At 47.5% G+C, this 142,006-nt stretch overlaps 4 protein-coding genes and 1 pseudogene across 5 annotated transcripts; 2 read left to right on the forward strand and 3 right to left on the reverse strand.

Annotated features, from left to right (window-relative positions):
• Window positions 1-9,690: 9,690 nt before the first annotated feature.
• On the reverse strand, window positions 9,691-26,993 carry SNIP1 (Smad nuclear interacting protein 1). Its single transcript, XM_010352670.2, has 4 exons — window positions 26,661-26,993; window positions 25,309-25,411; window positions 13,005-13,603; window positions 9,691-11,170 (listed from the first exon to the last, which is right to left on the reverse strand). Exons 1-4 carry the CDS (start codon window positions 26,882-26,884, stop codon window positions 10,906-10,908), a joined length of 1,191 nt encoding a protein of 396 aa, XP_010350972.1. The 5' UTR covers window positions 26,885-26,993; the 3' UTR covers window positions 9,691-10,905.
• Window positions 26,994-29,208: 2,215 nt separating this feature from the next.
• LOC115892276 lies at window positions 29,209-29,456 on the forward strand (annotated as a pseudogene).
• A 417-nt stretch (window positions 29,457-29,873) lies between these two features.
• DNALI1 (dynein axonemal light intermediate chain 1) lies at window positions 29,874-40,656 on the forward strand. Its single transcript, XM_010352672.2, has 6 exons — window positions 29,874-30,028; window positions 30,562-30,707; window positions 32,791-32,960; window positions 35,035-35,213; window positions 35,561-35,725; window positions 38,832-40,656. The coding sequence occupies exons 1-6, from the start codon at window positions 29,948-29,950 to the stop codon at window positions 38,865-38,867; spliced, it is 777 nt and encodes a 258-aa protein (XP_010350974.2). The 5' UTR covers window positions 29,874-29,947; the 3' UTR covers window positions 38,868-40,656.
• Window positions 40,614-70,822, reverse strand: GNL2 (G protein nucleolar 2). Its single transcript, XM_010352671.2, has 16 exons — window positions 70,596-70,822; window positions 68,636-68,720; window positions 67,174-67,268; window positions 65,149-65,288; window positions 62,052-62,236; window positions 57,983-58,049; window positions 56,876-57,034; window positions 56,324-56,437; window positions 50,522-50,650; window positions 49,695-49,799; window positions 48,759-48,917; window positions 48,437-48,550; window positions 42,647-43,098; window positions 42,071-42,153; window positions 41,470-41,561; window positions 40,614-40,806 (listed from the first exon to the last, which is right to left on the reverse strand). Exons 1-16 carry the CDS (start codon window positions 70,657-70,659, stop codon window positions 40,654-40,656), a joined length of 2,196 nt encoding a protein of 731 aa, XP_010350973.2. The 5' UTR covers window positions 70,660-70,822; the 3' UTR covers window positions 40,614-40,653.
• Window positions 70,823-85,724: 14,902 nt separating this feature from the next.
• Window positions 85,725-109,216, reverse strand: RSPO1 (R-spondin 1). 2 transcript variants are annotated; one of them, XM_010352673.2, is made up of 7 exons: window positions 108,890-109,216; window positions 106,610-106,676; window positions 103,899-104,280; window positions 90,870-91,061; window positions 88,580-88,729; window positions 88,100-88,288; window positions 85,725-87,298 (listed from the first exon to the last, which is right to left on the reverse strand). In XM_010352673.2, exons 3-7 carry the CDS (start codon window positions 103,990-103,992, stop codon window positions 87,135-87,137), a joined length of 789 nt encoding a protein of 262 aa, XP_010350975.1. In that variant the 5' UTR covers window positions 103,993-104,280; window positions 106,610-106,676; window positions 108,890-109,216; the 3' UTR covers window positions 85,725-87,134. The 2 variants fall into 2 exon arrangements, with proteins under 2 accessions (XP_010350975.1, XP_030768725.1); XM_030912865.1 differs by lacking the exon at window positions 106,610-106,676 and having other exon boundaries at window positions 108,890-109,022.
• Window positions 109,217-142,006: the final 32,790 nt, after the last annotated feature.

The following is a 142,006-nucleotide window of genomic DNA, read 5'->3' on the forward strand; positions in this document are numbered from 1 at the left end:
CACCGCGCCCAGCCTTTGTTTTTGTTTTTGAGACGGACTTTCGCTCTTGTTTCCCAGGCTGGAGTGCAGTGGCATGATCTCAGCTCACTGCAACCTATACGTCCCATGTTCAAGCGATTCTCCTGCCTCAGCCTCCCAAGTAGCTGAAATTACAGGCACCCACCACCATAACCAGCTAATTTTTATATTTTTAGTAGAGACAGGGTTTCACTACGTTGGCCAGGTTGTTCTCAAACTCCTGACCTCAGGTTATCCGCTCACCTCGGCCTCCCAAAGTGCTGAGATTACAGGCCTGAGCCAAAGGAGCCATAGCACATGGCCTCTTTTTTTTTTCCTTTTGAGACAGGCTCTTGCTTTGTCACCCAGGCCGGAGTGCAGTGACATTATCATGACTCAATGCAGCCTTGACCTCCTGGGTTCAGGCAATCCTCCTGCTTCAGCCTCCCAAATAGTTGGGACCACAGACAAGGGCCACCATGCCCAGCTAATTTTTAAATTTTTTTGTAGAGATGGAGTCTCACTTTGTTGCTCAGGCTTGTTTTGAACTCCTGGCCTCAAGTGATCCTCTCACCTCAGCATCCCAAAGGTGAGATTACAGGCATGAGTCAATACATCCAGCCTACAAGTACTCTCGAACACAGAGTTCTGATAACTTTAAGATCAGTGAACTCGGCCGGGCACGGTGGCTCGCACCTGTAATCCCAGCACTTTGGGAGGCTGAGGTGAGCGAATCAAAAGGTCAGGAGTTCGAGACCAGCCTGACCAACATGGTAAAACTCCATCTCTACTAAAAATACAAAAAAATGAGCTGGGCGTGTTGGAGCACACCTGTAATCCCAGGAGGCTGAGGCGGGAGAATTGCTTGAACCCGGGAGGCGGAGGTTGCAGTAAGCTGAGATCACGTCATTGCACTCCAGCCTGAGCGACAGAGCAAGATTCCATCTAAAAAAAAAAAAAAAGAAAAACAAAAAACAAAAACGAAAACAAAAAAAAAATGGACTAAACACAAATTTCCAGAACACTAATAAAGAAATTGATGGGTTCATGAAATTGATTAACAAGATTCAAGCAAAACAAAAAATTAATTACAAGGCCGGGCGTGGTGGCTCACATCTGTAATCCTAGCATTTCGGGGGGCCAAGGTGGGCGAATCACGAGGTCAGGAGATCGAGATCATCCTGGCTAACATGGTGAAACCCCGTCTCTACTAAAAATACAAAAAATTAGCCGGGCGTGGTGGCGGGCGACTGTAGTTCCAGCTACTCTGGAGGCTGAGGCAGAAGAATGGCGTGAACCCGAGAGGCAGAGCTTGTAGTGAGCCAAGATCGCACCACTGCACTCCAGCCTGGGCCACAGAGTCAGACCCCATCTCAAAAAAAAAAAAAAAAAATTGCCAGGGATGGTAGTGTGCTTGTAGTCGCAGCTACACAGGAGGCTGAGGCAGGAGGACCACTTGAGCCCAGGAGTTTGAGGCTGCAGTGAACTATGATAGTGCCACTGTACTCTAGCATGGGCAACACAGTGAGACTCAATCTCTAAAACAAATTGTTTAAGGTTAGGCACAGTGGTTGATGCCTGTAATCCCAGCACTTTGGGAGACTGAGGCAGGAGGATCACTTGAGCTTAGAAGTTCAGAAGGCCAGCCTGGGCAACATAGTGAGACCTTGTCTCTACAGAAAAAAAAACAAAAAAACAAAAAAACAGGCTGACAGTTACAGCTGAGGTGGGAGGATTGTTTGAGCCCAACAGGTCAAGGCTGCAATGAGCCAAGATCGCAACACTGCACTCTAGCCTGGGTGACAAAGCAAGATCCTGTCTAAAAACCAAAAAAAGAGGAAAGGGGTGGTGGCCCACTTGTAATCCCAGCACTTTGGGAGGCTGAGGCAGGAGATCACTTGAGCCTAGGAGTTCGAGACCATCCCTGTCAGCACAGGGAGACCCCATCTCTACAAAAATTTAAAAACTTAGCCAGGCAAAGTGGTGTGTACCTGTAGTCCCAGCTACTTGGGAGGCCGAGGTGTACAGATGACGTGAGCTCAGGAGATCGAGGCTGCAGTGAGTGGTGTTGTGCCACTGCACTCCAGCCTGGGTGACAGAGAGAGATCCTGTCTCAAAAACATAATAAATCCGCTAGGTGTGGTTGGCTCACACTTGTAATCCCAGTACTTTGGGAGGCCAAGGTGGGCGGATCACGAGGTCAGGAGTTCAAGACCAGCCTAGCCAACATGGTGAAATCTCATCTCTACTAAAAATACAAAAATTTGCCAGGCATGGTGGCAGGCGCCTGTAATCCCAGCTACTCGGGAGGCTGAGGCAGGAGAATCACTTGAACCCGGGAGGCAGAGGTTGTGGAGAGCTGAGATCGCTCTGGGCAACAGAGCAAGACTCCATCTCAAAATAAATAAATAAATATAATAAATGAATTGGTTTTCTATAAGCTAGATTCATGGCTCAAAACCATTATGTAAACTGGAATTGTCATATTACTATTAATTTTACTATGTATTTTCCCTCTTAAACTTTGTATCTGTTGTTAAATTTTGCAGAAGTACAACTTCTAACAAAATAATCCTGGCCCAGCACTTTGAGATGATAAGACTACCAAACACAGAAAGTTCAACTTAATAATGGACTCCAGGTAGATTTATCCTGAGCACCACTCCCTTCAAATCCCCCTTGCTCAAATGTGGCTATAAGTATTCTGACCTGACTGACAGTCACTAATCACTCCTCTGAATGTGGGACGAGACCAGCGACCTGGACAGGTCCATTCTAGCATCGGGAGACATCAAATCCAACTACAGGATGACTGACAAGTGACGCTTTCAGAAAAAGATCTTGATCAAAAGGCGGAAATGTGAAAGATGTCAGAATCAAAATGGAGTTGCTAATGCGGTGGCTCACGCCTATAATCTCGGCACTTTGGGAGGCCAAGGCAGGTGGATCACCTGAGGTCAGGAGTTCAAGACCAGCCTGGTTAATGTGGTGAAACCCTATCTCTACTAAACATACAAAAAATTAGCCAGGTGTGGTGGCCTGCGACTGTAATCCCAGCTACTTGGAAGGCTGAGGCAGGAGAATCACTTGAACCTGGGAGGTGGAGGTTGCAGTGAGCCGAGATCATGCCATTGCACTCTAGCCTGGGCAACAAAAGCAAAACTCCATCTCAAAAAAAAAAAAAAGAAAAAAAAGAAAAAGAAAAACCACAGCCTTACACAAAGACCGTTACAACCTTACACAGAAAATACCTCTGCAAGGACATTTGCCTAGCAACTGCCTGTCCAACCTGGGACTAGCATCCCAGGATGGAATCAAGGATAATTCTTTTTTTTTTTTGAGACAAGAGTCTTGCTCTGTAGCCCAGGCTAGAGTGCAGTGGCATGATCTCGGCTCACTGCAGACTCCGCCTCCTGGATTCAAGCGATTCTCCTGCCTCAGCCTCCCAGGTAGCTGGGATTACAGGCGCCCACCACCGCGCCAGGCTAATTTTTTTGTTTTTGTTTTTGTTTTTTTTTTAGTAGAGACGGGGTTTCACCATCTTGGCCAGGCTGGTCTCGAACTCCTGACCTCATGATCCACCCGCCTCGGCCTCCCAAAGTGCTGGGATTACAGGCATGAGCCACCGCACCCAGCCAAGGATAATTATTTCAAAACAATTATGTAACCCTCCTCATTTTTTCCTTTAAACCCCAGTGTCTTCCTTTACCTCTCAGAATATCCACATAGTTTACTATGGCATGGTATTGTTTCATTGCTCTATTCTCAAATAAATTTCTTATAGAAAGTCTTTCTCAGCCGGGTGCAGTGGCTTACACCTGTAATCTTAGCACTTTGGGAGGTCGAGACAGGTGGATCACCTGAGGTCAGGAGTTCAAGACCAGCCAGGCCAACAGAGTGAAACCCTGTCTCTACTAAAAATACAAAAAATTAGCTGGACGTGGTGGCGGACACTTGTAACCCCAGCTACTTAGGAGGCCGAGGCAGGAGAATCACTTGAACAGGGGAGGCGGAGGTTGCAGTGAGCCGAAATCGTGCCATTGCACTCCAGCCTGAGCAACAAGATATAAGTTGACAATTTCTACCAGACAACCTGGGAGACACTAATAGTACAGGGTCAAGGCTTGTTTTTTCCTGAACTCCCAGGCTGCAAATCCCTGGGAAGACTGGGAAGATTCAATTTCTGAACCACTCTTTCAACTCTGCAAGGTGTAGTTCTTTGGCATGCCAGTTTATTATTTATTTATTTTTGTGGGAAAAATCTACCAAACTCCCCACTGTACCTGGGCTTTGGGTTTTGATTTCTGCCCCGTTCAACGTAGAATAAGGTCCGATTTGCTAGAATCAAATATGGCTTGCCTTTAGATCAAATGTGGTTTCCAGGAATTTATGCTCCATTTCTCTCTGAATTCTTGTTTACCTCACTTTTGACCTGATTACTTTTTACTAATTTTTCAACTTTTGGATGCTTGTAAGAAACTTTTTGTTTTGGCTGGGTGTAGTGACTCACCCCAGCACTTTGGGAGGCTGAGGCAGGCCAATCACCTGAGGTCAGGAGTTCAAGACCAGCCTGGCCAACATGGTGAAACCCCGCCTCTACTAAAAATACAAAAATTAGCTGGGCGTGGTAGCCAGTACCTGTAATTCTAGCTACTCAGGAGGCTGAGGCAGGAGAATCACTTAAGCCTGGAAGGCGGAGGCTGCAGTGAGGGAAGATCACGCCACTGCACTCCAGCCAGGCTAGGCGAAAAAAAAAAAAGAAGTTTTTTGTTTTTATTTTATCTCCAAGTTTTAGCTGTTTTGAGCAGGAAGGTTCATCAAACGTAATTCAGTCCATCATTATTAGAAACCTGAGGGGTATCATCATGTCACCCAGGCGGGTCACTCACTCCAACTCCTGTACTGAATTTCAAGTTCTTCCAAAGTCTAATTAGTTTACCACCTCAGGCATCTCTAAGTGTCTTCTCTCTGCCTAAAAACATACTTTTCTTTACTCATCCCAGCTGGCCTCTTCTGGCTAACTGCTCATTCTTCCCTGGTTCCCAAGGCTTTGCTAAACCCTACTTCTCTGTGCTTTCACAATCCCTGTGCATCTCCTATCTAGCACCGTGTCAGTGGCTGTTGCTGTTACTGCTGTGTGAGGGCCAGTCCTTAGACATCTCAAGACTATGAGAGCCAGCACATTACAGTGGTTAACAATGTGGCACCTGGACTGGACGCAGTGGCTCACGCCTGTAATCCCAGCACTTTGGGAGGCCGAGGCGGATGGATCACTTGAGGCCAGGAGTTTGAGACCAGCCTGGCCAACATGGTGAAACCCTGTCTCTACTAAAAACACAAAAATTAGCTGGGCGTGTTGGTGCATACCTGTAATCCCAGCCACTTGGGAGGCTGAGGCACGAGACTCACTTGAACCCGGGAGGCGGAGGTTGCAGCGAGTGGGGAGTGCACCACTGCACTCCAGCCTGGTTGTGACAGAGCGAAAAAAAAAAAAAAAAAAAAAAAAGAATGTGGCATCTGGAACCATAGTGACTGGGTCTAAATTCCAGTCATACCTACCACTGTGACCATAATGTTCCTGTGCCTCAGTTTTTCTCATCTGCAAAATGGAACAACAGTTGAAGTCTGCCTTGTTGGGTTGTGAGGATTCAATGAGTTCACGTATGAAGTAGGACACATGTAAAATGCCTAGGACTGCTGGGCGTGGTGGCTCATGCCTGTAATCCCAGCACTTTGGGAGGCTGAGGCGGGCAGATCATGAGGTCAGGAGATCGAGACCATCCTGGCTAACACAGTGAAACCCCATCTCTACTAAAAATACAAAAAACTAGCCAGGTGTGGTGGCGGGCACCTGTAGTCCCAGCTACTTGGGAAGCTGAGGCAGGAGAACAGCGTGAACCGAGGAGGCGGAGCTTGCAGTGAGCCGAGATCGCGCCACTGCACTCCAGCCTGGGCGACAGAGCGAGACTCTGTCTCAAAAAAAAAAAAAAAAAAAAATTGCTGAGGACTCTGCCTGGTACATAGAAAGTGCTCAATATTGGCCAATTTCATTATTGAAGTCTCAGTTTACATGTTCTTTGGCATCCAATTACTGAATATTTTTCCATTTTTATGGACCAAGATGATGATTTCCAAGTAGCTCTAGCTATGACTTGATGAGGTGAGGATTTGCCTAAGCTACTCTCTACTGCAGAAAGTCTCGCCTCCTGTGATTTTCTTGAACCCCCTAGTTATGAATTGGGCAGCCTAATTAATCAGTTGTCTTTTCCTTCCTTAAATCTCTCTGCTAAGCTCTGCTGGCAGGAACAGTCCAGCAGGAAGATCACTGAGCCAGGACTAAGGTGATTTCTCATCCCAGGTTTACCACTGACGTGCCATGGGCCTTGAGGTAAACAACTTAATTTGTAGGGTCTTATCCACAGTCCACTGCAGTCCTGCTAGTCCCTGGACTGCTCAGTCTGGCATGATGTCCTCCTTTACTACTGATTCCAAATCAACCTATTTTCTAAGGTATACCTCAACTGTCATCTCTTCCACAAGGTGCAGCCCATCTCCAAATTATTTCTCTGTTTTACTTGTTTTTTAAAGATGAGGTGTCACTATTATCACCCAGACTGGTCTCGAACTCCTGCGCTCAAGTGATCCTTCTGCCTCAGCCTCCCAAGTAGCTGGGACTACAGGCACATACCACCACACCCAGCTATTGCTCCCTTTCTAACTTAGCTGTAAACCAACTGCATAAACTTATGCAACTATTGCTGACTGGATTAATTCACTTTAGAGTAAATATGAACAAATCAACTGTTTTTAGAATTGTGTCCTATTTGATAAATACACTGGAAATTTTACCCAAGAGACCAAATGAAGCTTTACATTTCAAAACTTTAATGTCAATTAAGCAGTCTTTTCACTTGATATAAACTCACACACCCAGGAACACTGTGGGCTCAGAACATTATTTCACAAGCAGGTATTGCTGGCACGTTGTGTCACATTTAGATTCTGATTAACATTACATCATTTTGTTCCTCAGATCCACAACTTCCACAATGGGAAGGATGTTAAAAAAAAAAAAAAAAAAAATATATATATATATACAACCATCTATGCACTGTATCAAATGATAATCAACCTGACATACACAATAAAAGTATTTGAAAGTTACATCACCAGTTGCACTTAATGAGTCATCCTTTGTCAATGTTAGAATGAGGGAACCAAGATATGATTAGGAAGAGACTCACGGGGTAAAATCTGAAGATTCTGTCCCATACCTCTGAAGAACTGTGGACCCCCACAGAGGACATAGGGGAGGGGCTCAGAAGCAAAGGGCTGTTTTGAAAAGAGTTTGATTTTGACACAATGATTTGCAGACAAGCCCAGCCACTGTGAGGAAAAGATAGAGAATGAAGAAGTTCCAAATAGCTAAGATGAATGTGAACTTCTAAACAGAATGAATTTTAATTGAAGAAGAAAGCTTTAGGATTATATCCACTTTAAGAAGTGGTGCCGGGCGCGGTGGCTCAAGCCTGTAATCCCAGCACTTTGGGAGGCCGAGACGGGCGGATCACGAGGTCAGGAGATCGAGACCATCCTGGCTAACACTGTGAAACCCCGTCTCTACTAAAAAATACAAAAAACTAGCCGGGCGACGTGGCGGGCGCCTGTAGTCCCAGCTACTCGGGAGGCTGAGGCAGGAGAATGGCGTAAACCCGGGAGGCGGAGCTTGCAGTGAGCTGAGATCCGGCCACTGCACTCCAGCCCGGGCGACAGAGTGAGACTCCGTCTCAAAAAAAAAAAAAAAAAAAAAAAAAAAAAAAAAAAAAAAAAGAAGTGGTATCTGCTGGTATCTGGCTTTAGAGGCAGGTAATGTCTTTTGACACCCTTTCTTCAAAGAAAGGGGTAAGGACGAGACCAAAAAAAAAAAAAAAAAAAACACCTTCTCAGGCCAGGCCTGGTGGCTCACACCTGTAATTCCAGCACTTTGGAAGGCCGAGAAGAGCGGATCACAAGGTCAGGAGCTCGAGAGCAGCCTGGCCAACATGGTGAAACCCCATCTCTACTTAAAAAATAATAATAATAAAAATTATATATATATATATAAATTAGCCGGGCTTGGTGACAGGTGCCTATAGTCTCAGCTACTTGGGAGGCTGAGGCAGGAGAATCGTTTGAAACTGGGAGGTGGAGGTTGCAGTGAGCCGAGATCATGCCACTGCACTCCAGTCTGGGCGGCAGAGTGAGACGTCATCTGAACAAAACAAAACAAAACAAAACCAAAAAAACCCCTCCTCAGATATGTGGCATAAAGAATTTCTCAATCCAGGACGTCATTCCTCCACTAAGACAAAAACTGACTAAACAATTAAGACTTCTTAACTGAAAAAGGTAGGCAAAGTGGTCATCTATCACAGTGCCCACCACAGGATGAAGTTTATAGCAAAACTCAAGGCTACCACAAAGCAGTGCTACTGCAGCACAAACTGAACAAGGAGGCCCTACAGTAAGATACCAGATTAGTGCTTAAACCCTCAAGAGAAAATAGTCAGTCTGGATCAAGAGAAAAGTTCATCCAAACAAACCTACTTTTCAGATAAGCACATATATATGATCTATGGCATATACCAAAATGAAGAAAATAGCAGTTACAGTGGCCAATGTAGAACACATCCTTCAACTTACCTTTTTTTTTTTTTTTTTCCTGAGCCAGAGTCTGGTTGTCACCCAGGCTGGAGTGCAGTGGCATGATCTTAGCTCAATGCAACCTCCGCCTCCTGGGTTCAAGCGATTCTCCTGCCTCAGCCTCCTGAGTAGCTGGGATTACAGGCATGTGCCACCATGCCCAGCTAATTTATGTGTTTTTAGTAGAGATGGGGTTTCACCATGTTGGCCAGGCTGGTCTTGAACTCCGCCCACCTCAGCCTTCCAAAGTGTTGGGATTATAGGCATTAGCCACCGTGCTGTACCTGGCCCAACTTACATTTCATCTAATGACCTTATTAAGTGTTCACTTTCCTTTCTTTTTTTTTTTTTTGAGACTGAGTCTCACTCTGTCGCCCAGGCTGGAGTGCAGTGGACGGATCTCAGCTCACTGCAAGCTTCGCCTCCCAAGTTTACGCCATTCTCCTGCCTCAGCCTCCCGAGTAGCTGGGACTACAGGCGCCCGCCACCTCGCCCGGCTAGTTTTTTGTATTTTTTAGTAGAGACGGGGTTTCACTGTGTTAGCCAGGATGGTCTCGATCTCCTGACCTCGTGATCCGCCCGTCTCGGCCTCCCAAAGTGCTGGGATTACAGGCTTGAGCCACCGCGCCCGGCCAAGTGTTCACTTTTCAAAGGATCTTTTAACTTCTTCTGAATGAACATTAGTCAGCTGCCCCTCCCACTAGCCAACCTTTAGCCCTGAGCACACATGGGTATGAAAACAATCAAATTTATAGCATCCTAAGTCTCAACCCAAGATGAACAATTAGTAGTAACACTGATTGAGCTGCTTTACCACCTTTCCCCACAACCCACCTCCGTGTCACCGTCTGCTATTCTACTGACTTGGAGGCCAACAATATAACCTTCCCCACAACACTCTAAAACAGCTACCTGTTTTTATCTCAAAAGTACTGACAGAAGGCTCCATTAGCAGCAAACAGACCTATGAACACAAGGTCCTCTAAGCTAGGAAAGCATTACTCTTTGAAATGGGGCTATATTTACAAATTTTATTTTTTTATCCCAAAAATACATATAAATGAACACCTGCTCTACAAATGCAGGGAGGCCTTTGCCTAACATTGTCATATGAAAATCAGTATCAGCTCTTTAACACACAATTTACATATATACATACATAGACACTACATGTAAGCAGTGAATACTTCGCTACTTACACATATTCCTCTGGTGGAAAACTAGGAAACTGGGAAATTCCCCTGCTTTCCAACCTTGGGAAGGGAAATACAGCCTCTCTGAACAATTTTTAAAGGATGAAATGTGTAGAAATAATGTAAACAACACAACCTGCTTTAGACATATACACGTTATTAGAATAAAGTAAGAACCTGCCACATCAGTGACAGTTTATTTCTCAAAGAAAAAAAAAGGAGATAACATTTGAATAAAAATGCAAAACTGAAGTACAGTTAATATGATCAAAACTGTTTTGTACATGCTCCATGGAGAAATCAGGAATTATTTCAGAAAGAACAGATCCATGGCCAATTTCAGTCACTTGTGACGCTGAATCAGCACCCACGAGTAGCAACCAGGATCCTTCTGTACAGTCACGGGCTTGAGCAGGTGCCACAAAGCATCTGTTTAAATTAAACAGTCAATAACGTTTACTGACTGCAGTACATTCCCACCCCCAAAAGACTAAGTGCAAAATCAACTTCTAAGCTCAAGAGCTCAACCAGGTCAAAGCTTTGGTATATACTGGAGGTTGTTTTGGTGATACCCAAAGCCTAGTAAGATTCTCTGCTCAGGGGTTCGCCCCAAAAGAAAAACACCTGGTCTACAAAGCTTAATACCTATATAAATAAAGTTAACTGTACAAAGAGAACAAGCCATGATTTACCCTTAACCAAGGGTTTATAGTTTCCTAGGCAGCAGTTCTGAAAGCACCAACTAAAACCACAACGCTTCTACTAAAACACGGTGTGTTGTAATTGGTGAGACTGTTCTGAAAACAAACGCCTGCAGGCATGTGGCCAAGGTGCCACAGAAAAAGTTTAACAAACATTAGTCAGTGTATTCAAATGGTAACACAATCTGGTCAGCAACAGGGGAAAGACTTAAGGCAGTAAGAGGCATTACAGAGAGCATGATAGTGTCAGACCCACCACCATAGTGCTCTCTGAGTCAATCAAAGCCTTCCAACAAGGAAAACGTGTCTCAATAGTTTGGGTTCTTAGTTTGTTAGCTGTCAGACACTTCTTCCTCCTCCTCCTCATCCTCATCGTCTTTCCTGTCTATTTCCGAAGTGTCCGACGACTCATGGAGCAAGACATATTCTCTGCTACTGAATCCAAATTTGAGTACATCCTTTTCTTTTAGTTCATAGTATCTCTGTGGCTCAATACGTTTGTTGTTTAAGAAGGTTCCATTGCCTGAGCCAAGGTCAATGATGTAGGGCTTCACTCTTCGGCCAACCGTGCCATCAGCACGGGTATATTCCACAAGCCTAGCAGAGAAGAAAGAGAAACCTATGAGCAAATTTCTGCCTCAGATCATCCAGCCTCTCTAAAGCTCTTTGCTAAGACAGCCTAGATGATGTAAATAACCTGACTTGAGCACAGTTCAAGTTAAAATTCTAGGGAATCAAAGAAATCAAGGGGAAAGCATGGCCCTGGGAAGGGAAATTGGAAGTTTAAATATATTTAGTAGAAAAGTTGAGAATAGGTTGCTGGAGGGTGGGGAGAATCCATGGAAGATCAAAAGGTGGAAATGCAGAATCCAATGTCTCTTGCTGTGGTTAAGAAAATACATTTTTTTCTGTTGTTTATAATCAATGTTTCTTTAACCTGTATTTCAATATATTTCAGTTCCTGTCCAAATGGGAAAAAAGAGTGGACTTGGACTTCAGAGTCAAGGGAGCTATATTTGAGCCAGAGTTCTACCATGGCAGGAGTCCCCAGCTCCTGGACCACGGACTGGTACCAGTCCGTGGCCTGTTAGGAACCAGGCCGCACAGCAAGAGGTGAGCAGTGGGCAGACAGGCAAGCAAGCCTAACTTCATCTGTATTTTCAGCTGTTCCCCATCACTCGTATTATTATTGCCTGAGCTCTGCCTCCTGTCAGATCAGCGGTGCCATTAGTCTCATAGGAGCGTGAACCCTATTGTGAACTGTGCACAGGTGGGATCTAGGCTGCGTGCTCCTTAGGAGAATCTAATGCCTGATCTGTCACTGTCCCCCATCACCCCCAGATGAGACCATCGAGTTGCAGGAAAACAAGCTCAGGGCTTCCACTGATTCTAGATTATGGTGAGTTGTATAATTATTACATTATATATTACAATGAAATAATATTAGAAAATAAAGTGCACAATAAATGTAATGCACTTGAATCCTGAAACCATCCCCCTGGTTCCATGGAAAAACTGTCTTCCATGAAACCGGTCCTTGGTGCCAAAAAGGTTGGGGACCACTGTACTATAGTGACCATTTGTTAGGCAAGTCACTTGGTTTTGCTGGGCTTCAGTTTTCTCATCTGTCAAATGGGGATATAAATACTTGTCCATTCAAAGTCAGGAGACCATGTTAAAACAAAACAAAACAACAACAAAAAACAGGCCAGGCGCAGTGGCTCACACCTGTAATCTCAGCAATTTGGAAGGCCGAGGCGGGTAGATCACGAGGTCAGTAATTCAAGACCAGACTGACCAATACAATGAAACCCTGTCTCTACTAAAAATACAAAAATTCGCTAGGTGTGGCAGTGTGCGTCTGTATTCCCAGCTGTTCGGGAGGCTGAGGCAGGCGAATTGCTTGAACGCGGGAGGCAGAGGTTGCAGTGAGCTGAGATCACACCACTGCACTCCAGCCTGGGCACAGAAGGAGACTCCGTCTCACAAAAACAAAAAACCAAAAACCGGTCCTATCCTTCTCACAGGATTGTTGTCAGAATCATCACAGATGTCCCATGCAAGCTATCAAGAACCAATTTCAAAATTAGTTGAGCACAGAGGCACACGCCTGTGGTCCCAGTTACTCGGGAGGCCAAGGTGGGAGACAATCATTTGAGCCCAGGAGGTTGCTGGAGTGAGCTGTGTTTGCTCCACTGCACTCTAGACTGGGTGACAGAGTGAGACCTTGTCACAAAAAAATAAAAAATAGATTAAAAGTATAGTGTTCTTATAAATATGTAAGCAATTATTTAAAGGGAAGTTAGATTAACAATACTCTTTAGATATGAGGGGTTTGGGATTCTTCTGCATAAATATGAACAAAAATCTTAGTAATCCTAACTGAGCAATTGTTTCTGCTCACATTAGTTTCTTCCTCCATGTTACTTACCGATATTGAAAGACCGCATGCTGCTTTGAACAAGACGGGTGATCGATAGGAATGTCTGCAATGCGGCGGTGTCGACCCAGTAGATACGCACTCTGTCGATGTATGTACATGACTGGAAGCACCTCATCATTTTTAAATGGGTAGAGACGCCACCGTTTTTTCGGGATACGTGCTTCTGGGGGCTCGCTATATTTAATGACTACACCCCGGAAAGTGTTGGTGTCCTCAAGAAGTGCCCCAGAAAGTTCAAAGCTTGGTTTTTCTTTAGCAGGCACCTCTTTTTCTTTGTTGTTGCCACCAGGCCGAGGAACCAACTCCTGAGACTCGCTACCACCACCACCAATGTCATTCCTCTGGCGATGCTCCCGTCGCCTGGCATTATAAAACTCCCGCTCTTCTTCCTGAGCCTGCAGGTTCTGAGTGTCTCGATCCCGTCCCTGACCCTGCCCACTCCCAGGTCTCTCGTTAGATGTTCTCCTTTGGTGGGAATGGCCCCGGTGTCTGTTCCGGTCACTTTTCCTAGCTCTCCTGTGTTCCTGTTCTGATGGTTCCCTGTGCTGCCGATCCTCCCGTCCTCTCCGGGGATGATCCTCACGCTCCTGAAATTCAAACAGATTCTGTAATTTTAACACAGTGCACAATCTAAAGGCAGCCCAAATCTTGTTCTTTTTTAATGAGGTACATTCAAAAAGTCTTTTGTAATTTGGACTCTGGCATTTAGAACAACATTTCCCACAGAAATAAGATTACGTCTGGTGGTTATGTTCCCTTGCAAGGCCACAAAGATGGTATCCCATGCTGCTAATTCAACTATAGCCCTAATAGCACAAGCCCAGGTCCAGAGCCCTAAAAACAAGAGACTATTTAGTCTAGAAAGGAGAAAGAAAAATAATTCCCTCCTTTTCAGAACAAAAGTAACTATGGGCAAACTTACAGGGAAGAATATACAGAAAATAGAACTAAGAGTTAAGTAGTCAGGTACAAGATATGTAAAGAAAGAAACTAGCTTTCTCTCATGCCAAAAATGAAAATGTAACAGTTTTTAAATCCTACTTCCACAATTAAAAAAAAATTCAATACCTAGGAATGAACTTAAGAAACATGAAAGACATATGAGAAGAAATCTGTAAAAATTCATTAAAATAGAGGCTTTTTAAAGGTCTGAAGAAATGGAGGAACATACCACGATTTCTTGAAAAAGACAGCATTGAAAATCAGCCTAGGCCGGGCACGGTGGCTCATGCCTATAATCCCAGCACTTCGGGAGGCCGAGACGGGCGGATCACCTGAGGTCAGGAGTTCCAGACCAGCCTGACCAACATGGTGAAACTCCGTCTCTTCTAAAAATACAAAATTAGCCGGGTGTGGTGGCACATGCCTGTAATCCCAGCTACTCAGGAGGCTGAGGCAGGAGAATCGCTTGAACCTGGGAGGCAGAGGTTGCAGTAAGCCGAGATCGCGCCATTGCACTCCAGCCTGGGCAACAAGAGTGAAACTCCTTCTCAAATAAAAGAAAGAAAAGAAGAAAAAAAAAGAAAATCAGCCTGGTAGAAAATGTCTGCAACACAAACCATACAGTAGTCCTAGGGGGATACATTCTAAGTATGGTGGATGGCTGAAACCACCGATAGTACTGAACCTGACTGCCATCAAATGTAACACATTTCTGTTCACATCTTCCATCCATAAATTTAGTGCCTTTTCCATCTTAACTAAGCACTTATGAACTGTGGCTGTAACTTTTACAGTATGAGATACAACAGCAAAACTAGCATGAATTTCTTTTTCCTTCCCCACAATTTCACAATAGAAGATTCATTCTTACTATCGATCTTGGCAACTTCAATATAGGATTTGAAAAGTTTAAGTTGAGAACTTTCATCTTTTCGTTTAGGAAGCACTTTACAGCTTCTCTTTAGCGTTCCTAACTGCCAAAATCACTACTATTGCACTTTGGGGCCACTACTAAATAAAATAAAGGTTACTTGAATCCAAGCACTGCAAACTGCAACAGTTATCTGATACCCAGGATGACAACTAAGTGACGGACAGGCAGGTAGCGCATACAGCACAGATACACCAGACAAAGGAAGGATTCATGTTCCTGGTGGGACAGCACAAGTTTACACCAAATGACTCAGGATAGTGACCAATTTAAACTTTATGAGTTGTTTTTTTCTGGAGTTTTCCATTTAATATTTTCAGATGTAGAAAGTGAAACCACAGATAAGGGGAGACTACTGCATATTAATATATCAATAAGAAACAATTCAATAGAGAAACTGACAAATGGCCAGGTGCCAGTGGCTCACACTTGTAATCCCAGCACTTTGGGAGGCCAAGGCAATGGATCGCTTGAGCCCAGGTATTTGAGACCAGCCTGGGCAACATGGTGAAACCCCGTTTCTACTAAAAATACAAAAATCAGCTGGGCACAGTGGTGCATGCCTGTAGTTCCAGTTCCTCAGAAGGCTACGGTGGGAGGATTGCTTAAGCCTGGGAGGCAGAGGTTGCAGTGAGCTGAGATTCCACCACTGTACTCCAGCCTGGATGACAGAGCAAGACTCTGTCTCAAAAATAAAAAAGGAAAGAAAAATGAACAATTTTCAGAAAAAATAAATGTCCAAGGGCTGAGCACAGTGGGTGACGCCTATAATCCCAGCACTTTGGGAAGCCACGGCAGGAGAATTGCTTAAGCTCAGGAGTTTGAGACCAGCCTGGGCAACACGGCAAAACCCCATTTCTACAAAAAATACAAAAATTAGCCAGGCATGACAGCATGCACCTGTAATCTAAAATTACAGCTATTCTAGAATTTGAGGTGGGAGGATCACTTGAGCCCAGGAGGTCGAGGCTGAAGTGAGCTATGATCATAGCACTACAGTCCAGCCTGGGCTACAGAGACCCTGTCTCAAAAAAAAAAAAAAAAAGAAAAGAAAAGAAATACACGTCCAATAAATGCATGAAGATATGCTTAACCTAATAACCAAAGCATCAAATTCTAAAAGAAATATGAATTTTCTCTCCTTGAATTAGTAAAATTAAAAAGATCAATAATATCTAGAGTCAAAGAAGAAGGTACAAGAAAATGGGTATTTTCAGTCACTGCTGGTACAGGTATAAACTAGCATAGCCTATTTAGGTCAATTTGACAGTATTTAATCAAAATCTCATCAACCACTAATGTCACTTATAGAAATCAATCCTACAGAAATACTAGCAAAAACGTACAAACACATACATATGAATGTGTTTACTGTAATTTCATAATAAAAAAACTGGAAACAACTTAATGTCCTGCAATGGTAGAATGGTTAAATTATTATCTATTCATACAAAGGAATACTTCACAGCCATGAAAAAGAATGAGATAATGACATAGAAAGATATCTAATATATTGTTAAATGGAAGGGGAAAAAAGAGAAGGGGCAAGTTTCACAATAAGACCAGATATATATATAGACTTGGCAGATGAAACACTTGGAGAAATGTTCCCACTATAATTTAACTAGATACTTATTAAATTTTTAATGCATTGTTGGGCTGTCAATAAGCAAGGCAAAATCTCCAATGAGAAAAAAATCTCCAAAGTGGGGTAAGAAAAAAAAAAGATTTGAGTTCTAAGCATGGGCTCAAATACTAAAGAATACTAGACACACACAAGGAAATGGAAACAAGCCACTGAGAATGAGAGGCAGCAGAAACAAGTCTTATAGGGTGGGCATGGTGGCTCACGCCTGTAATCCCAGCACTTCGGGAGAGCAAGGGGGGCGGATCACTTGAGGTCGGTCAGTTCGAGACCAGCCTGGCCAACATTGTGAAACTCCATCTCTACTAAAAATGCAAAAATTAGCCAGGTGTGGTAGCGCATGCCTGTAATCCCAGCTACTTGGGAGGGTGAGGCAGGAGAATCGCTTGAACTCGGAGGGCAGAGGTTGCAGTGAGCCCAGACTGTGCCATGGACTCCAGCCTGGATGACAGAGTGAGACTCCATCTCAAAAAAAAAAAAGAAACAAGTCTTATAGATGTAGCTCCCCAAGGACTTCATTCATGTACAAAATTTTATTATTATTATTTTTTATTTTAGAAAGAAAAAATGAGACATTCTTTGCGGAGAGTCGCCGGGGTTTCCTCGTTCAACAGTGCTTGGACGGAACCGGGCTCTTGTCCCCCACCCCGGCTGGCCGCCCATAGCTAGCCCTCTGTCACCTCCTCACTGGGCCCTCTGACGGTCCCAAGGCCCCTGTCGCCAGTCTAGCGCCATGCAGTTACTGCCGCGCAGCCACTGCCACCACGACCGCATCCCCCTCACAGGTGAGCCAGAACTACCACCATCAACCGCCAGATCAACCTGGAGTTCTATGCCTCCTACATCTATCTGTCATGTCTTACTACTTTGACCACAATGATGTGGCTTTGAAGAATTTTGCCAAGTACTTTCTTCACCAGTCTCATGAGGAGACGGAACATGCCGAGAAATTGATGAAGCTGCAGAGCCAAAGAGATGGCCAAATCTTCCTTCGGGATATCAAGAAACCAGACCATGATGACTCGGAGAGTGGGCTGAATGCAATGGGGTGTGCATTACATTTGGAAAAACATGGGAATCAGTCACTACTGGAACTGTACAAACTGGCCACCAACAAAATGACCCCCATTTGTGTGACTTCACTGAGACACATTACCTGAATGAGCAGGTAAAATCCATCAAAGAATTGGGTGACCACGTGACCAACTTGCGCAAGATGGGGGCACCCAAATCTGGCTTGGCAGAATATCTCTTTGACAAGTACACCCCGGGAGACAGTGATAATGAAAGCTAAGCCTTAGGCTAATTTCCCCATAGCCATGGGGTGACTTCCTGGTCACCAAGGCAGTGCATGCATATTGGGGCCTCCTTTGCCTTTTCTATAAGTTGTACCAAAACACCCACTTAAGTTATTTGATTTGTACCATTCCTTCAAATAAAGAAATTTGGTATCTCCCACCAAAAAAATAAAAAAACTTCTTGCTATGGACTAGGTAACATACAAAAATGTTTGCAGATAATTAAGGTTAAAAATTTTAAAAGAGAGAGCAGTAAGAGACTTTCAAAATGATTAGGCAGAAAATGAGAATGATACAAAAATTAGCATGGCCCCTAATTAAAAAAATACATAATAATAATAAAAAGGATTAGGCAGGCAGGTCACAGTGCCTCACACCTATAATCCCAGCACTTTGGAAGGCCGAGGCGGGTGGATCACTTGAGTCCAGGAGTTCAAGACCAGCCTGGGCAACATAGTGAGACCCCCCACCCCCCGCCATCTCTAAAAATAATAATAAAAATAAAATTAAAAAGTAAAAATTTTTCTTGGTGACTTCACAACCATTAGGATGGCTACCATAAAAAAACTGAAAATAACAAGTATTGGCAAAGATGTGGAAAAACTGAAACCCTTGTACACTGCTGGTGGGAATGTAAAATGGTACAGTTAGTGTGGAAAACGGTACAGTGGTTCCACAAAAAATTAAAAAACAGAATTGCCATATGATCCAGCAATCCCACTTCTGTTTACATATCCCAAATGAAAGCAGGGTCTCAAATAGATACTTGAGCACCCATGTTCATTGCAGCATTATGCACAATACCCTAAAAGTGGAAGCACTGGGACTAAGACCTCCTCGCCTGCTCCCTGCCATACACAAGGCTCAAGTGAGGGCCTGCTTGCTCAGAGTGGGACTCAGTTTTTCTAGACTTCCTAGCCTAGCAAAGACATGCATCAAAAGAGAGCCTCAGACAACCACCCTTCCTACTCCAAAACATTTACAAGCTTGCCACCGCTATCTGCCTTGAGTTCACCAGGACTAATCTTATCATGTCCTTTATCCCTGATTAAGAGTCATTGTAAGAAGTCAAAAGGGCCGGGTGTGGTGGCTTATGTCTGTAATTCTAGCACTTTGGGAGGCTGAGGTGGGTGGATCGCTTGAGGTCAGGGGTTCAAGACCAGCTTGGCCAACATGGTGAAATCCCGTCTCTACTAAAAATACAAAAATGAGCTGGATGTGGTGGCACGTGCCTGTAGCCCCAGCTACTTGGGAGGCTGGAGCAGAAGAATCACTTGAACCCCAGAGGAGGGGAGGGGAGGGGAGGGGAGAGGGGAGAGGGGGAGGGGGAGGGGGAGGGGGAGGAAGGAGAAGAGAAGAGGTTGTTTTTAAAAATTCAGTTCCCAATTCCTCTCCTCTGTCTTCCCTTGAACCCCTCCAATCAGGTCTCACCCTTATTATTCCAGTAAAATGGCTGGTCAAGATCACCAATGACCTCCACGTTGCTAAATCCAGTGGCCAATTCTCAGTCTTCATTTCACTTAACTATCAGCAGCATCTAACAGAGTTAATCACTGTATCCTCAACACATTTCCTTCTAATGGCTTCAAGTTACCAGATTCTCTTGCTTCTCTTTCTTTCCAGTCTCCTTTGCTGATGTCACTGCAATTTCTTCACACTGGATCACCCCTGGATTCAGTCCTTTGTTGGTTGTTCTTCTATCTAGTCATTTCCTTATTAATTTCATCTAATCCTAATACTTTACATACATCTATATGCAGATGCCTCTCAAATGTTTATCTCCCCCCTCATTTAGAAAGAGGGTCACTGCAGATGTAATAAATTAAGGTCATACTGGAGTAATGTAGGTCATTAATCCCATGTGACTGGTGACCTTGGAAGAAAAGAGACAGAGAGATTCATGGGAAAAGGCCATGTGATAATGGATAGAGTCTATATCATAGTGATTACCTCTGGCCAGTGAGGTGGAGGTTTTTTGGTTGAGGAGGTGGTGCAATTTTGGGGATGAAAGAAGTAAACCATACTCTCATTTCAAATTTTACATACCTCTGTATTATTACAATAAGCATGTAATGAATACATTTGTTTCGAAAATGGTGATTCAGTTGGACACGGTGGTTCACATCTGTAATCCCAGCACTTTGGGAGGCCCAGGCGGGCGGATCACTTGAGGTCAGGAGCTTGAGACCAGCCTGACCAACATGGTGAAACCCCGTCTCTACTAAAAACACAAAAATTAGCCAGGCATGGTAGCACGTGCCTGTAATCCTAGCTACTGGGGAGGTTGAGGCACGAGAATCACTCAAACCCAGGAGGCAGAGGTTGCAGTGAGCCGAGAGCACACTACTGTACTCCAGCCTGGGCAACAGAGTGACACTTCACCAAAAAAAAAAAAAAAAAAAAACCAAACCAACCCACAAAAATGGTGGTTCAGAAGTCGAGAAAAGAATAATCATTCAGTATCCTCAGGAGATTGGTTCCAGGATCCCCAGTGGATAAAAAAGATATCAAAAAAACAAAACAAAACCGAAAAAGATATCTCAGGATGCTGAAGTTCCTTATATAAAAATCGGTGAATATCCTCCTGTGTGTGTGTATATATGTATTTTTTTTTCTGAGACGGAGTCTTGCTCCGTTGCCCAGGCTGGAGTGCAGTGGCGCCATCTTGGCTCACTGCAAGCTCCGCCTGCTGGGTTCATGCCATTATGCTGCCTCAGCCTTCTGAGTAGCTGGGACCACAAGCACCCGCCATCACACCCGGCTAATTTTTTGTATTTTCAGTAGAGATGGGGTTTCACCGTGTTAGCCAGGATGGTCTCGATCTCCTGACCTTGTGATCTGCCCGCCTCGGCCTCCCAAAGTGCTGGGATTACAGGCGTGAGCCACCGCGCCCGGCCATCCTCCTGTATGCTTTTAATCATTGCTAGGTTATTTATAATACCTAATACAATGTAAATGCTATATAAATAGTTGCTATACTGTTTTTTATTTGTCTTTCAAAATTTGTTTTTAAAACAGAGTCTTGCTCTGTCACCCAGGCTGGAGTGCAGTGGTGCAATCTTGGCTCATTGTCATCTCCGCCTCCCAGGTTCAAGCAATTCTCCTGCCTCAGCCTCCCAAGTAGCTGGGACTACAGGCGCCCACCACCACACCTGGCTAATTTTTGCATTTTTAGTAGAGATGAGGTTTCACCATGTTGGCCAGGCTGGTCTCCTGACCTCAGGTGATCCACCTGCCTCGGCCTCCCAAAGTGCTGGGATTACAGGCGTGAGCCACTGTGACTGGCCCAGACTCTAATCCCAGTTACTTGTGAGGCCGAGGCAGGTGAATCCTCGAACCCAGGAAGCAGACGCTGCAGTGAGCAGAGATTGCGCCACTCAAGCCTGGGCAACAGAACAAGACTCCATCTCAAAAAAAAAAAAAAAAAAAAGATGGCTGCATTATCATTCCTCAAAATTGAGAATAAGGCAAGAGTGTCTGCTCTCATTACTCTTTTATTTTATCTCTCTTTGCCTGCCCCCCTCCCTGTGTGATTTGCTCCTCCTTGCTTCCTGCCATGGTTGTGAGGCCTCACCAGCCATGTGGAACTCTAAGTCCATTAAACCTTTCTTTTGTAAATTGCCCAGTCTTGGGTATGTCTTTATCAACAGCATGAAAACGGACTAATGCAAACAACAAAAGGAAATAAAATGCATACAGATTGTAAAGGAAGAAATAAAACTGTCCCTATTTGTAGATATGATTGTTTATGTAGAAAATCCCAAGTAATCTAAAACAAAAAAAAAAACTAGAATAAATTAGTTCAGCAAGGATATAGGATTAAGATAAACACACAAAAATGAATTATATTTCTATATAGTAGCAATGAACATGTGGACACCCATTTAAAATACCCTTTATAATCATTCCACAAAGAAATATGTATAGGATTTATATGCTGAAAACTACGACTGATAAAAGATATCAAAGATGATCTATATAAAAGGGGAGACACACAATGTTCATGGATTAGAAGATTTAACATAGTAAAAAGTCAATGATTGCCCCCAAACACCAGTTTAACACAAATCCTATCAAAATTCTAGCAAGGTTTTTCTTTTGGATCTCACTCTGTCGCCCAGGCTGGAGTGCGGTGGTATGATCACTGTTCACTGCAGCCTCAACCTCCTAGGCTCAAGTAATCCTCCCACCTCAGCCTCCTGAGTAGCTGGGACTAGAGGCATGCCACCACACCCAGCTAATTTTTATATTTTTTGTAAAGATGGGTTTCACCATGTTGCCTAGGCTGGTCTGGAGCTCCTGAGCTCAAGTCATCTGCCCACCTCAGCCTCCCAAAGTATTGGGATTACAGGCATGAGCCACTGTGACCTGCCCAGACCTTTTTTTTTTTTTTTTTTTTTTGAGACTGAGTCTCACTCTGTCGCCCAGGCTGGAGTGCAGTGGCCGGATCTCAGCTCACTGCAAGCTCCGCCTCCCGGGTTTACGCCATTCTCCTGCCTCAGCCTCCCAAGTAGCTGGGATTACAGGCGCCCGCCACCTCGCCCGGCTAGTTTTTTGTATTTTTTAGTAGAGACGGGGTTTCACCATGTTAGCCAGGATAGTCTCGATCTCCTGACCTCGTGATCCGCCCGTCTCGGCCTCCCAAAGTGCTGGGATTACAGGCTTGAGCCACCGCGCCCGGCCAACCTGCCCAGACTTTTTAAAAATAGAGATAAGATTGTTCTAAAACTTTTATGGATAACAAAAGAAGTTGAATAGCTAAAGCAATTTTTACAAAGAAGAATAAAACGGGGGAAATCAGTCCATACAATTTCAAGACATTATATTTCAAGATTGTGTGGTATTGGAAGAATGACAGACACTGACAAATGGAAGAGAACAGACATCTCAGAAATAGACCTACACAAATATGCCCAACTGATTTTTGACAAAAGAGCAAAAGTAATTCAGTGGAGGAAAGATAGTCTTTTCAACAAATGGTGTTGATGTTTGTGGACATTCATAGGCAAAACAAAAACAAAAACAAAACCCTAAAAAGGAACTGAAAACAGATCGTGGACTTTTAAGAAAAAAAATTTAGAAGAAAATTTCGGAGATCTAGAGCTAGGCAAAAAGTTCTTAGCCATGACATCAAAAGCACAATCCATAAAAGGAAAAACACATAAGCTGGACTTCTTTGAAATTAAAAAAAACTTTTGTTCTAAGATAAACCCTGTTAAGAAAGTGAAGACAAGCTACAGACTGGGAAAAAAATACTTGTAAACCACATACCCCAAAAAGGACTAGTATCTACAATATAAAAAGAATTCTTAAAAACTAAACAGTAAAAAAGCAAATAATACTATTAGAAAACAGGCAAAAGACAGCTGGGCAGTGGCTTATACTGGGATTACAGCAAAGTGCTGTAATCCAGCACTTTGGGAGGCTGAGGTGAGTGGATTACCTGAGGTCAGGAGTTCAAGACCAGCCTGGTCAACATGACGAAACCACATCTCTACTAAAAATACAAAAATTAGCCAGGCATGGTGGCAGGAGCCTGTAATACCAGCTACCTGGGAGGCTGAGGCAGGAGAATCCCTTGAACCTGGGAGGCTGAGGCTGAAATGAGCTGAGATCACGCCACTGCACTCCAGCCTGGGCAGCAAGAGTGAAACTCCATCTCAAAAAAACAAAAAAAAAAAGAAAAAAAGGAAAACAGGCAAAAAACATGAGACATTGCACCTGAGAAGATACATACAGATGGCAAATAAGCACATGAAAAGACGTCCAAGGCCGGGTGTGGTGGCTCACACTTGTAATCCCAGCACTTCGGGAGGCTGAGGCGGGCAGATCACGAGGTTAGAAGTTTGAGACCAGCCTGGCCAACATAGTGAAACCCCATCTGTACTAAAAATACAAAAAATTAGCTGGATGTGGTGGTGGGTACCTGTAATCCCAGCTACTCGGGAGGCTGAGGCAGGAGAATCACTTGAACCCGGGAAGGGGAGATTTCAGTGAGCCAAGATCACGCCATTGTACTCCAGTCCAGGTCACACACACACACACACACACACACAAAGCCAGCCTTGGTGACAGAGTGAGACTCCGTCTCAAAAGAAAAAAAAAAAAAAAAGGAAAACGCAAATCAAAATCACAATGAAATACTACTACACACCTATCAGAATGGCTAAAATAAAGTGATAACTTGAAATGCTGATAAAGATACAGGGAAACTGGATCATTCATACATTGCTGGTGGGAATATAAAATGGTACAGCCACTGTTACGGACTAAACTGTACTCTCCAAAATCAGCATGTTAAAGTACCAAACCCAAGTACCTCAGAATGTATTAGTAACCGTTTTTGGAGATAAGGTCTTTAAAGAGCTGATTAAGTTAAAAAATGAGGGTAGGGCCCTAATCCAATATGGCTGAGAAAAGACACCAGGACAGAAAAAAGATTATTTAAGGGTACAGCAGAGAGGTAGCCATCTGCAAGCCAAGAAAAGAGGATTTTTTTCAGGAGAATCCAAACTTGCTAACACCCAAATTTTTGACTTTTAGCCCCAGAACTACAGGAAAATGAATTTCTGCTGTTTAAGCCACCTACTCTATGGTATTTCATTATGGTGGCCCTAGGAAACTAATATAGCCACTCTGGAAAACAGTCTGGCAATCTCTTAAAAGAATTAAACCTGCAACTACCGTACAATCCAGTAATTGCACTCCTGAGCATCTATCCCAGAGAAATGAACTCTTATGTTCACATAAAAACCTGTACACAAATGTGTATATAGCAGCTTTACGTGTAATAGCCAAAAAATGGAAACAACCCAGATGTTCTCTAATGAGTAAGTGGCTAAATCCATACCATATGGATACCACTCAGCAATGAAATGGAACTACTGAGAGATGCAACCTGAATAAATCTCCAAAAGATTCTGCTGAGTAAGAAAAGACAATCCTAAAGGTTACATACTGTATGATTCCATTTACACAACATTCTTGAAATGACAGAATTATAGAAACGAAGAACAGATTAGAAGTTGACAGAAGTTAAGGAAGGATAAAAGTGGGAAGTGGGAAATAAGTGTGTGTGGCTACAAAAGGACAACACGAGGTATTCCTTGTGGTGAAGGAAATGTTATCTTGACTATATCGATGTCAATATTCTGATGATGATATCGTACCACAGTTCTGTTATGAATAGATGCTACCACTGGGAGAAACCAGGAAGAGTATATCTCCCTGAATTATTTCTGACAACCGTATGTGAACCAATAATAATCTCAAAATAAAAAGTTTAATTTAAGCAAACAAGCAGAAAAAAGAAATACACCCAGTTTTCAGAAAAGCCCACTGGAGGTACAGGTAGAGATGTAGGCGAGTGTGCGTGCACACATGCGCACACACACAACACACACACAGCCCTCTTTAGCTGTGATAGGAAAAGGCTCTCAATTTGGACCCAACATCAAAACACCCCAATCCACTTACCTGCTTCACTTTGACTGTTGAGTAGTGAGGACTTCGGTTTCTCTTACTCCGAGGAGACTTGCTTCTTCTCCCTGAGGACTTGTTTTTCTTTTTGGGTGGGGACCTATACAGAGCATGGTACACAGGATTTTATTGCAATTTCCCTTCCCCCATAAAAATTAGCTTCCAGTATCAGGCTTACCTACTAACACAAACACTGCTTTTGTGAAGGTATCTGCCAGTCACATTAAAGGAGTCACGAGGTTCACTTTCCTAGCTGTAACATCTCCCTTGCATTCCATACTCACATAGACAACTGTCTACTGAACCTTCTCACTTAGGTAACAAAACTCTTAATTTCCAACCCTTCAAAAACCTTTCCTCTCCTACTCCTTGCCATCTTGCTAATTGGCATCACCATCCGGAAGTCACCCTTGATTCTTTATCCCTCACTACCAACACCCCTACCATCAGGAACAGTCCATCCTGTGGTTCTACTTCCTCCCTATGCCATCTCATTCCTACCACCCACCTTCTTGACCACTATACTCCACCGACACTGGCTTTTTCCCATTTCAATCATAATTCATTCTACTTCAAGTTCTTTGCAGATGTTGTTTCCTCTGCCTGGATCTTTAAGAGGTTGAATCATTCCTATCACTCAGGTCTGGGCTCAAATGACACCTCTTTAGAGAGGCCTCCTCCCTCTTCTCTCCAATCTCTCACTATCACATTACTGTTATAACCTATCAATAATACTTGTTATTGAAACTATTTTTTTTTTTTTTATCTGTCTCAGGGTTAGAGCACGGCCAATTTGGCACTGGTGAAGATCATCTAACTGAATCATCCTTGCAGCCCCAATACCTAGGGCAGTCTTTCACACTTAAAATAGGCACTCAGTAAAACTATGGTGAATGAATGCATAAATAAATGAGTCTAGCAAGAAGTAACTTTTTTTTTTTTCCCAGTTTCTGTTAGGTAGCTCGCCTAGACCTCGATGTGAAAATCTTTCTGGCAGGTAACTGGAAAGACAAGGCCCACACTCCATTTGTGGGCGGGATGGGGAAAACCTCATTCCAATTTAACAGATTATCAGTGCTATCTGTTGGGCTACACTCTTCGAAGTGCTGGGGACACAAGAATGAAGGAGTGGGATCCTGCCGGTTTGTCATTAGGCGTTGAACACCGAGCTATAAGGCAAGTGACAGAGCAAGCATAACACAAGCACGACTGGATCACTCTCAACAGTCCCTCAGGATTAAGTCCGGGCTGCTGCGCCCAGCATTCAAAACCTGTTTCGGATGCTAGCCCTGCCCGCCTTTCTGAATGAGCCCAACCCAGCGTCCATCCTGGGCTGCTGCCCCACTTACCGGCTAACTCCTCGGGCTCGGTTCCCGCGGTGGCCCGGGCGGCCCGGCTCGCTGGCCGGCGGAGACGGGCTACCGCCAGAGTGGTCTGGACGGCGGTGGGCGGGAGGTGCGACTTCTGGGCTGAGACGCTCCTGCTTCACCACCACCCCCGCCGGCAGCACCATGTTCCCGTCCCGGTGTCTTCGCCGGCTCCCTCGCTCCCGTTCGCTCTTCACCGCCTTCATTCTGTGATTTTGGCTGAGCGAAAGAAAACAGATCCGTTGGGTTCCTCTAGCTGAAGGAAATGACGAGTTTGACTCCTGGACTTCCGCTTCCGGGGTGCCCAACCTCCCAGAAATCCTTGCGGCAGAGAGTAAACACGTGACTACTCCCTAGTGGGCGTGGCCACAGCGACCGGCTTGGGTGGCGGGAGTTTCAAGTTTCAAAAACAAACTTCTGGCTGGGCGTGGTGACTCTCGCCTGTAGTCCCAGAACTTTGGGAGGCCGAGGCTGGCGGATCACCTGAGGTCAAGAGTTCGAGAACAGCCTGGCCAACATGGCAAAACCTCGTCTCTACTAAAAATACAAAAATTAGCCGAGTGTGGTGGCGCGCGCCTGTAATCCCAGCTACTCGGAAGAATGAGGCAAGATAATCGCTTGAACCCGGAAGGCGCAGGTTGCAGTGAGCGGGGATTGCACCACTGCACTCCAGCCTGGGCGACAGAGCGAGATGTCTCAAAAACAAATAAACAACAACAACAAAAAACTGGGAAAAAGCAAACCTCTCAAGACTGTTTGTTGCCACATTATTAGTAATTACAAAACGTGGAAACAATGTAAATACCCAGCAGTAGGGAAGTTAGCCAAATTAATGGGTGTTATGTGGCCATTAGTAAACCATTTACAAACTTTAAAAACCCTGACTTGTTAACGACAAAGCAGGATACAAAATTGTGCGCAAACTATAATTACATTTACATTTGGAAATAGAAGGAAGGAAGAAATGGAAATGCAATCAGAGATGATAACCCATGGGCAAATCATTAGCTTTTCCTCTTCTGTTTCCTGAACTTTCTGCAATGCTGTTGGGGCTCAGAAATCGAAACCCCAAAATATGGCGCACTGACATGCTGAACTGAAGAAGCCTCAATGTTCCTTCCCGGTGCCCACCGTCTCCCCCAAAGCGCAGGTCTTTATCTGCCTAAAATACAGACTACCAAAAGGAAAAATTGTTTCTTTCTTCTCCTCCCAAGAATGTAATCACACCTGACCCGAGACCCTTATACTGTCAAAAGTAGCTGTTTACAGCCGAGCACGGAGGCTGCAGCCTGTAATTACGGCGCTTTGGGAGGCCAAGGCAGGAAAATCGCTTGAAGCCAGGAGTTCCAGACCAACTTGCCCAACATAGCAAGACTCTGTCTCTACAAAAATTAAATTTGGCAGGGGATGGTGGCTCGTGCCTGTGGTCCCAGCAGAGACAGGAGGATCGCTTGAGCCCAGGAGTTGAAGGCTGCAGTGAGCCGTGATGGCACCACTGCACTCCAGCCAGGGCTACAGGTTTTTTGTCTTCAAAAAAACCAAACCAAAACAAAAAAACAACAAAAAACTATTTACAAATGTATCTCTGTTCCCTTATTAATTCATTCTGCCTAGTAATCCCTGAGCAGAATTCCTCCTTCTCCCACCCTCATAAGTCTGTTTTACCAGGAGGGTATATAAGCTTCTGAACTCTTTTTGGGGTGGATAATCACGCTGTGATTCTCCCCGTGTATACACTTTAAATACATTCGTATGCCTTTTCTCCAATTAATCTGCCTTTTGTGAATTGATTTTTGAGCGACTCTTCAGGGGGCAAAGGGGAAGTTTCCCATTGGCTCCTACATTCTCATTTCTCCTTTAATTAGAAAAATACTTCGGGCCAGGCGCGGTGGCTCACGCCTGTAATCCCAGCACTTTGGGAGACCGAGGCAGGCGGATCACAAGGTCAGGAGTTCGAGACCAGCCTGGCCAACGTGGTGAAACCCCATCTCTACTAAAAACACAAAAATTAGCCAGATGTGGTGGCAGGCACCTGTAATCCCAGCTACTCGGGAGGCTGAAGCAGAAGAATCGTTTTTTTGTTTTTTTTTTTTTTTTTTTTTTGAGGCAGAGTCTCGCTCTGTCGCCCAGGCTGGAGTGCAGTGGCCGGATCTCAGCTCACTGCAAGCTCCGCCTCCCGGGTTTACGCCATTCTCCCGCCTCAGCCTCCCAAGTAGCTGGGACTACAGACGCCCGCCACCTCACCCGGCTAGTTTTTTAATATTTTTTAGTAGAGACGGGGTTTCACCGTGTTTGCCAGGATGGTCTCGATCTCCTGACCTCGTGATCCGCCCGTCTCGGCCTCCCAAAGTGCTGGGATTACAGGCTTGAGCCACCGCACCCGGCCTTAGAAGAATCGTTTGAACCTGGGAGGTGGAGGTTGCAGTGAGCCAAGATCACTCCACTGCACTTCAGCCTGGGCAACAGAGCCAGACTCCGTCTCAATTTAAAAAACAAAACAAGCCCTTTCTGGCGGTAACGACCTACCCATGAGAACATGCCTCTTGCAAAGGATCTCCTTCATCCTTCCCCAGAAGAGAAGAGGAAACACAAAAAGAAACGCCTGGTGCGGAGCCCCAATTCCTACTTCATGGGTGTGAAATGCCCAGGATGCTATAAAATCACCAGTCTTTAGCCATGCACAAACGGCAGTTTTGTGTGTTGGCTGCTCCACTGTCCTCTGCCAGCCTACGAGAAAGGCATACAGAAGGATGTTCCTTCAGGAGGAAGCAGCACTAAAAGCACCCTGAATCAAGATGAGTGGGAAACAATCTCAATAAACACATTTTGGGAACAACAACAACAAAAAAACCCTTCAAAAAACCTAGGAACTCCAGATGACTTCCTTTGGGAATTGTCCCTTAATCCTTCTTGAGGAGTCAGGAGATGACTCCTGTTTTTCAGGTGACAAAATTGGGGCACGGCAAAGGTGATCTGCCCACTTCATTCAAATCGCGAGCTAGACGCAGCGCAGGGACTCGAACCAGCGTTTTCCTTGCTTCCAAGAGTACAGGGACGAACCGGTGAGCAGAAGGCCTAAGAAGCCAGGAACAAGAGGTTTCCGCCCAGGAGGCACAGAATGAAACTCGTCGGTTGTTGGCCCCGCCCCACTTCGAAGCTCCGCCCAGGCCAAGAAGCGCGGGGGCGGGAGTGAGGGGCGGTTTCCATGGTGACGGCAAACAAGGCCCACACTGGACACGGCAGCTGCTGGGCTGCTACTCGCCGCCGCCATGATTCCCCCCGCAGATTCTTTGCTCAAGTATGACACCCCTGTACTGGTGAGCCGGAACACGGAGAAACGGAGCCCCAAGGTGAGGACGGGGGCTCAGGGGACAAAGCCTCGAAACTCCAATGGGAAAAGACACGTTCCCTCACTGAGGGTCAGCAATCTCAAGGGACAGGGATTGCAGCGACTGGGAGTAAAAGGAATTGGGAAGTCGGAGAAGGAGGGTGAGAGGATTGTATAGGAAGCCCAGATGTTGGGTGTGACCCCAGAGGGCAGATTTAGGATGGGGAAGGAGATCACAGGGAGATGGATGGGGCTCACTCTTCTTCATGGTACCCGGATCCAAGAATAGATGAGGTAGTGATTTCCCCATCACCAGAGATGTGAAAGCCCATGCCTGAGCACATATGCCAGCAACACTTGTTCAAGCATTGAGTTGGGACCAGACTTAATGGCCTCCTTCAGCTCTGTGACATAATTTCTGCTGAGAAGACCGACCCAAAGTAGGCTAGGAAGAGGGGAGAACTGTGCAGAAGACCTGGAGCGATCTACAGGTTGGGGATGTGTGGAGCTGAGCTCCTGAACCATTTCCTGCCCTCACCTGTGCCTTCATCTCAGGCTCGGCTACTGAAAGTCAGCCCCCAGCAGCCTGGACCTTCAGGTTCAGCCCCACAGCTACCCAAGACCAACCTCCCCTCAGCTCCCTGTGTCCCAGATCCTACAAAGCAGGCAGAAGAAATCTTGAATGCCATACTACCCCCAAGGTAAGAAAGTAGGAGCAGTGGCTGGGAGAAGGCCTAGGCTTTGCATCGTGGATTTTGGGAGTGTGGGAGGAGGCACTCTGCCTCTGTTCCTGGCTGGGGTTTTCTCTCAGTATCACAGAGCTCCTAGAACTTACATATGGCTGGATCCTGGCACGCTGGTGGGAGACCTCTTCTCAATCTACCCTTGTTTCCTGCATGCTGTCACCCAATCTCATGGCTTTAGATACCACCTATGTGCTCCCAAATGTGTATTTCCAGCCCTGTCCTCTCCACTAAACTCCAGGCCCATATAGTCTTCTACTTCCTCATTATCTTCATGAAGATATCTAATAGACATCTCAAACTCAACATATTCAAACTAAATCGCAATTTCTTCCTCCCCCAGTCTGCTCATCCCCCGTCTTCTGAGAACTTTTTACTAGGGACTCAAACCACCTTTCATTCCTTTTGGTCACTCTCACAGCATGTGTACTATCCTTCATCACATTCTTTTGGCTCCACCTTCAAATTCTTTCCCAAATCCAACCACTTTTCACCACCTCTGCTTCCATCATATCATCTTGCTTCTCGTCACTGGTGGCCACTCGCACTGCTGCAATGGTCTCCTGTCTGAAAACACTGCTTCCACTCTGCTCCTAAAATCTATCCTCCATACAGCCCCTAAGTCATAAGTCAGATCATGCCAGTCTCTGCCCAAAACTCTTTCATGGCTTCCCATCTCAGACTAAAATCAAAAGTCCTTACAATGGCCTGGAAGATGTGGCATGATCTAGCCTATGATATATCCCTGACCTTATCTCCTGTTATTCTGTTTCTTGTTCACTGTGCTGAATCCACAGGGGCCTCACTTGCTATTTCTTTTTTTTTTTTTTTTTTTTTTGAGTCAGAGTCTCACTCTGTTGCCCAGGCTGGAGTGCAATGGCGCGATCTTGGCTCACTGCAAGCTCTGCCTCCGGGGTCATGCCATTCTCCTGCCTCAGCCTCTCGAGTAGCTGGGACTACAGGTGCCCGCCACCAAGCCCGGCTAGTTTTTTGTATTTTTAGTAGAGACGGGGTTTCACCGTGTTAGCCAGGATGGTCTTGATCTCCTGACCTCATGATCTGCCCAGCTTGGCCTCCCAAAGTGCTGGGATTACAGGCGTGAGTCACCGCGCCCGGCCCTCACTTGCTATTTCTGAAATGCCTCATTCACTCTCCCATCACAGGGCCCTGACAGCTGGTGTTTTCACTGCCAAAGATGTTCTTCCCTTGATATTCTCCTGGTTCCTTTCATTTCTTCACTCAGGTCTTTCTCAGATGTCATTTCTTCCAGGAGGCTCTCCTTGAGAATTCACTATAGCAGAGCACCCCTGTCCAACATGATCTCCTCTTCTTGCTTTTTTCTTCTGCAGCAACATGCCTTTTCATCTATTTTTATGTAATAAGTTGACAGCACAGTTTGTAAGGCTATGAGGAAAAGGGAAAACAGTGAAAGAGAGACTGTCATCTCCTCTGAGGTGGAGGTCAAAGGATGGGGATAACTTTTCAGTTGATTCCCTCCCACCAATGATGCAGAAATCCTTTCCCCCATGGCACTTCAAACTTCCTCCGTGTGATTCCACATCCTGGCCATCTCTGCCACAAGGTTCACTGTGGGGGCCTACACAGGCACACACCTTCACGAACCTCCCCGCCCCTGATACACACATCTGCCTCTTTCTCACTTACACAAGGTTCATGATGTCCTGTGTTTCCCACCCCATAAGTTGGTGGGTAGTTCCTACTGTTCAGATCAAGCAACAACCATAAATCGGTCTTCAACATGTTAGGAGGGTAAGATCTGAAATGGTGGGGAATTATTTCACAGAGGCCCGTTGCCGTGGTGGAAATTGTCCACCACCTACCCATTCCCGAGGTCCCTATGGAGGCAGCATAGCGGGTGTGGCTTTGGAACCTCACATCCCAAGGGATGGAGGTTTCTGGGTTGGTGGCAAAGCTGCCCCTCACTGCTGCTCAGGCAGAGGGTTCAAAGGGCCCTCTCTGCTCATGTGCTGGGGACCCTCGAGTCAATGGGTTTTGCTCAGTCTTGCTGTGTCTGCCACAGGGAGTGGGTGGAAGACACGCAGCTATGGATCCAGCAGGTGTCCAGCACCCCCAGCACCAGGATGGACGTGGTGCACCTCCAGGAGCAGTTAGACTTAAAGCTGCAGCAGCGGCAGGCCAGGGAAACAGGCATCTGCCCTGTCCGCAGGGAACTCTACTCACAGTGTTTTGGTGAGTGAGCCAGGTGAGGGATGGACACTACACACCCTACTGCTCCCTTCCCTTCACCTTCAGCACAGATCCAGGCCTGAGCACCCTAGAGCTGGAGCCCATCTCATACTGGAATCCCCTTTTCTCCCCCTGCCTGACCCACCCAGCAACAGCTAACTGCCCTCTTTCCCTTCCCAGTTGAAGGGGGTCAGCCCCTCCACACCTGTGGGTATCTCTCGTCAGGCAGGACAAGAGACTGAGAAAAGAAATAAGACACTGAGACAAAGTATAGAGAAAGAAAAGTGGGCCCAGGGGAGCAGTGCTCAGCATACGGAGGAACCGCACCAGCACCGGTCTCTGAGTTTCCTCAGTATTTATTGATTACTATTTTCACTATCTCAGCAAGAGGAATGCGGCAGGAGAACAGGGTGATAGTGGGGAGAAGGCCAGCAAGAAAACATGTGAGCAAAGGAATCTGTGTCACAAATAAGTTCAAGGGAAGGTACTATGCCTGGATGTGCACGTAGGCCAGATTTATGCTTCTCTCCACCCAAACATCTAAAGAGTAATAGATCAGTGTTGTGGCCAACATGTCTTGCCTCCCACCACAGGGCGATTTTTCTCCTATCTCAGAATAGAACAAATGTACAATCGGGTTTTACACCGAGACATTCAATTCCCAGGGGCAGGCAGGAGACAGAGGCTTTTGTCTTATCTCAACGGCAAGAGGCCTTCCTCTTTTACTAATCCTCCACAGCACAGACCCTTCACGGGTGTTGGGTTGAGGGACAGTCAGGTCTTTCCCATCCCATGAGGCCGTATTTCAGGCTATCACATGGGGAGAAACCTTGGACAACATCCGGCTTTCCAGGGCAGAGGTCCCTGCCCTGGACCTCCCTGCACAGCTTTCCGTAGCGCATTGTGCCCCTATTTATCGAGAATGGAGAATGGTGATGACTTTTACCAAGCATACTGCCTGTAAACATTTCGTTAACAAGGCATATCCTACACAGCCCTACATCCCTTAAACCTTGATTCCATACAACACATGTTTCTGTGAGCTCAAGGTTGGGGCAGAGTTACAGATTAACAGCATCGCAGGGCAAAGCAATTGTTCAGGGTACAGGTCAAAATGGAGTTTCTTATGCTTTTCTTTTCTACATAGACACAGTAACAGTCTGATCTCTCTCTCTTTTCCCTACACCAGCCCCACCTCTTCTACAAGTCCTCCAGCTGCCAGCCACTGTATTCTTGGCAACTTGAGTTCCTCACCCCTTAGCAGATGTTTGGAGTAAAACAAGAACTTCTATCTGTTTTTCCAAAGATTTCTATAATAAGCATGTGCTAATTTTTTAGTCAGAAAGATTAATGTTCGGTATTTACATCCATCCATCCATGAATATTTGGCCCTTGGTCCAGAAAAATATTGTGATTTGTTGTTAACCGACAGACACGAGAGATTTAAGATGCACCTCCTTGAGTGCTGGTGTCAAATGGCTGTCCCCCAGCCCAGTCTCACTGGCTCTTATGGATGCCGATCTGCAAACCACCTTCAAACTCTCAGGCAGCTGCAGGGTTTAGCAGGCTCCCCCATCCGTGTGTTGTTACGCTTCGCCCTCCAGGTCAGCATTTATGGGGAGATAGGCGGGCAAGCTCTAGACGTTGCCGTTTCCAGCCTCAAACCAATGCAGCCAAGGGGGCACGCAGGATGTCCCAGCTGCTTTAAAACAGCTGCCATCTTTAAACAGAAAAAGTCAGGTTTTTTCGAATAGTAACCAGTTTTTACCAAAGGCCAGAAGGGAGGGGACCCAGTGCTGTAAACAAACCAGAGCCTCTTGTTTCCTTTGCCCTGGACGACCCAGGTTTGCTGACTCTGTGCTACTCACAAGTGCCAAGTTCAGAGGAGTCACTGTATGGCAAGGCTCTTTGGGCCACTGAAGGCAGCCTCCCTGAGGCCCTTCTCTGAGGCTTTGTACTTTGTCTCCAAGCGAGAACACCCTAATGTCCTTCCCAAGAGGAAGGGTGTTTGCAGTAGACATAGTGCAAGCCCCCTCCCCACGCCCTGTCTGATCTCATGGTGTGTGTGCATTGGAAGATGAGTTGATCCGGGAGGTCACCATCAACTGTGCGGAGAGGGGGCTGCTGCTGCTGCGAGTCCGGGACGAGATCCGCATGACCATCGCTGCCTACCAGACCTTGTACGAGAGCAGCGTGGCGTTTGGCATGAGGAAGGCACTGCAGGCTGAGCAGGGGAAGTCAGACATGGAGAGGAAAGTGAGTGGGGTTTACCGTGACCCTTGGCCCCGTCTCTTCTGTAAACCTCAGGGCTACGTGCTTATCATTCCAGCACTACATTCTGGCCTCCTAAGGTGCTCTCCTGACAGTCACGACACTTGGACCTGCATCACCTCAGTGAGGGACCCCTGGTTGAGTATGATGGCCAGCCTGGTGGTCTTGGCAGAGTTGTCTCCACTGTGGACGCTCCGTGCCAGGCACTGACCTCCCACCGGGTGGCAGTATATACCCTGGCAATGTCTTATGTCCCATGTCCCTTCCACCCAGGCTCACACCATTCCATTCACCTGGCGACATCCCAGGATGACTGGTCATTCTCTCCTCAGATTGCAGAATTGGAGACGGAAAAGAGAGACCTGGAGAGGCAAGTGAACGAGCAGAAGGCAAAATGTGAAGCCACCGAGAAGCGGGAGAGCGAGAGGCGGCAGGTGGAGGAGAAGAAGCACAATGAGGAGATTCAGTTCCTAAAGCGGACGAATCAGCAGCTAAAGGTAATCAATGCGCAGGCTGGGGTGGAGGTGCCCACCGCCCCGAGACCCAGCCCCACGGGCCAGGCATTCGGTTCCTTTTCCATGGCTTTTAAATGTTTGTCCACATGCACTGCCAAAGAATAAAGGAAGCTGACTTTGGTGGTGGGAGAAGGGGAGGGCTCCAGAGGGGGTCTCTATGCTAAACTCCAAATCTCTGAGGCGCCTCAGCCTGGCTCTCCAGTGGAGGATTCTTCCCCCTGGAAAAAAGTTGCCCATCCTCAAGGAAGAGGTGGATATGGCAAAAAGTGAAACTCCGTTCCCCTGGAAGCTGGTATGTTGGGGGAGAGCAGGGCTCCAGCTGGCTTGCATGGTAGTGCTGTCCCATGGCTGTCTCCTCTGAGGCACTGTTTTAGGGCATAACCAGGGAAGAAGTCAGAACCAGTGAGCAGCAGGGCCCTTTGAGAGGAAGAACCATTTCAAATCAGAAACCTTCCCCAGGAACGTGGTCGGGGAACCCAGGCATAGGTGCTCTTCCTCGAAGCCCAGTGCCAGCAGTGGTCTTTTATCTAGCTGAGGTCATGGGAGGGAGGGGGCTGCTGGACACAGCTGGGCAGGAGGCCATGCTACCGGCACTGCACCTCCCAGCTGTTTGGTCCAAAGGTTCTCAAAAGGTAGGCCCCAGACCAGCATCATCCTCACCTGGCAAATGAAGCAAGACAAATTACTGGACCCACCCCAGATCTACCGAATCAGAAAATTTGGGGTTGGGGTTCAGCAATGTGCTTTAACAAGGTCTCAGGTGATTCTAATGTTTGCAGAAGTTTGAGCATCACTGTTCTGGAGAGATGGCCTACTGACATTTAGTGGCTTTCTCCCACGGCCCTGGCCAAAGGACCCTGGATGGATTTCCCTCTCCTCCCTAGACTCAGATAGAAACCTTATGGTCTTGACATTGGCAGGCTTGTTAGGTCTACACACCAGCAGGACTGGCCATTTGCAATAAAGAAGGCTTTCTATTAACCACTACTGGAACTTTTCTTGTTGCTGAAAAGTTAAACAAAAAGAAAAGCAAGAAACTTTCACAGCCATAGATGAATCTGTTTCCTTAGCAGCCTCTGAGGCTGCTTTCCTTAACTGCCATATTCCTTTTTCACAAGCCTGAGTTCCCCAGTTCTTCCTGGATTAGCAACAAGAGCAAACCAAATACCTTACCATATTTCTAACATTTAAAAGCAATCTTGTAATCTCCAGGTTGAAAGATTCTTTAGAAGTGGGCATTTTAAATTTTTTTTTTTTTTTTTTTTTTTTGAGACAGAGTTTTGCTCTTGTTGCCCAGGCTGGAGTGCAGTGGCATGATCTCGACTCATTGCAACCTCTGCCTCCCGGGTTGAAGCAATTCTCCTGCCTCAGCCTCCCAAGTAGCTGGGATTACAGGCGCCCACCACCATGCCTGGCTAATTTTTTGTATTTTTAGTAGAGATGGGGTTTCACCATGTTGGCCAGGCTGGTCTCGAACACCTGACCTCAGGTGATCCACCTGCCACAGCCTCCCAAAAGTGCTGGGATTACAGGTATGAGCCACCGTGTCCAGCCTTTTTTTTTTTTTTTTTTTTGAGATGGAGCTTCGCTCTTGTTGCCCAGGCTGGAGTGCAATCTTGGCTCACTGCAACCTCTACCTCCCATGTTCAAGCATTCTCCTACCTCAGCCTCCCAAGTAGTTGGGATTACAGACATGTGCCAGCATGCCCAGCAAATTTCTGTATTTTGAATAGAGATAGGGTTTCACCATGTTGGTCAGGCTGGTCATGAACTCCTGATCTCACGTGATCCGCCCACCTTGGCCTCTCAGAGTGCTGGAATTACAGGCGTGTAACACAGAAAGTGAGCTGTTTTTATTGGCTCAAAACTGCAATTGCAAATAAAGCAGCTTTGCTGTCCCCAGGCTAGACCTACCTACAGATCTGTCCAGTATTATTTTATTGGCTGCCAGAGGAACATAGTAAATAACTCCCAAGTGTCTTAAGCTTTACGTAAAGAGGGACAGCTCTGGCGGGGTGCGGTGGCTCACACGTGTAATCCCAGCACTTCAGGAGGCCGAGGTGGGTGGATCACCTGAGGTCAGGAGTTTGAGACCAGCCTGGCCAACATGGTGAAACCCCATTTCTACTAAAAATACGAAAAGTAGCTGGGCGTGGTGATGTGCGCCTATAATCCCAGCTACTCAGGAGGCTGAGGCAGGAGAATCACTTGAACCCGGGAAGCAGAGGTTGTAGTGAACCGAGATCATGCCATCACGCTCCAACCTGGGTGACAAGAGCAAAACTCCGTTCCCCACCTGCACCCCCCCCCAAAAAAAGGGACAGCTCTGTATTCACTGGCAGCATTTCTCTAATTAGGTGTCCAGTTGTCTCAGTGGCTGAAAATTTTCCCAGTTTCTCAAACCTCTGGTCCCAGCAGAACTCCCAGGATCTTAAACAAGAGAGCCATTTTTTTTTTTTTTTTTTGAGATGGAGTCTCACTCTGTCACCCAGGCTGGAGTGCAGTGGTGTGATCTCGGCTCACTGCAAGCCCCTCCTTTCGGGTTCATGCTATTCTCCTGCCTCAGCCTCTGGAGTAGCTGGGACTACAGACGCCTGCCACCACGCCCAGCTAAGTTTTGTATTTTTAGTAGAGACGGGGTTTCACCATGTTAGCCAGGATGGTCTCAATCTCCTGACTTCGTGATCCGCCTGCCTCAGCCTCCCAAGGTGCTGGGATTACAGGCATGAGCCACTGTGCCCGGCCAGAGAGCCAAATATTTAACTTAGCAGACATATTCTGGCCTGAAATCTGAGCCATGAAAAGCCCTTACAACAATGCATTCAATATCCTTGTCAATGCTTTATATCATACCCGGAGCCATTATTGTGTGGAAACCAGGACAGCTCTGGCATCTCCTCATGTACTAAGACTGTATGCCAAGCCAGAAATTAGCTAATCTAGAAAATATGGATTTGGGGATCAAGGGGAAAAAGAACGCTTGGAGTGACAGCATTTGGATTATTCTTCCCAGACTTTTATCACCTCTTAGCTATTTGTATCAGGCTGCAAGTTTCAAGTATTAATGGAGTTTGTTTTCGTTTTTCAGGCCCAACTGGAAGGCATTATTGCACCAAAGAAGTGATAATTTCCACATGATAATTTCCAACAAGACACTTGGGAGTTATTTACTATGTTCCTCTGGCAGCCAATAAAATCATCATAAGCCCTTTGTAATAAAAAGCTAGTTTCCTGAGTGAACAAGCTACACCCTCCCCTAACCACCACCTAGGTATTTGTCAGAAGTCACACTATTGCTCCAATGTCATGAAACACCTAAGGTCTGCCAGCCAGCCTCCTGGCTGGGCAATGAAAGATGGTGTGGCCCTGTTAGTCTAAGTGTGTGGCTTCCTAGTCAGCCTTGGGATCTGCCAGCTCAAATTCTAAGAAAGTAACTGCTATCTTGTCATCACTCTATACCAATACTTACTTCTGGCCAAATGAATCTGCTTCTCTGCCCCTCAAGCTTTTAGTTCACAATTCGTCTTCTACCTTAACTTGGGCTTCCTGCGCCTCTGGCCTTCCTTATTTAATGTCTTCTTATCCCTGCTTGAATGCATTTCTAACTCATTTTGGAGCTTTGGTTTTCTAATGTATTATCCACACCTGCCAGTCAACTGAACCCCTTCCTCCTCGGTTTCAGACTGCCTACGTTAGGAAACGATGGCAGAGTCAACCCTATGGCTTTGGAGAAAGTAAATGTTTGCCAGAAAGGAATACTAGTCACAGTGGCCTTTGTGAGTTGTCTGCAACTCAGCTCTTCCCCCAGCACCGATCTGTTCCCCTTATCCTGCAGAAAATCAAGCCCTGACTCTGCACCCCCCTAAGTAGTGATGTTAATTAACTGAAGAGGTAACCAAATGCAGGTCTAATGACTAATGATTGGAGTATGGCTGCTAGACAACTGCATTTTAGTATTTCTCTTCCACTCTCCTGGTTTTGTAGACCCAGAAGACTGAATGAGTGACATAAATCTTTAGTTCGGGGCAAGGCAGGATGGGCTAGGGTGGTAAGCTGGAGAACTTCCACCCTTCGGTTAGGCTGCACAAGTAACATTACCTAAAAGGCACTAACATGCTCAGCTTCCCCGGAAAGAGGTGTGAGAAGGGACTCTCCTTAGCAGAGCTTCCATCTGTCATCTGTCTTGGGTCCAGTGAGCTTCAAGGCTCACAATGGAAGCACTGTCGTTCCCCCAGAAAAGCTGTGTTCCCCAAGCTGAACACACCATACACATTCTCATCTGGAATCTAAGGGGCAGCTTTTACCCTGATCCAGTATCCTGAGGAATTTTAAGGCTCTACTCAAATGACCTGCCTGTGTTGTCATTTCCATGGGAAAGAACTCTTTCCACGAGATCTGCTAGTTCCAGGACTCTACGACAGGAATGTATGTGTAGTAAGTGGGTCCACTTCACAGACTCATTGAGGCAGAAATTACTGTAGCTTTCTCCTATTTCTTCCATACCCAGCCTTCTTGTATCTCAAAGGCCAGGCTGTGTACACTAACGTCCTTGAAATTTGCAGTTCAGTATGCTTCTATTCCAAATCACTCATTACCAACAAAAAAGAAATACCACCCTTTCCATTTTGTAGACCTCATCCCCTATTTCTGTCAGACATTTATATGACAGGGTGACTGTGGATGAACCTCTTAGTTCATCCACAGTCTACCTGAAGTGCTAGACTTTCAAGACTCTTATCACTGAAATCCTTAAGGGTGAGGAGGCTTTATTTCCCTAGCACTGGTGAAGGGCTTCAACTGTCAAACCTCAGAACCAATGCATTATGGCCTTAGAAATGCCAATGGGGCAGGAAGAAAACACAATTTCTAATTGCATGTTTTTGTACAATTTAATAAAAACCTTTTAAACATTACTGATTTTGTCTGAATTTTTTGCGTTTCTGTTTCTGTCCCTCTGAGTCACTGGTCTTCTTTTTGTTCCTGTTCCTATTTTTCACGTTGTGTGTTTCATAGTAGCGCACACCAACTTTTTTCGGCCGTTGCTGCCGTACTGCTCGCCTCCGCTGTAAAAAATGGCAAGAAAAGATGAAGGAAAAAAAAAAAAATCCTGAAAGTCATTCACAAAACAGGAGTCTCTGCTTCTCATCTCTGTGTTCTATTTCCCGTGCTGCTTCCACAGCTACTGAAAGCAGTGCTAATGAGGGAGGGCTCCCCCTTAGACCTAAGGTTACTCTTCCATTGTGACTTATGAATCTCCAAGTTACAAATCCACATGTGATCCAACCCTTATCCAATGCGAGAATCTGTTCTGCATCACTCCTGACAAGTCCCCTGCAGCAAGACTGAGCGCTGCTAACCACTCCCCTCCCCAGAAGGCCCTCTCCAGCTCTGAACAGCTCAGCTCCAAAGCTGTCCTTCACAGAGGTCAGTGATCTGCCCAAAACAGATCAGCTCATCGGATCGTTTCCCTTGGGACTAGAAACTGACTCCTCTAGAGGACAGTCCACCGGTGTGGAGATGTTGATTAGAAACTCCTAAAACATATGACATGGACTCAAGGACTTTCATCCAGCGGGCCAGCCCCGACCCTATTTATCTGGCCTCAACTAGGTCAACGAGGACTGGGGTTCTTGGGATTCAGCTCTAGACCATTTGTTTCAGTGGGTCTTGACAACTGGGGTTCTATTTACTCTACTTGGGCCACACTTAAGACCTACAACACTTACTTCTTTTGATGTAAGCACCCTGGGAGCTTTATTTGAATGTTCCTGTTCCTCTTCCCTTTGTGCCTTCCGCTTCTTTCCCTTTTTGGAAGGTGCTGGATACAAACAATACACAAACAGGAATTTTCTACTGAAAATTTGTCTATAAATCCAATGGTGGGAACAAGCTTGATGTATCAGAAGGAGGTCACCCAATGTGGACAGAGCAGGTGAGCAGAGTGGTGAGTAAAGCAGGCCAAGGGGAGGCCACCAGGTCAGCATGCCCTGAGCCATGCTCTCAATGTGGAAGCTGATGGTCAAATGGAGGAAAGGATAAATGCAGGAAACACGCCCTCTTCTTTGTCTGTGGACCCACCCTTGGATTCTAAGGTTAATGATGAACCCTTTCTAGGAAGTTTCCTGAATTGTCAATTTAATCCTAAAAAATGTGCAGAATGAAAAGTGGATAATTCAATTTGCATAACAGTATGTAAATTTAAAGTAATCTGCCAGATATGACAAACATTTATGTGGATGACTGAGATAATTTGGAGACTGAACTTAGGTTTCTCAAAACTCTAAAGACACAAATTATATCTAAATGATTGAAATAATTTATCTTCACCTGTATCATCTACATGTTCTTCCAGCGTTTTTCTTTGTTCTTCAGGTATTGCAAATATCTTTTCACTCAGTCCCTTGGATATCCTGAAACAGAAAGCAAAGTAACATTCCTCCTCTCACTCCCCCAAATCACATGCTGACCTGGAGACCTGCGACAAACTCACAGACTCAAGAAACCCCACTCCTATCCATGTAGTTATCACCAGTGGAAGAAGTGAACATCCAACATATTTGTAACTCCCTGGGTGTTTCTAAAGCTTCTCATACTGCAGGCAGCTGAATTTTACAAAATTTACAGCTCACTTTTTTAAAATGGCAATAACAGCCAAATGTGGTGGTGCACACCTGTAGTCCCAGCTACGTAGGAGGCTGAGATGAGAGGACTGCTTGAGCCCAGGAGAGTGAGGCCAGTCTAGGCAACAAAGCGAGACCCCGTCTCAAAAAGCAAACAAACAAAAAACCTAATCAAATAAACAAATGGCAATAACCCCATGTAAAAATATGGCTCCGGTACTCATGGCAAAGTTTTGGGAAAGGAATGAATAATCTGCAATTTGTGAGAAGATGAAAATATTACCTGACTGCTGAAAACTTTTTGGCTTTGGCTTTGTCCAGAAACTTCTGGTATTTGGCAATCTTCTCATCCAGGGCTTTAATAACGGCTTTGGTGTCGTTTCCCACATGTTCCTCCTCAGGCTCCGAGGAAGACTCTTCTGCATCATCTCTTTGTTGCTCCTGTTCCTCCTCCTCTTCATCAGAAAAGCTCTCAAGCTCTTCCTCAAGATCTGACACCTCCACAGGAACCAGGTCATCCCCAGAAAACTGAGGCACCACGTTGATTTTACCAAAGTTCTGCCGAACCCGTGTGAGAATCTGCTGCATCTCTGTGTTAGTATCACAGTGACCGTTCTCTTCTGTTTCTTCCTTAATGACAGATTCTGACCCCTCACCTGCAGTTTCTGTGACTTCCTTGCCTGGATTCTTTCGGGCTGCTTCTGGGACAACTTCCAAAGATGGGGAGGGTGGAAGCTATTAAAGGGTGGAAATGGGGGAGAGAAATAGAATCAGAAAATGAAAAATGGAATTTCTGAACTCACACCTTGCTCTTAAACAGTCCTCTTCTCAGGACTAAGGGAAGGTATTGAAAACACCCAAATTTGAGTCATTTCATTGATCTATTTTTAAACCAATGTACATTAAGCCCAGAGACCAGTACTAGGATCAAAGGAATATATATGTAGTTCCATAGGATGAGCCAACTAAGACTATTTAAACCATTAAAACCAACCAATGATTTACCATAGACAAGCAAGGCTCCCTAGACCTTCCAAAGGGAATTGTTGATATAAGCACATGCAAAATCAACACAACAACTACATAAAAATGAAGGCCAGGCTGGATGTGAAAGACTAGAACAGTACTCAGGCATTTGAGGAGGTCCTCTGATTTAAATGTATCCCCCAAAATTCATACACTGGAAACTGGTATGGTTTGGCTGTGTCCAAATCTCATCTTGATTTGTAGTTCCCATAATCCCCATGTGTTGTGGGAACGACCCGGTGGGAGGTAACTGAATTATGGGGGTGGGTCTTTCCCATGCCGCTCTTGTTATGAGTAAGTCTCATGAGATCCGATGGTTTTATAAAGGGCATTTTCCCGGCACACGCACTCTTGCCTGATGCCATGTAAGACATACCTTTGTTCCTCCTTCACCTTCCGCCATGATTGTGAAGCCTCCCCAGCCATGTGGAACTGTGAGTCCATTAAACCTCTTTTTCTTTATAAATGAACCTGTCACAGGTATTTCTTCATAGCAGTATGAAAATGGACTGATACAGAAACTTAAGGCCCAATGCAGCAAGTGTTGGGAGGTGAGGCCTAATAAGAGGTAATTAGATCATGAGGGCTCCACCCCCATGAATAGACTGATGTGATCTTGGGGGTGGGTTAGTTATTTTAAGAGTGAGTCTGTTGGCCGGATGTGGTGGCTCACGCCTATAATCCCAGCACTTTGGGAGGCCAAGGTGGGCGGATCACAAGATCAGGAGTTCAAGACCAGCTTGACCAACATGGCGAAACCCCACCTCTACTAAAAATACAAAAATTAGCTGGGCATGGTGGCATATGCCTGTAATCTCAGCTACTCAGGAGGCTGAGGCAGGAAAATCATTTGAACCCAGGAGGCAGAGGTTGCAGTGAGCCGAGATCGTGCCACTGCACTCCAGCCTGGGCAACAGAGAAAGAATCCGTCAGAAAAAAAAAAAAAAGGAGTGCGTTTGTTATAAAAGCAAGTTTGACCTTCTCTTGCTTACTCTTGTCCTCCCACTTTCCGTGATGGGATGACCCTAGTCAGTCGCTGGTGCCTTGATACTGGACTTCCCAGCCTCCAGAACCATGAGCCGAAACAATTTCTGCTCATTATAATTACCCAGTCTGCAGTATTCTGTTACAGCATCACAAAACAGACTAAAAGAGGAGGCATCTTGAAGCAAGAGTATAAGGTAAGGAGGGGGAGTTCTGTGAGTGATAAGGCACTAAGTCTGGGGACCCTGAAATGACTGGCCTGCTTTAAGTAACTGCAAAGACAAAAATGTGCCAAGCTTTCTACTGGTGTTTCACATGTATAATATCATTTTATCCTTGCAACAAAAACTCACAGAACTTAAAGTGATGTTCTCAAGTCAAAAGTGGCCAGGCAAATCACTAAATAAGTACAGAACTATAAAATGCAGGAAACCACACACAAAGTTTATATATACATTTTTCTAGGAAGGGCAATTTTTGGCTTTCAGTTTCTGAAGGGTTTCTGCCCTCAACCAAAAAGAGAAAAACAGAATCACAGAGTAAGGCACATGATAGTGAAACTGCCTCCGAAGGGTTGACAAGAAGTACCTGCCAAGTTCTGGACAGAAATTATAATTAAGCACTAATTAGGGGGCACTTTGGCCCATATCCTTGTTGCTAAAAGTACCGGAACACTAGGTACTGACCATTTGCATCCCCACTGTCCCTACAGATAGGATTTCTGACATTTGGGTCATAAGACTACGTAAGAACTGATGTGCATCCCCATTGTTCCTACAGGCAAGATCTCTGACATTGGAATCATCAGGTTTTTGTTTAAAGGATTGCTTACAATGTTTTTTCAGATCCCTACTTCCAGCAACCAGTTTGAAGATCCCCAGAGAAATGGGATCTGCATGAGAACACAGCTTCTTCATCTCCCTGTCCCGTGACTTCACCCTGCACTCTTCATCCAACCAATGATCCTCACTCCAGCCTACTCCAAAACCCTTTAAAAACCCTAACCCCAAACTCTTCGTGGAGATGGATTTCAGGATTCTTCCCATCTCCTCCTTTGGTGACCCTATGATTAAACTTCTTTCTCTGATGCAACCTGGTGGTGTCTCAGCGTATTGACTTGCTGTGTGCACTGGGCAACAAATCTATTACGGTTACAACAGTTCTTAAGAATTATCTGAACTACTTATCTACACTTACTGACTAGATATGCAGGAAGGGCTGAAGACAATGCCAGTGTTTCCACACAGGGTCCCAAGAGAGCAGGCATACAGACATCCAGAATGACCCTAGAATCCAGCTGCCAACTCAAAACCCTCCAATGGTTATCCACCATGACACCCTCCCCTGGCCCATGACATTCCAACCACAGTGACCTCCTTTCAGCATCGGGACACACAGAGCACACTCCTGCCCCAGCTGCTCTGGATGCGCTGTTCCCCTTGCCTGGAACATTCTCCCTAGACACTAGCATGGCTCCTGTCTCATATTAAGGGCTCTGCTGAAGTGCCACTGCCTCAGAGGCCTTCCCCGGCCACCCCACACAAAGTACTCCTCATCTCCCCCAAACCCCTTCGCCTGGTTTAGTTTTCCTCACAGCACGCAAGATTTCCTGACATTATATATTTATCTGCTTACTGCCTCCCTGTGATATAAATACCACACTTCCTGGCACAGAGCTCCTAAGACCCTTGGAATTTCCCAAGTGATGGATATCTTTTGTTATTGGTTACAAGCCCCTTTCCAGCACACCTGAGTTGACGTTAATGTGGTGACTCATGATGGACCCCTGATAGCTTCAGGATGGGGGATGCGCTGGTCACCAGAAAGACCAAGCAGTTGACCACATGGTTGGTGCTTTCAGCCGCTCAGAAGTGAGAAGGGAGACCGGAAATTAAGCCTATCACCAACTGCCACAGATTTAATCAGTCATGTCTATGTAATGAAATCACCATAAAAACCCCTACATGATGGGGTTTGGAAAGCTCTGGGTTGCTGAACACATCAATGTGTGGGGAGGGCACGGAAGTTCTGTCCCTCTTCCCCATGCCTTACCCTGTGCACCTCTTCCATTGGCTGTGACTGAGTTTCATCCTGTATAATACACTGTTAATTGTAAACACAGCACTTTCCTGGGTTCTGGGAGTCCTTCTGGCAAATTATCGAACTCCAGAACCCTGGAATTTGTAGTTACCTGGGCATAAATGTAGATAGCCCACAGCTGCCATCTGAAGCAGGGGACCTAGTCCTTAACTTGTGGGGTCTGTGCTAACTCTGGGAGTTAGTGTCATGACTGAACTGAACTGTCGAGACACTCACCTGGTTTCTGGAACTGCAGAACTGGTATGGAAAAAAAATATGTATTTGGTGTCAGAAGAAACCACACACTCCCTTGCTGGAATGTATGTGCAGCTGTTGTCAGTTTCTCACCACAGCACCACCAGTACCCAGAAGAGTCCGTGGCCAATAGGAGACACTCAATATGGGATTGTTGAGTGAATGTATTGGTGAATGAACAAATGAATGAATGATGCAATACACATGAAGAGAGAGAGAAACTTTTACTTGGTTGTCTGACGGTTTGGGCAGGGAGAAGGAAGAAAGTCAATTAAGCTCAGTTTCAGGCGTTCTTTTTTTTTTTTTTTTTTTTTTTTGAGACAGAGTCTTGCTCTGTCACCCAGGCTGGAATGCAGTGGTGTGATCTCGTCTCACTGCAAGCTCCACCTCCTGGGTTCACGCTATTCTCCTGCCTCAGTGTGCCGACTAGCTGGGACTACAGGCGCCCGCCACCACACTCAGCTAATTTTTTGTATTTTTAGTAGAGACAGGGTTTCACCGTGTAAGCCAGGATGGTCTCGAACTCCTGACCTAGTGATCCACCTGCCTTGGCCTCCCAAAGTGCTGGGATTACAGGCATGAGCCACCGCGCCTGGCTCAGGCTAACTTTCAAATGCTGCAGAATACATTCAACTGAAAATACCTAGCTGCACTGCAACTTGGAATGGAGTCAGGCAAGAGGAAACCAGAACTGTACGGACCCAACGACACTAGCAAGCATAGATGCAAAATTTGAAGACACCATTTCAAGAGACTTGGCTGGGTTCTGAAAAAGGTCCTAGAACTAGAAAGGCAAAACGTTAATGTTGAGCCTTCTGGCAGTCCACTGCCAGGGTGAGGGAATGGGGATAGTAGGAGAGCTTCTGGCCCCAGCCATCAGACTTCTTTCTCCAACTATCAATAGTACCACTCTCCTTTCTCACTGGATCACAGGCTTTTTGAGGGCCAGGACTGTTTTTCATTCCTATATTACCTGTGCCTGGCACACAGTCAATGCTAATAAATGTTTCTTAAACAAATGAATCTTAGCAATGATTCTGTTTTCTAAGCATAAGAAAAGATACAGGTACCAGAAGATCACTTATTATTTAATGAGCCCTCTTTTTCCAAGGCCCTGAAGACTAGTATCTAAGCTTGGTCTTCTCTCATATGTCTATTTATTAGTCTCCAAATGCACCCCCTAGCAAGGCCATGGCACTGGCACTCTAGAATGAGAGAGGGTGGAGTGATCGCCGTGGGCCAGCAGTGGCTCCCAAACAGTGCTTCATCCTCAAAAAAAAAGTTTTTTTTATTTTTTTGAGATGGAGTCTCCCTCTATGGCCCAGGCTAGAGTGCAGTGGCACGATCTTGGCTCACAGCAACTTCTGCCTCCCAGGTTCAAGCAACTGTCCTGCCTCAGCCTCCCAAGTACCTGGGACTACAAGCGTGTGCCACCACGCTGGGTTAATTTTTGTATTTTTAGTAGGGACAGGGTTTCACCATATTGGTCAGGTTGGTCTCGAACTCCTGACCTTGTGATCCACCCACCTTGGCCTCCCAAAGTGCTGGGATTACAGGTGTGAGTCACCGTGCCTGGCCCCAAAAATATTTTTATATATTTAAAAAAATAATAAAACAAGAGACACTGCACCTGAATGAAAACATGCTCTATGAAGAGAGGCAATCACAAGCTACACCAAATCTAGGTTAGGACGCATGCTCCCCAGAGGTGGGCCCACCCTGCTCTTACCTGGGGGGCCACAGGTGGCTCTGCATTGGGTGGCTTGACAAAGAAAGGAATCCGGCCCCTCTGCCAGTCATTGAGGACCATTTTACCCACAGTCTGCAAGTCGGGCTCTCCACCCTGAAAGGTCACGAAGAGATTCCCAATTAAATTCAAAGGACCAAAACCACCTACCACTTTGAGGGTATTTCAGTTGTCCCAGGGGTTCATCATCACTTAAGCGACAAGTTTCACACTGTTCATACATGCATACCAAAAAAAGGCCCATATCATATACATATATGCCTGCAACAGGTATCAGTCTAAATTCTCACAAACGCTGGCTCACCTTTAGTAACTTCCCAGTCCGGAAAGCGAGCTTCTCAAGAAAGTCCTCAGCATTCTCCCAAGAATCAATCTTGTATGTTTTGCTGATATATTCTGGCTTTGCTCGTTCAAGTACAGCACCAATGTGGTCTTCAGGACTCTTAATTTTTTCCACTTGAACCTAAATGTTAATAGGAAATCTCCCATTTACAAACTTTGCTGTGGAAGCAGTGAAGTTCCCACTGTCCTTCGCAGCACTATTTGAAAATAGATTTCAACATCACAAAGCTAGTGGAGACTGGCAGGAGCCTGTCTCTGAGGTGGCTAGACATGGTCGGCTGCAAGGAGCATTGCTGAAAGCTGACCATAGCCACAGAGCCCAGAACTCAGCTTTAATCCCCACTCACCACAAACTAACTGTGTGGCTGCCACAAACAGTTTAAACTTGGAATGCTTCATGTTACTCACTTGCAGAAATGGTTAAAAGCCTGCCCATCCCAGGACACAAAAAGGATGGAATAGTTTAAGAAAGGAGAGGAGGAATGTGCACAGGATGTATAGCCAGAAGCATGGTCAAGGTTAAGTGGAACCATTTACAGTTTTCGGTCGTACTCAGAAACAAGTGAGGAAATGACTGGGTTCCAAAAATGACTCAACCCATAAACCCACGAAGATTAATTATTGCTAAGCATAAACAGGCCCTGCTTCCCTTTGGATCCTGTGTGTAAACTACAAACTCTTTTGTGGCATGATATTGACCAGATATGCCCATGGTTCCACTAACTCCTCAAACAGCTTATGCTGAGAGGCTGCCCTGCTCAGCATCATGTTCCTAAAGTTTGATCAGACAGGCTGACCCCAAACTGCCTTCTTAATGAGTAAAAAGGAAAGGTATCCAGGGTTCCCTACAGAACACTCCCCCGCAAACACAAACAGCCTATCGGGGCCAAATACTCACAACTCCTTTTAGCACAATGTCTGTCTCGGAGTCCTCAGAGGGGTAAACCACACCTGGACAGTCAATCAGGAATATCCGACGCATCAAAGTAATATACTGCCAGACCTGAAGTCAGAAAAAAGTCAGAGATGTCCTCTATCCAACACTAAGAGTCTAATTTCACAAACCCCTGATGCTCATGTATGATGCTGGAAAGAAGGAAGGGGTGAGTCAAAGGAAAGCAACCTGCTAAGTAATTAAGCTACTAACTCTCTCATCTGTGCCGTGCACAAGATACTTCCACTAAATGTAAACTCTAGTTTCCAGCAGCTAAGAGTCTAAAAATAACGCAGAGACAGGATTTCTATCTAGTATTGTGCAATTATACCCAGTGAACCTTTCCCTGAGTTTTAAAAGTACTTTTGAGAGCTTAGTACTGCTTGATCTTACTGCCTTTAAGCAAAACCATGCTGTTCCCCACTCTGTATTGTAGGATATGACCCCCAACTTTCAGAACCTACCCTAAGGTTGAGGCTTCTTAACCTAGGCATCAAATATTCTTGGGTTAGTTTTGTTTATCAAAATAAAAGGCTGGAGTGACCATTTAAAACAGATTTAAATATGAATCACATTAACCAACACAGGCCAAAGCCACACGGTGGCATATAAAGTACTCTCGGTCTTATCAAAGTGGGCAGAAACAACGTTTCCAAACTATTATATGGAGAGCTAAACTCCTAATGGTGGTCTGCATTCAAGAGAAGCAGAGAGAAATCAACAAGTCCTAACCAATCACCCTCTATGAAAATAAAATATGCAGAGGTAAGGTCACCCTGCGCCAAACATACCTTCGTTTCACCTGCAATGGGAGCCACGTTGCAAACTTTCTTAGAACGCAATGTATTTATCACAGAACTCTTGCCAACATTTGGATAGCCAATAAACCCAACGCTGATCTGTTTCTTGTCAGTGTGCAACTGTTCAAAGAGAGAACACACAGCACATACATGCAGTCATATGTATCCCTTTGGACAAGCAGGTTGTATTACTTTGTTAATATCAAGAATACAGTGCAAAGCTGTTGATACAACTTGATCTGAAGCCTAGATACATACCACCTACATAATCTGAGTGAGCTGGATACATAAGCTTATTAATAAATCAGAGGTGAGTCATTTCCTCGGTCATGCATATGAAATTATCCTTATATGTGTTAAGGTTAAAAGTATGTAGGTCAAGAAACAAAAGAAGGCAGTGGCTCACGCCTGTAATCCCAGCAGTTCAGGAGGCCGAGGGCGGATCACCTGTGGTCAGGGGTTCAAGACCAGCCTGGCCAACATGATGAAATCCTGTTTCTACTAAAAATACAAAAATTAGCCAGGCATGGTGGTGCATGCCTATAATCCCAGCTACTTGGGAAGCTGAGACAGGAGAATCGCTTGAACCTGGAAGGCCAAAGTTGCAGGGAGCCAAGATCATGCACTGCACTATAGCCTGGGTGACAGAGTAAGACTCCAGTCTCAAAAAAAAAAAAAAAAAAAAAAGAAACAAAAGGAGAAAAATAGCCTGCTAGTCACTGATTTAGGACAATGCCATCTACTGATAAAATATCTTCAGGAAAAAGAATCTGAACAGATTCATCAACTAGAAATGCCACAACTCACCCCTCCTTTTCTTTGCATAATACATCTGCATTTCCACTGTCAAAAATAAATAACAAAAGAAAAAAAAGCAACCTTGAAAGTTAGACTACTGGGCGAAAGTCTCAAGAAGTCTTCCTGCTATCAAGAAGACGGCCTACAAACGAATGGAGGCTTCTGATTAAAGATGGTGGACTGAACATACATGCTAACCCCGTTCCCTCACCAACTCCACTAGAATGACAGCAGTGGACATTAACACTTTTAAACCAACAGAACCAAACATACTGAACCAGAGAATAGGATGGAGATGAGACAACGAAAACTAAAATGATGCTAAACAAAATACTAGATGCTTAAAAGTAGTATCAAACTTGGCCTACTGAAAAACATAAAAGCTAAGTGGTTGTAAAGACAGAAAAACTAAAGATCCAGCAATAATAATGACAATGAATCAGAGAGAGCCCTGGGAATTGGTGGTGGGTCCCCCTTAAGATAGGGCTGAAAACAAGGACCAGCAGATAGTCTGCCAAAGCAGCCACACTTCTCCATCCCCTCCCTCATTCAGTGTAGGCACACAACTTCTTTACTCTCAAAGAAATCCAGGGCCTATGAAATAGGCTTTTGGATTTTTTGAAATGTCACATGTTTGAAAGTATCTGTAATCTTCAGACTTGAAAGGGATCCTGGATTTAGAGATAACAACAGTATTCCCAGAATGATTAATTGAAAATGTAAGTATTAAATAGTTAGATGCCCAGTCTACCACTCCCTTTGAGTTTCCAGAACTCTAGCAGCCAGGATTCTATACCCCCAGAGCTACAGATCGAAAGATTCTCTTCTGGGGAAACTCATAAGCCCAAGAAAACAAAGACCTACAGATGCTGGTATCTATAGGATGTCCTCCCAACAAAAAATTTGGGTCCCGGCCAGGCACAGTGGCTCATGCCTGTAATCCCAGAACTTTGGGAGGCTGAGGTGGGCAGATCACTTGAGGTCAGGAGTTCTAGACCAGCCTGGCCAACATAGTGAAACCCCAACCCTACTCAAAATACAAAAATTAGCCGGGTCTGGTGGTGCTTGCCTGTAGTCCCAGCTACTTGGGAGGCTGAAGCAGGAGAACTGCTTGAACCCAGGAGGCAGAGGTTGCAGTGAGCCGAAATTGGGCCACTGCACTCCAGCCAGGGCAACAGAGCGAGACTCCATCTAAAAAAAAAAATAAATAAAAATAAATAAATAAATAAAATTTGAGTCCCTATTAAATCACCCTACAATGAAGTCTTATCAGTCAACAAGGCTACTCCATGGAGAAAAAAAAAGAACCTATCAGTTTTTTAATGCCTTAACTTTTTTCTTTTGAAACAGGGTCTTTCCTTGTCACCAGGCTGAAGTGCACTGACACAATCACAGCTCTCTGCAGCCTCAGCCTCCTGGGCTCAAGCAATCTTCCTGCCTCAGCCTCCTGGGTAGCTGGAACCATAAGTGTGCACCACTATGCCTTGCTAATTTTTTTCTATTTTTTTTGTAGAGATGGAGTTTTGCCATATTGCCCACGCTGGTCTAGAACTCCTGAGCTCAAGCGATCTGCCTGCCTCATCCTCCCAAAGTGCTGGGATTACAGGCATGAGCCACTCTACCTGGCCTAATGCCTTACTCTTAAACATAAATAGAGAATCAAGAATAAACATTTAAATGTGACTCTACTTGGGGGTCGAAGCTGCAGTGAGCCATGATTGCACTACTGCACTTCAGCCTGGGTTAAGACAGAATAAGACCCCGTCTCAAAAAAATTTTTAAAGTAAAAGAAAAAATTTTTAAGCGTGACTCTAGCAGAAAAGACAAAAAAACAAACAAAAATTTGGAGGTAACAGAATCAATGCAGACAGGAAAATTTCAAAACATCATTAATGTTCTTGGAGACAGAGAAGACAGTGTGACTGTGAAATAAGATGTAAAAGGAGGCAGAGCAAATCAGATTTCAACAAGAGCTCTCAGAAATTAAAAATTAAAAGTGATTGGCAAAATAAATTTTGTGATAGGGCAGCTGGATGATCAAAACAAGGAAAGTGGCCAGACGCGGTGGCTCACACCTATATTTCCAGCAATTTGGGAGGTCAAGGCAGGCAGATCACCTGAGGTCGGGAGTTTGAGACCAGCTTGACCAACATGGAGAAACCCCATCTCTACTAAAGATACAAAATTAGCCAAGTGTGGTGGCACATGCCTGTAACCCCAGCTACTTGGAAGGCTGAGGTAGGAGAATTGCTTGAACCTGGGAGGTGGAGGTTGCAGTAAGCCGAGATTGTGCCATTACACTCTAGCCTGGGCAGCAAGAGCAAAACTCTGTCTCAAGAAAACAAGGAAAGTACCCAGAAAATAGAAGAAAATGTCATATATGTACCAAAAGAAAGAAAATATAGGCTGGGTGTGGTGGCTCACGCCTGTAATCCCAGCACTTTGGGAGGTTTAGGCAGACGGATCACGAGGTCAAGAGATCAAGACCATCCTGAACATGGTGACACCCCATCTCTACTAAAAATACGAAAATTAGCCGGATGTGGTGACAGGTGCCTGTAGTCCCAGCTACTCGGGAGGCTGAGGCAGGAGAATCGCTTGAACCCGGGAGGCGGAGGTTGTAGTGAGCCAAGATCACGCCACTGCACTCCAGCCTGGTGACAGAGTGAGACTCTGTCTCAAAAAAAAAAGAAAATATAATTCAAATATTAAACCAGGAAGTAAAAGCAAATTTCTGAACAAGAATACAGACAACTGAGGGAGGAAAGAAAATTTAAAAGAAATAATGTAAGACAGTATCAGACTAACGTCTCATCAAATGCCGAGCTCACTAAGCAATAAAAGGCCCACTTCAAGACACATCACTGTGAAATTTTAGAACAAGAGGAATTTTAAATTTTAGAATAAGAAAAGATCGGCTGGACGTGGTGGCATACACCTGTAATCCCAGCACTTCAGGAGGCCAAGACGAGGCAGGAGGATCACTTGGGCCTAGGAGTTTGAGGTTGCACCACCGCACTCTAGCCTGGGTGACAAAGCAAGACCCTGTCTCAAAAAGAGACATCACAGCCACACAAAGTATGAGGGGTCAGAATGGCCTCAGATTCCTCAGAAGTCAGAAGACAGTGTAGTGGTAACTTCAGTATTCTGAGGAAAAACAGCATAAAGTGTAGAATAAAGACGTTAATAAAAGATATTCTCAGAATGCAAGGCGTATCTCAAAAAATGTTCTTTCCAAGTATTCCTTCTAAGGAAACTTTTGGAAGATATGTCCCATCGAAAGGAAGGAGTAGAACAGAAAAGAAGAAAAGAGGTCCTATGAACAAGAGTTCCCACACAGGAAAACAGCCATGGGAATTCTCTGGATGACAGTGAAAGGAAATCCCAGAAAGACGACGCTGCAACAGCCTGGAGAGTGGCCAGCCCTGCAGAGGACGGAGTGCTGGCCACTGAAGGGAACTACCTGTGCTGCCCAGAAGCGCTGAGAGTTCCTACTGTATCAGAGAATTTGGTAATATGATAGTGACAGATGCAAATAGAACACAGCAAAGTAACACTAGTGAAAATAAAAGCTTCGATCAGAAAGGAATTATACTCATAGCACGCCATGTGGATCAGCTGTGACTAATATGTTCCAGTCATGACAGTGTAAAGGCTGAATGGCCGAGGCTACTCTTCCCAGCCTGTTAAGAGTGGCCACCCTGCAGGCTGCAACCCTTTATGAGAAATACAGCTCTCCTTTCCAAATTAAAACAACAACCACCACCACCACCAACCAACACTGAATGAATAATACTGTAACCCAACACTGGCATCTAACAATACAGGGGGGAGTACATACAGAGGGAGGATGGCTATAAGAAAGCAAATCCTCATTTTCTGTAGTAGGAAATTAATAAGCATCTTAAACTGGGGGTGGGGGAGTAGGCACAGATCAAGAAAAAATCCTAAGCATGTACTAAAAATATGGAAGAAAATAACAGAACTAACAGCTAACTATTGGAAGCATTTGCTTCTGTACAGTGGGGAAGGGTGGGACAGCAGACATGTGTCTTTTGTTAGAAGCCAGGTAGAATTAACTAAATATACAAATTCAAAATGACAGGTACAGAGCATGAAGCTTTAAGAACATTTGATAGGGTAGTCTGGTTCCAGGGCTTCCCTCAGGAGCTGACATCTGACCAGGGATCTGAAGCTTGAATTTTGGCAGGGCCCTCTCCAACCAGAGGAGACAGAAGCTGAAGGGGCTCCATGGGCAGAGGAGGTACAGCAGGCCTGGAAAGCCCAGCAGAGCGTGAAACGTCAGGTGCCAGGGCTGTGGCAGAAATGGAAGCAACACTGGTCATGGATGGGGGCAAAGGCTGAGCAAGAAAACACTTCAGAATCTCTTATAATCCTGACACTCTGTGAGTTTTTACATCTCTGGAAATTTTACATTTTCTTTTCTTTTTTCTTTGAGATGGAGTCTTGCTCTGTCGCCCAGGCTGGGGTGCAGTGGCGCAATCTCAGCTCACTGCAACCTCCGCCTCCCAGGTTCAAGCGATTCTCCTGCCTCAGCCTCCCGAGTAGCTGGGACTACAGGCGTGTGCCATCATGCCTGACTAATCTTTGTATTTTTAGTAGAGACGGGGTTTCACCATATTGGCCAGGCTGGTCTCAAACTCTTGACCTTGTGATCTGCCTGCCTTGGCCTCCCAAAGTGCTGGGATTACAGGTGTGAGCCATCACGCCTAGCCACATCTTTTTTTTTTAAGAGGCAGGGTTTTGCTGTCACCCAGGCTGGAGTGCAGTGGTGCCATCATAGCTCACTGTACCCTTGATCTCCTGGGCTCCAGCGATCCTCCTGCCTCAGCATCCTGAGTAGCTAGGACTACAGACCTGCGCAACCACGTCCAGCTAAGAAATTGGTAACTTTCTGCTATGCCATGGCAAGACAGATTCTTACACCAACTCACAGCTACACAACTCCAGGAGAAACAGATCAGGGTTCAATACCTTTCCAAACTGCCGCAGAAGCTGAATGAATGCTCCCTTGCCAAATGGGTTAGTAAGGCTTGCATGGAAAGCAAGTGTCGGATAATCCTGGGAGAGGACAGCAACCCACCGTTTCTAGAGGGAGAGACGAAAACATGCTGGTAAACTGCAGTTCATTTATTTACATTATGTGGAAGAATCAGAGCTTGAATTACAGAACTGTTTCAAATATAATGTTGTCTAAGGAAAATGTTAGCCATAATTCTTCGAAACGGTTTTTCCAAGTATAATGGTTAATGCTTTGTCTTGTCTTATAAATACAAAACAGTATTCCAAAAGATGTCTTCATTGTTACTAAATGCAACCAATGGAGCATAACGTGAAGCAGGCAGTGGCCTCAGCAGCTGTCTCCTGGTGCCTCTGCCCACCATCAATGAGCACACTTTCGTGTTTCCAACGAGAGCACTCCCATTACTACAATCTCAGCAGTGCAACACTTTAGCCTAAAAACCCCATAACTGACTTATTGACAGATGTCTTAATAGTCTATTCTGGTTTAGTAGTTGTACTTACTGTTGCCCAAGTTGGAACAAGGTCACATTTGTTAAGTACAAAAATGAGGTGTTTCCAAGGTTTTTCCTTCTTCAGGTAAGTTTCAATGTGAGGGGAACGAGTGCCCATTGGATCTCTAGCATCAAGAACTTGAACTACAACATCTGATGAATCTATCACCTGAAAATTCAGAGAGGCAAAAATGGTTTGCTACAGTACAAATAAAAGAGGGATGACATTTAAGGGAGTCTGGGGAAAATAAAATAGTAACATTTAGAGACAACTTCAAAACAGTCTCTGGGCAGAGTTGGTTGTAGTTAATCTCAAGGCCCAGTGATCAGAATTCAAAAGGTTTTTCATCCTGTGGTTTTTGAAACCTGCTGAATTTAAAACAGGAAAACTAGCTTAGATGAAACTCAACTTATTTCCTAACTACTGTGGATTACTGAACTACTACGGATTACTTCTTAGACTTCTTTAAGTTTGTAATATAATCTTTAAGTTTGTAATATTATAGGTTTTGTGTATTTCACAAAAAACTGAAAAGTTTAGCTTGCCTTCACAGTACTAGTTTCCTATTATGTTACTATTTAATTACATGATTATGCTTGAAAATGTTTCTTCTGAAGGTTATTATTAGTGCATGGACATAAACCTCTGCCAGTTAAAGAGCAGTGGATCAGAAATCAAGACACACAAAGCCTCCTTCACTAACAAGCTAGCTGAGCTAGGTAGAGCATTAAACCTTTCCAGACAGGAGTCCTTATCTATAAAAGGAGAGGGGTGGACTAAATAACTTAAAATGTTGCATATGACTTTAACTAGGCATGATAAATCTAAACAGGAATATCACTTTGGCGGAAATCTTAAAAAATACTGACAGGTAATAAATATACGCATGTATAATAAAAGATAGCTGTTACTCTTATACAAGTACTTTAAACAATGCAGTTCCCTAGATCAATGCTAGTATGTCTTCCGAGTTTCTTTGTAGGAGGAAGAGGATGGAACAGGCAGTGGTGCCTGTACTCTGGGCAACAGAGCTTCAATATACCAAAATTAGTTTTCTTCTACAAAATCATGAAAGCCAAAGGAACCACTCAATGGGAGGGAATTTAGGAGTCTTACCTTGTAGAGCTCACCCCATATTCTTTTGGACTGTCCCTTTTTATAGATCTCTTCTTGAGCTTCATTTCTAAATAAGAAAGCACCCCAAATGAGCAACTGAAGCACCATTAAGACTAGAAGAATGCTTTAGGGTAAAGTCAATGTACCAAAAGAAACAGTATCAAACCCAGTTGGAGATGGACCAGAAACAAACTGAATTTTAACAGTGTGCCCAAACGTCTGTCAACAAATAAATGGGTAAACACAATGTGGCACATATATACAACAAAATAGCATTCAACTTTAAAAAGGAGGAAATTCTAGCTGGCTCAGTGGCTCACACCTGTAATTCCAGCACTTTGGGAGGCCAAGCAGGGCAGACTGCTTGAGCCCAGGAGTTCAAGACCAGCCTGGGCAACATGGCAAAAGCCCATCTCCACAAAAAATACAAAAATTAGCTGGGCATAGTGTTGCATGCTTGTAGTCTCAGCTACTGGGGAGACTGGGGTGGGAGAACTCCTTGAGCCCAGGAGGTTGAGGCTGCAGTGAGCCGTGAGCAGGCTACTGCTCCAGCCTGGGTGACACAGCAAAGACCCTGTCTCAAAAAATTAATTAATTAATTAAAAAAAAAAAAGAAGAAGAAAATTCTGACACATGCAATGACATGAATGAACCTTGAAGACATTATGCTAAGTGAAATAAGCCAGACACAAAAGGACAAATACTGTATGATTCCACTTATATTAGGCACCTAAACCAGTCAAATTCACGAGAGACAGAAAGTAGAATGTTGTTACCAGGCGCTGGGGGCAGAGGGGAAATGGAGCGTTAGTGTTACGGGTACAGGGTTTCAGTTTGGGATGATGAAAAAGTTCTGGAGACGGATAGCTGCAATAATTGCACAACAATGTAAATGAACTTAGTGCCACTAAACTGTACACTTAAAAATGGTTAGAAGAGCTGGGCATGGTGGCTCACACACCTGTAATCCCAGCACTTTGGGAGGCTGAGGCGGTGGATCACAAGGCCAGGATCACCAGCCTGACCAACATGGTGAAACCCTGTCTCTACTAAAAATACAAAAAAATTAGCCGGATGTGGTGACAGGTGCCTGTAATCCCAGCTACTCGGGAGGCTGAGGCTGGAGAATCGCTTGAACCTGGGAAGCGGAGGTTGCAGTGAGCCAAGAACACATCATTGCACTCCAGCCTGGGGGACAGAGCAAGACTCCGTCTCAAAAAAAAAAAAAAAAAAAAAGAGTACTTTTTTTTTTTTGAGACAGAGTCTTGCTCTGTCGCACAGGCTGAAATGCAGTGGTGCGATCTTGGCTCACTGCAACCTCCACCTCCCTAGTTCAAGTGATTCTCCAGCCTCAGCCTCCCGAGTAGCTGGTACTACAGGTGTTCACCCCTGGGCCAGCTAATTTTTGCATTTTTAGTAGGGACTGGGTTTCACCATGTTGGTCAGGCTGATCTCGAACTCCTGACCTCAGGTGATCCGCCCACCTCAGCCTCCAAAGTGCTAGCATTACAGGTGTGAGCCACTGCGCCCGGTCACATTTTTTGTTACATACATTTTACCACAATAAAACATTAAACTAAAAAAAGAGCATGACTGAATTAAGCAGTACGTCACAGAGAATTATAAAGTGGGAGGCCGAGTGCGGTGGCTAACGCCTATAATCCCAGCACTTTGGGAGGCCGAGGCGGGCAGATCATGAGGTAAGGAGATCGAGACTATCCAGGCTAACACAGTGAAATTCGTCTCTGCTAAAAATACAAAAAATTAGCCAGGCATGGTGGCGGGCACCTGTAGTCCCAGCTATTTGGGAGGCCGAGGCAGGAGAATGGCGTGAACCTGGGAGGCAGAGGTTGCAGTGAACCGAGATTGTACCACTGCACTCCAGCCTGGGCAACAGAGCGAGACGCCGTCCCAAAAAAAAAGAATTAAAAGAATTTTAAAATGGAATTGGCAGGAGCTGAATCACAACCTATACTCCATAGCTCCCATATAAAGCAGTATTTTTCTGATAAGGTTTAGAATCTGTTCATTTACTAGTCTCAAGGACATTTATCCAAGGTAAACAAAAATAGTTCTATCTTTACTCCATTACCTACTATACCTTTTGTGGGAGGAAAAATTCAAATTGGCAGAATACAAAGCCAACGAAAGTTCAAATAATTCTAAGAATAAATAGATGAACTCACTGCCTCTTTTTGCTTGGCCTCAAATGGCTTGACATTTTATCTCTAGGTGGCCCAATGCTTGAAGATGGGCTGACAATAGCAATGAGGTAATAACACTGATGCAGTCAAAGGACAATGCCTCTTCACTAAGACAGCAAAACCTCCACTTCATTTAAGAGACATGAGATGGATGGAGAATGAGAGATTTCTAGCACTACCCAAGGGAAATGAAATTAAACCTTTCTCAAGAGCAATGTGGCAGCTGCCTATCAAAAAACATGCATACCTTTTAATACCACAATTTGCTCCGTAAGAATTTATCTTTGGGGAATAATTAAGGATGAAAAAGATGTGGTCACATTGATGCTTCATCCTTGTGTTGTTCACCATAAGGAAAAACTATACACAGTATAAATGTCCAACAATCAGACTAGCCATAAGAAACAAAACACTACTCTGACAATAAATATTATATTATTGTTGATTATATACTGACATAGAAATGTATTCCTAACAATCACAGCTTACTGCAGCCTCAAACTCCTGGGCTCCAGTGATCCTCCCACCTCAGCCTTCTGGGTAGCTGGGACTACAGGTGCACATCACTATGCCCAGCCAAGTTTTTATTTTTTGTAGAGACAAGGTCTCGCTATGTCGCCTAGGCTGGTCTCAAACTCCTGTGCTCAAGCGATCTTCCTGCCTTGGCCTCCCAGAAAACTAGTATTACAGGCAGGCCACTGCAGCCAGCTAGTGACTGATTCTTCTTTTGAGTATGGATCCCTACAAGAATATGATGAAAGTTATAGACACTTCCTCTTCTCCTCCCCAAAACAAAAACAAAAAAGACAAAACCCCACCGCCTTTATGTATGCTCACAAATTTTCCATATTTGCTTCAAAGAGTCAAAGAAACCTTAAAGGCCATCCATGAACTCAGAGTTCTCCAGTTAAGGAAGCCCCGATATTCACGGAGACATTAACAATGCTTAATATGTGTAATGGGGTTATGAGTTATGTTCTTTGTGTTGCATTTTCCAACTTAACTATATTTCCTAATTTGTCTATGGTGTATTACAATTATAAATGAAGAAAATCTTATTTTGGGGATGAAGAGAGACCTTTGTCAATCAAGCCACCTTAGACATCTTCAGTCTAGCCCCAATTTCACCAATGTCTCCAGCCTGAGGGAAGAAGACAGCTCCATATATGAGTTAAAGCACTGAGCTTCACACAGGCAAAATAACTTGAAAGAAAATGTTTTGTTGCAGAAGACCAAATGATGAGACTTGCATGAACTTCAAAACTGCACCTCGGCCAGGAGCGGTGGGTGGCTCACACCTATAATCCTAGCACTTTAGGAGGCCAAGGCGGGTGGACTGTCTGAGCTCAGGAGTTCAAGACCAGCCTAGGCAACACGGTGAAACCCTGTCTCTACTAAAATACAAAAAATGAGCCGGGCATGGAGGCAGGCTGAGGCAGGAGAATTGCTTGAACCTGGGAGGCAGAGGTTGCAGTGGGCCGAGATCGTGCCACTGCATTCCAGCCTGGGCAACAGAGCAAGACTCTATCCACAAAAAAAAAAAAAGGCCAGGCGAAGTGGCTCATGCTATAATCCCAGCACTTTGGGGGCTGAGGTGGGCGGATCACAAGGTCAGAAGATCGAGACCATCCTAGCTAACACAGTGAAACCCCGTCTCTACTAAAAATACAAAAAATTAGCCAGGCAAGGTGGCGGGCGCCTGCAGTCCCAGCTACTCGGGAGGCTGAGGCAAGGGAATGGCGTGAACCAGGGAGGCGGAGTTTGCAGTGAGCCGAGATCGTGCCACTGCACTCCAGCCTGGGTGATAGAGTGAGACTCCGTCTCAAAAAACAAACAAACAAAAAACAAAACAAAAAAAACTGTACCTCACACCAGTGTCTTCAGTTACCAAATCACGATCCTTGCCCTGGTCATAGCTCTCAGTGGACATCTCAGCATTTTCAATAAGAGACTGCATATCACTTGCAAATAAGTTTGGTCGCTTCCTCTGTGACTTAGGGCCAAATGTAGTTTCAAAACCTTCAGTATCAAGAATGTGGACCTTCGATTTCTGAAGAGAAACAAGAACAACAGGTAAAACTAAGAAAAGCACTGAGGAAAAGCGAAAACCTAAACACCCACCTAGGAAAGACTTTCTGATTTTATTTTTCCAAGGTTCAACCCATACCCAAATCTATAAGAACATGGTTTCAGTCTGGTTTCAAATCAGAAATACTTGTTGAAATGGCACAAACACTGGTTCCCTTATTCTGAAGTTCTGTAAGCTTCCTTAGAGAGATACACAAGTAATACAAATAATCAAAGTAAATATGAATAGTTGTGCAAAAACTTGCCAAAAACTCTGCTTTATTTCATTTATCATAAACTTCAGTCAAATGTAATTAAGGCTACAGTGATGAAAATTAACTAATCTTTTCCACCATTTTTTTTAGCTTTCAAACAAGTGCATAAAATTCGCCAAATTCATAGATTTTATCAAGGACAATCATACTCAAATTTGTGAGGTTTTTTTAAACCAACTGTAAATGCCAACTTTTTCTTGGAAGTTAGTTTCTTTCATGGCTAAAAGGAATTGTTTGTTTTGTAAGATGCATTTTAGTTTCAGATAACATTTTCCCTAATTTAGGTAACGTTTTTATTAAATGCACATGGCAAGTCTTCAGATGAAAAACATCTAGCAAAAGTCCAAAATAATAGTTTAGATGTGATTAAAGGAACCTGATACTAACTAGAACTTGATGTGCCTGTAAAGGAGTTACAGGCATAAGAATTTCTGAAGCAAGATAAAAATCAAAGTTTGAGTTAGGATCTATCACATAACAGAATGTTAACAGCCGGCAGACAATATCAAAAAAAAAAAAAGAAAGAATCACCCCTTTCCCCCTAGTACAAGCTCCTCCGTAAGCACCACTACCAAAAGCTGTGAGGATGATGGAGCAGCCCCCATGGCTTCTGAACTTTAACATATCCCCTCTTCCAACTTCTAAAGATCCTTAAACTATTTTCATTTTCTCAGATGCTCTGACCCACAACTCAGTTTAGTTTTAGTCACTATGTTCCACTCAGGAGCATCCCCAAACAGAAGCAGCTCATTTTACATGAGAAACAGGTTCTAATGTCACTGGGTAAAATCAAGTGTGACCAAAATTATCTTCAAAATCTCTTAACCTATAAATTACAGCACACAAGGCTTTGTCTATAAACCTACACATTAATAAGTATGATACAGTAATATACAGTATATAACAAAGTACATCTGCAAAGTTACAGTACTCTTACTGTATTGCTACAGAAATACAGTAGTTCTAAAACACATATAGATGAATATGCATATCTGATCTAACTCCACTGTGCAAAATAATCTCAGAATTAGATTTTATAAGTAATAGATATCACACTAAAATAAAATGGGTAAGGTTTTTCAAGACCAAAGCAGAAAACGCATCAATTACTCTGAGCAGCTTTCTGCATCAACAAAGAAGCTGACTGGTGCAACTGCAGACCCTTCATTCTACATACCAGATATTTAAATACTGAATTTTAGAAGCGCTGACAACAAGAACAGGCAACAAAGCAATAAATCCATGATAGAGCCTCTCTGTTCTTCTCATAAACAAGATTCAATAGTTGCTTAAAAGATGGCTTTAGGGAGAACAGACAAAGAGAACAAGGGAAATGAGCAACTTGTCTGTGGTTCATGAATTACACTCATGTGTTCCCCTGAAAGAAAACAGTCATTCCACTAATAGGTGCCATTCTTCCAGTCCATCATGAAACAAAACATAACTGACAAAACCTGAGGCAATAACCAGGCCTTAGTTTTTATTTTGTTCTGCAAGTAAACACTTTTCTTTGAACTATTTAACCCACGTACGCATGTCAATGTTTTTCTCCCCTCCCCATGTTGGAACTGAAGCTTACGTAATGGCTACATTTCTGGGAATTATCATTCAATGCAAGTAAAAATGAGCAGACAAACATCAGACTCTTTCTTTGTTCTGTGTGAAACTCATTCCATTCAACCCAGATTGAATCCTTACTGTACTTCAAACTTCAGCAATTGACAACCAATGTGACCAGCAGCCCTTCCTTCAGCTGAGAAGAAATCTCAAGAATCTTACAAAAGCTGAACGTACCCAACACCAAAGTTCTACCAACTCAATCCTAATTCTACGCTGTCCCAATGTTTGATGGAATTACCACTTAAAACAAGTTTGCCTACCAAAATAAATAATAATAAATAATATTACTAATATCTGTTATCAATTTAGCTCTTATTAGGTGGTGTGCTATGTGCTTACTACGGACCAAGTGCTTTACAGATGTTTCATCTGTAGCCAATAACCCAAGGCGGTGGGTTATCTATACTTTCTTTTTCTTTTTCTTTTTAGACAGTTTCGCTCCTGTTGCCCAGGCTGGAGTGCAATGGCACGATCTTGGTTCACTGCAATCTCCGCCTCCCGGGTTCAAGCAATTCTCCTGCCTCAGCCTCCTGAGTAGCTGAGATTACAGGTATGCACCACCACGCCCAGCTAATTTTGCATTTTTAGTAGAGATGGGGTTTCTTCTTGTTGGTCAGGCTGGTCTCAAACTCCTCACCTCAGGTGATCCGCCCGCCTTGGTCTCCCAAGTGTTGGGATTACAGGCGTGAGCCACTGCGCCCAGCCTATTTTTACTTTCAAGGCAAAGAAGTTAAAGTTCATAGAGAAACCCAACTAAGGGTACAGGAACGGATAGAGCAAGGATTAAAATTCAGGTCTCAACTCCAAAACCTGTGCTTTGATCCACTACACTACCACACTTCATACTAAAAGTGAAAAGATGACAGAGGTCTTAGGAAGTTCATCATTGCTACATTGAAGTTGCTATTTTCTAAGAAAAACAAAAGACAAATATGTTAGAGAGGGAGCTGCAAGGAGTCTGCCCAGGAAATTCCATAGCCTGGGATATCCTACATCTTACATGAGGCCGGATTCGATCGTGGAGAAGAGACATTGGTAACTTGCTTTGCTTCATGACAACTTTGTATGGATCCTTCATAACTGTATCCATTTCCTCTTGAAATTTTTGTAATGATGACTGCTTAATCACACGTGTGTTTCCTGTTTTACAAATAAAGAACGTTGCCACTTAATAAATATTTGCACATCCATCTTCCGCTGACACGGTGAAAGGCAAGATTTTAAATTACCCTCACTCACCCAAGTACCTGATCCATCCATCCTTGGAGCTGTTTCCAAACTTAAGGAGGAAAAAAAACCCAAAAAGCTGCCTCTCCTGCACTTGCACACTATGAACTATTCCACCAACCCAGACCGACAAAGGGTTTCAATAGTTTTCCAAGCCGTTTCCTGACTAAATGAAACTGAGAAATAAATAGCATGGAATGGAACTGAGATCTGACAAATGTCCTACTTCCTGCTAGATCTGGCAGAGAAACTTGGAGCCAATCACAGCTGATCAGTCAGTATAGACAGAGAATCCTGAAACACTGAAACCTAAGTCATAGTTACCACTTTTAGGGTTATGAGGATGCAAAGGGACCTCAATTGGTTAATCAATTGGTTAATGATTCATTAACCAATGAATCCATGCAAGGGAACAAGACAGAGCCCTGCACCACTACCTGGAAAACACCATGTGAGGGAGATCCTGAAAAGCATTCAATTAAACAGCATGCCTGCAGCATGAATGCAAAACAGCAAGGTGGTAATGATGGTAGCAAGTAATGCTTACATTATACTCACTACTTGCTAGGTACTATTCTAAGCACTTTATATGTATTTACTTTTTTTGTTTTTGAGACGGAGTCTCACTCCGTCACCTAGGCTGGAGTACAGCGGCACAATCTCAGCTCACTGCAACCTCTGCCTCCCAGGCTCAAGGGAGTCTCCTGCCTCAGCCTCCCAAGTAGCTGGGATTACAGGTGCCCACCACAACGCCTGGCTAATTTTTCTATATTCAGTAGAGATGGGGGTTTCACTGTGTTGGCCAGGCTGGTCTCGAACTCCTGACCTCAAGTGATCCACTAGCCTTGGCCTCCCAAAATGCTGGGATTACAGGCGTGAGCCACTGTGCCTTGCCTGTATTTACTCATTTGATTACCATGACAGTCCTGTGAGATAGGTTTCATCTTGTTCTCATGTTAGGGATGAGAAAACTGATGAACAGACAGACTTAATAACTTGCACATAAATGACAGAACTAGAATCCAAACCCAGGCAGTCTAATCTGGAGTCACAGTACCCAGCAGCCATGCTAAATGCTTCTCTGCAGAGTTTTCTTTGACACCTTTCTGTGTTGCAGTTCCTAGGAAGTATCCTACCAAAAGTATAAGAGACTCAAAGGTAGCTGCCATCTGCCCCCAAGGACAGAGGTCAAACACCAAGCAAACACTGGGGTCTGATCATCTAAAGTGCCCATACGTTACCAGTGGCTAAGGGCAAAGTTAAAAGCCCAGACTGAAATGGAACAGGGAGTTTCCCAAGGAAGAAGCTGTGATCACCCTGAGACTGAAGATACTCTATTCACTGTTGGAAGGTTCAACAGTGAGACCCTTTAATTGTCACCCAAGTTCAAATAAAAATCCCATTAAGAAGTGTTTCAGAGGAACTCTGGGCTAATGCACTTACCCTGCAGGATATATGCACAAACACCTACAAGGCCACCTCTCAAACAGTATCTCTCCAGGCAAGCATAAAAGATCAAGATGAGCATTCTAAGGTCTGTGAATGCTAGTCATTAAGGATGGTCTTATCTGCTTAAGAGGGTTCAATTACAATTACTAATGGTGAGCACTCTTCAAAAAGAAGTTATTTATTAAATCTACCACCACTGCTTTTCCCAGTACTTTTTCTTATCCCTTTCTCAGATAATCCTTGACAGTTCCACTCACCAAAAACTCCTGTCGTTTAGATATTTAAACATCCTAGCCGTTTCCACTCAGCATACATTTTGTAGAGCAAAGTAGCAGGGGATAATACTCACCAAACCATTTAATATTTGGCTCTACTCTTGCTACTGTGCCAGAAGCCACCGTTGACTGATATTGCAGGGGTTTAATTATTTTACCACGACTGTTCCTAAATTGAGGAAAGAACAGATATTGGTTGACAACAGAAGAATGGCAACAGCAAAGTTTGATTTACAGAATATATTTTCCATCAAAAGGACTTCTTTTTTTTTTTTTTTTTTTTTTTTTTTTGAGACGGAGTCTCGCTCTGTCACCCAGGCTGGAGTGCAGTGGCCGGATCTCAGCTCACTGCAAGCTCCGCCTCCCGGGTTTACGCCATTCTCCTGCCTCAGCCTCCCGAGTAGCTGGGACTACAGTGCAGTGGCCGGATCTCAGCTCACTGCAAGCTCCGCCTCCCGGGTTTACGCCATTCTCCTGCCTCAGCCTCCCGAGTAGCTGGGACTACAGGCGCCAGCCACCTCGCCCGGCTAGCTTTTTGTATTTTTTAGTAGAGACGGGGTTTCACCGTGTTAGCCAGGATGATCTCGAACTCCTGACCTCGTGATCCGCCCGTCTCGGCCTCCCAAAGTGCTGGGATTACAGGCTTGAGCCACCGCGCCCGGCCCAAAAGGACTTCTTACTTTGGTTTTAAATGATCATGAAATACCACTTCCAGTAAACACAAAGTACTTCTACATTTGAAACAGATTGCCCAAAAGCCATCTAACCACTTGCAACAGAGCACGTAATGATTACTGCTAGATGAATAACAACTAACAGTGACGTTTTAAAAAATCTGTTTACTGTTTGCTTAAAAAAAAAAAAAACACATACTTGAGTTTTTTGGGTAACGATTAGAAGGCTGGTTTAGATGAATTGTTCAAGTAGAGGGTGATTTACGCTGGGATTCCAAATTCTAAAGCAAACTGCAAAGTAGATGACTAACGCATATTAAGTTAACTGACATTTGTATTTTAGTCACATCTTCTAGAACAGACGGAGACGGAGAATCTAATTACCAAACAAACTAAGACCAGCTAGCAGAATGCCACACTCAGCAAATCCCTGTGGTAGAGGCTACCTCAGCAGAACTCAGAGTTGTGATGAGTGTCCAAGTGCTACAATGTTGTGATCTACATTTTGGCATTAAAAAACACATTTTCTGGTGGCTTTCCTAACTATAGTCCTGTAGGTTTTGTTATATCTGGCCATATTTAATGCTGAGATTTAATGCGCCATTTGTGAAGGTCAGGGCTGTGAGAAACAAGACCTCTACTTTTGAGTACTGTGAAACCATCACTATTTCACCACCAGCTACCCATGCCCTTAACCAAAAATTAACCATTTATCCTAATGACATTCATATACAATTATATTTGAGAATATATAACTCCTATTTGGAGGAAGTGGGGGTGAGAACAGCAAACGCTTAATCAGTCTCAGCTAGCGGTCAAGGCATGAAGGAAAAGAGAAAGGATGACAGCACCCAATGCTCACCTGCGCTCCTTTTGCCTATACATATTCAGGCGCCGGATAGTGGCCCGGTCCCTCATGTTTTGGCCTCCTGCTCCCTGCACTCGATCTACAAAAGGCAGAAGTACACAGTGCCCTATTTGATAACCAATCAGTATAACCAACAAGTCATTGCTTAAAATGCAACAAGTAGTTCACCCAAATTAGGTAAGAAACCACCAACCACAAAAATCTCTTTCTCCATGTTGTTCCAATAATTATTACTTGAAGCTATATGGTATGACAAAGCTGACCCAACCTTTGATCTTTGATAGGATTGTATTTGAGAAGAAGAATAGCTAGTATTTTTGAGCACTTATGATGGCTATCCACATTATAGGCATCATCTCATTTAATCCATACAATAATCCTATAGATATATTATCCCCATGCTGCAGAGTGAGAAACTGAGGCACAGTGGTCAGACACCTTGCCCAAGGTCAAACCGTTACTAAATGGCAGTGCCAGAATTTGAACACGAGCATTTTATCACCATCTATGGTCTTAACCACGAAGATACCTACCTCTATGCCTCCGTTTAACAAATATTGAGTGCCTCCTCCATGCAAGGCACCATGGAGACTATAATTTTGATATATATGTGTTCCAGTTTCTTAATGTTTGATTTTTGTTTAATCAACACAGCAATTCTTGCCTTACATCTCAAAGAGAAAGAGAAGAACCAACGAGCAGGGTAATACTAGCCTAGCTTCTCATTTGGGGAGCCATTTATTTATTTATTTATTTATTCTTCCCGAAACGGAGTCTTACTCTTTCACCCAGGTTGGAGTGCAGTGTTGCGATCTCAGTCCACTACAACTTCTGCCTCCCCGGTTCATGCGATTCTCCCGCCTCAGCCTCCGGAGTAGCTGGGATTACAGGCATCTGCCATCATGCCCGGCTAATTTTTCTATTTTTTGTAGAGAGGGGGTTTCACCATGTTGGTCAGGCTGGTCTGGAACTCCCGACCTCAGGTGATCCTCCCGCCTCGGCCTCTCAAAGTGCTGGGATTACAGGCGTGAGCCCACACCCGGCTGGGAGCCCTTTAAATCACCTGTCTGGTCCTGAAGTGATGCAGTAGAAGACAGGCTGAAACCACAGCCCATTGGCTCTCCTACTCTCTAACAGTAGAGACTGGCGGCTCTACTACTATTCACTAACTGTTGCAATTATGACAAGCCACTTCCTGCATTTTGATTTAGTCTCTTCACCTGTAAAATCATAATCTCTAAGGGACTTTTGGGGTCTAACATTCTGAGATTCCAGTTTGTGCAAAGTGAATAATTTATTATCAATCCGGAGTAAACATTCAACAGGCATTAAAGTTGTCAAAAATTCTAAACCATATTTTAAAACAAAGTTTTATTAATTAAACTTGAATGGAAAGAACTCTCCCACAGGATGTCTTGTTAAATCCTACAGGTGGAACCTCGCCAAAACTTATACACATCTCCAAAACAGCCTTACTGCAATGATCATATTGACTTCTTTGTAGGGTTCTCTAAGCACTTTACCAGATAGAATAATTCCAAGGGCAAAAACTACAATCCCTTTCTCATTTTAAAGGTCAAAGTTAAGGTGGCTGGCAAGTATGATCACATGTAAAAGGCCCGATTACCCATTTTCAAGCTGACTTTCTCTGCATCTCTCAACTGGAGAGGACCCGAGGCTGCCAGCCTGAGTGTTCACTTCCCCTGACTTTAGACCAGCTGACTACACTTTGGCCTGCCAGACGTGCAATATCAGCCCTCCTCAGTGCCCCCCTAAGAAGAAACCACCACAAATATTGCTTTCCTTTTTCCCTTTTCATCCCCAACAGCCACCCCGCTAGTAGTCATTCTAAGCAATGCCACCCAAGTAACCCTCCTTCCCCTCCCAGTCCTCCTTGGAGCCCTTCCCTATACTTCCTCCAAGCTCCACCCTCGATCAGCCCTGCCGCCTGTACCCGGGTTTGTGCTGGCCTTGGACGGGTTGATGGTGCTCCGTCCTTTGTACTTGGGCTTCACCATCTTGGCGATGAGACCGGGACCGGAGTGCGAGGTCCGGCTTACGTGGGGAAACAAACTTAGAACTACCCAAGCCCGGCCGAAGTGACCCGCGTGAACCACGCCGGACCACGTGTGCACGACCTACGTCACTTCCGCTCGCGCCCCTCCCTGCCCCAGAGCGACTTCCTGTGAACGCGCGGCGCGCGCCACCACCGGCCTGGCTCCTCCCCCGCCCTAGCCACCTAGGCGTCGCCCTGCGTGGAGCCCCAGCCCGCTCCAGCCCTAGCAACCGCCAAGCTGCCCCTCCATAGCAACCGCGTAGATACCCTGAACGCGTGGCCCAGAGCTCCCAGTTGGGTCCACCTCCAAATAAAGAAGCCTCTTCCCAGGCCAATGGCACAAGCTTAAGTTTGTCTTCTGAATTTGTCTTCTAAATCCTTCCAAAAGTTGCCGACCACACAGCAGCCAAATATCCATTAGAAGGTGTCATCCTCTTCCTTACAATTCCAGCAGCTTATCATTACTCTTAGAATGACAGGTAGGGGAAGGGGGAAGGGAGAAACAGAGAGAGACAGAGATTGATTCAAACTTTTTGCCATCCCTACAGGACTCTGTGATCTGGCGCCTACCTGTTTATCTGATCTCATGTGTACCTCCCTCCCTCTGGTTATTCTGACATTTACGCTGGATATTCTCTCTGCCTGAATCACTCTTTCCCAGAATCTTTGCATAGTTGGTCATTCAATCCTCAGCTCAAATATCACCTATTGGTAGGCCTGCAAGAATTAGCAAATAGAAATACAGGACTCCAAATTAAATTAGAATTTCAGCGGAAAAAAAGGAATACATTTCTTTAGTACACCTCCAATAGTGCCTGGAAAATACTTACACTAAAAAAGTATTCGTCGTTTGCCTGAAATTCAAATGTAACTGTACGTTCTGTATTTTATCTGGTGACCCTTCATACTGTGAGAACTCTTTCCTGTCTAATTTGTCTAAATCAGCCACCTTTCACCCTTTCATAGTTACTCTGTTACAGTATTCTGTTTTATTTATTTCATGGCATTTATCACTAGTTGAATTTTTTTTTTTTTTTACCAGTTTATTGGCTGCTTCCCTCAAACTAGAATGTAAGCTTCTTGAAAGCAGGGACCTTGTAAATTTGTTCACTGCTGTGTCTTTAAGACTTGAATAGCACCTGAAACAAAGGACTCAAAAAATATTCATTAAATGAAAGAATGAGTAGATGGGAATGTCTCTTGCCTTGAGAGTGAAGGAAGGCATTAAGACCCAGTGATTTCTGTTTCTACTAGCCAAAATAAAGTTTCTAAATGCCAGTGTTTCAACCAAGAAGCCCTCTTTTTAACATTTTTTTATTTTTTTGTTTTTGTTTTTGTTTTTTGAGACAGAGTCTCGCTCTTGTCGCCCAGGCTGGAGTGCAGTGGCACGATCTCGGCTCACTGCAACCTCCGCCTCCTGGGTTCAAAGAATTCTCCTGCCTCAGCCTCCCAAGTAGCTGGGATTACAGGCACACAGTACCACGCCCAGCTAAGTTTTGTATTTTCAGTAGAGACAGGGTTTCGCCACATTGGCCAGGACAGAAATACCTTCTGTCCCTCGAGCTTTGCTGGTCTCAGACTCCTGACCTCAGGTGATCCACCCGCCTCGGCCTCCCAAAGTGCTGGGATTACATGTGTGAGCCACCACGCCTGGCCCCTGTCTCTTTTTTGGTACCTCAAATTGTCAGGAAGTGGCCATCTTTGTACCCTCTGGATAGGCCAGAAAAAAGATGGTTAGGCAAGAGGAAGGGTGGATACATGCAGTGTAGCTCATTTCATAAAAACGAACAACTTGTTATAAAGTGAGGTATTCTAATTGAGCAGGGAATGATTGAGTCTTTATTTCTCTGAGTTTGAAACAAACCCCGAAACATTCTTTTTAGAGCAAAAGCAGACCATGTCATAGGCAAGAGCTGGAAATACCTTCTGTCCCTTGAGCTTCGCTTTCATTGCCCCAAGGGCAAGTATCATGAGATTAAATGCAATTCTGCTGGGAAGGCCCTGACCTTGACTTGTGTTAGGGAAGCTCTGAGAGCTATTTGGAAAAAAACGTCATGCTCAGTGAAGATGCCCCCTTCCACCCCACACTGTCCCTCTGATCCCCAAAACAAGGGTACAATAGCCTCCTCCCAGAGAGAAGATTCAGTTAATGTGTTTCTGATGCCTCAAGTTGGTGCAAACCAGAATAAACACGGATGGCAAAAATCAGCCTATGAGCTCATTCAGGCTTTGATCAGAGACATAATTTCATTATGAAATTTTGAATCAGGCTGTTGTGAAGTCTTGCCAAGGAGTTTCATTTTCCCAGATGATATGGTGGGTTGTTTCTCTCCTGTTCTCATACTCTGCTTGCATTTATGGTACAAACTTTCCATCTATTTTTATAATCTGACCCATCAATCCTTTTACAACAATATTTGCCAATCTCGACAACCAACGTCAATTCTACCAGCAGATAAAAAGCCTGATCAAGGTAGGTCAAGCTTAAGTTACTGGTTTGATTTGCCTGCCCTGCTTGCTGCATTGTAATGCAGTGACTATTTTTCACTCTCTTTTCTGATGTCATGCCGACCAGCAAAGGCAAGATACACCTCCAGGTCTACAGTTCCTCAGCTTTAAAACAGATGCAATAACTTAACTACCCTGAAAGACTGCAATAAGATCATATGAGTTACGGTATATGGAAGCATCACGGACATGGTACACATCATGCAGATGGGATGCTTTTTTTTTTTTTTTTTTTTTTTTTTGAGATGGAGTCTTGCTCTGTCACCAGGCTGGAGTGCAGTGGCGTGATCTCAGCTCACTGCAAACTCTGCCTCCCAGGTTCAAGCAATTCTCATGCCTCAGCCTCCTGAGTAGCTGGAATTACAGGCACGTGCCACCACGCCTGGCTAATTTTTGCATTTTTAGTAGAGATGGGGTTTCACCACGTTGGCCAGGCTGGTCTCGATTTCCTGACCTCAAGATCTGCCCACATTGGCCTCCCAAAGTGCTGGGATTACAGGCGTGAGCCACTGCACTGGCCAGGGATGCTTTCTGTTTTTCTCAAAATCCAGGATTAGCTACTTATCCCCTCAAATCTTGCTCCTGGTAACCACAGGTTTGTGTGAATGAGAAGACCTTAATGGAGACTGGCTGGAAATACCATGTTCTGGACTGGTGTCTTCACAGGAAGCAGACAATCCTGACCTTACTTTTTTTTTTTTTTTTTTTCAGACAGAGTCTTGCTCTGTCACCCAGGCTGGAGTGTAATGGCGCGATCTCAGCTCACTGCAACCTCTGCCTCCTTGGTTCAAGCAATTCTCCTGCCTCATCCTCCTGAGTAGCTGGGATTGCAGGCACCCGCCAGGACACCCAGCTAATTTTTGTATTTTTAGTAGAGGCGGGGTTTCACCATGTTGGCCAGGCTGGTCTTGAACTCCTGACCTCAGGTGATCCCCTTGCCTCAGTCTCCCAAAGTGCTGGGATTATAGGCATGAGCCACTGCGCCCGGCCCTGACCTCACTTTTATCTTCATTCTGTAAAAAGTTTGTCATTGGGGTCTAATGGGCAAATAGCAGCAGCTTCTAAAGCAGCATTTTTCAAAGTGTGGTCTGAGAACAAGCATCAGAATCACTTGGGGGATTTGTTTTAAAATGCTGGGCGTGGTGGCTCATCCCTGGAATCCCAGCACTTTGGGAAGCAGAAGCAAGTGGATCGCTTGAGCTCAGGAGTTTGAGACCAGCCTGGGTGACATGGCAAAACCTTGTTTCTACAAAACATGCAAAAATTAGCCAGGCGTAGTGGCTCAAACCTGTAGTCCCAGGTACTTGGGAGGCTGAGGGTGGAGAATCGCTTGAGCCTGGGAAGTGGAGGCTGCAGTGAGATTGCGCCACTGCACTCCAGCATGGGCGACAGAGTGAGATCCTGTCTCAAAAATAAAATAAAATAAAAATGCAGATTCCTGGGTTTTATCGGAGAGCTTCCAAAATCAGACCATCTTGGGGGTGGGGTCAAGAGAATCTACATTTTGGCAAGCTCCTCAAGTGATTTTTGTATATACAAAAGTGAAGTGTTTTCCAAGAGTCACTCGGAGGCTTTCTGGCCAGGTGACCAGAAGGCAGCCCTGGAAGATTCAGCTTCTTTCCTACCTATCTTAAATCATCTTGTTCTTAGCAGAGCCAGGGTGAGGAAGGCTGCTGCAGTGTCTAATGTACTCTGAAAATATATGTCTTGGCTCTGCCCCAAATGCCTTGATATTTATGCTGCAGCTGGAGGGTTACCCTTTGGCAACGCTCCATTGTAAGGCCATTAGCTCTTAATTAGTGTCAGCTTGTTGGGTTATACTTCCCAATTGAACTGCTAGCAGAAGCTGCTCTTTTCAGGCCTCTTGTGTCTCTCCTCTGGCAAGTCCATGATGCATTGACCCCTGCCTGCTGAGGCCAAGAGTTGGGCCCCTGGAATGACCGCTGCCCAATATGAAACAGTCCTAGTCCCCAAGTGCTAGGTTCTGGGACTCTGGAAGAACAGAGAAAGGCTCAGAATATATATCTACAGGGTTTTGTTGTTTTGTTTCATTGATAGAAAACAAAAAAGTGAGTCCTTGGTTATACAACCTCAACAGTTTTACAAGCAAATTCAAGTATAAGAAAAGTAAAGTTCGGCCGGGCGTGGTGGCTCATGCCTGTAATCTCAGCACTTTGGGAGGCCAAGGAAGGCAGATCATCTGAGGTCAGGAGTTCGAGATCGGTCTAGCCAACATGGTGAAACCCTGTCTCTACTAAAAATACAAAAATTAACTGGGCGTGTTGGTGCACGCCTGTAATCCCAGCTACTAGGGAGGCTGAGGCACAAGAATTGCTTGAGCCCGAGAGGCAGAGGTTGCAGTGAGCCAAGATTTACACCAGTGCACACCAGCCTGGGCGACACAGTGAGACTCTGCTACAAATAAATAAATAATAAGAAGAAGAAAAGTAAAGTGTATTAACTTGGAGCTTCATAGGCCAAGTTACCCTCAGTTTTCAGTCTAGGATACCTGGGAAATTCTTGGACAAGGATATAGCAAACTGGTGGGCTTGCTAGTTGTAAAAATGGCTAGGTGACTCACCTCTGGGAACCCCGAGAAACTTATCTTTATGGTCACCACTTCTAAGTGGGAAAAACAGTCTGTATTAGTCTTGGCATGCATCTCACTGCTGGGTAGGAGCTCTTCAAAAAGATCCCCAGATTAAGCTTTGGAAAAATAACTAGAAGCATTTTACTCCTTCCTATCACAAAATCCCTTGTGGTCTTCGGCATATTCTGCGCAAGAAAATCTGAGAAGCCCTTTTATGAGATACGATTAATGGCCTCTAATTTTCAGCGTGGTTTAGATAACTCAAGACTGCTGGCTGTGTCCTGAGAAGTGGATCCAGAACACACACTGATGTGGGAATTTAAAATATAATTCCAAATTGTAGATAATTGTTTAAGCTCTGAGGAGGTTGGAGGGCCTATATTAAGTCATCTCCCCAGGATCAGTGTGTTTCCTATTACACTTGATATCTATCTGTCCTGGGATCCTTTTGATTTTGAAGCCGTTAGACCAAATCTTTGTGTAATTCTTTACCCCCTTGTCTCCTGCCCACCTCCCTCCTTTTTCTTTAAGAAAACACTTTTTAAAAATTTTATCCAGGTCCCTTGGTTTGTTTCCAGTGGAATAACGTCACGTTGAAGAATCTGAAAAGTTAACTTCCCGTCTAAAACCAACAAATCAGTGGAGCTCTGTCTGTCAGATGGTCAGTCTTGCCCTAAGGGCATCCTCTGCCCAGAAAGACACTGAGATTTTCCTTGACCTCCTCCATCCCTCTTGCTCTTCTGTCTGGTTTAGTCTAGACTAGGAACAAAATCTTATTTCTAAAATAGAGATTCAGGCAAAGGTATGGAAGAAAGTCAGGGTGAATATCTTCTCAAGCAGCAGAGGAAGAACTAGTCAAAACCTTTAGCTATGTTTCCTTCTTTAGAACCCCGATTAGAAAAAGATAAGTCTACCACTTCCTCATCTTTGGGAAAAGCAATCCTTCCTACCCACTGTGCAACCCAGGTTGGAGGAACCTTCTAGATGGTTTTGTTTGTTTGTTTGTTTGTTTGTTTGTTTTGAGATGGAGTCTCACTCTGTCATCCAGGCTGGAGCACAGTGGTACAATCTTGGCTCACCATGCCCAGACGAGTTTTATATTTTCAGTAGTGACAGGGTTTTGTCATGTTGGCCAGGCTGGTCTCAAACTCCTGACCTCAAATGATCCATCCGCCTCAGCTTCCCAAAGTGCTGGGATTACACGCATGAATCACTGCACCCAGCCCCTTCTAGATGCTTTAAAAGTCTATGTGAGAGACTTTAAAGTTGTCAGTTTTGCTTCTAGCTAGAGCTGGGCAAATCCCCAAGATGCCCAGTCACTGTGCCCAGGACCTGGGGACTCAGGTTTTGCTGTGTCCTCCCCACTCTCCTACATCAAGAAAAGGCATGAACCAAACGAAGTAGCTTATCTCCGAGTGCAGGGGTAGGCAAATTACAGCCCACAGGCCAAATCCCACCAGTTGCTGTTTTTATGTGGCCCACAAGCTAAGAATGGTCTTTATGTTTTTAAATGGCTGAACAAATTCAAAATAAGAATAATATTTTGTAACATGTGAAAATTATATGAAATTCAAACTTCTGGGTTCATAAAGTTTTATTGGTTCACAGCCACACCATTTGTTTACATATGGTCTATGGCTGCTTTTGCACTACAAAGGCAGAGATGAGTAGACACGACAGACCACAAAAGGCCTGTGAAGCCTAAAATATTTACTACCTGGCCCTTTACAGAAAACACTTGCCTACAACCGCCTGTGCTAGGGCACTAGTGTGTGCTGTGATCATTGAAGAGACAGGGAATTGACCATTCACTGACTATCTATTTGCCATTGCTCTCTGAGAGTGAACATTGCCCATCCCACTGTAGAGGTATATTTCATTTTTTCTGCCCTGGGGATTCAAACGAGGGGTCCACTCCATACCTCATGTAGCTGATACTTTCATGGACCAGCAGGGGGCTCTCTGCAGCGGTTTAAAATTCATGGGGAGAGAGCTGGTGTTAGAGGACAAAAGCAAGTCTCAGGGGAGCAGCACTGATCTGTCAGTCTCCTAGGTGAGCCCCAGGATTTTTTTTCTGCCTGAAGGGAACTTCAGGCAGAAATCCAAACTGCTCCTTTGTCCATGGTCTTTGTGAAAGCAACTTTGGTAACCTTGAAGCAAAGCACAACAGAAAGTAGAGGAGATGGTCCACTTGCCCGGCATGGTTCTGGTGCACCATGGTCTTTAGGGGCTACACCAAGTGCAGGCAGCTTCAGGCGTGTTGGAGGCAGCCCCTGCAGCATGGCACAGGGGCACACACTGGCAGGTGGTCTTGAATAGCTTTGTGAGCAATGCATGCTGATGAGGGGCTCAAGAGGTGAGGCAGGGACGGGTGGATGTCCTTGCAGGCCCTATAGTGTTATTTATAAGCATATATGATCCAACCCTCAGAATCCCCTCCTGCCAATAAATGAGACACTCACCAGGCTGCATATCATGGTATCAAGTTATGGAAAAGCACATGGAAAATGCAAGTTTTCACATAGCTAAGTGGTAGCTGAGCCAGACTACCTGGGGTCGAGTTCTGACCTCACTATTTATTAGCTGTGTGTCCTTGGTCACATCCTTTCACCTCTTTGTGTCTCAGTTTCCTCATCTGTAAAATGGGCCTAATAATGGTATCCACCTCACAGGGCTGTGTTGAGGATTAAATGAAGCAATGCAAGTAAAAGGCTTAGAATAGTATAAGCACTGTGTCAATGTGTAGTGCTGTAAGCGCTACATGTATGCACATAGTGTAAGTGCTATGAGAGTATTTCCAACTATACCCACAGCCTCAAGAGACTTGGGAAAGAACAGGAATGCAATAATACATCGCACAGTCTCTGCTCTCAGGAGCTGATCTTAGGCCGTGGGATGCGGACATGGATGTCATAAAGGTGAAATAGTCCGTAGAAACATATAGGAGGAGCAGCTACTGGGGAGGGGCCTCCTTCACAGAGGAAGGGTAATTCCATCAGGGTAAGAAATATGAGTAGAAGGTCTGCAGATGAAAGCAGGGAGAAACACATTTTGGGGGGAGAGAACAGCATAGACAAAGGCATGGGAACTTGAAAGTGTATTTTTACTGGGCACCAGTGAGTAATTCTGAGTAGAAGACTAGATGGGGCAGGGGATGGGAGTGCCAGGAGATGGGCCTGGAAATCTGGGTTGCCATCAACAGTTGTGGCCAAATGACAGAAAGATCAAGATTGCTTTGCTTTTGGCCTGATGCCCCACTGAGCTTTGATGCTGGCCTCATTTTTCCTTCTAGAAGGAAAAAGGAGTAAGCACCATCAACAACTATCATCTCCAGGGATAATATAAGAACATTCCCGTCCAAGAGGGATTGGTCCATTCATTCACTCAACAAACATCTAGCCTATGATACCAAAAGACAAATGCAATTGGTCAAATATACAGGAGAAATATGGACTGGGCAAGCCATGGCTGTGAAGAACCTGTGGCCATACAGCCAAAGGAAAGCAAAAAAAGGTTGACAAAGGAGAGCGGTGGATGCGGTGCTACAGGCCGTCTGGGAGAGCAGAGAAGCCAGTCAGCCAGCATGGAGACGGATCAGGAGGATCAGGAGGGTGAAACAGGTTTGAAAAAAGTGGGAGAAAAAAAAAAGAGGAAACAGAAGGGTAAACCATGGGAATGCGATGAAAATGTGTTTGTGAGAAATTGAGATGCAATGTCTGTGGACGTTTTGTTGGTTTGGTGGTGGGAAAAGAATTGTAACTATGCGTGGTAGGCAAATACCTCGTACAATAAAATACCTTGTGAGAATGAATGTGCGGGCATGAGAGAAATCAAGCACAGTCTATCGGCAGTGGTCCTGCCCTTGGGAGAAAGGCCAAGTATATATTCAAGGCAATTGTTGCCAGAGTCCGTGAGCCCCTGGGGCGTATCCAAAGTCTGAGCCAGATGGGTTATGTGTATCTCAACCTGGAGCAGGCAGCTTTTTATCAGACTTTTCTGCCCAAAGTAGGGAGGTACTGCTGCCCTCCTCCATGCTGAGCCCAGGCCTGGAAGTAGCTGGGTAGGCTGGGATTCTACTCTGGGGCCCACAAAGAGGTGGCTCCAGCTTCAGGCCCATCCCAGGGCAGTGCTCACTTTGAGCTTGCCATGCCATTGGATCCTGAGGCCCAAGTGTGCCAAGGGCAGTCCAATACCCTTTAGGGTGTGGTTTCCTCGTGCCCCAGGCAGCGAAGAGTGTAGCAGCAAGACACTGGCTCAAATCAGGAACCATCATCCACATGTAAAGCCCTCAGAGATAAATCTGATGGGAACAACGATTAGATTAAAATGTTGGGTTCTGTCATGGTGAGCCTGCTAGTCACTTGGCCTCAGCATCGAGTCCTCCCTCTTCAAGTCCTCCAAGATGAGACAGTGGAGTTCAACTGCCTGAATGGCCATCCTCACATCCCCACGGGGCAGGCTTGGGTCAGCAGGGCCACAGCTCACTGCCCCACCCACCCAACTGCCACAGCCTCTTTCCATCTCAGTGTCCTGCTCCAGCTCCAAATCCTTAGGAGAATACTTTCCATGGTCCCTGGGATTGTGACACCCTCATCGTCACACCTTTGCCAAGCGAGGCTTCCAGAACTGGCCCAGGAAAGCACCTCTCTTTGTTCCTTGCGCTGCCAGCTCATTTGACAGGCTTGGATCTGATCTGGCTGTTACAGCATCACCTATCCCCCTCCTCTGCCCCCGAGTCCCTGTCCCTCCCCCACCCCCTGCTTCTGTTCTCCTGCCCTGAAGGCTGCCAGTTTATTCCTTTTGGAGATGAACTCATTGTTGACTTTAACTCACTTCGATGTTTCCCAGGGAAGCATTCTGGCGGGAGGCCCACCGCAGCTCCTTGAAGAAGACAGCCAGGCCGGGGCCAAGACTGGGTGCCAGGGGCCTTGGAACTGCCAAAATGCCTCCCATTTTATGGACAGGCCTGGCTCACCCTGAAAACATTCCAAGTATTTAATCAGCAGTCCATGGTACATATTGGGTTGCAGAGGGAGCCCTCAGAAGCCGGCCTTTTAGGAGACAAAACTCAGCCAGAAGAAGGAGCTGGCCTTCTCCATGGACCAGGCCGATGCTCGACAGATGGAAAAAGTGCATCCCAATAACAAGGATCAATAACCAAAGGCTGACAGCTGCAGAGACCTGGCCTGAGGGGCCCCTCAGCTCTGCCTCTTTCCCACACCAGATTGAGTCCAGCCAGGAATCCATCTCACCCACCTCCCTGCACCAAGCTCCGGGAGAGCGAACAAGCGAGGGAGGAACCATTTTTCACATACTTTCTCTTTCAAAATGTAGCCCTGTTTCGCAATTTCCTACTTAACTTCTGGAAGGCTCTGGGGCAGAACCCAAGCCACCTTCTCTAGCCACTGGCCTGGGTCTCTCGTCACCAAGAACCTGGTAGGCTAGCGGTGACAGAGAAAGGAAGGGGCCCAGATTTACTAACTCTCCCTCCGTCCCCATCCATGCTAGCTCACCCAAGGGTCTATTTAGTGCAGGTCTGTCTCTCTCTCTTTTTGTAGGGACAAGGTCTCAGGATGTTGCCCAGACTGGTCTTGAACTCCTGGCCTCAAGCTGTCCTCCTACCTCAGCCTCCCAAAGTGCTGGGATTAGAGGCATGAGCCACCATGCCCGGCCTCACATTATTGATGCTAAAGGAGCTTCAACCAAGCCTCCAGTCAAAACCTGTTTATTGTTCCCCATGTGTTGGCTTTCTCTTGGGAGAGCCAGGAGGTGTGCCACACCAAAGCAGGTGCACCCAACCCTGGTATGCTCATGTCTCAGCAACCCCTGAGGCACCGAATCTTCAGATCTTCTCTACTCCCCTATAACTAGGCTTTTGTTCTGGCTCACTTTTACTGGCAGTACTAAACAGTATTCCAGCCCTTTTGCAATGAATCCATTTAGTCCTTAAAAATGAAACCTGTTCTCTCTGATTGTTTTCCTCCTACCTTATCACTGTTCACTTGGGTTTCCACCTGTTGCCCATTTAAATCTTGTCTGGACCACAGCTGGAGGAGTGAGACGCAAAAAGCCAGCACCTGGGTTGCTGGCCCTGCATCAGGGACTTGTAATAGAGCCCAAGAAGCTGACCCTTTTCCTAAATTCCCTCTCAGTCCTCCTACACCAAACCAAACAAACCAGAAAGAAAAAAAAATCCCCACTTAAGTAAACAAATCCAGAAAACACAACCCCATCACCCAAAATATTGAAATGGAAAACAAATCTACACTCTGGAGATTTGATCTGAAACATACCAGAGCTGGAACTGCATACAGTGGCCAGAAATGTGTTAGTCTGGGCAAATCTGTGGCCCTGTAGAGGAAAAAGCTAACATTTTCCAAATAACAATGTGGGCACGTAACAACCACATACAATCATGTGCTGTTGTTGCCTAAACCTGGAAATAGGGTTAGGCAGCTCTACATCTTGACGTAGATTCCCTCTCTCCAGCACTCACTCATCCTAAAAAGCACAGGGTGTGATGTCTGGACCAACTCCGGGCTGCTCTCAGCCCTTATGGTCTCTTCCTCAGGTGGGCTGCTTCTCGGGTTGTGAGCAGGTTTTGAAACACACACCCCTCTCCAGCTCAAAACAGGACAGGGTGAGACAGACACGAGTAGGTCCAGGTGGGGCTAATTGTTTTTTTGGAAAGTACTGGGATCGCATCTGAAAGCACCCAGTGTATCAGTATCAGACGATCTTGCCAGTAATTCTGCAGATGTAGAAGCTCAAGTGTGGGGTGTACATCAGTGGATTCAGGACTTCCTGAAACGCATACTATGTACCTTGTCTTAGCTGCCTAGGACTTCAAGAGCAGCTTTAGGTGGCTCAAAGATGTGATGTGGAGAAGCGGGATGGCTCAGAGCATCACAGAGTTGATGGCAGGAGATACAGGAGGATTCAGCTCATTCTTTGATGTTGCTAAGATTCTGAATTTCTGCTTTGATGTTGGTGTAGAGGAAAGCTTATGACAGTGCTTCTCAAATTATTAAATATCTGCACAAATTTCCTAAGGGATCTTCCTACAAGGCAGATTCAGATTCTTTAGGCCAAGGTTGCTGGTCCATGGCCACACTTTGGGTAGCAAGAGCCTAAGGGTCAGGGACACATCAGAGCCAAAGACAGCCAAGACATACTGGGACTAAGGATTGATGCCCCGAAGTGAGAAACAGAAGGACAAAGAGAATCAATGGTGCACAAAAATAGAGTCAGAGGCTGAAGTGGGAACAGAGAAGGTCAGGGTGACAAAAAGAGGGACTGAGAAGACAGAGTTAGAGATGCAGAGACGGGCAAAGACAGAACACAGAGATGGAAGATGGATGACACAGAGAGACTTGCAAAGACACAGCCAGGGTCAAGGAGAGGAGACAAGGTAAAGAGTGAGGGAAGAAGGGCTGGGGTTGGCTGTGGGCAGTCTGTGACTGGCAGTGAAGATCACAGGTGTAAAAGGGACAAGACCTGCAGGTGCACAGACATGAAATTCCCCACTTTCCTCACCTCCCAGCCTTCCCACACCTGCATCACTCTCTCCTTGCTCCTGCAGAGCAATTCCTCCCAATGGAACCTTCCACTACTGATTTCCCCTTCTTTTGCCTGTGTACTCAACTGCTTTCTCTTAAGTGCAGCCCTCCCAGAAGGTTTTAAACACCATCAAGTCTTTCCCATCTAAAGAAAAAGGGTCTCTCTTGACTCATATTTCTTTCTAGCTCCTGTCGTATTTCTCTTCCTCTTTTTCACAGCTAAGGAATTGTCTGCTTCCATCACCCTCCCCAAACACTGCTGCTAAGCTTCTGTTGGCACACATGTTGCTGAGTCTGATGGTCACTTTCCAGTCCTCTTTTGCTTGATCTCTCCCTCCTTCTTGCTAGTTTCTGGGGCCTGATATTCCCCTGGGTTTCGTCTTGCTTGCTTCTTCTTTAACTCACCCTTTGTGATCTGATCTTTATATTTAGAGGGTCTTTATATTAGAGATGGGTCCAGACTCCTCTCTTCACCCAGTGCTGTCTTTTCAGTTGACCTCTTCCAAACCCACAGCCTCGATTGCCTTCTGTACACGTTTACATTCCAGCCTGAACTCCGCCTGTACAACTAAACCTGTGTTTATGTCTAAGCAATGTCTGCTCACCATCTTTACCAGGATGTCTCAGAGGTGCTACAAACTCAACGTGGTTGAAACCAGATTTATATTCTTCCTTCTTCTCCCAAACTGGTCTTCCTCGCAGGTTTCCCATCTCAGAACACAGCACTGTCATCTCTCTGGGTGTTTGAGTCAGAAACAGAGATTTCGTCCTTGATAACTCCCTCCCCGTCTCTCCCCTCTTCCACATCCAATGCATCACCAAACTCTGTCAACTTTATGCCCCAAATACCTTTGAATTTTGCTCACTTCTCTCCATTTCCACTGCCTCCACCCTAGTTCAAATCTCCAACATCTCTCACCTAGATGACAGCAACAGTCTCCTAACCAACCTCTCCCTAATCTGTCTTTCAAGCTACAGACAAAGTGATCTTTGCAAAATGCAAATCTACTTGTTTTGGCCTACTGCTTAAAACCCTTCAGCAGCCTCCTTTGGCTCTGAGAATAAAGGACCAACTCCAGGCAATCTTTCTAGAATCATCTGAACTCATTTGCCCTCGAGACCTTCCAGCTATACTGGCTTTCTTTCAGTTCCTTGGTCAAACTACTTTCTGCTACAGGACAATTGCATATGCTGTGTCTGTAGAACTGTGCTGTCCAACATGGTAGCCACTGGCCACATGTGGTTATCGAGCACTTGAAATATGGCTAGTGCAACTGAAGAATTGAATTGCTAATGTTATTTAATGTTAATTGCCTAAATTTAAAATTTAAAAACATACATCATTAAGTTCCAGAAAAACTGCTAAGTGTTCTCAAAACAGCTTGGCTATGTGTATCTTCTTTTTCAACTTTAGTTTTTATGCAGCATAATTACAGATCAGGTATTTCCAGTGAAAATGTAGCATCCAAATTAAGATATGCTGTGAGTGTAAAAATACACACGGAACATTGAACACGTGGTTTTAAAAATGTAAAAGATCTCACTAATAATTTTCTTTTACCTTGATTGCATGTTAAAAAGATAATACTTTGGGGCCAGGTGCAGTGGCTCATGGCTATAATCCCAGTGCTTTGGGAAGCTGAGGCAAGAGGATCGCTTTAGCCCAGGAGTTCAAGACCAGACTGGGCAGCATAGTGAGACCTCATCTCTATGAGGAAAAAAAAAAAGATAATACTTTGCATATATATAGTTAAATAACAGATGTAATTAAAATTAATTTCACCTCCTTTTCCTTTTTATACTGTGGCTACTAGAGAAATATTTTCTTTTTTTATTGCTTAATTTTTTTTTGCACACCAAGCTGGTCTCAAACTCCTGGGCTCAAGTGATCCTCCTATCTTTGCCTCCCAAAGTGTTGGGATTACAGGCGTGAGCCACCCTGCCTGGCTATTTTTGTTTGTTTGTTTGTTTTTGAGGCAGTCTCGCTCTGTTGCCCAGGCTGGAGTGCAGTGGCGCGATCTCGGCTCACTGCAAACTCCATCTCCCGTGTTCAAGTGACTCTCCTGCCTCAGCCTCTGAGTAGCTGGGATTACAGATGCACACCACCACACCGGGCTAATTTTTGTATTTTTAGTAGAGATGGGATTTCACCATGTTGGTCAGGCTGGTCTTGAACTCCTGACCTTGTGATCCACCCGCCTCAGCCTCCCAAAATGCTGGGGTTACAGGTATGAGCCACTGCGCCCGGCCCAAAAATGTTAAATTAAATATGTGGCTCACATATTTCTACTGGACAGCAGCAATCTGTCTTAAATCCTTCTATCCATCCTTCAGCATTAGGCTCAAATATCACATCCTCTGAGACACCTCCCTGAGAGAAAGTATTTTATTTTTATTCTGTTTTATTAACTTTCATAGCTATGCACAGATGCCAGTGGTCGCCTGCCCTTGGCACCATCCTTTTGTAGTTACATATGTGTTTGTACGATTCCTCGGTGCATGCCTATCTTCTTCCCCACCAACCTCTAAGCTCCACAAGAGCAAGGCCTGTGTTTGGCTCCTCCCTAGAAACCTAGCACCTGGTCCAGAGCCTGGCACACACTTCAGAATGCCACAAGGAGTTATTCCATCCACTGCCCTGCCTTTGGGCAGGACTGTCCCCAACCATCACTGGAAGCCTATGCACTCCCTTCCCCTGGCAGTGCCACTAGCCCTTCCGTATGTAGATTCTGCCTCTCCCAGATGGAAAGTCCTCGTTTATAGATGACCAGAATTCCTCCTGCTGCAACATGGCTGGGGCCCTTTCTCCCATCCATTAAGGGGAATTAGAGCAGCACTTCTTACATTTATATAACATGCCAATCATCAGGAATCTTGTTAAAATTCAGACTCTGGCTCACCAGGTCTGGAATGAGACCTGAGATTCTCATTCCTAACAAGCTGCCCTGTGACGACACTGCTGCCAGTCCATGCTCTGAGTAACAAGGATATAGACAGCCTGTTTACCACCCTCAGAGCAGCCCCTAAGTTTTCTTCCTTCTCTGCACGACCCTCTACTGAGCAGGCTATTTGGGGTCTCTTGAAATTCCCTGTCTCTTCTTGCTCCCACGCATACCTTACCAAACCCTCACACCCTGCAAAGGAATGTGGTGCCTGTGTCTACTGCTGTCGTTGATTTTTTTTTTGTTTTAATTTGAAATAAACCTTTAAGGCAGTTTTCAGAGTCAGGTTAGCCCTGATACATATCATGGAAGAGTAACAATACTCTCCAACGATAAAGTCACACAGCTGGGAGTGCCGAACGGGATGGGAAGAAGGCTTCTCCCCAGGTCACCAGCAGTCCTCAAGCTTGGCTCCCATCTGCCACACTAGCTGGTGCAATCCCAGCAGCTTCTCCAGAAGGCTCCCCTCTGCAATTTGGTCTCAGATGCTGGGAAGTGTTGTCTCTGACACGTCCACGGGGAGCTCCGGAAACCAAGAGCGTACTGCTGGACCCGAGGGATGGAAGTGTCTTCCGGTGGCCTCAGGTGTGTGTGTGTGTGTATGTGCGTGTGTGTGTGGTGTCTGTGTGTGTGTATACATGCACACACATGTGTGCAAGTATGTGTGGTTGTATATGTGGATAGGGGTTTGAGTGTGTGTGTCTTGTGTCTATGTATGCATGGATGGATTGGAGTGTGTGTGTATGCTTTGCCCCCGATGTTCCAGTTCAGGAAAGCTTTAATCACACAGAGCAGCACTGAACTCTTTCTGCATGGGCCTGGGGGCTGGACAGTGTCCCTAGGCGGGCCCTGCAGATGTGAGCGGCCCCACCGTCCCTTGCTGCTGCTGCTGCTGCCCCTTGCGTCTTCGAGAGCCAGTACCCGCCTCCTTGCTCTCCTTCCTGGCCAGGTTCCTGTTGGCATTCTCCCGCCGGCCCTGGCCTCCCTTCCTCCTCTTCTGCCCTGAAACAACCAGATAGCAGGAAGAATCAACAAAGGATGTGCAGGGAGCCCCTGGGCATGGCCACAGGCCCTAGGAGGGGAGTGTGAGGAAGCCGGAAGGGGAGGCAGGGAGGAGGCAGGGGAGAGGCAGGGAGGAGGCTGGAGATGCTGCCTGTAGGTAGTTGGGTCATGGTGACCTCCTCTGACAGCAGCCACTTCAGAGGACCCTGAGGCATGAGCACTGAGAGGCAGCCCAAGAGCCCTTTCGCTCCCCAACCCTCAAGGCACACAAGACATCATCCTCTTCCTCATGGGTTCCTCAGATCTTGGATCCCAATGGACCAAGAGCACTTCCCAGGTATTCAGTGCAACCCTCAGAACAGGCAGGACTGCCCCCATCCCCTCCCCACCACCAGCCACCTCTGGGGCCAGGCAAGAGCAGCAGCCACCTCCTTGCCAACTGCAGGCTGTGTGACTTTGGTGGAATCACTACAGCTCTCTGGGTCTTAGTGCCCCTTTCGCCCACCCATCAGGCCTCCGAGGGGCCTTCTAGTATGAACATCCACTAGCTCAGAAGAAATGGGGAAACTGGAAGGATATTGGCCACAGAAGCTTCCAGCTTCCACCATGCAGTTCCGGGGCCCTGTTCTCTGCCAGGACGTGGCATCTGGATTGGACAGCATGAGGTCTTGAGTTGTGGGTGCCCCATCTGGCCTTGCCCTGAAGCTTTCTCCTGAACCATGGGCAGGAAGCAGAGATGGTGGGACCTGCCATGGCTGGTGCCTGAGCCCTGACCCCAAGGAGGCAGAGGCTGCAGCTCACCCTCAGGACACGGCACCCTCCTCACTGTGCACCTCCGGGTCTCCTTGGTGTCAGAGCAGGCAGCATGGTCCCCTCCAGGGGCATTGAGAACCCTGCGTGTCCGCTCCTCGGAGCCTCTCCGGAAACCACAGAGCTTCTTCTTCTTGGAGCAGGGCCCCCATGGGGACCATTCGCTCATTTCACATTGCGCTGGCAGGAAGAGAAGGGAAGGGAGAGTAGGACAAGGAGGAGGGGATCATACCTCCTCCCCTGGCCCAGAATAGCCCAGGGGAGCATCTCCCACCTGCCTTCTGCCTGGACCTCAGGCTGCAGGTATCTTTAGTCCAGAGGGCAGAAGAGTCCTTGGAGACCCGGAAAAGAGTGGTAGGGTAAGCTCTCCCTGCACAGTGCCCCAGACCACCCACTCTCTGGCCAGACCCTTACCCAGCCCCTCCTCCTGGGGCCCTGGACCCTCTGCCCACAGTGCCTGCCATGGCTTACCAGGACTACTGCACTCCATGGTGCCATTGGCAGCTGAGGAGCCCTCGGGACAGGCTGGATAGCAGCGGCCCTTGTGCAGGTACAATCCCTCCTTACACTTAGTGCAGAAGTTATGGCTGAAGCAGGCCTCACAGTGCTCAATCTTGCATTCTGAGGAGAGGACAAATTGGGGGCTTCTGGCCCAGCCTAGAGGGAACATTTCCCCTCATTCCCAGCCCCAACACCCTCCCTTGTGTCCACATCCACCTACATGGAGGGCAGGACCCTGTCCTAGAGCTGCAGTTACTGCAGAGGAATCTCGGGAGGAAAGGGAAAGGAAGGGTAGTAGCAGGCCAGGGAAGAAGAAGTTGAAGCGGCTGCTCCTGAGGGCTGGCTGGGACTCTTGCCACCGTCAATCAACTTGAACATGAAGCCAGTCTCAGTCCCTGGAACCCAAGGTGAGGCTCAAGAGAGCAGTTTCAGAGGAGGAGGGTGGGGCCCTCTGGGCTTGGTGGGGGTGGGACAGGAGTGTTTCAGCATCTCACAGCATCCACAGGGCCACCCTAAACGGAATTGAACTGAAGGGCAGAATGGCCCCCCAGAGAGTGGCTGTGTGATCTCCTCTTCCCTCATTGCTGGGCATCTACAATACCCCAAACTGTGGTTCTCTTCCTGCCTGGGGCAGAAAGAATCAGCACGGAGGAGGGGGAAGCCATCCTCTGGCAAATTCCTCTCCCTCTGCAAGGCTGAGTTCCAGGAACCACCTTGGTAGGACTCCTGGGTCCCTCCCTGATTCCCTGCTGCCAGTTCTCTCCTCTGGGGGAATGGGAGCACGGTGGGTCCTCCAGGGCTTGGCTGAAAGCAGGCAGGGTCTTTCACAATCTCTCCTTCCCAGAGTGCAGGCGGGGCTGACTTCCTCCCAGGCTCTGGCACCTGAAGCCCACACTGCCAGTTTCCTAGGAGCTGGCATAGCCAGGAGCTCCCCACCCCAAGGACCCTAAGGACCAAGAGGGTAGCTCCCAGGGTCCCACCTCCATCCTCACAAACTCCCACCATCCTCCAGGCTTATCTCAGCCTCACCTCTCTCCTTCCCTTCTTCCTTCCCTCCCTGGTGCTCTGATTCCTGGGTTTGGTTGCCAGTCAAATAAGAACAAAAATAAGAACAATAGCAGCTACCATTTATTGAGTGCCAGACACTAAGGGCTTTACCTGCATGTCTCACAACAACAACCCTAGGGGGTAAGAACTCTTAAAGATGAGGCATTGAGAGGTGGAGACGTGCTCAAGGTCACACAATGAAGAAGGAGCAGAGTTGAGCTCAGAACCCAGTCTAGTCTTGGACCAGTCATTTACCTTCCGGGCCTCAATGTTGTCAGCCCTGAAAAGGGTACAATCAGTTGTGTCCTGTCTCCCTTCCAGTGTTGTTGTGAGGCTCAACTGATATGAGACCTGCAAATGCATTCTAAATGGCAAGGCACTGAACAGGTGGTGGGGGCACTGGCATTGTCTCCCTGAGTGTGTTCACATGTGTCCCCCAGCACATCGCAGCTGCAGCTACAGAGAAGGGATGGAGATATGGCAGCGTGTGCCTTGGAGCACGTGGAGCTGTAGCTGGTGTGGAAATGAGGAGCCAGAAGACCAGGCAGCGAAGAGAGTGGAAGAGCAGGCTGCCTGAGCTTAGATTCCCCTGCAGCCCATGTGGAGTTAACAGTGGTTTTTAAGCAGAAGTGTGATGGGATGGGTTGTGTGTCTCAGAAATGTGATGGGATAGGAATAGGTTCTGTGTCTCAGAAGTGTGATGAGATAGGTTGTGTGTCTCAGAAGTGTGTTGGGGTAGGGTGTGTATCTCAGAAGTGCCTTTCTGGCTGTAGTGCAGAAGGTGGGTTTCAGGGAACCAGATGAAGGCTGGAGGACAGATGAACAGGCTATTGCAATGATCCAGGAGCAAGGTGTTGGGAGCCTGGGGAGGACAGTGGCAGTGAGGACAGACAAGAGATGACAGACAGGCTCTGATGATTGGATGGATGGGGTGGGAGAGGTTGGCACTCAGGGCTGTGGCTTGGGTGACAGGTTGGGACATGGAGGGTAACCTGTGGGAATACAGGTAGGGGCAGGTGCGAAGGGAGGAGACAGGGTTCCAGTATTTACACACCAAGGTGGAAGTGTGCAGCTGGATACTTGAATCGGAGCCTCATCTCCTCTCCTCAGAGCCCCCTCTGGTCCTCTCACCAGCCACCAGTGGTTCAAAGCACTATCCCCCAGTCCAGAGCTTCTAGTGCCCCCTGCCCCCGACAGCCCTGCCCACACTCACTGATGCACTTGTTCATGTCTGGGTTGCGGGCGTCAAAGTATCCAGGTGGGCAGGATGGCAAGCAGACGCCCACCTGGCGGATGTCGTTCCTCTCCAGCAGGATGAACAGCTTGGGCGAGCACTTGAGGCAGCCGTTGACTTCAGAGCAGAGCTCACAGCCTTTGGCACAGGCCTGGCTCCCCTCGGCACTGACTGCAAAGGTGGAGCAGGGATGAGAAGGCAGCTGTGGAGAGAACCTCACCTATCCAGATTCTGACAAGGATGGGAAGTGAATAGATAGGCGTTTCCTTCCACAGAAGGAATATGCTTCTCAGAAAGCACAGGCCAGGCAGGCAGGCAGCTCTCTGCAAGGCTGCTTTATACACCTTCCCAGTAGCTTTTCTCCAGAGAGCTAGCAACAGATGCTGACCCATGTGCCTCCCTAGCTCCAGGCACGACATGAGCTCACTCTCTAGGCCGGCTCCGCCATCCCCAGAGAAGCAACCCAAGCTGCACCCTTCCTGGAATTTCTGCACTCTCCCCAGAGCACAAAACAGTCAGCCTTAGGTATAGAAGGAGGGTTTTTAAAATTTCTGAGAAAGTTTTAAGGGCAAGAGGGATAAAGAGTGAAACAGAAAAGGAACACCTACTCAGAAACACAAAGACAACTGGAATAACCTATGTCTAGAACAAGGGTCTCAACCACGGATGATTTTGCTCCCTAGGGGACATTTGGCAATGCCTGGAAACCTTTTTGATGATCACACCTGGGGAAAGGGGTTGTTACTGGTATCAATTGGGTAGAGACCAGGGATGCTGCTAATCATCCTATAATGCATCAGGCACAGAAAAGAATCATTTGGTCCAAAATGTTAATGGCACTGAGGTTGAGAAACCCTGGCTCAGAATCATCCTTTGAAGCTGGGCATGGTGGCTCACGCCTGTAATCCCAGCACTTTGGGAAGCTGAGGCAGGTGGATCACCTGAGGTCAGGATTTCGAGACCAGCCTGGCCAACATGGTGAAACCCCATCTCTACTAAAAATACAAAAATTAGCCAGGCGTGGTGGCACACGCCTGTAATCCCAGCTACTCTAGAGGCTGAGGCAGGAGAATTGTTTGAAACCGGGAGGCAGAGGTTGCAGTGAGCTGAGATTGTGCCACTGCACTCCAGCCTGGATGACAGAGCAAGACTCCATCTCAAAAAACAAACAAACAAAAAAGAGAACTATCCTTGGAGGTTTCGTGGTTTTCCATCCCAGCATTGAGTCTCAAGATCTTTGATCTCACTCACTTGTTTAATCCTCACGGAGCCCCTTCCACGGACCTTGCACAGTGTGAGCCCTGGGGACAGAGGCAGACAAGCCACTCTGTAGAGGAACTGAACTTTCAGTGGAGCAGACAGACCCACAAATAGGTGAATGTTGACAGTCACAGGGCCAAGCAATAGTGGAGCCAAAAAGAAGGAGAGAAACAAGCCACAAAGGAGGTGTCATTGAGGCCACGTCTTAGATAATTTGTACAGATGTGTCCTTTAGGAAGTAGAATTAAGGGCACTCAGGGAGCAGGACCACAGAGGTATAAAACGGGGGAAAGGTGGAATTGCAGATAACTTGGGGTGGAGATGGGAATAGGAGGGGAGTGGTGAAAGGTAAGGTTTTCTATCTTTATATCATGCTAAGGAACTTGAACTTGATCCTGCCAGATGGCATTTCCCAAAAAGTATTCCTTACAACTTGATTCCCCCAACCGTGAATAGGAAAATGTGGAGAAAGGCTACTGTGTCAGGTAAGACCAGGAACCAGTGGGTCAAATAAATCTAAACAGGTTTCTTTACTGCAGGCCTAATGGAAGCTTTATTACTCTCCTGTGCACAGTGACTCTCTGAGCGGGGCACAGAGTGAACTGCATTTCCCAAGCATGTTGGCCACAGAACACTTGTTTTGGGACCTTCTCAGACTGTTTAGACATCAGGGAGCCATTAGAACATGTTAAGCAGGGATGAGACCTGGTCCAATTTACACGTTGGGAAATTGTCTCTGGGAGCCAGGGTAGAGACCAGAGATGGAAGAACTGTTTGGGAGGAAGCTGACTAGATCATCCAGGTGAGAAAAGTGAGAACGTCTTAAAATTCTGTTCCACAGGGATAGAGGGAAGAAAGACAGATTTGAGAGATGCTTAGGAAAAGCAACCCGTAGGACATCGTGGCTAACAGGCAGAGAGGAAAGAGGCGTGGGGAGGAGCCTGGGGTGATTCCCAGATGTGTGGCCTGGGGTGTGGGTGAGCCGTGGGGCCAGACTTGAAAAGAAGCCCATGGCAAGAGAAGCAAGTTGAGAGGGAAGGAGAGGAAGAAAAGTAGTTACATGGGATGGAGATGGGAATGGGAGTGGAGTGGTGAAAGGTAAGGTATTCTGTCTTTATATCATGCTAAAGAACTTGAACTTGATCAAGAAGGGCAACAAGAGCCAGGCAGTGGCCGGGTGCAGTAGCTCACGCCTAGAATCCCAGCGCTTTGGGAGGCTGAGGTGGGTGGAACACCTGAGATCAGGAGTTCAAGACCAGCCTGGCCAACATGGCAAAACTCCATCTCTACTAAAAACACACAAAATTAGCTGGATGTGATGGTGGGTGCCTGTAATCCCAGCTACTCAGGAGGCTGAGGCAGGAGAATCACTTGAACCTGGGAGGTAGAGGCTGCAGTGAGCTGAGATCATGCCACTGCACTCCAGCCTGGGTGACAGAGCAAGACTCTGTCTCAAACAAAACAAAACAAAACAAAACAAAACAAAACAAGAGCCAGGCAGTGAGGAGCTGCAGATACAGGCATAAGGCAGAGAGCTGGGAAAATCAGAATAGAGATGGTGGGAGACGGTGCAGGGTAGTGGACCCAGAGCTCAGGTTTCAGAGTCATCAGGACCCGAAGCCAGATTCCCAGTCTGGGAAGCTGGGCAAAATACTGAATGTCATGTGCTTCCCTGAGAAGGGGAGATGAGGATGTCCACTCTGGACAGCTGCTGGGGTGAGTCTCTGCTGCAGGAATCATTCCTGGTTTCAGAACAGGAGAACATGGAGGAGTTAGGAAGAAGAGCAACCGAAGGAAGGACCAAATCATCACAACAACACAGCAATAACCACAGTGGCGGCAGTGTGTTACTAAATGTTGATCACTTACTCTGCGGCAGCAATGTGCTCAGTGCTTGACAAATTAACTCATTTAATCCCTACAACAACCCATGAGGTAGGTACTATTGTTATTTATTTTTTTAGTTTATTATCTTTTTTTTTTTTTTTTTTTTTAGACAGAGTCTCGCTGTGTCATCCAGGCTGGAGTGCAGTGGTGCAATCTCCGCCTCCCAGGCTCAAGCAATTCTCCTGCCTCAGCCTCCTGAGTAGCTGGGATTACAGGCACCTGCCACCATGCCTGATTAATTTTTTGTATTTTTATTAGAGATAGGGTTTCACCATGTTGGTCAGATTGGTCTTGAACTCTCGACCTCAGGTGATCCACCTGCCTAGGCCTCCCAAAGTGCTGAGATTACAGGCGTGAGCCACCACATTTGACCTATTATGCACATTTTTATAGATGAGGGAATGGAAAGGTAAATTACTTGAACAAAATTTCTCAGCCAGTATGTGTTTCAGGCAAAGGAACAAAGTTTAGGGAGCCCAGGGTAGGACAATATGAGGTGGCATGGAAACTATATATTTTTGGAAAATGGAATTCATGGGCCGGATGTGGTAGCTCATGCCTGTAATCCCAGCACTTTGGGAGGCTGAGGTGGGCAGATCGCTGCAGCCCAGGAGTTCAAGACCAGCCTGGGCAACATAGGGAGACCCCTTCTCTATTACAAAAAATAATAATAGACTGGCCAAGGTGGCTCACATCTGTAATCCCAGCAGTTTGGGAAGCTGAGGCCAGGAGTTCGAGATCAGCCTGGTCAATATGGTGAAACCCCATCTCTACTAAAAATACAAACATTAGCTGACCGTGGTGGCACACACCTGTAATTCCAGCTACTCAGGAGGCTGAGGCATAAGAATCACTTGAACCCGGGAGGCAGAGGCTGCAGTGAGCCAAGATTACCTCTGCACTCCAGTCTAGGTGATGAGCGAGACTCTGTCTCAAAATAATAATAATATAAGATAAAAATAAAAATCACGATCATCCTTGTTGGTAGAATCGTTGTATGAGCAAAAATACTCCAAATGCGACATTGAAGTTATGAGGGAGCCCTTCGGATTATTTTTCTACTCTGGGCCTTTATTCAGTTGTGTTACAAATTTACGAGTCATTATCTATTTTAGGCACCACTTCCACTTCAAAGATATTAAATCGTCTACGACTCACTGTTTTGATTTAATTCATTGTTGACGTGAATGCGCCTTCTAGGTTTCTGCCTTAGTTTCAGTAACGGCAGTCATCCCGGCGTCCCATTTGCAGCCCTCTCCAGCGATGCTGCCATACTCATTTCTTCCTTCATTATCACCCGTGCTAAGAACAGGTTTGCAAAAGGCGCCCTTTCAGATCTGCTGCCCACCTTCCATTCCACTAGCAACAAGTCCCTGTGTGCATTTTTCTTCAGTGCCGTCAATGGCACTGCAGAGAAAGTGTGGCATACCCAGGGAAGGAAATCTGGAATCAGGTCAGCATGGCGGGAACGTGGAGCGAGTGATGAGGCAGGAAGCTGGAGAGGGAAGCAGGGGCTGGATGAGGAAGAATCCTAAGCCTGGAGTAAGGAGTTCACACCCTATCCTGAAGGTCAGAAGGAATCAGTGGGAGGTTTACAACAGGAAACACAGTCAGGATTCCATTTTAGAAAGATCACTCCGTAGAGTGGAGAATGGATTGTCCGAGGGCAAGAGTGGAGACAGGAAGACTCCCAGGCTAGAACTCCAGTCCAGGAGAGCTGGGCTGAGCCAAGGAGAGGGGAGGGAGTAGACACACGTGAGATGGTCAGGCGGCAGGGTCAACAAGATGGGGCGAAGCATTCAACAAGAGGGAGTGAGGGGCAGGGGCAAGGTGACCTTGAGATGCTGGGCTTGTATAACAGCCCTTCCCCGGGAGAGGAACCACAGGAGGAGGAGGGGGTTTGGGTGGGAAAATGATGAGTAGCTAAGTATTAGACAAGTTGAGTTTGTGGTTGCTGTGGAACATCCAGGGAATGATGTCTGTTAGGCAATTGAACACGTGGGTCTGGAACTCAAGAGAACTATTTTGGCTGGAGATTGAGACGCGGAGTTCGTTTTTTCTTCTTTCTTTCTTTTTTTTTTTTAAGAGATTTTTTTCTTTTTTTAAGAGATGAAATCTCACTCAGTTGCCCAGGCTGGATTGCAGTGTCACAAACATAGCTCATTGAAGCCTCAAACTCCTGGGCTCAAGTGATTCTCCTGCTTCAGTCTCCCAAGTAGCTACAACTACGGTCACATGCCACCATGCTTGGCCAAAGAGAGTTGGAGTTCTTAACATCGAACAGTCATCAAAGGCATGCCAGTCCATGAGATGGCAAGAAGAGTGGGTCTGGGGAGTGAGAAGAGGAACTGGACATTGAAGAGAAGGACAGATAAGTCTTTAGTCCACTAAGAGGCAGAGGAGGAGCCAACAGACAGGTAGGGGACACTGGGAAGTATATTGCATCATGGGAGCCGAGAGAAGAGTGCACTCAGAAGAGGGAGGCATCAACACGACAGTTGCTTCTGAGATGTCATGTGAGCCCAACCGGGTGGTGGCGGCCCTGGTAAATGCAGTCTCAGTGGGGTGGTGGGGTGGACAGCAGGAGGCAGTGGTTCGGCAGTGAAAGGAAGGTCAGGAAGTAGAGAGAGGAAATAGCACCCCCTCTTTGAAGAAGTTGGCTGTTGGCTGGCATGGGGGCTCATGCCTGTAATCCTAGCACTTTGGGAGGCTGAGGCTGGAGGATTGATTGAGTCCAGGAATTTGAGGCTGCAGTGAGCTATGATTGAGCCACTGCACTCCAGCCTGGATGACAGGGCAAGACCCTGACTCAAAAAAAAAGAAGCAGATAGTTAGATCTGTGGGAGCAGAAGAGCCTGGGTGGTGCCTCAGGCAACACCTGCATTTAACAGCTAGGCAAGAGGAAGGGGGGCTCGGGAAAGAAGTGGAGAAGGATCCCTGGAGAGCTGGGAGGAGACTGAGAGACAGAGGTGCCAGGAATCAGGTTGAAAAGGGAGAGATCTTCAGGGACCAGGGCTGGGAGGAAGCAAGGCCAGTGAGCTCTGAAGCAAATCTACAAGACTTGATTCTCAGTGGTCATTGATGAGGTGACCTTGAGAAGGGCAGGTTTGGTGGAGAGGTGGAGATGAGAGCCAAACCACAGTGGGCTTCGGAGTGAGTGGAAGGGAAGGAGTGGAGATAAAGCCAGGAAGGCAACAGAGAAAATCAGAGATCACAGACAGAGAAGGGGAGAGCACGGCTGGGGGTGGGGAATGTGATTACAAGAGTCAGAGGCAGGAGACATTGATGGAGTAGAGACCTAAGGACACGAGGAAATGGGAGCATCAAGACATAGGGCTCAGACGCTGAGGCTGGCCTTGGTTAGGGGGAGGGACCAGGGGCTGCAGTCAGGGACAAGGGGGTCAGCGAGCTGAGCTCCATGAGGGTTTGGGGGCTCAGAAGAGGAATGGCGGCTCAGTTACAGGCGGGGTCAGTTCATTAAGGAAAGGGATGTTTATCAAGGGGGACAGAAAGCACAGGATGTTCTCAGCTCAGAGAGGCAGTGAAGGGATCGCGGGACAGGAGAGGGGGCTCGACAATAAGAACATGCCCTTGAAGGAAGGGTCCAAGGAAGATGGTTCATATTTGGGGGAAATGCATAATGATTCAGAGCAGGAAAACCAAGGCTTATTTATTCCACAGATGTTTACTGCACACCTCACAGGTGCTCAGGGCTCCTAGGAGCCGGAACGTGGAGGTATAGCCACAAAGGCCCACCCAGGACAAGGGAGGCAGGGCTGGTTACACATCTGGATATAGAGAGGGAGAGGGCACTCCGCGACCCAGAAGCCTAGGGGAGGAGGGCGTTCCACACAGGAGGAACAGCCAGTGCAAAGCCTCCGAGGCACTGAGTATCCTGGATCGACCATGGCATGGAAAATAGGGCTTTATATAGCATGTGCCCGTAATTCCAGCTACTCGGGAAGCTGAGGTAGGATCACTTGAGCCTAGGAGTTGCAGACCAGCCTGGGCAACATAGCAAGATCCCACCTCAAAAGGAAAAAAAAGAACATAGAGCTTTATATATTCTCTCTCTCTCTCTCTTTTTTTTTTTAAATGGAGTCTCACCCTGTTGCCCAGGCTGGAGTACAATGGTGCGATCTTGGCTCACTGTAACCTCCACCTCCTGGGTTCAAGCGATTCTCCTGCCTCAGCCTCCCAAGTAGCTGGGATTACAGGCATGCACCACCACGCCCAGCTGATTTTTTGTATCTTTAGTAGAGATGGGGTTTCACCATGTTGGCCAGGCTGGTCTCAAACTCCTGACCTCGTGATCTGCCCGCCTCAGCCTCCCAAAGTGCTGGGATTACAGGTGTGAGCCACCACGCCTGGCTGAGCTTTGTATATTCTCTTGGTGAGGCAAACGACCAATGGAAGGGCATCGCTGGGTTGGTAGTTTAGAAAGCTCCCCTCTAGCTGGGCACAGTGGCACACGCTATAGTCCCATCTGCTCAGGAGGTTGAGACAGGAGGATACCTTGAGCCCAGAAGTTTGAGACCAGCCTGGGCGACATAGCGAGATCAAGACCCGATCTCTAAAAGAAAAGAAGAAAGAAAAGCAAGAAAGTTCCCTCCTGCTGCTGCCTGTTACGGGGATTGTGCAGGGAAAGCGGCCTTGCAGGGCTGTAAGCCTGGCTGAGGAGGCCAGGTGGACTCTGAGGGTGAGGGGTGCTTGCAGGGGAGGGAGCCTCCTTCCTGGCTTCTTCAGCACCCCCAGCTCTGCCCTCCCCACCAACCACTGCCCCCCACCAACCCCACCTCCCTCAGCTCCCAAGCACCCTGCTCTCCAGCCCACTTCGCTGAGCCAGCAGGGCAAGGCTGTGCCCTCAATTCCCCCTCTCCTAGCCTCCTTCATCCTATGCAAAGCTCTTTTAAGTTGCTGTGGCTATGATGAGGCAATGCTCCAGGGCAGCTCAGCCCCACACCCCTTGAAGAATGGTTCTGGATCACTGCCCCTCCTCTCTAGGGGCTTCATTTCTTCCAGTTCCCAATTTCTTCATCGCCAGGAATCTTTCTTAAACTAAAAATCTGATTGTTTTACACCCCTTCCTCTTATCTATCAATAGCTCCCTATCACCTACAGAATTAAGACCCAGCTCCTTGCCTGACTTTAAAAGCTTTTGTGGGCTCATCCCATCCATCCACCTTACCCCTCAGCACCACTCCTAAGCAATATCAAACCATTTTTGTTTCTCTGGACACGTCACACTATCTCACACCTGTGTGCCTTTGTTTAAGTTGGTCCTTCTGCCCAGAACACTCTCCACCTCCTTTTGAATCTGACCAGCTCCCTCAAGCCTCAGAACTAAAGTCACCTCCTTCAGGAAGTCTTCCTGATCTCACCTCCCTGCAAAGTCTCAATGGAGTATTTCTATGTGTTCCCACACCCCTAGTACTTGAATCTCTCATGGCGAACGTCACCTTATATTGATATTATCTGCTAATGTGTCTTTTTCTCTCACTAGAAAGAGCTTCGGCAGGCAGAGCCCATCATTTCTGAATGGGAGCTCAGTAAAGGATAAGGCTCCACAAGGTTATAAGGTTGAGGATATGGTGAGTGAGACAGAGGCTTGAGATGAGGGGTGGTGTATGGATGGGGCTTAATGAAGATTCACTACAGTGGAGGGACCGGGATGGAACATGGATAAGGGACTCAAGTGGGATGGGTCAGGGACAGTGGTGGATGGAGAGAACTCACCATGACCCAGAGAGTGATGATCTTGGTTTTGGGGTGGAATCTAGTCTTGGAGGACTTGGGTTTGGTAAGAGAGGCCTGAGTTCAGTTGGTGAGGGTAGGAGGATAGGGAGCAGGGCCTCAGCCAGGAGACTGAGGGAGTGAGTAGGCCAGGGCCCCTCTCAGGCCACACACTGTCCCAGGAGGTGGATCTATCCCTGTGGCTTTCTGAGACCTGCACCTTCAGAAAGCCCTGGGTATGTCCTGCTGGTAGGACCCAGGATTCTTCTTTTTTTTTTGAAACCAGTCTCGCTCTAGCACCCAGGCTGGAGTGCAATGGTGCAGTCTCAGTTCACTGCACAAACTCCGCCTCCCAGGTTCAAGCGATTCTCCTGCCTCAGCCTCCCGAGTAGCCAGGACTACAGGTGCACACCACCATTCCTGGCTAATTTTTGTATTTTTAGTATAAACAAGCTTTCACCATGTTGAGCAGGCTGGTCTCGAACTCCTGATCTCAGGTGATCCACCCGCCTCAGCCTCCCAAAGTGCTGGGATTACAGGCGTGAGCCACCGTGCCCAGCCAGACCCAGGATTCTAAACTAAGCTCTCAACTGTGAGCTTAGTTTAGATCCTCACTTTTTCTTACCTGGGCTGTTTGCCTCCCACCTCCCCCACCCAGCCGCTGGGCTCTGGGCTCCCTGATGAAAGCCTCAGTGGCTCCTTATCCACTGTAGCTGGAGTCAGGCCAAGTCCAAACTCCTCAGCCTGGCAGGTGCGAAGAGCTTAATGACCTGACCTCTAACCTGCAGTGTCTTCTACCTGGACCCTCCCCCCAACCCCAGACAGCTTCCTTGTTCTATCCCAGTGGGTTCTGGATGGCTTGTTTAGCAGCAGAACACTTCTTTCCAACAGAAAACATATGAGCATAGCTTCTCCAGTGGAAATCCTAGGGCTCCCCAGAACCCCCTTGATAATTCATTTCCCCAGCTACTCCTAGCTGCACCCCACTTCCTAAAGGAACACTCTGTGCCTCCTCCCAACTCCCCGGGGCTCTCCATGCCCTCAGGTTTTCTCCCATGCAGCATTCCCGACCTGGATTGACATTCTGTCTTCCCCCACTCGCCTGCAGCCTCCGCGACATTCATCTCTGCGATCAGGGCCAGCTTGCAGGATCTCAATAAACATTTGTGGAATGAGCCAAGGAAGGAACGGGGATTCAGTGAGGGATGAGGGACTGTAAGGCTGTCAGTGCAGCAGGGGCAGAGGCTCCAGATGGAGGATGGGGCCGTGAGAAGAGGCACAAAGCAGGCTCCTGGCTTCTGGAGAAGTCAGGGCTCAATGAAGGAATGGAGGCTTCCTGGGAGGCAGGACTGAGACAGGGGGCCCAAGAATCAGAGAGGAGAAGGGGCTCAGGAAGGAGCACACTCAGTGCAAGGGATGAGTGGGAATGAGGGCTCAGGAAGGTGCAGGGACCCCAGATCGGGGTGAGGGCTAGCAAGAAGACAAGGGGCTTAGTGAATAGGAGTTCCGGGAGGGGCAGGGTCCTCAATGAATGGAGGAGGGGAACTTCAAGGGGACTTCACCACTCACAGCTAAAGAGAAGTTCTTTGCTCAACTTTTCTCGCTCCATGCAGGCAGACCATCACTCAGACTCTGAGATCAGACATGTCTGGCTTCAAAACTGGTGTATAATAGCTCAGAATGAGATTCAGATTGAGTGGCTTCTGGTGGCCCTCCTACCCTGAAGCTGAGGACTGTCAGCCAGAGTCAACAGCCCTGAGGCTCATACACAGCACACCTACCCCCGTCCCCAGGTCCACCCAGTGCCCTTCCAAGCTTGTCTTGTCGAGAGGCCAGGCACACACAGGTGTCTTGCTCTTCCTTCTTCCCTTCTCTACTTCCCTAGAATCCCTAAGGCAAAATGGTCTACACATTGTTTATATAATAATGATTTGCACCCAGAGTCTACACAGAACTTGATGTTTTACAAAGGTGTTAAAAATATATACCTATTGAGGTGGGTGGATCACCTAAGGTCAGGAGTTCGAGACCAGCCCGGCCAACATGACGAAACTTTATCTCTACTAAAAATACAAAAAGTAGCCAGGCATGGTGACACATGCCTGTAATCCCAGCTACTTGGGAGGCTGAGGCAGGAGAATTGCTTGAACCTGGGACGCGGGGGTTGCAGTGAGCCAAGATCGTGCCACTGCACTCCAGCCTGGGTGACAAAGCGAGACTCCATCTCAAAACAAAACAAAACTAAACTAAACTATATATATATACCTATTATCTCATGTAAGCCTTACTATCCTCCTATACATTTCAGCTTCCTGATTGCGATGACTATGGCTGTTATGTGACAAGTATTGACAAACAGCACAACCTTCATCCCTCCCTGCACCCCTGAGCCTGTCTCCACACCTCTCCCAACCCTTGCCTCTTACCATCAAGGATATCTGTTACTCACATCACTTGGTAATAAAAACTGGCTCATGTGCTGCCATGGCTGTTAGATGTGGCCGTATGAAAAGCGAGCAAGCACGTCAAAATTGCTGCAGGAGATTCACCATCGCTGGGACCAGGCCCTTTCTGATGCCAAGTCTAGTACTTCCTTTCCTTTTCAATACAACAGACTTGAACTCAGGTCCCGTGACCTCTGTTTTAGCCGGGCATGAGGCTCTGCATGCATGAGGGTCAGCGTTAAGCACACGTGCACGTTGCCTGAATGTGAATGGTTCCTCCCATTCTCTCTCTCTCTGTCTCTCTCTCTGTCTCTCTTTCTCTCATTTCGGAAATAGAGGAGACTGATTATAAACCGCTAAACTGCATCTGGCCCATGGAGTCCAAAATACTGGCCACAACAGATGAGAAGGGAGGAAAATCAAGGCCTTGCTGCTGATTAAACCTAACTGTCTCTAATTGTTTGTTAAGCCAGAGATTTTCAGCTTCACCAGTTCTCTGAGCTTCTCTGCCTGGGCTGAGTCCTGGCCTTGGCTGCTCCCGTGGAGCCCCGGCAAAACCCCACTGCTTTTCAACCTTCACTGGGGGCCCTCCGTCTGCAGGGAAACATGAAGCAAGAGGGGGCTGGGCTAGACTTCAGGAAGACCTCCTACCTGTGGGCACGGCATCTTCTCATGGCAGAGGTCAAAAGACAGATGAGGACTTGGGACTCTGGAGTCCCCCACCCTCTCCCTCGTGTAGGCCCCTCACACACAGTGGCCACCCCTACAGCACTGGGGCCCCATCACTGGAGACCTTAAGCAGAGGTTGAGGAGTGCCTATCAAGGGGCTGAAGACAGATTACCCTTGACCTCCATCAAATTCGGCTTTCAAGAAGACTGGGCCCACAGGCATTAGGAGACCTGGGTTCCAACATTGATTATATCTCGTTAGACCTGTTTCTTCCCCTTTCTTAGCATCTGTACAATGATAGGATTTTGGTTTTCTTTTTAAGCTATGAGAACCCTCTCTTCCAATGACATCTCATGTGGACGCTCATTACCAAAAGCAGGGAAAAGTGAGACTGCTGTGGTTTGAAAGGTGGTCAGGCCAGACCCCTGCCTGCTTGTCTCCCCTTCGATGCCACTGGAGCTCCCTGAATCCCACTGGGCGTGGTTTAAAAGCCACAGCAGTGGACAGTCTCCTGACCCTCCTACTCCACTGTTTCTGCCCCATGATCTGGGCAGGGGAAGCCCTGTTACCCAGTGCTAAGCTGTGCAGAGCTCCTAACCCAAAAGGCTTGATGGCTGCACTTTAGCCAAAAAAGGAGCCCCAGGGCAGGGGGTTTGGGGAAGCATCTCCATGGATACCACACAAAGCTGGTGTTATGTCAAAGCACATAATCCACAAAGGCGTAATCCACAAACTGGATCCTCACAAGAGAGGGGTTAATCTAGAAAGCAGAGTCTCCAAAGGGGAAAACAGACAAAGTGAGTCATCTACAGAGTGGGTAATCTCAGCAAATTAATCCACCAACTGAATAATCCACAAACAGGATCATCTACTGAGTAATCTACAAAGCTGTAATAGACAGAGTGGAAATCTGCAAGGGTCATCATGGAATAAAACTCCTGAAGACCCCTAGTTCCCAGGTGGCCCCCTCCCACTTCCAAGGCCAGCTGTGGCCCACCACGCTCCATTACTCACTCCGCCTCTGCCTTTTCCCCTTGATCCCCCGGCTGCCGATGGTGAGGTGCGTCCAGCTCAGAACCAGGGCCACCACGCACAGCCCAAGCCGCATAGTCACACGCCAGCTCCAGGCCCCTGGTTGGAGGGGTGGTCTCAGGGAGGGTGGACAGCACACGGCTTTTGCTAACACCTCCGGGGCTGGGTCAGCAGCAGGAGGCCCAGGCCTGGGCCGTAGCCCAAATCCACCATAATCTCAGCTGGGGACAGAGAGGGTGTGGGGAGCCCAGTTCTCCATCAGCTCAAAGGGAGGTCCTCAAAGAGAGACTTCCTCAAAGGTACCTCAGAATATCACATGAGAGATCTTTTTGTCACATCAGCAGGGACTACTCCAAAAACCAACCTGTGAGGGGAGGAGAAAGAAGGGTTAATTCTGTAGTACTATGAACTCTCCCACCTGTGCCTCCTGCCCTACCCAGAAGACTGGGAGCTCAAAATGTTTGGACGTTACAAGTTACCTACCTAGCACCTTTCTAGAAGAAATCCGCTCCTTTTCCTATCTTGCAGAACTCCCTAACCTGGGACTGGAGCCGGCAACCTGTGTAGCCAGAATATGGCGGACATTCAAACCAAACTTGTGGATCACTGATGATTTCTCAATAATGGGAGCCAGCTGGTCCCACCCCGGCTTCCTGTTGTCCAGCTGTAACTGGAAGTCCTTCCTTAAGTCTACCCTACAGACCTCATGCTGCAGTAATATCCTCTCTTGAAGAAGAGCTCTCTCTCTCTGTCCTTCCATGAGTGACCCCTCAGCCTTTTCTTCCTGGGGCTGAGTCACCCATGTGCCTTTCACCTGTCCTGGAGCTAGAGCTGTGGCCCCCGGCAAGCTGGCAGACGCTGCGTGGCCCTCTGGGCTTGGCGGGGGAAAAGGAAGTAAGGCTTCCCCCGGCCACAGAAACTCTGACACAGCAGGCCCGGCGGGCCTGGCCTTTGTGAGAGGATAAAAGAGGCAGCAATGCCCGCCCTGGCCAGAGACACAGAGAATGGGGATAATCCCCCAGCCCAGTGAGAGCCAGGTCTCTGGACCCGCTGGCCGGCTGGGGTGATGGGGGCAGGGGAGCCGGTCCCTCCCCTGAATCAGATGAGTCTGGGAAGTTGGACATCTGAGCCCAACCTGGGAGTGAGAATGAAAACCCTGCTTCCCCCTCACGGGATCACACACTCATGCTCCAATGCTCCCGAGGTTCTTTCATAGCAGCGGCCTGCCCACGCACACCCCACACTCTCCCACACACACCCACACCACAACAGAGCACGCAGGTCAATAGCATAGAGGTTCTGTAGATGTCAGGGAGCCATCACCTTCCCCTCCACTGGCTAGATGCCTTTGAACAAGTCATGTAGCCTCGCTGAACCTCAGTTTCATGTCTATAAAATGGGGACAAGCATGACTATGTCACAGGCTAGCTGAGAGTCAGAGAGTTCAGGCTCAGGAATGAGAAATCTGAGGTGCTGGGGTGGAGATGCCCCTCCCACCCCCATCCTAATCCTTTCCCCACTAGACTCTTCAGTGCTAGTCCACCCCCTCACCTCTCAGGGAGGCCCCAGCAAAGCCCACCTGCACGGGAGATAAATCATTATCCCCTAAGGGAGTTCAGTACCTCCCTCCTTGGCCTCTCCCGCTGGCTTTGAAGGCCAGACACACTCAAGTGGTTAAGCTGCCTGTGAGAAGTGTTTACATGAGGCTGATGGATCCCACCTGGTGCTGTGGCCGGAGCCAGCGGAGATGCCCCCAGCCACCCCCAAATGCCCGTCAGCTGCCAACCCCTGCACGCCCCTCCAGTACTCCCTGCCTGATTTACCAAAGTATTTGTATCCTCCCCAGCCCCCACTACACACTTCTATCACCCACAAATTATAGATGTCCAGTTGAGTTTATCAAACTGGGGTCTTCAGGTCCAAGAATGTAGTCTCAGAGGCTGACTGTACAGCGTGATAGTCACGGACATAAACTTCAGAGTCAGACTGCCTGGCTTTGAATATTGGCTCTGCTACTTATTAGCTGTGTTACCTTGCTCAGCTGGTCTGAGCCTGTTTTCTTATCTGAAAGAAGGTTATTGTTGTTTATAACTTAATACATAAATCTGCTTAGAATGGTGCTGGGCACATAGTGATTACTCAATAATATTTGCTGTATTTGTTGTGATCAAAGCTTCATTTTGTGTCTATATTCTAATGATCATTCAAAAGGCAATATGAACATGTTCTGTATCATCTGGATACTAACCTTAATACTGGGCATTGTTATGCAATTTCCATATTTGCATTTATCTTTATGGTTGATTGCCTCGACACCAAGACGATCACTCAAAGTGATAGGATTTGCCTTTAATTGCAGCATTTCTCAAACTAAGGTCTGAGAATCCCTGGCAGATCTGTTCCATGAATCCTTACAGTTGACAAACACTGCATCAGACAAACTTGGTGTTAACCCTGGATCTGAAAGACTTTGGACTCACTGCATGATCAATATCCCTGGCGTTTTTTGGGGGCACAGAATTTCCCTTATGTATCTCTGCATTCCTTGTGCCCACCTGTCATGGTGCCTGGCAATTGAGGGTGAGTGCTCAGCAAATGTTAGCTCCCTTCTTTTTCCTCCCTCTCCTCTCCCTCTGAATTCCTTCTCCATCCTCCCAGGTCCTAGTTTTCAGCTTGACCCCTGCCACACTCACCCAGTCCTTGCCAGCGTTGATCTTCTGGCCCACTCCCACCTGAATCACCAGGAAACCACAATCTCAGCTGGGAAATCGTAAGGAGGATCCAGATGTAAATTTCACTGAAGCAAGTGACACTGGCCTCCCTCACCTCTGGGATGGGAAGAGTTGCAAGCACTTTTTGAAAAGGTACATATAGAATCAACCCTGTAAAGGGGCTAAGAGTTCCTCTATACCAGGGGGTACAAATGACATGTACGATTGAAGCTGGATGTGGAGGGGGTAAACTAGAGGGTAAATGACCCATCTAAAGGGAGCATATGCCGTTCAGCTCTGACTGATTGTTGACAGATCCTCTGATTTTTCAAAAGAGGAGTGGAAAATCCAGGATCTTATATGAAATCTGATTTGAAATGCTGGACAGGTCTTAGACTAGGAACCCTGCAGCACCAAGCCCCAGAGGGCCACAGGTCCCTGCCTCAGTGGCTCCACGTTCCTGCATCTCGTCCCTGACCCCATATGTGCACACACAGGCACACACACTTGCAGACACGGATAGCATGGACTAGGGCTGAGAGAGGAGATAGGAGCTGACGACTCCCTTTTAAGCAGCCTGCCTCATTTCTCTTAGAGTCCTCTGTCTGATTTCCTTTGGGCCTTGGGTTATATGGCACTCGCAGTCTATGTTTTGAGGTTCGCTCTGCACAGATAGAATGGGGACTGCTGGTAGTGCCTCAGGTATTGGTAGGGGTAAGAAAGGGTATTTCTCTCTGCCACTGTGGGGGTTAGGGATTCACACTTGTTAGATGCCTCCCTCCACCTGCCATGTGCCAGGTCTTCCTTTACTCCTCACAATGGAAGGAGGAAGGTAGAATTATTTCCATTTTACAGGGGGAGAGACCTAGCCCTGAGTGGTTAAGGGTTAGGGGTTACAGACCTAGTTAGGGACCAGCCCTCGGGTTTGCTACCCAGGATTGGGTGTGGGGAGGGCAGGGCAACCCGCAGGGAGCTGCGGAGTGTGAGGCACAATCCAGCTTGGGGGGTGGACCTGCAAAGTGGGAACGGTGCTGGGGGCAGAGGCAGGGCTGGGACTGAGGACCAAAGAGAGAGGCCACATGGGCCTCAGAGGGGAGGACACAGGTGGGGAGGGGAACACAGCTGGAGGTGGAGCTGAGGGCAGAAACTCAGCCCAGGGACGGGGCTGGAATCACCTTCACCTTCTTGCCTGCAACACCTTCAGAATAAAGTGGTACTCCATCAGGTGTCCGATACAGACCCAAAAATGTAAACTATCCAGATAATTTCTCATTAGCCCTCCCCGGGCGGGCTGCGGGCTGCAGAGTTTTGGCCGCCTAGCAGGCTGGCAGGCGGGGGCAGAGGAATTGCGGGCGGGGGGCGGGACCAAGTATGTGCCTGTCCGACCTGTCGGGATTAGCCTGTGGGTCGGAGCCAAGCCAGGTGCGGGGGCCATGCCCCCGCCCCCAAAAGCAAGGGCAGCAGAGGATGGCTTCTTCAACCCTCCATCACCCCCGCAAGCGCGCACATTCTTATTCCCTCCCCCACCATCCCACAGAGGCCCCAACAGGTGCCGAGGGAGACGCAGACCTGAGGTCCCCCGGCTGGCCCTCAAGAGCCAAGAGAGCTGTCCACGTCTGAAAGGCCAGTTTCACAAGAAAACTCTCGCCCCCAAGCACCCTCACCCCAAGTCCGTCCCGGCCCTCCTGGGAGTCCCGGGCGAACACAGCTTCCACCTCTCCCCAACTAAGTGATACCTTCGGTTCCTGTGCGCCAGACCCCGAGGGCCAGGGAGCCGCGCCACTTCGCTGCGCACCGGGGGCCGCAGCGCATGCCGCCTGCCACGTCGAACCCAGGCCCAGGCTGTGGACTGGGGTGGGGGTTACCAGAGACCGTGGGACTTGGGGGAATCCAAACCAGTGAGACCCGGGATCAAGAACTTCTGGATTAGAGGCGGGGTGTAAACAGGGCTGGTTGGACTTGGAGAATTCAGGACTGCAAGTGAGAACGATCACCCGGGGCTGCGGGATGAAGGGGAGTTCGAGGGGAGGGGTTGCCTGCTGGATTGAGGGCCGACGGGGGCGGCAGACTTGCAGGAAGGGGTGCAGGAGGTGCCCTCTCCCAATCACCGACCGGAGAGCGATCACATTCCCCTTCCTTTCGCTGTCTCCCCCCCTCCTCGCACCCAGCTCGAACCAGCCCCGACGGGAGGGCCCGCCGCACCCCAGCTCCCGGGGAAGGGGGCGCTGGGGAGGAGGACGGGGCAGCTACGAGGGGACTCACCTTCGTGCTGCCAGTCGCGGCGGGGGCAGGCCCGGGAGGGGCGAGGGCGCGGCCCGCTCACCCGCCCGCTGCGGGACTGTCCTGGGCGCCCGGCTCGCCTGCGCTCCGCCCGCCCGTTCCCAAGTTGCTCAATCTGCGGACGGCTCACGCCCTCGGGGCCAGCGCCCCACCCGGCGCATCGGTCCTCTGGGGCGGCCCGGAGCGGCCCTGGTTCTCTGCAGCACCCGATCGAATGCCCTACTCTGGTCGGTCGCTCCGGGCTCTCTGCCCTTCGCTGGTGCCCTCCGTCGCGCCTCCGCTCGGCCGGAGCTCCCAGCCCGGAGAGGGGCCAGTCCTCTGCGAGCACGAGGGAGGGAATCCCCCCCTTCGCAGTCCCACCCGCGAGCCGGCCCCCCTTCCAGGGATCCGCAAGAAAAAATGGACTGGAGCGCCGGCCCGGGAGTCCGCACGTCCTTGCCCGAAGCTGGCGCCCTGCGCTCCGAGCGCGGGACTGGCAGAGGGACAAGTCCCCGGGACCGTGGAGCAGATCCTCTGCCTTTGTCCCCTGCCCCGCCCCGCGCCCCGGGGATTCCACGCAGCCACAGAACCCGCAACAACTCCGCTTGCGCAACAACTCCGCTCATCTTGGGGTCAGAACTGGGGCCGGAGACCCTCATGAAAACCCCAGTTTCCCCATCGGGAACCTGGAAAGGTGGTCCAGAGCCTAGTGGTCCTGACCACACCCTCTCCCCCTTCAGGGTCAAATCTGTGCATCTTCCCAGTACAGAAGAACTACCAAAGCTATCAGATCCTGGGCACCCAGGTGAGGACACCTCCAGAGGCAGCTGGTAGGTGAGAGTGAGGGAGATCATGGAATAACACTTAGATTCTTGTCTGGCTCTATCACTTACCAGCTGTGTGGTCATGCCTAGGTTACTTAACCTCTCTGAATCACAAGGTTTCATCTGTTTTGAGGGTTCAATGAAATGAAGGCTACAAACTCCTGGTTAATGGTAGGAACTCCATAAATGTTTGTGGAATGAGTCTTGAACAGCTACAGACACCTGCAGTGACCCAGATGATGTTGAAGTCAAGCCTGAAGAAGGGAGGGAAGGAGACTCACTTCTTAGAGTGGCAAACAGCTGCTCTCCAGCTTCACTTCAGATTGGGAAAGGAAAATGGGCTAAAACTATAGTTAGTGGGAGTTAAGCTAGAGCAGAAAAGATGTACTGATTGTGTGTGTGTGGGGGGGGGGGGTTGAGTAATCAAGACAGGCTGTGGAATCTCCCTCTTAGGACAGAAGGGGGGACCCTGACTATTGAGTTTAAGGGCACAGGGTCATTTACGATGACAGGAGAATGGATGTAATGACCCCTAGAGTGTCCCGATGACCAGGGAACAGGAATGATGGGTAGCCAGAAAAAGTGGAGCAGTTGGGTCTGAAATGCCCAGTGTCTGGGTTCATTCAGCCAGAGCATTGCCAAGTTTGCAGGAGGCAAACAGCCATTTCCGAGTTGGTCCAGGGGCCCCCTCCAACCTCCAACCCCCTCTCAAGTCCCTCCCCTCTCCCCTCTGCCCTGAGCCTTCCCTGCATCTAACCGGCCCTTGGCTCTGCTCCGTGTCTAATCAAACAGCCCCAAATGCTGAAAACTCAATGTTTATTTTATTTTATTTTTTTACACACTTGCATAACTCTCTGACAAGCCACGCCAGGCATTGGGCTTTTTGTTTGGTTTTATTTTGTTGCATTTAGGAAAAAAAGAGAGAGAGAGAGAGAGAAAAGAGAAGAAATAACACAAACCACACAGCCCTAGAAGCTGTCCTAGGCCAGGCAGTGGGCTCGGGTTTCCTGCCTGAGGAAAAGTCTGTGGAAGTTGGGGGGCCTAGCTACTAGGCTCAGGAATGAGTGAGAAAGGGAAGAAAGCCACCTGGGTCACAGAAGATAATGAATTAGAACCATGTGACAATAACGGGTGAATAAGAAAGAATGTTTCTTGTGCACCTAATGTATGCCAAGCTCTGTGTTTTGCATATATATTCTGTTACCTAATTTCGCAACCATTGTAATTCCTTTCTTTTTTCTTTTTCTTTTCCCCCCCATTTTTCTCATAAATGTAAATTCAGAGCCTCAGAGACAAGTCAATTGCTCAGAGACACACAACCTGCAAGTGGCCAGCCCTGTTCAGATTACGCCAAATGAGTAGTTTCCCTGGGAAAGTTGTGTTGCGCTAAATTTGCATATGCTGTGCATTCTGCTTAGAAATGTCTTTTTCTCTAATCCTTCTTGTGCCATCCTTCAAAAGGTCTGTACCAAATTTCACCTGACCACCTCAAAAGTCAGCCTCCAAACCTTGTGTAGACCTGTACATCACCCATCATTGGTCAATGATGGTCTCTTCTACTGCTGTGTGGGTTCCTTATGGTCAGGGACTGTGTCTGATTTGTCCTTATGATCCCAGCACCATGGACATACTTAACCAACATTCAGTAAACCGAACCTCCAGATGACCAGGACTGTACCTTTGTAGGTCCTGCAGGCTTACTCAGATGATGTTCCAGGTCACTATCTGTAATTACCCAGGCCAAGATCATCATTCTCATTAGAGACCAAAGGTCAGTGGACCCGGGCCAGGGTTGTAGCTCCTAGAGATTAGGAAAGTTCCTCACACTTTATGTCACTTTGCAAGACAAGAATTATTTGACCACCTTCATTGTCACTGTATCACAATACTTTCAGCTATAAGAAATAGAAGACCAATTCAGACTAGCTTAGACAATAGGAGTGAATTATTATTTGAACATCAAGAAGGGCTGGTATAGGAATGGTCTAGTAACTCAACAACCCCATCAAGAATCAAGTTATTTCCCATATTTTCATTCTAGCACCCTCAGTGTGCTGGTCACAGCCCTCATGAGAAAAGATGGCTGCAGGAGCTCCAGACACCACATCTTCACCCACCAAGTCCAGCAATTAAGTCCAGCTGTCTCTTTTTAATAGTTAATGGGATTACATGCCCACCAATGAACCAATCACAGACAAGAGGGATCACGCTGCTAAAATTAGTTTAGACCAGTAAGGATTTACCTGAATTACCTGTGGAAGGGTCTTCACAGACAAAAGCAGAACTCTGTCAGCACTGAAGAAGGGCTTTTGAATTGGAAACTAATGGCATCTGTGATCATTACTGTTACTCTAGAAAAAGTTGACTTTGTTATGGTCAATTTACAGGCTCCCCTGCAAACTCTAGTCTTCATAACTCTGTTGTTCTCTGAAATCTATCTATCTTTCTTTTTCTTTCTTTCTGTCTTTCTTTCTTTCTTTCTTTCTTTCTTTCTTTCTTTCTTTCTTTCTTTCTTTCTTTCTTTCTTTTTCTTTCTCTATCTCCTTTCTTTCTTTCTTTTTCCTTCCTTCCTTCCTTGCTTCCTTCCTTCCTTCTCTCTCTCTCTCTCTCTCTCTCTTTCTTTCAGAAGAAGAAGAAGAAGAAGAAGAAGAAGAAGAAGAAGAAGAAGAAGAAGAAGAAGAAGAAGAAGAAGAAGAAGAAGAAGAAGAGAAGAAGTAGTCTTGCTCTGTTGCCCAGGGTGAAGTGCAATGATGCGATCTTGGCTCACTGCAACCTCAGTCTCCCAGGTTCAAGCAATTCTCCTGCCTCAGCCTCCCAAGTAGCTGAGATTACAGGCACGCCACCACGCCCAGCTAATTTTTTTTTTTTTTTTTTTTTTTTGTATTTTTAGTAGAGACTGGGTTTCACCATGTTGGTCAGGCTAGTCTCGAACTCCTTATCTCAAATGATCTGCCCACCTCAGCCTCTCAAATTGTTGGGATTACAGGCATGAGCCATTGCCCCGGCTAGATCTTGTCATCCTTTCTTTCATGGAGGCAATATAGCATAATAGCTAAATGCATGGACACTAGAATCGGCCCTGAGTTTGAAGCCCATCTCTACCACTGACTAGCTTAATGTCCTTGGGCAAGTCACCTCACCTCCCTGAGCCTCAGTTTCTTCATCTGTTAAATAGGTATAGTAACAATATTAACCCACCACAGTTCTTATAGGGATGACCTAAGATAATGCATTTAAAGAGCTTAGCACAATGTTAGGAATTATAGTAAGTACTTAGTACATGCTGGCTCTTCTTATTAGCTATAATTTGGCTAGTGCCTTTATTAGATATCAACTGAGCACTATTGTATCCCAGGCACAGGGCTGGAAATGGAGGTTAGAGAAATGAGTATCATACTGTCTGTCTTCCTAAGGAACTCCTGGTTTAGTGAGGAAGGCAGACTCAAGAGCCTGGTGAAAGGGTAAATGAGGCAGAGTGGTGGGACAAAGTAAGGGGTGACCGCGACTCCTTGAGGGAATCTGAAAAGGCTTCTTCAGGGAAAAAATGCTTGAAAGATTTATTGGCATTTTCTAGGCACACATGATCAAAAGGCATTCCAGGCAGAGGGAATGGCAGGTGCAAGGGCCCGGAGGCCTGCTGCATCATGTTGCCCTTAGTGCTATAAGTAGTTCTGCGTTGTGGATATTTTGGATGAGAGAGGTGGAGAGGTGGGGAAGAGGGCAGCAGATGGGGTCTTTCCAAAAGGACCTTATGGTACCAGGCCAAAGAGCAGGAACTTTACCTTGAGGGCAAGGGCAGCCCCTGAGTGTCAATGAGGCAGAAAGGCAGGACCAGAGTTGTGCTTTAGAAGTGTCTTGCAGCTCTGGTGAAGGCTGAATTTGAAGAGGCAAGACTGAAGGGAATGAGGAGCCCCAGTAAGCAGTAATAAAGTATGTCATTCCCAAGAACACTGCCCAGCTCCTCCTTCTTCCTCTCTCTCCACCTCCCTCCCAGGGGGCCTACTGTGTCCTCTGGAGCCCCATACCAGCAGAAACACACCTCTCAGATTCTCCACCTTGTTGTGAGTGAGTTCAGAGTCCTCTAACACACACCAGGGATGCCATCCCCTTTGCCCAGCAAAGTCTGGCAAAACCACTCATTCTCCCTCACGAGGGTGTGGCATCTGCCTCATTCCACACCGCTCTCCTGCCCTCCCTTTTGTAACTGTTCCTCCTGTTCTACCTTCCTGCTCTCCTCACTTAGGTTATTTCCCTCATGCCCTGCTGTGCTTTCTTTGCTCACACAGGACCTTGGCATCTGTCTCGAGGTCCTCTTCTCTGTGGCAGACTCAAGCATCACGTTGGGGACCTCATTCTCTATGTCAGTGCTACTCCCAACACCTCTGGGACCTCCTGGACTAGGTCGATACTCTTATTCACTCCACTTTGGTTCCCATTCACATGGCCACCCCCTCTTGACCTCACCAAAACTACTCCATCCCTAAAATCATAGGCCTCAAGATCCTCAGACCCCCAACTCTGACTTTCTTCTGCTCCCAATCTCTCATGCCCTTCCTTCTAATTCAGATTCTTGGCATTTCACCTGCCCGATGACGATTTCTGCACTGGCCTTGCCTCCACATCTTAACTGCCCCACAAACCCCCTGCCAGTTTCTGCTGAGCTCCTCTGGACAGTCCTCCAGCTACCTAGGACAGGGCCACTGCAAATCCACAGGCAGCCTCCACTGGGGCTTCAGCAAGCCCACAATGACCATGCAGACTTCCCCTTCCAGCCCCTCCCAGCCTCTCACTCCCTCCCAGCCCTCATCATCAAGCAGCTAAGATGGCCAAGATTGACCCCTTTCAACTCCCTGCCCCTAAACTTAAACTCTTGAGCCCTGCACAGAACCTCTTTCTCCCCAGATTTTCTCCTTGGAAACAGCGATGAAGCTGATAAAGCAGGAAACTGGGAGTTGTTTTGCATTCTTCCCTCTCTCACCTCCCACATCCATTCTGTTGGCAAATTCTGTTGGATCTGCCCCCAGAATCTTTCCTGCTTTAAGCCAATTTTGCTGCTTACCTGGACAGTTGTTAGTGTCCCTTCCAGGTTGCCCCACTCCCACTCTATCCCCCACCAACACAGACTTCACACAGTAGCCAGAGTAAACTAACAATTATAAAGCAGATCCCATCATTTACTCCCCTGCTTAAACCTTCCAGTGATTTTCCATCACACTTAGAACCAAATTCAAACACCATCCCTTATAAGGCTACATCCCTCCAGCTTCATACATCGCCTCTCTCTCTGCTTCAGCCCTATCAGGCTTCTTTCAGTTCTTTGGTAATTCCAGACTCTTTTTCATCTCAGGGCCTTTGCACGGGTTCTCTGCCATCTTGTCCTTCCCATAACTCTTCATATGGGCCATTTCTTTTCTTCCTTTTTTTTTTTTTTTTGATTAAAACAATTTTTTTAATAGAGATGGGGTCTCACTATATTGCCCAGGCTGATCTCAAACTCCTGGGCTCAAGCAATCCTCTCACCTTGGCCTCCCAAAGTACTGGGAGTGGGCATGAGCCACTGTGCCCAACCTCTTTTCTTCCTTCCAATCTCCACTTAAAAAATATTTTGTTAGAAGGGCCTTCCCTGACCTCTCCATCTGAGTAGGTCCCCCACTATTTCATATCACAGCTTCCTTTCTGTTGCAGTATATGTTGTATTTGTTTGTTGGTTTTATTTTGGTTTTAGAGACAGGGTCTCACTCTGTTACTGAGGCTGGAGTGCAGTGGCACAATCATAGCTCATTCGTCCACCTCAGCCTCCCAAGCAGCTGGGACTACAGGTGCGTGTCACAATGCCCAGTTAATTTTTTACTTTTTTTTTTTTTTTTGTAAAGATGGTGTCTCACTGTGTTGCTCAGACTGGTCTTGAACTCCTGGCCCCAAGTGATCCTCCCACCTTGGCACTGGGATGACAGGCATGAGCCGCCATGCCTGGCCCTATTTTGCATTTTGTAGCCATTTACTTGCATGCTCCTGTGCTAGACTCCAGTTCCCAGTCCTTCCATGTGAAAGAGCCCCCTTCCTTTCCACAGTTCTCACTCTCCCTACATGATCCATGGCTAAGGTCAGCAACAACCTCCTTATCACTGCAGTCTGTGGTTCCTTTGTCTTCTTCCTTCTCTATCCCTCTGTAATTCTTGACACCTCCACCTTCTTGGAATGCTTCTCTCCACTGTCCTGGTTCCTGTTTCCCTGAATATCTGTCCACCTGCCCTCCCAGCCCTTAACTGTGGACAAACCCAGGGTGATTCCCGGCCATCTGCCTTTCTTGTCAACCACGAACTAATATAGCAGAAAGCACAATTCCCAATAGTAAGAAAAGTAAGTGTCAAGTTGGCTAGGCCATGGGAAAAACATTATACTTTTTGTTTCTCTGCAAGTATTTTTTCAGTGGGAATAATACTGAAATCGGTGGACTTTGAGTAAAGGAGATTACCTTCCATAATGTAGGTGGGCCTTATCCAATCAGATGAAGGCCATAAGAGGAAAGAATGAACTTCCCTGAGCAAGAAGAAATTCTGCCTTTGGACTTGAGCTGCAATACCAGCACTTCCTTGGGTCTCCAACCTGCCAGTTCATCCTTGCAGATTTTGGATTTGCCAGCTTTCATACTCACGTGAGCCAGTTCCTTAAAATTCAGTCTCTCTTTCTCACTGGCTCTGTTTCTCTGGAGAACCCTGACTAATAGAGTAGGTGCTAAATAAATCTTAACTTAAAAAATCCCAAACTCTTTCCTTAGTGAAATCTTTCTCACAGATCCAAATATGAGGTCTGAGAGTCAGGTCACCCAAGTTCTAGTTCCAGGTTTGCCACTTGCTGGCTGGATGATCTTGTCCAAGTCTTCCGATGTCTGTAAACCTGCTTCTCCCTCAGTCTTTCCCACCTCCATAAACAGCACCTCCAGCCATCCAGATAATCAGATTAAAACCCCAAGAAGTCATTCTTCTAGATTGCTGTCTTTCCTTTATTCCCCATTCCGGATCATCAGCAAATTGTTTCACTTCCACCTCCAGAGTGGATCCATGTGTCAGACTCCATCACCTGGTCCACGCACCACTGTCACCTGCCTGGGTGATGCCTCAGACCTGCTGCTTATCTCCCAGCTTCCCTTTTGCTCCCACAATCCACAGCAGCCAGGGTGATTTTTTAGAAATATAGATCAGATCATAGCACTTGAACTGGTTTCCTATTGCTGCTATAACAAATTATAATTTAGTGGCTCCAAATAACACAGGCTTATTATTTTACAGTTCTAGAGGCCAGAAGTCTAAAATAGGTTGTTAGGGCTGCATTCCTTCCAGATACCTTAGGAAGATCTGATTCCTTGCCTTTTCCACCTTCTAGAAGCCACTTGCATTCCCTGGTTCACAGCCCCTTCCTTGCATCCCTTTGACCTCCACTTCTGTCATCACATCTCCTCTGACTCTGACCCTCTTACCCACCTTTTATAAGGACCCTTGTGCTTCCACAGTGCCCACCCAGATAAGCCAAGATAGCCTTAATAGCATCTGCAAATCTCTTTGCCATGTGAGGTAACATATTCACAGGTTTGGGGGATTAGAACGGAGACATCTTTGGAGGGCTGTCTACCACAGCACTCTTAAATCCTTCCAGTGGTTCCTCATTGCTCTTAGAATTAAAGCCAGACATCTCACCTGACTTATAAAACCCTCAGGAACCTACCCCTGCTACCCCATTCTGCCCACCTTGGCCTCCTTGCTGTTCCTTGAGTGCACCAAACCCAATCCTGCCCGAAAGTCTTTCTTTTGCTTTTCCTTCTGCTCTGAGTGCCCCCTCCCAGATCTGCATGTGGCCTGCTCCTTCTTGTCATTTAGGTCTCAGCTCAAGGGTCACTCCTCAGAGAGGCTTTCTGTTGTCTAAAGTAGCTCTAGTAGATCATCTCATATTGTTTCCTTCATAGCGCCTTATCTCTGCTTGACGTTTTCTTGTTCACTGTAGATTGAGCATCCCTTATCCAGAATGCTTGGGACCAGAAGTGTTCCTGATTTCAGATTTGTTTGGATTTTGGAATGTTTGCATTTTGCTGATTCAGAATTCCAAATCCAGAAATCAAAAATCCAAAATGTTCCAAAGAGCATCTCCTTTGAATGTCATGTCTGTGTTCAAAAAGTTTTGGATTTTGCAAGCATTTTGGATTTTGGATTTTTGAATTTGTGATGCTCAACCTAAATTTGTTTGTTGTCTGCCTGCTACATAAGAATGCAGGCATCTTCAAAGCTGGGACCTTGTCTTTCCTGAATCCCCAGCACCGGAACTCAACCAGTATTTGCTGCTATGTCAATGAGCCCCAGTTTTCTAATTTTCCCTATGGGTGTAATAATAACTTTTGACTCATCAGGTTTCTTTGAGGAGCAAAGGAAATAATAATAGCTACAGTTTTTAGTGGCCAGTGATGAGTTAAGCACTGCACCAGGAACTTTACACTTAAGATGCACTGTTCATGTCTTAGTTCAAGGCCATGTGGTTGCAAGGAACAGAAACCTTCTCAAACCAGTTCAAGAAAAAGGAGGTTTATTGGAAGGTTATAACAGACAACCTGGTAAACATCCAAGGAGAGGGTAAAATGTGAGAGAGACAGGCTGCTTATCACCCTGCATCACTCCTTCCAGGGGCAGCATGGTCCCTTATCACCACTTTTTTCTGTGCAACTAGGCCTTCTCTCTGAAGACTAGCTGCTTCTGCTTCCACATGGTCACTTATGGCTCAAAATGGCCTCAACCCTCTGTGAACTTATGGCATAGCTGCTTCGTAGCTACTGTCTCTCAGAGTCCTAAACCTCATTCCAGGGAGAGAGAGTCCAGTTGCCCTGGACTGAACACCTTGTCGACCCTTGGTGCCATCACCTGTGGACAAGATGATGAGGTCATGAACCCTGTGTGGCTGCCTGGGCACATGCCCTCAGAAGGGACTGTGGATGGGACACAATCCCAAAGAAAGAAATATGACTGGGCAGGCACCCCAAAACATGTCCGCAGTAGTGCAAAGCACTGAGCACACACTCCAGCTCAGCTCTCAACTGACATGAGTTCCGTCCTTTCCAACCACCTTTTCAGCTACTAGTTCAGAGTCCTCTGGCTCCCTAATAAATGCATCTCCAGCTTGGTTCTTATCTTCACACCAGTCAATACTTTAAGTTGCCTGCGGCTTATTTCCAGCACATGTATCCTGCTAGTTCTTCAAATTCAACCTAATTCAACCTGGCTCCTCTCCATTTCCTGCCTCTGACACAGCCTGACTCTTCCAGGCAGCCTCACGCTGAGCCCTTGGATCTGCTATCAGCCATTTCAGGGCCTTGGGAAGAGGTCTTTGCCTCCCTGTCATCTCCCTCCACTGTTGGTCTCCATGTTAACCCATGGCACAGCAGAGCAAGACAGCTGAGGTACTTTGCAGTCAGACAAACCTGGGTCCGATCCCAGCTCTACCTCTTAATCTTGTTTTGTTCTGTTTTTGTTTGTTTGTTTTTGTTTGTTTTGAGACAGGGTCTCGCTCTGTCACCCAGGCTGGAGTTTAGTGTCACCATCATGGCTCACTGCAGCCTTGACTTTCTGGGCTCAAATGATCCTCCTGCCTTGGCCTCCCAAGGAGGTGGGTCTACAGACACATGCCACCACATCTGGTTAATTTTTGTATGTTTTTTTTTTTTTTTTGTAAAGACAGGGTCTCATATTGCCTAGGCTGGTCTTGAACTACTGGGCTCAAGCACTCCTCTGCCTCCCAAAGTGCTGTGATTACAGTGAGACACTGTGCCCTGCTCCTTTTAATTTTGCTATCTTGGCAAATCTCTCTCTTTCTCTCTCTCTCTCTCTCTCTTTTTTTTTTTTTTTTTTTTTTTTTTTTTTTTTTTTTTTTTTTTTGAGACTGAATCTTGCTCTGTCGCCCAGGCTGGAGTATAGTGGCGTGATCTTGGCTCACTGCAACCTTCACCTCCCGAGTTCAAGTGATTCTCCTGCCTCAGCTTCCTGACTGGCTGGGACTACAGGCATGCACCAACACGCCTGGCTAATTTTTTTGTGTGTATTTTTAGTAGACACAGGGTTTCCACACATTGGCCAGGCTGTTCTCAAACTCCTGATCTCAAGTGATCCACCTGCCTCGGCCTCCCAAAGTGCTGAGATTATAGGCCTGAGCCACTACTCCTGGCCAAATCTCTTGAACTTGATAGGTTAAGTGTCCTCATGTGTCCAATGGTGATAATTATAATTTCTGCCTTACAGAGTTGTCGTGGGTTGTCGTAAGAACTGATATAATGCCTGTAAAGCCTGCAGATCCACATTTTCTCAGTGATTGATTGATTAGTTTCCAGCAATGTGCCAAGAAAACAAAGATAAGTAAGATATGGTCCCGGGTTTTAATAAACCTGAAGTTTCTTGACAAGTCTGTGTCAAACATGGTAATATCTTTCTTTTTTTTTTTTTTTTTGAGACGGAGTCTGGCTCTGTCGCCCAGGCTGGAGTGCAGTGGCCGGATCTCAGCTCACTGCAAGCTCCGCCTCCTGGGTTCACGCCATTCTCCTGCCTCAGCCTCCCAAGTAGCTGGGACTACAGGCGCCTGCCACCATGCCCGGCTAATTTTTTGTATTTTTAGTAGAGACGGGGTTTCACTGTGTTGGCCAGGATGGTCTCGATCTCCTGACCTCGTGATCCGCCCATCTCGGCCTCCCAAAGTGCTGGGATTACAGGCGTGAGCCACCGCGCCCGGCCCTGGTAATACCTTTCTTACTCCCTGCCTGACGAGGCCCTTCTGGCAATACATTATTAAAATTAATGATTAACTGTATTATATAACATTAATTAAATGTAAGTATATATTATATATAACATGTAAGTGTATCTTATACATAATATGTAATTATATATAACTAGTCTCCAGTTATAAGAGCAATTTGTGATTTTTTAGAAAACATAGGGGAGGGTTAGAGTCACCCTAATCCCTCCATTGTGGTAGAATTCATTCCTTCCAGATATGCTGCTTGGCAACAATTGTAGCACACGTCACATACGTCTGGATCAAGTGTTACTTTGCAAGTATTCAGCTATGGCATTAAAGATCCTTTCAAGAACCCTTTTGAATGGCTTCTCTAGGTGACACAGCAAATGGCGAGTAGCGACACACATTTGTCCTCTACCCCATTATTAGAGATGTGGGTGGGTTTTCCTCTCAGTGATAAATAATGCAAAATAAACATTACTATTCAGGGGTTCACTTTTTTTTATTTATTTTATTATTATTGTTATCTTAGACAGAATCTTGCTCTGTTGCCCAGGCTGGAGTGCAGTGGCAAAATGTCAGCTCACTGCAACCTCCACCTCCCAGGTTCAAGCCATTATCCTGCCTCAGCCTCCCAAGTAGCTGGAATTACAGGCACCCACCACCACACCTGGCTAATTTTTGTATTTTTAGTAGAGACAGGGTTTCCCCATATTGGCCCAGCTGGTCTCGAACTCCTGACCTTAGGTGATCCACCTGCCTCGGCCTCCCAGAGTGCTGGCATTATAGGCATGAGTCACCACACCTGGCCAAGGATTCACTTTAGTCCGGATCTTTTATACCTGTTGTTTTACTTTGTGCTCATGACAACTCTGTGAGCATTGGGGTACGTTATTATCCCCATTGTACAGACAAGGAGATAGAGGGCTTGACCAATTAGGCAGCCCCCCTAAGGTGGCCCAGTGGCAGCCTCTGGGTTTGGATCCACGTCTGTGTGAACTGTTTTGTGTGTGTGTGTGTGTGTGTGTGTGTGTGTGTGTGTGTGTGTGTGTGTGAAATGGAGTCTCACTCCCAGGCTAGCGTGCAGTGGCTCAATCTCAGCTCACTGCAGGCTCCACCTTCCGAGTTCATGCCATTCTCCTGCCTCAGCCTCCGGAGTAGCTGGGATTGCAGGCGCCCGCCACCACGCCTGGCTGATTTTTTGTATTTTTAGTAGAGACAGGGTTTCACCGTGTTAGCCAGGGTGGTCTCAATCTCCTGACCTCGTGATCTGCCCGCCTTGGCCTCCCAAAGTGCTGGGATTAAATAGGCGTGAGCCGCGCCCAGCCTCTGTGAACTGTTAATACCACCTGGCTCAGCCTTGTCCATGGTTAGTGCTATAAACTCGATTTATTTTTGCAGTGCTGCTGTGAGTACTTTCAAGGCTTTTTGTCCACACTGCAAATGTGCTCTCCAGCCTCCAGAACACTGTCCGGCATGTAGTATGTGCCTGATAAATATCAAACTAATGACTGAAAATGGTGGCAGTATATGAGCTTGCCTTTTTCACTATGATAGCACCTACACTGGGGATTCTCGATAAAGAAAAAAGACAGAAATGTTATTGTCACTTTAATTTGCGCTTCTGCTGCGTGTGGTGGCTCACGCCTGTAATCCTAGCACTTTGGGAGGCCAAGGTGGGGAGATCACTTCAGGCCTGAAGTTCAAGACCAGCCTGGCCAACATGCAAAACTCTGTCTCTACTAAAAACACAAAAGTTAGCCGGGCGTGGTGGTGGGCGCCTGTAATCCCAGCTACTCAGGAGGCTGAGACAGGAGAATCACTTGAACCTGAGAGGCGGAGGTTGCAGTGAGCCGAGATTGTGCCACTGCACTCCAGCCTGGGCAACAGAGTGAGACTCTGTCTCAATAATAATAATAATAATAATAATAATTTGTACTTCTTTGATTATCAATGAGATGAAATGTGTTTTACAAATACCCACCACTACATATTTATAATTTCTGGCTTGTGGATTTTGCTATCCATATTATTTGCCCTCATTGTCTCTATCATGAGGCCCATTAATGTACTGCGGTCTCTGTGGGGTTTTTGCCCCTTAAGTTGTGTAAGATTGTTATATGGCAAGAATATTAACTATTTGCTTGTCACGTTAATTGTAACTATTTCCTCCAACCTGTTGTTTGCTTTTTATCTGAGATTACATTATTCTGTCCCACAGGATTCCTGAGTATGCATCCGTTCTCCTGGGTAAACCATGAGTCTCAAAAAGCAGGCAGCAGGCTGGACCCGGCGGCACACGCGTGGAATCCCATCGGGCCTTGGGAGGCCAAGGCAGGAAGTTGCTTGAGGCCAGGAGTGCAAAACCAACATGGCAAGACTCCATTTGTATAAGAAATAAAATAAATTGTCCAGGTATGGTGGTGTGTACCTGTTGTTCCAGTTACTTGGGAGGCTGAGGTGGAAGGACCCCTTGAACCCAGGAAGTGGAAGATCCACAGCCTGGGTGACAAAGCGAGACCCTGTCTCAAGATAAAAAGAAAAAAAGTAGGTAGCAACTGTATCTCGGACTTTTCCTCTCTCAGACCTTTGTCAGGGGTCGGACCACAAAGTCGTGTTTTATGTTTATTTTTGTTTTGTTTTGTTTTGATTTTTTTTTTTTTTTTTTTTTTGAGATGGAGTTTCACTCTTGCTTTCCCAGGCTGGAGTGCAATGGCGCAATCTTGGCTCATTGCAACCTCTGCCTCATGGGTTCAAGCAATTCTCCTGCCTCAGCCTCCCAAGTAGCTAGGATTACAGGCATGCGCCACCAAGCCCGGCTAATTTTGTATTTTTAGTAGCGACGGGTTTCACCCTGTTGGTTAGGCTGATCTCAAACTCCTGACCTCAGGTGATCCACCCGCCTTGGCCTCCCAAAGTGCTGGGATTACAGGCATGAGCCACCATGCCGGCTGTTTTGTTTTGATTTTTGAGACAGGGTCTCGCTCTGTGGCCTGGCTGGAATGCAGTGGTATGATCACAGTTCACTGCAGCCTCGACCTTCCAGGCTCAAGCCATCCTCCCACCTCACCCTCTCAAGTAGCTGGGACTACAGGCTCATAGTCCACCATATCCGGCTAATTTTATATGTTTTGTAGAGACAGGGTTTTGCCATGTTGCCCAGGCTGGTCTCGAACTCCTGGAATCAAGCAATCCTCCTGCCTCAGCCTCTCAAATTTCTGGGACCATGGGCGTGAGCCACCACACCCAGCTGCAAAGTAGATTTCTAATAAAATTTTCTCCAGGCTCACCCAGCAAAAGTGCACTTGATGGACACTGTCACTTCTTTTGAGCAAGGCTCCCCTAGATAGAAGGCATCACCATTTCCATTTTACTGATGAGAAAATAGAGGCACATACAGGCTAAGCGACTTGCCCGTGAGCACATTGATTGTAGTGGTCAAGCCTGGATTTATATCCTGTGCTTCCTCCATCACGTGGAGTTGCTGGGGGTAAAGCCCAGGTCAGTGACAGGCAGCTGGTACAAGTCCCAAGCCCCTTTTCCTTGCTGGGTTGGACTCATGGCCTTGGCTAAGCTGTTGTTCTGCCCAGTGTCTAAGAGAGAGAGAGAGAATAAGTGTGTCTATGTGTTGCATAGGATGAGGGGAAGCAATTGGACTGAGACTGCATCGTGGAAGGCCTTGGATGCTGAGCCTGAGAGTCAGATTTCATTCTGTAGAATATGTAGAATAAGCATAGTCAGATTCTCCACCACATCCCCTCCCCTTCCCAGAAAGCAAGAACCAACCCCACGCTGACTGTGGAGCCCATAACTGGGAAGCCTGAGACCCTGGGCACTTGAGAAACACCTGACCATCAGCTCTCGTCTACCTCACAGAGTAGGGAACCAGGCCCAGTGAGGGGCGGTAACTCAGCCAAGCTCACAATACAACTTAGGGATTAGAACCCAGGTGTCCAATGCCTACCTGAAGACCCTATCTTCTAATCACTCAGCCCCTCTGAGCACAACCAGGGTATCTGTGAGCTAGGGTGAAGCACTTATTCTCTCACCCACTTATTTAATTTATTCAATTAGTATTTGTTCCTTTTTCATCATCTCTGAGAAGCTGTGGCTATTCAATTAATATTTATTAAGCATTTACTATATTTCAAGTTCTAAACTAAATCAAAACTAAAGCTAGAAAACAAATAAGACAAATGGTCCCTGCCCTCAGAGGTAGTGCAGAGGAGGTGAGGAGCGTGTAATACAGGAGAGACAGTTCTGAGGGACACTGCTCCCTTTAGGATAAGTCGGAGGCCATGGGAGCCCTGAGCAGAAGTGGAGGGGGAATCAATATTCCTGGAGAAAGTGACTCTCAGCTGGGACCAGACGGCACAAGTTGGTCAGGCCAAGAGTAGAAGGGAACAGCCTCCTATGGAGACCCAGTGCTTGTGGGAAGGCCTGGAGGCTGCAGGTAAGTTGTCATCAGAAACCCACAGGAAGCCAGTGACCATGCGGTGTCTGCCATGAGCGGGAGTAAGGAGAGGTGAAGCCTCAGTGAGCAGGGGCTGGCCAAGGAGGGCCCTGAGAGCCGCGTTAAGGAGTCACTTCTTCACCCAGAGGGCAATTAGAAATTCTTTTTATTAGTAGGGGTGTTGCACAGTCTGGTTTCTGGGAGAGACAGGTCACTGCCATTGCAATGTAGAGGGCAGACTGGAGGGGAATGGCATGGAGGCAAGGAAGCCAGTGACAGGCAGGTGCCATGGGCAGTGGGAGAGGTGGGACTCAGTCCTAGGTTCCCTGGAGACCAAGCTGAGAGCTGGCCTGGCCTGGCAGTGTGGGAGTGACCGAGTCCAAGTCCCTCAAGTGTTCGTGCCAGCCCTTCCTCCTGCCAGCCTGCCCTAGACATGAGTTACACAGGGTAGGCTGGACAGCTAACCAGGTTCAGGTGTTCTGGCCCCTGGCCTCTGTGGGGAAGGGGTGGGTAATGGAGAGCCCCATCCCCACCCCCTCCTGCAGAGTAAGGCCTCAGCGCAGCCCTCTAGTGCAGTTCATCCTGAACCAGCTCAGGTTTAAGGAAAGGGAAGTGTTAGTGGAAAGACGGGGTGGCTGGCAGGAGGTGGAGCAAGCAGGCTCCGGCCGGGCTCCTATGCTGGGATTGTTCATATGCTGTGTGTGTCTGTGGATATGAGTACTTGTCAGGTGTGTGTGCATCCTCTTGCTATCAGTAATATGAACCTGCATCAGTATGTACATCCATGCAGTGTGCATGGTTGTACATGTAAATCTGTGTGTGTGTGTGCATGTGTGTGAATCAATGGGCATGGGTGTGTGCTTGTGTCTATGCGTGTGTGTCTGCATGTTTCTGAGTGTGTATGTGATCTCACTTTGACTCTGCTGTGTTCCTCTTTTTCTGGAAGGGGACTAGGAGGGTTGGGATTTGCTAACTCCCAGCCAAGGCATTACTCTCATTCCATGCCTGGACTCACCAGGCTTGTCCCCACCCCCAGCTGCCCCTCTGTGAAGCACCCTCCCAGTTGCACCAGGCTGAAAGTTGATTTCTTCCAGCAACTTTGTCCAGCTTTTCCAGGTACCTGATTTGTCTGTGAAGAGTTGAACCCTGAAGTGGGGCAGGCCAGGATCTCTGAGGCAGAAGCGACTCAGTTTCACAGGGATACACATGCATACCCAACACATGCATTAGCACAGACATGTGTGCACACATGCACGCCATGTGTGAGTGTAAATGTGCATACACCTTCATGTTCTCTGGGCACTAGGCCAAGAGAGGTAGAAAGGGTCCACTAGGGCACAGGTGCCCCAGAGAGGCATGGGTGCCCTGTCCTATGTCTTGCACCCTGCATGCTGTGTCCAGTCTGTATCCAGGGACTGCGCAGGTGAACGGATGTGGGCCTAGTGGAGAGCAGGTTTCCGTGTGCAGCATCTACACAGGAGCCTCGGGGGCACACTGAGGCACAAGAACACATGGCAGCTTCTATATGTGACCATGGGACTTGGGTAGTCAATGAGCCTCCAAGATATGATACTCCCACGCCAGGACAGCCACACACACACACAGAGACACACACAGGCACACACACACAGATACACACACACAGACACACACACACAGAGACACACACACACAGAGACACACACACATACACGGAGTAGCTGTGGTCATCTGGGCCTGCTCAAGAGTGCAGTGGGCAGAGCAAGGGCTTTACAGTCAGACAGGCCCAGCTCTGCCACTTACCTGGCTGTGTGACATTGAGCAAGTCACTTAACCTCTCTGAGTCTCAGCTGAAGATCATGTAACATGGTGATAATAATTATACCTGCCTCATAGAGTTATGATGAGAATAACAGGTACAAATTCATTTATTCCACATATATTTATTGAGTTCTTACCATGTGCTAGGCACTAAGGTTACAACAGTGAACAAAACAGAATAATGTCTGCCCTCATGGAGTTTACATTCTGGTACATACATACTAACATGTGGCCCTGATTCTATGCCTGGCACACAGCAGGTGCTCAAAAAATGGTTATTTCTCACCCTCTCCTCACACCCAGCAGTATGTCGTGGGTGAGAAGCCAGGCAGCAGCCTCTTTCTTCTCTCCCACTTCCATCTGCAGTTCTCGACTCCAGCCCCAGTACCTTGCGGAAGCCTCTGGCTCCTATTTCAAGAGTAGGAAGAGGGTGGGCAAATAGCTGCAAACGCTGCAGTTGAGCAATAGGTAAAAGCATAGTAGTAGCAATGCTGCCCTTGGCCTTGGGGATTTGATGATAGGAAAACTGAAGGAGGCCGATAAAGCAAGAGGGTGGTGTCTGGGATTCTGCCCCTCCTTGTACAGGCAGGGCTTCCTCCCACTGAGGTGAAGGCCTAAACGGGAGTGTTTGCCAGAGAAGGGAATTCCTGAGGTGCAGTCTGCCCTGGAGTGGGGACAGGTTATCTGGCTCCAGGATCGAGTCAACCAGCCCTCACTGAGCACCTACCGCCAGGCCCTTTGGAGACCATGATGTAAACAGGTCTTCTCTATAAAGCCTCTACCCTGCCCACTTTGCAGGGGAGCACATCCAAGCTGGGAGGGGCTACATGTTTTGCAGCAAATCACAGAGCAGGTCAGCAGCTGAGAGGAGCTGAGCCCAAGTCTTTTCTGTCCGACTCTAAGGCCAGCATTGACTCTAAGACAGAGGAGAGAAGGAGGAGGAGGCCCCAGTTGGCCCAAGGCCCCAAGGCACCAGCACTGGGAGGGACGGGGCTGGGGAAGAGGGGATCCTCCCCAAGTGGGGCTCCGATTCAGGCCCCCAACACACAAAAGCTGAGCTGGTTCTGGCGGAGAAGGGGGTTTCCTAGCTGTTCTGGGGTCATTGAAATCTAACACAAGGACAATACTTCCTCCACCTGCTTTGGGGGTCTGGGTTGAGGGAGCAGGGACTACGACCCCCAGACAGATGGAGGGGTGGCTTGGGGGAAGTGGGAGGATGCATGGTGGACCCCACAGGCCCCTCCTCCTGCTCTCTGGTTCTGAGTGCCTCAGCCTCACAGCAGTCTGCTATGATGCCCATGCTGGAGGGCCAGGGGGCCTAGTGGGGAGGTCAGCTGAGCCTGCCCGGAAGGCTCCAGGCTGAGGAGGTCCTGGGTTGGTCTGACCAAAGCCACCTGTGGCTGGTGGAACTGGAGTAGGTGGGAGAGCAGTGAGAGAGGTGCTCTTGTTTCCAGGCTCATGGCCCAGATCTGGGGATTGGGGTCATAGACAGGAGGTGTCAATCAACGAACTCTAGATGGGGGAGTCATCACCCTGACCATTCACCCCTGCTGATTGCTACCCCCCCAGAACCTCCCCTTCTACCTGCTGCTCCAGAGTTCCTCCAGAGGTGGGGTGACTCAAGTGCGCATTAGGAGAGGGGTTTACTATCGGCACCTCTCCACCCCAGGCCCCCAGAGTCGGGTGGGGCAGGTCCCCACTGCAAGAATGCACCCAGTCTGCCTAGGAGCCAAGGAGTGGTTGACTTCCTCCCCCAGCCCCACCTCAGCAAGTCCAGCCTGGTCCCCATGAACTCAGGCCTCCCTCCACCCCTCCGATCCCTGGTCCCTTGGCTGGGCATTCCATGTGCGGAGCTGAGTGTGCCTGTGTGAGCTGAGAGGAGAGTGCAAGTGCAAGTGAGTGTACATGTGTGCAAGTGTGCAGATGAGTGTGTGTGCATTAAGGAGTGTATGTGTGCGTTTGTTTGCCTGCATGCATGTGTTAGACTGGGTCGCTGAGCACACATCCATGTGCAGCTTGTACATCTACGTGTGAGGGTCAAGAATCACAGAACCTCAAGTTTTCCCGGGACCCTGGAATCTTTCAATCCCCACTGTAGGAGCAAATGCATACGTGGCTGTGTGTCTGTACATAGGGGAAGGGGGAAATGCCACCAGGAGCCATGACAGACACTCTCAGAGTGCCAGCTTGCTGCCAGGTCAGGCGCCTAACACGCAAGATTTTAACTACCTCCCAGCACAATAGCCCTGGGAGGTAGGGAAGATAACAGCCCACTTTTTAGGGTCTTGACTGGAATGCGAGACACGGTCCAGGCCCTCCACCATAGGAACCCTCACCATGACCTAGGAATGGGAGTGTGAGGCCCCGAGAGGGGACAGGTGTAGGCGTGAGTGTGCACACTAGGCTGCGTGGGGTAGGCGAGGGTGGAAAGTGGGAACATCAGCATCTCAGCACAAACCTGGGAGCTGCATTGAGCACAGGATATGGTTGCAGTGAAAGTGAGTGAGGCTGTGAGTGTGGGTGAGGACGAGGGAGCCTGCTTTGAGGGTCTTGGGGAGGGCAAGAGAGCAAGGGGATGTGCGAGTCTGTGTGCATCTGAGTGAGGGTGTGGGAAATGCATCGAGTTTTTTCCTTTTTTCTTTCTCTTCTCTGCCTTCAACCAGGAACAGATGTCTGAGCAGTCCGACGAATTGGAAACATCTGAAACAACTGTCCGAGCTGAAGTATAATAAATAGACCTTTCATCACATTCCCTAGAAGGGGGTCGCTGGGGACAGGTTCCAGGGGGCGTTTAGAGGGGTTGGGGGTTGAGAGTGGCCCGAATATGGGTGAGTGGAAGGACAGACAGACTGGTCTCCGCTTTCTCGGGAAGGGCAGACTACCCTGGGAGGAAGGGAAGACAGACCTGCCCTTAGCACCCCCTAGCATACATAGCTCTTGGTTTTCCTGTCTGTGTAGTGGGCTTGGTGTTCAGTCTGTGTAGCGGGCCTGGTCTGGGACCCGGCCCCCTAAGGAAGAAGTTGTTTTTTTGTTTTGTTTTGTTTTTGAGATGGAATCTCCCTCTGTTGCCCAGGCTGAAGTGCAATGGCGCAATCTTGGCTCACTGCAACCTCCACCTCCCAAGTTCAAGCAATTCTCCTGCCTCAGCCTCCCAAGTAGCTGGGGCTACAGGTGCGTGCCACCACACTTGGCTTATTTTTGTATTTTTAGAGATGGGGTTTCACCATGTTGGCCAGGCTGGTCTCGAATTCCTGACCTCAGGAAATCCACTCGCCTCGGCCTCCCAAAGTGCTGGAATTACAGGTGTGAGCCACCACACCAGGCCAGGAAGAAGCATTTTTAACTTGGAAACAGGCTGACAGTCAACCAGACAATGGGGCTGAGGGTCAGAAACCAGGCTCTTGCCCCCTGCCCCTGCCTTTCCTTGGGCCTGGCGTCTGCACTACCCGCCCCACCCCACCCTCCACACCTCTCAGTGCACACATGGGGCCTCCTAGATCCCCAGAGCTTACTTGCCTTAAACTTTCCAAAGCAAGATGCACTGTTCATCCGCCTCCCCCAGATGTGTTGGTTTGAAGGGTTTGGTGAGACTATTATAGCTGGGGCTGGTGGAAGCAGGCAGGGGCCTGGAGAAGGGAGCTCAGCTGTGTCGGACAGAGGGTGTTCTGCCAGACCTCACCGCCACCCTCATCACGACTTCATCCCAAGCCCACATCTGCCACTGCTGCAGAGGCACATTCCTAAGAACTACCCAGGAAGTGGCAACCCAGAGGCTTTATTCTCACAGGAGCCAGATGCAGCACCCAGGGACCCCAGAGAGGGAGAGATGGGCAGAAGTGAGCCCAGGGAGCCAGGGTCTCTAGTCCAGGCCCCTGAGAGGCTGGTGTGGGAGGAGGACAGACCACAGGGCTCAGGATGGACAAAGGTCTTCCAGAAACTTGGGTTCCAGGGATTTCAATCTCAGAGACCCCAGGGGCTGTGCTTCAAAGGAGAGAGCCTTGGGAGCCTGTCCCTAGCCTGCCGGTTCTTGCCTAGGTCTTTTCTGTTCAGTGGTTCTCTATAGTAGCAGCAAAGAAAACATTCCCCTGAACCCCCAAAGCCAGATGACAGAAGGTAGACTGTCCTGACTTTACTATAGATCCCGGAGCTATGTGACCTTGGCCACCTCTGTAAGCTGCTGAGCATCGCCTCTGTGAAATTGGTGTACATTAACTCCCATCTTTGCTACAAAGATCCCATGAGATGAAATGCAGAAGCTGGTAAGCAATTGATGCTCCAGTCAACACATATTGACTGGTCTGGTATCATGGCTGAGCTTATAATCCCAGCACTGTAGGAGGCCAAGGCGGGAGAATCACTTGAGCCCAGGAGTTCCACGTGGCCAAACCCTGTCTCTACCAAAAATACAAAAATTAGCTGGGCGTGGTGGTGTGCACCCGTAGTCCCAGCTACTTGGGAGGCCGAGGTGGGAGGATGGTTTGAGCCCGGGAGGCAGAGGTTGCAGTGAGGTGAGATCATGCTATTGCACTCCAGCCTGGGTGACAGAGCCAGACCCTGTCTCAAAACAAACAAACAAAAACAAAAACAAATATTGACTGGCAGTTTGATATGGCCAGGCCATGGGCTAGACCCTGGAGTTGATAATGACCTCAAAGCCTTTGTGCACACTGTGCCTTCTGCCTGGAGCCCCTTCCTCCTCATCCTCACCTGGTTACTTCTACTCATCCCTGCAGGTCTCACCTTGAAAGTTCCTGCCTCAGGAAGCCTTTCCCCAACCCATTGCCTGGGCTAGGACCTCCTGCCTTGTGCTCCCGTAAAAATCCTGCCTTCCCCCATTACAATAGTCATTACACATTATCTCAGTCACTTGGTCAAGGATGACTCCCCACCCTGTCCCCGAGGCCCTAAGACTTTGAGCTTGTTGAGGGCAGCACTGTGTCTGCCTTATTCTCTGCCATATACCCGGTGCCTATCAAATGTTTGGCATAGGGCTGGTTAGGTTTTTAAAGCTAATATATGTGTGGCATTAATTTTGGGCCAGGAGGTGGTTTATCTTTTTCTTTTTCTTTTTTTTTTTTTTTTTTTAGAAACAGGGCCTCGCTCTTTCACCCAGGCTGGAAGGTAGTGCAGTGGCATATTTCTTGGCTCACTGCAGTATCGAACTCCTAGGCACAAGCCACCCTCCCACCTCAGCCTCCTGAGTAGCTGTGACTACAGGTGCACACCACCATGCCAGCTAATTTTTAAATTTTTTTGTAGAAATGGGGTCTCACTATGTTGCCCAGGCTGGTCTCAAACTCCTTGGTTCAACTAATCCTCCTTTGATCTCTCAAAGTGATGGGATTATAGGTGTGAGTCAACTGCACCTGGTGAAGGTGGTATTCTATGAGATTTACATAATAATTCATTCCATCTAAAAATCCTATGAGGGGCCGGGTGCGGTGGCTCACACCTGTAATCCCAGCACGTTGGGATGCCGAGGCGGGCAGATCACCTGAGGTCAGGAGTTCGAGACCAGCCTGGCCAACATGGTGAAACCCTGTCTCTACTAAAAATACAAAAATCAACTGGGGGTGGTAGTGCGTGCCTGTAGTCCCAGCTACTTGGGGGACTGAGGCAGGAGAATTGCTTAAACCTGGGAAGCGGAGGTTGCAGTGAGCTGAGATCACACCCCTGCACTCTAGCCTGGCGACAAGAGTGAAACTCCTTCTCAAAAAAAAAGAAAAAAATAATAATCCTATGAGAAAGATACTATTATCCATGCTTCAGAGAAGATAATTAGGCCTCAGGTTATTTAGCTGATAATGAATGAATGAATGGCATAAAATAAGCTCACCGCCTGGTGAGGGAGACAGGTACTTGTTAGAATAGAGAGAGACAAGTTGCAGCCCAGCAGCTCTGGGAGCCAGAGGAAAGCTCTAACCTAGGATTGAATGAGAGGTAGACTCATGGAGACTGAGTGGCCTAGAGCTCAGGCCCCAGGCCCCAACAGCTAGATCCTGTTCTGGCTCCTCTCAAGTTGCTCATTCTGGTCCCTGTAGCCAGGAACAGGATGGGGCCTCTCCTCTTCACATTACCCTGGTTCCTGCTTTCTTCCCTCCCTCAAAACCCAGGACCCCTCCCCCGCCACCAACCAAAAGCCATCCTGCCCAGCCTAGGGGGTTCAAATCAGCCTTCCTGTGACTTGGATTCCCTAACCTGCCGTGGCCTTGGTCTCTACCCCTGCATCTTCCTTGTCTGCTGAAGACACCATGGGGTCAGAGCGCCTGGGCTTCTTGCTCCTTCTGCTTAAGTAAACAAATAAACCAAAGGTTCTCAGTTTGCATGGGAGAAGGTGTCCTCCCTAATCCAAGCCAATGCTTCTCTTTGGCAAGGCCCCTGACCCCACCCCTGAGAGTCTTCCTGCCCTTGCACCCCTTCCCAGAGCCCCTTCCCTTTGAGAGTCAGCCTTGGACTCCAGCACCTGAGACTTCAAGTCACCAGAGATGGTTCCCAAAGGACCAGATCAACAAGGCCCATCTGACAAAAGTCAGATGCCATGAGGGCTTCCAGAGGTTGGAGCCAGGACTAGGCTACGTCTCTCCCTGGGTGATGTCACAACAGCTGGGGAGGCCTGGAAGGAGGGCCTGCCAGGCAGGGCCTGGGCATGGTGCTCTTCTCCCAAGGTTCCTCCCAGCCGGGAACCTGAGGGTTCTTCACACTTGAGCTTGCACTGAGATTGAGGACACGCCCGAGTGTGTCTGAAGTGGTGTGCCCCAGCCATGTGGACTGTGAACAGGTGTCAGAGTGTGTGTGTGTGTGCCAGTTGTGGGTTGACATATACATGCCTGAGTGTGTGCCCACAGAAGTGTGCTTGAGTGTGTAAGAGACTCTATTTTTATTTTTTTGAGGCAGAGTCTCATTCTGTCACCCAGTGCAGTGGTGTGATCTTGGCTCACTACAACCTCCATCTCCTGGGTTTAAGCAATTCTCCTGTCTCAGCCTTCTGAGTAGCTGGGATTACAGGTGCGCGCCACCACACCTGGCTAATTTTTGTATTTTTAATAGAGACCGGGTTGCATCATGTTGGCCAGGCTAGTCTCAAACTCCTGACCTCAAACGATCCTCCCACCTCAGCCTCCCAAAGTGCTGGGATTATAGGCGTGAGCCACCGCACCTGGCTGTAAGACTCTCAAGTGCCTCCCTAGGGTGGCTGTCTCTGTGTGTCCATGTGTGTTAGTACCTGGGGGGCACACATGTGTGTGTGAGTGTATGTGTGTGCATGTCAGTAACTGGAGGGAGGGTCTCACGTGGGTCTCCGTGTGCCTATGTGACTGACGGGGCGTGTTTATGTGCAGTGAGATGTGACCGGGAGCTCCGGCAGCCTGACATTCACACCCTGCCTGCCCCTGGCAGCCCTGCCTTGCAGGGCTCAGACTCTCAGAGAGCATTTTGGAAGGTTTGAGAAGGCGGCATCCTGGCCCCTTGCAGTCACCCAGACAGACACACTGGGTGGGGAGGAAACCGGAAACCAGAGCCTTCAGAGGCTCCCATGGGCCTAACTCGGTTACACGCTCATTACTCAATTTCCCCACTGTGAGCCCAACGCTGCTGGCACAGGGTGGGGTGCAGCATGCGCCCCTCCACTGCAGCTCCACAGCCCTCCTGTGGGGTGTGGGGAAGGCTGAGGGAGAGCCCTCAGCCCTCAGGGACCCCAGTGTCAGGGGAGATATGACTCTGCTTTGGGGGAGGCCTAATAAGAAGAGTGGGTAGTCCTAGAGGATTCCAGAGGTGGACAGTCCATCCTGTGAAGCAGATAACGTCAGCATGGCCTCATCTCACTCGTCTCAGTGCTGATCAGCCCCTCCTCTCAAGGACTCCTCTCCCCTTGGGCTAGCACTCGGTGCCGGTGAGGGCACAGCCATCTCCCGTGGCTGAGAGTCACCCAGGAAGTAGGAGGGGCCTGACTGCTCTCCCCTTCAGGAGATGTGAGGTGCAGAGATGTGCAGTTCCTCACACCCCCAAACCTTCACCATTAGAGGTCTGCAAAACCCAACGCCAGCCTAATGAGAAGCACATTGTCTCCCAGAAGACGCTGGGAGGAGAGGAGAGGGCAGCTCCCGCACCCTGCCATCCCGGGGAGGGCCTCCAAGCTACAGGGAAGAAGGCCAGCTGGCCCTTCTGCCCACCCCTTCTGGTATCCCCCGCCCTCCCTTACTCTGTCTTCCCTTACCACAAGGTCCCCAGCCTTTCGCCTTCCCTCCTGGGGGGTCATTTGGGAGCCAGATGTGGAGCTCCAGCCTCTGGGTGGGAGGAGCACAGAAGGGGAGAGAGGGAGAGTGGCCTTTGGAATCAAGCAGATGTAGACATCGGAATGCGGGCTCCACAACTTGCTCACGAACTCTGATCCTGGGCAAGTTTCTGAAACTTTCTGGGCCTTTGTGCCCACACAACCACCTCCAAGGATGACCTGAGGATGACAGCAGATCCCTAAGGCCACACCTGGGAAGCAGTGCCTGGCATATCACAGGTGCTCCATGCTTGGAGGTGCTACAGGGATGTCGAGGAGGGAAAAGACATGGGGGAGTTTCCTAGCCAATGCTGAGGAAGAAGAGCAAAAGCAAAGGAGCAGGCCATGTGAGTGGAGGCAAGAGCTGGGTGCTGAGTGCAGGAAGCCTGCAGGAATTCCAGCTCTTGCCCTGGTGCTCCCTAGAGTGTGAGGCAGGAAGAGCCAAGGAGAAGCTGCAGGGCGGGGGCCAACCGCCTGGGCTCAGCTCCCAGCTCCTCACTTACTGGGTGTGACCTCGGACAAGACAGTCACAATCCCCTCTCCAAGCCATGCGTGCCTCCTTTGCAAAATGGAGAGGATTATAGTACTTACTGCTACCCCAAAGTTGTAGCGTAAGAAGGAAATGGCTATAGTGTGCTTCCGTCTGTGCCTGCCTTGTAGTTAGTCTGCAAAGAAATTTCTCCTCTCCTTCTCTCTCTTTAACCCATGTAAGATGACCTATTTACTGACCCAATTACATTACACACAGTGTCTTATTCTACCCTTAAAATACCCTGTGAACAACCCAGAGGTCCATCAGTGGGTAAAGGGATAGTACACGGCCATCCACACTGTGGAATACTACTCAGCAGTGAAAAAGGATAAAGTGGGTCACACATGGAGGAATCTCAAAGCATTCTGAGAGAAGCCAAACACAAAATACCACATGCTGCATGATTTATTTTAATGAAATGTCCAGAAAAGACAAATCTATAGAGAAAGAAAATAGGGCTGGGCGTGGTGGCTCACACCTGTAATCCCAGCACTTTGGGAGGCCAAGACAGGCTGATCACTTGAGGTCAGTAGTTTGAGACCAGCCTGGCCAACATGGTGAAACCCCATCTCTACTAAAAATACAAAAAAAAAAAAAAAAAAAATTAGCCGAGTGTGGTATTGCATATCTGTAATCCCAGCTACTTGGGAGCCTGAGGCAGGAGAATCGCTTGAACCCGGGAGGCAGAGGTTACAGTGAGCCGAGATTGCACCACTGCACTCCAGCCTGGGTGCCAGAATGAGACTCCGTCTCAAAATCAAAAACGAAAACTTCATTGAATTGTGCACTTAAAGTGGGTACATTTTACCTGTGAATTTTATACCTGAAGAAAGTTATTTAAGAAAAAAAAAGCTATGAGATCAACATATATTAGCCCTTTGCCCTTAAAAACTTCATAGCAGGTTTCTGGAATTCAGTGCCAGGTTTGTTTGCCTCCAAAGCTCATGGTCAGGTTCTTTAGTTTGGGAGACAAAAGGAAAAACAACAACGTGAGGTGAACATTTTTTTTTTTTTTTTTTTTTTTTTTTGAGACAGCGTCTCACTCTGTTGTCCAGGCTGGAGTGCAGTGGCGCAATCACAGCTCTCTGCAGCTTCCACCTCCCAGGCCCAAGCCCTCCTCCCACCTCCACCTCAGCCTCTCAAGCAGCTGGAAGTACAGACGCACGCCACCACGCCCGGTTAACTTTAATTTAATTTAATTTTTTGAGACAAAGTCTCACTCTGTCTCCCAAGCTGGAATGCAGTGGCACAATCTCAACTCACTGCAACTTCTACCTCCTGGGTTCAAGTGATTCTCCTGCCTCAGCTCCCCGAGTAGCTGGGACCACAGGCACATGCCACCACACCTGGCTAATTTTTGTATTTTTAGTAGAGACGGAGTTTCACCATGTTGGCCAGGCTGGTCTCGAACTCCTGATCTCAAGTGATCTGCCCGCCTCAGCCTCCCAAAGTGCTGGGATTCCAGGTGTGAGCACCTGGTCAAGGTGAACATTCTAGGACTCCAGTTTGTTTTCCACTTAGTAGCCATGAATTGGCTCATAGAAGTGAGATGATGAATAAGGAAGAGGAGCCTGGACCCCAGAAACAGTCATCTCCAGGGAAGAGGTCCTGCAACTCAGAGTCCTGTTCTGCTCATGGGCAGTGGGGGCTTTCCAGGCACCACTGAGCTCTCTCTGTCCCTTCTCCCTTCTGTCTCTCTGTCTATGCTTCTGATACTACAAAGTAAGAATTATTATTCCATTTTGCAGACGAGAAACTGAGGCTCAAGTAGATGAAGTAGCTTGCCCAAGCCCACATGACTGGGTACCAGGTGTGACTTTAAACGCAGCTCAAAGTCCCCAAACCTGTTTTTCCCACCATGCCAAGCTGCCCTGGACCTCTCCTCCATTTCTCTCGGTCTCTCTGTGTCTACTTCCTTCTGCATCTGTCTTCCTAGCTCCGTCTTCTATCTGTCTGTCTTTCTTTGTCTCTCTTTGCTTGCCTCTGTCTCTCAGCCTCTCTGTCTCTCCCTCTGTGTCTCTGTCTCTGCCTCATTTATTTTTTAATAACCACAATAATGAGAAAAGCTCCTTCCCGACCCTCCTGGGGAGGGAGACAAAAGGAGGGGAGCCCGGGGAAGAAGGGGAGGGATAACCTCCCCTCTTGCTCCTGAGAAATTTAATAAAGGGCCTGAGAAAGTGCTGGGCTCCACGGCCAGCCAGTACCCTGGGAAAGGGGGCGGCCCCCTCCCCCACCACAGACACCAGCTCTGCACGGGCCTGGGGTCATGGAGGGAGTGTCTCGGTGCTGGGCCCCCCTTCTCCAGTTCACAAGCTTTATCTCTCCCCTCCCTGCTGGTGGGAGCAGTTCCCCCGGCTAATCCGTCCCTGAATATGGTCCATACCAGACTCCCTCCCCTTGACCCAGACCTGCGGCTTTCCCAGGAGAGCAGCCCAGAGGCTCCGAGGGGAGAATCAATCACAGAATGGTAGCCTCTGGACTCACAGGAGGTCAGGCAGTGCAGCCGCCTGCCTCTGCTGTGTCCAGGCCAGCTCCCCATGAGGCCGTGCCCAGCCCCCTACCAACATTGGTACAGAGCAGGCTGGGCCTTCCCACCCCCATCCTGGCTTGCAAAGGCACCTGATGCCAAAGTGCCTAATTGGCTTCTGGCCAGAGACAGCCCAGGATCCCAGAAGGGAGAAGGTTACCAGGCCTCCCGCCTCTGCCTCCTTGAGGGCCAGCATCGGCCAAGATGGAGAAAGCAAGTCACAGCATCGTTCAGTCCGGCCCCGGCCTCACCTCTTCCTACATGGGTGGTTCATTCTGGCAGGGGCTTAGCACGTCAGAGTGGAAAAATGCCCTGGTCCAACCTCAGGGAGAACCAAGGGGATGGGAGCTGCTGGTTGATAGGTGAGAAGGGGGGCTTCCCAGGGGGCCGGGAAAGGAGGCCTGGCTGCTGCCAGGCTGCTCAAATGGACCCACAGAGAGGAGCCGTGGGGTTGGTAAGATGAGGCCAACTCATCAGAGGAACACTGAGGCCAAGTCCCACAGTGCGGGGAGGCCAATCCAGCTCTCCACCCAGGAATGCGCTCTGGGCTCCTTTCTGCCCAGAGAGACTATGGGCCCCGGGGCTGCCCAGGCACAGTCATCCTGCTGTTCCCAGGTGTCCGGACAGCCTTTCCCATGCTGGGAAACCACACTCTGGCAGAGCTGACAGCATCTCCCTCCTGGCCAGGAACCAGAGGGAGGGGCTGAGGGCCAGGGCCTAGGACTGAGCATGCATTCACATGCTCATTTGCTGCGCACTACCCTCTAGCAAGCTGTGCTGGTTTGCCAGGACAGGGAGTAAGAACAACAGCTCATTCTCTGGGGGGCTTACAAGGTGCCAGGGACTGTGCTAATGCATTATCCCACTAGACCTTCACAGCAATGCAATGTGCATTAAAGATGAGAAAATTAGAGGTACAGAGAAGTTAGGTCACTTGTTCAAGGTTACAGCCAATCCATAAGAAAACCACCGTTCCAATTTGGCATTGAATGGAGCACAGCATGTCCAAGGGACAACAAGACATCCTTTCTGTCTCAAGAAGCTCACAGACAAGAGAAGTGAAGCAGGGTGGAGTTGCAGGGAAGGGGCAGGCAGAAGAGTGGGAGCCAAGGGACAGAGGGTTCCAGAGATGGCCCGAGTTAGGACTTAGTCCCACCTCCTTTGAAATGGGAAGGCAGAGCAGTGACCTCACAGGCACTGCCAACAGATTCCAACCGCTGACAGACTCTGCACAGACTAACTGCCTGTCCACCCAAGTCCCAGGTGCCCAGTGGGCAGCCAGAAGCAGGCCACACTCCTGCACACCTGGGCCCCCCTTGCCTGGGGTCACAGGCAGAGGAAGTGAAAAGGAGCCGAGAGATGGAACCGGAAGACAAACATGTGCAGCTCCCAGACTGATTCTGCTCTGTGCCAGGGCCTGCACTGGGCATTGTGGGGGTGTTAGCTGAGGCCAGCTGGGCAGCGCCCTGCCCCACCTTGAGGAGCCAATGATGGAGCATCCTAGAACCTTCTCAGAGAACTGTGGCCATGGGGAGGGGAATGCACTAGGCACCAAAAGGGAGGTAGCCAACCCCAGGGGTCTGAGCTCCCAAAGGCTCTCTCTTGCAGTGTAGGGCAGTGCAGTGAGGGAAGGCCTGGCTACTTCCTTTACTATATCTGAAGAAGTAGAGGTGGCCAGCAAAGGCCAGAAGAGTAAGACTTTCCCAAGTACCCCATCCCCACTAGCAAAGCACTTGAAGACCCTTTCTTGTCTGTTCAGATAATTTTGATCCTTTAGTCCTTAAAATAGGAGTTATAATCTCCATTTTAAAATAGAAACTGAGGCCGGGCACAGTGGCTCACGCCTGTAATCCTAGCACTTTGGGGAGGTTGAGGCAGGTGGATCACTTGAGGTCAGGAGTTTGAGACCAGCCTGGCCAACATGATGAAACTCCGTCTCTACTAAAAATACAAAAAAAAAAAAAGTAGCCAGGCATGGTGATGCCCGGCTGTTATTCCAGCTACTTGGGAGGCTGAGGCAGGAGAATCACTTGAACCCAGGAGATGGTGATTGCAGTGAGCCAACATTGCAGCACTGCACTCCAGACTGGGCAACAGAGGAGACTCTGTCTCAAAATAATAAAATACAATAAAATAGAAACTGAGGCCCCGAGAGATAATGAGATTTGCCAGAAGATACACAGCCAGTGAAGAGCATCACACAGAAGCTGTGTCTCCCAGCTCCTTGCCCAGTTGTGTGGAGACCCCTGGTTTATGCTGAAAGTGGCAGAATTTTGGGGAGAGCTGAACGAATTCTGACCCCCACTCTCCCCAGTGGGCAGCTGCAGGTGGCCAGGCACAGCTCCTGCCTCGAGTGTAGCACCAGCCCCGTGGTGGCTGGTGGGCAAGCGGAGGCTCTTTGGAACACGTGTTTCCACTTTCACTGGAGCTGGGAACTAATAGCAGAAAAACCTGTGAAGCTGCTAATGGGATAATGGAGAAAGTATTTATTTATTTTTCGAAGGAGGCCTGTGAGGATCTGGGGCAGGCCCAGTGTGAGGCCACGGAGGCGGGAGGTCAGCCCACTGTTAACAGGGATTAAGCAGACACCGTGGAATGAGGGGGTTTCCGGAGCAGAGGCTGGCAGCAGGGCCTGGTCTGGTACTCTCCACGATTGCTCTCCCTGGGGATAGTAAGCTGGACCCGAGGGCTCCAATCACTTCTAGGTAGGGGGCTCCATGCTCTGCACTTTGCTCTGCATCTGCTTCCTGCTATCCCGCCCAAGGTGCAGGCGCCTGTGGGGGGTCATCACATGGGTCTCCTGTCCCCAGGCAGTGTGACCCTGGCAGCTTGCTGAGGGATGTCTGGGTAGCTGCCTCCCTCCATGTGCAGCTCTGGGAGGGAGGTGGTTCATATTGCACCTTCGGCTGGAGCCGCAACCATCCCCAGGAAGCTAGTTCTCCTTGAGAAATGTCTTCATGAGCAAGGCACAATGGGCCTGCCCTCCCCTCTCCCCACTAGTGAGCCAGCTATCTCTCCAGCAGATAGCACTGCCCTTGGACCTTCCAGTCCTAGCCCACCTGGAAGCCCCTATTAAGCTTAAGGACAAGAAGTCCCTTAGCTATCCTGCAGTGCCATGGCTGTGGTTGTGGGAGAGGTGCTCAGAGGTATAGGGGAGGCTGAGCAGGCAGGACCCCAGACTCCCAGGCTCCTGCCAGAGCAGTCCCGCTTTGTTTTACATATTGACATTCCTCACATTTCTCTCCACAATACTAAGGTTTCTACTTCTTTAAAAAATAAAAATAGGCTGGGCACGGTGGCTCACGACTGTAATCCCAACACTTTGGGAGGCCGAGGTGGGTGGATCACCTGAGGTCAGGAGTTCAAGACCAGCCTGGCCAACATGGTAAAACCCCGTCTCTACTAAAAATACAAAAATTAGCTGAGCGTGGTGGCGGTCAGCTGTAATCCCGGCTACTTGGGAAGCTGAGGCAGGAGCATCGCTTGAACCTGTGGTGGAGGTTGCAGTGAGCCAAGATCACATCATTGCACTCCAGCTGGGCAACAAGAGCAAAAGTCTGTCTCAAAGAAAATAACAAATATAAAAAGCATTTAAAAATCTTTGCTCTTTACCACTCTATGGAGGTGAAATAACTCAGGACTCAGAGAGATGGGACTTGTGAAGGTCATACAGAGCTGGAACTTGACTGCAAGTCACTGGCCTCCTGGCCCAGAGGTGGTCCCACCACCCTCTGATTAGAGTGACCAGTGAGACTTCAGGAAAACCAGACAGAGGCTAGAAGTGGTCCTTTAGGGAGTGAAGAGCTGGGAAGAAGGGTTTGGTTGGTGTTCCCAGAGCCCCTGGAAAGTTGTTTGATCTCTCTGGGCCCAGCACAAGGTGGCATTGAACATTGCGGGAGGGCAGTGAGGATGGCAGGGACCTGTGTGCAGTTGGGCTGGAGAGCTCCT

Source organism: Rhinopithecus roxellana, chromosome 12 (genome assembly GCF_007565055.1).
Source record: "Rhinopithecus roxellana isolate Shanxi Qingling chromosome 12, ASM756505v1, whole genome shotgun sequence".
Classification (NCBI taxonomy): Eukaryota; Metazoa; Chordata; class Mammalia; order Primates; family Cercopithecidae; genus Rhinopithecus; species Rhinopithecus roxellana.

What these genes read in the sequence shown, in the direction of transcription:
- SNIP1 (XM_010352670.2), bottom strand. Translation starts at nt 26,884, where the DNA reads ATGAAGGCGGTGAAGAGCGAACGGGAGCGAGGGAGCCGGCGAAGACAC. An exon ending in CAACAGTCAAAGTGAAGCAG is followed by an intron (nt 13,604 to 25,308) that starts GTAAGTGGATTG and finishes TTTGAATTTCAG; the next exon opens with GAGCGTGAGGATCATCCCCG. An exon ending in CATGCGGTCTTTCAATATCG is followed by an intron (nt 11,171 to 13,004) that starts GTAAGTAACATG and finishes CTTCTCTGCTAG; the next exon opens with GCTTGTGGAATATACCCGTG.
- DNALI1 (XM_010352672.2), top strand. Translation starts at nt 29,948, where the DNA reads ATGATTCCCCCCGCAGATTCTTTGCTCAAGTATGACACCCCTGTACTG. An exon ending in CGGAGAAACGGAGCCCCAAG is followed by an intron (nt 30,029 to 30,561) that starts GTGAGGACGGGG and finishes CCTTCATCTCAG; the next exon opens with GCTCGGCTACTGAAAGTCAG. An exon ending in AATGCCATACTACCCCCAAG is followed by an intron (nt 30,708 to 32,790) that starts GTAAGAAAGTAG and finishes TGTCTGCCACAG; the next exon opens with GGAGTGGGTGGAAGACACGC.
- GNL2 (XM_010352671.2), bottom strand. Translation starts at nt 70,659, where the DNA reads ATGGTGAAGCCCAAGTACAAAGGACGGAGCACCATCAACCCGTCCAAG. An exon ending in TATGGGGTGAGCTCTACAAG is followed by an intron (nt 57,035 to 57,982) that starts GTAAGACTCCTA and finishes CTGAATTTTCAG; the next exon opens with GTGATAGATTCATCAGATGT. An exon ending in CCATTGCAGGTGAAACGAAG is followed by an intron (nt 49,800 to 50,521) that starts GTATGTTTGGCG and finishes TTCTGACTTCAG; the next exon opens with GTCTGGCAGTATATTACTTT.
- RSPO1 (XM_010352673.2), bottom strand. Translation starts at nt 103,992, where the DNA reads ATGCGGCTTGGGCTGTGCGTGGTGGCCCTGGTTCTGAGCTGGACGCAC. An exon ending in GGGGAAAAGGCAGAGGCGGA is followed by an intron (nt 91,062 to 103,898) that starts GTGAGTAATGGA and finishes CCACCTTTGCAG; the next exon opens with TCAGTGCCGAGGGGAGCCAG. An exon ending in AGACATGAACAAGTGCATCA is followed by an intron (nt 88,730 to 90,869) that starts GTGAGTGTGGGC and finishes TCCTCTCCTCAG; the next exon opens with AATGCAAGATTGAGCACTGT.